This window comes from Vigna radiata, chromosome 1 (assembly GCF_000741045.1).
Source record: "Vigna radiata var. radiata cultivar VC1973A chromosome 1, Vradiata_ver6, whole genome shotgun sequence".
NCBI classification, from domain to species: Eukaryota; Viridiplantae; Streptophyta; class Magnoliopsida; order Fabales; family Fabaceae; genus Vigna; species Vigna radiata.
Window position 1 is genome coordinate 145 of NC_028351.1, and position 124,912 is coordinate 125,056.

Genomic DNA, 124,912 nt, shown 5'->3' on the forward strand with positions numbered 1-124,912 from the left:
GAAAATATCTATACAATCTTCTACTTCATATTTCAGAATATTGTTTTCTTATTTCCCTCTTTTGGAAAATTATGTCATTACAAATAAGTGTGAGGAGAATGTAATAGACATGAATGATAATAATAAAATTAATTCTCTTTTGAAGTTGGTATCATAACTCCCGTTTCCATTGCAATAGTAGCCATTGCCATTGCTGTCCTGCCACTATGGCTATCGCTGTAGCCATCGATGTCATTGATAGGGAAAAAAGGTGTGCCCAACTACAACGAACAGAATGGTGGAAATCGTTGTAGGAAACACGTCGCCACGCGTCGGCACCACGGTTTTGTCGATGCATGTAGCCCACGAGCCTAGTTCTAGCGAGACCCACTCGTCTCCACCATCGCAAAAAGGGTCGCCAAAGCCTCTTGAGTTCGTTCCACGAGTAAGTGACATCCCATTTGGACCAAATTTGAGTAGATCTGAGTTTTGAATTCTGCTCCTTTTTCCCGAAGTAGCCCACACGTCGTCGTCATCTCAAATAGGATCACTGGAGACACTTGATTGATTTCCAAGGGATGTCGGAGGTAAAAATTATTCCTTTGGGTCCTAATGGTCTTGCAAATGTGGTGGGTTCCTATCGGTTGGATGGTCGGTATTTCTTACAATGAAGCCAGGACATCTGAAGGATTCTCAAGGTACGTTCAAGACTAGATCACATAGATGGACGAGGGCTAGGACCAGACGTCACAAAGTTTCCAATTTGGGACAATGAAGATTCACTAATTATGACTTGGATGTGACATTCCATGATTCCTGAGATAAATCCTAAACCCTAAAATCCTAAATCCTAAAAAAGGATTTTGTTGCATGTTATGACATTGAGAGTAGGATACTTAATACGAAGCAGGTCTCCCTTTCCGTATTAGAGTATCACGAAATCCTGAATGGACTTTGGATTGACTAAATCAATGCCAAACAATAAAGATGTGTAAAACAGATGTTGTTGCACATGTTGAAGTTGTGGAAAGAGGAAGAATCTTTAAATTTCTCCATCACCTGAATCATGAATATGACCCAATCCAGGTACAAATCTTAAGAAGAGAAAAATTACCATTCCTATNAAANGTATTTTTTATGATAAGAGGGGAGAAAACTAAGATAGCTATTATGCTTGATGGGGAAACTCCAACANAGGCTCTACCATNANAATNGAAAAGGGAGTCCACAAGTGAACAAATGCTGAAGGAAAGTCGTTTGGAAAATGTAATTGTTGAGACTATTGTTCATATTGTAGAAGATCTGGACATACCAAGGTAACGTGCTTCAAATTCCATGAAGAAATAATGTTCTCAAGCGCATGGGAAACAACAAAGGGTCTACTCAAAGATGGGTAAATCATACTACATCAGAATAGCCACCAATCAATCGAGTACGTCATTACCACCAAATCTTGATATGAAGCTTATAAGGAGGAACTCGAGCACTTGAAAGCAATGGTTGAGTCAATGAGTAAGTCTTCTGGATCATGTGCTTTGTCCATGAAAGGTAAGATTTATCTCATGATTGTTGGTCTTGTGTCTTAAGGTATTTGGATTCTTGATTCAGGAAAAACTGATCATATGATACCTTTCCGTGTGTCTTTCAACTCATGGTAAAAGAAATAGAGAACAACTTATTATCGTTGTGAATGGCCATGATATACCTATACACGGCTCTGGGAATATAATTTTCGAATCATCTATTATATTAAAGGATGTTTTATATGTTCCACAATTAATCAATAGTCTTATCTCTGGACAAAACTAAAAGGATTTAAATTGTTTAGTAACATTTTTGTTAGCTTATTGTATTTTTCATGATCTTGCCACGAGAAAGACGATTTTAACTGCTAAGGAGCAAAGTGGGTTGTATCTTTTAGTATGATGACCAAAGCAAAAGAAAAATCATGAGTCAACAAGCTACATTTGAGATGTGGGCAAATTTCTAAATATTGCTACATCATAAAATGTTTCAGCATCCTTCATTCAATTTTATGAAGTCCTTATTTTCCCATTTGCTTACCAAGGAGTTTGTTGAGTTTTTTAGTTGTGATATTTGTCAGTTGTCAAATCACAATCGTGCTTCTTATCTTATTAGAATAAAAAAAGAGTACTTCTCCATTTCATTTATTCACTCTTATGTTTGGACTCTTGTCATAGAATTTATTTCTGAAGTGAAATGGTTTCGTTACCTTTATTAACGATTGTACTCGTGTCACGTAGACATACCTTACGAAAAATAAATTAGAGGTTTTTCAAACTTCTGTTAATTTTTTTTGTCTTGTCCAAAATCAATTTGGAAAAAATATCAAGAATTAAATCTAATAATGGTACTTATGGGATTGACTATGAGGAGACGTTTGTCGTAGTGGCAAAGGGGAATATGGTTCGAGTTGTTTATGCTTTGGCTGCTCATTTTAATTAAAACTTATGCCAGTTGGATGTGAAGAATTTCTTTCTTCATGGAAATCTAGAAGAGGAAGTGTACATGGAGATATCATGAGGTTTTGAAATAAAAAATGAAAGAAGCAAGTTATGCTTCTTAAAGAAAGCATTGTATGGTCTTAAGCAATTTCCTAGAGCATGGTTTGGAAGATTTACAAAAACAATGCTTTCCTTAGGATACAAACAAAGCCAAGGAGATCATACTTATTCATAAAGCACTCTGTTGCTTGTCTATATGAATGATATGATTATTGCAAGAGATAATGAAACAAAAAAATTAGTGTTAAAAGAAAATTTGGTAGCCCAATTTGAAATGAAAGATCTAGGTAAAGTCAAATATTTTATTGGAATAGAGTTTGCTTACTCCAAGAACGGAAAGTTGGGATGTAGAACTTCAACAATTCTAATAGAATAGAATCACAGAATTGGAAGTAAAGAAAGAAAGTGTTCTTGTAGAGAAGGCCTAATATCAATTGTTATCTCAACACCAAGAGGGGGTGAATTGGTGATTTATAAAACGCAGACATTTCAAATATTTTTCAAAAGTTAGAATGATTTTTAAAACTTTCTTGCGTTGTAAGTAAAATTTATAATGCAATGAAATGTAAAGAGAGAATGAAAGAGATACAAACAACATATTTATATTGGTTCAGCTTCAATGCCTACATGTAGTTTCCTTTCCAATCAACCTTAGATTGAAGGATCTTTCCAAAGGTTTTACAAAGCTCTCTCAAATGTAAACACCTTCCCCACTCATAATCAAATATAAGAAAGAAAACACATGCACACACAGAACCACATGTTCTTGCTGTAGAACCCCTTTGAGAAACACCTTTAAAAGTCCAAGGGCTCCTCACTCTTCTTCCTGTCATGCACAAACAGGAAAACAACACAATCAACGATTCCAAAATCCTTTTCTAATCAATGTAGATACACCTCAATAGTGCGGATAAGATCAGTTAGTCACGGTCTCTAAAATCTCCTAAAAGAATCCTTCAAGTTTTTTCAAGTTCTTCACTTCTTGATTCTTGGAGCATATAATAAGAAACCTGTAAAAACTCCCTTATATATAAGATATCAGATTTTTAAATGTACAAATGATTAAAAGTTGTTACAATTGCATGTAATGCGTCAATTTATAGAATTCATCATGCAGACGCAGAATAATCGATTATGTTAGTAATGTAATCGATTACATTAAAATCAGTATGTAACAGAGATTTAACTAACACCAGTCAAATTGAATGCACAATTAATGTTAGTCAAACATATTTAAAAATATGACAGTTAATACAGTTATGACTAGCATGAAATCAGTTTTCAAAAGATAACAAACTTAATTGATTACATAAAATGTTAATCGATTAAGCTTAGCACTTAAACAAATTTTGAAAACTTTTTTTTTCGAAACTCATCACAACACATTTGAAAATGATGTATGCAAAGACATGAGTTTTAATCAATTCAAAACTTGTTGTTTTGTCACAATTTAAACATAAGTTTTCTGAGGAACTTAATTGATTATAACAACATTGTAATCGATTAGGTCAGTGCTTGTGGTTTTCATCACACAGAAACATACAGGATGCTTACAAAGATAAAAAACATATGATGAATAGTATGGAGAATCAACCGTATGTCTACATACGTATTAATCACAATAAGCATGTACATATCCACATATGTATCAATCAATAATACATATTTATGTTGTGTCATGACAACATCCATGTGTTGTTATTATCAATGTGTTATCATCATAAAAAACAAACACATCAGGGATTGGGATCAACACTCATATAGCTCCCCCTAGCAACATCAGTGATTGGTAGGAAAATTGATTTATCTATCACATACAAGACCAAACAACGCTTATGCAGTTATTGTAGTGAGTCAATTTATGCATGATCCAAGAAAAAGACACATGCAAGCATTTGACAAAATTCTTCAATTCTTGAAGTCAAGTCGAGGAAAAGGGGCTATTATTAAAAAGGGAAGACACATTGACTATTAAAATATATACTGATGTGGACTATGTAGGTTCTATTACTGACAAAAAATCTATTTTTCGGTATTGTGTGTTTCTAGGAGATAGAGTATCTTGTTCTTATGCAGAAACTGAATTCCGAGCTCTTCTCAAGGAATATGTGAAGGACTAAGGATGAAAATCATTTTGGATGACCTTAAAGTCAAGGTGGACAACCCTATGCAACTATAATGTGACAATAAGTCTGCCATGAGCATTGCCCATAATCCAGTACAACATGACATGACCAAACCCATTGAGATTGATAGACATTTCATCAAAGATAATCTAGACAGAGACTGTGATTACAGCTCATGTTCCGACATAACTTTTGATAATAGATATTTTTACATAAGGGCTCCCCAGGATAGATTTCAAGATCTTGTAGGCAAGTTAGGAATGATTGATATTCATTTATCAACTTGAGGGAGAGTCAACTTTGAGGGAGAGTGTCGTAATCAGAGGAAAATCTTCTTAATTAGAGAAAATATGAGAAAATATCTATAGAATCTTTTAGTTTATTTTTCAGTATATTGCTTCCTTATTTTTCTTTTTTTGAAGATTAGATTGCTACAAATAGGTGTAAGGTGAATGTAATAGACATAAATGATAATAATAAAATTCATTCTCTTTTCAAGTGTAACCAAATCAGAGATAAAGCTCAGCATATGCAGAATAAATCTAGATTTTGATGAGGACAAGCAGTGTGTGTTTGTTCTTCCAATAACCTATCTGAAGGCTGTGTACATTTCCATTCTTTTAATTTAAATGGAAAGATGTTCAGCAATATCTGCCTTTTNCNATCAGTGTCCGGTAGGGTACATCAAGCCTTGAGATAATGGGCTTGTAATCCTTTCCTGCACTTACAAATCATTAATATTTCAGGGGTCTACGTTCAGGAGAAGACTTTCATGTTTATGTGCATGGATCATGATGGNACTGTAGTTTTGATGGAGTGAGTTTTTACAGCGTTCGTTCTAATTTGCTGTTAGTATATCATTCTAAGCTTTCGGGGGCTATAAATTCTTAGTAAGCTTAATTATTAATTTGTTTCTCTTTGTATNTGTNATCAGCCCTGACTCACTGGATCAAGTGGAAGTTTCAAAGGACTTGTTCAACAAGGACTGTTTGTATCTACGAGGTGGATAAAAGCTAACACTCCTCAACCCTTGATATCTGCTCTTTTTCGATCAATTAATATGGNACATTTTTAACTTGTCAATTGTGCTTAGTGCTCATATCATGCTCGAAAGGATGCTAAGATAACATGCTTTTTTCAGTAACTTACAAATGTGTCAATTATTTTTTTATTTTATCATTTNTATGGATTATTGGCAATTACATTTTTTTGTTTGGTTTTTCTAATCAAATTCATTGTTCAATTGCTTTGTAATGAATTTGNGTGATGATTGTCTCTCAAGTGTTTTCCCAAAACTTGTGCTACCAATTGTCAACTTCCTCATAATCAGTTGTTGATGTTAGTGTTCAGTGTGCGCTTTCTATAGCTTTGTAACAACTAAGTATCNCTGCATGGCATTTAANGTTTGTTCCAGTACTTCAATCATGCTAGATCACTATCATTAGTTTTATTCTTGTTTCACCCCTTGTTCACTGCTGTATTTATATGAAAGATATGAAAAATGTATAGATAATCACCTACCTGCAGCAAAAGTTCCCTAATTCATCATAAAGCTACCCAACTAACAGTAATTCTAGAATATGCACTACCGTTCCATNCGTTCTCNTTTAAGTCTACTCTTCTCAATCAGTTGTTGAATCACCTTTCTTTACTCCTCGCATACCTCCTGCCCTTTCTATTTTCCCCCCACTCTCTCCTCTACCCGACTCCTTTTCTCATACANTTTTTGTCTCAGGCCTTCATTTCCAGGTCCAAAACCTTAACCCTCTTGGCCTGTGTCAATGCCTTTCCCTTTTGTTCTTCTGCTGTACACTTCTGTTAAATGCCTATTAGTGGCTCTGCATTTACCGACAAGTTTATTCTNTACACTTATAGTCAATCTAGCTCTCTATTACTATTAATTATCACTTTGTTGNTCGGTTGGCAGATGAAATGAAAGTTAAAGTACAATTTTATGGTGACAAACCTTTATCCGCATCAGTACCAAAACGTGTAACATGCATTGTCAAGGAAGTNATTTCAGCCACTACAAGGTATGTGTCATTATTCATTGTTGTTCTTAAAGAGTTTTCTTTATAGTCTTCTTGTTTGCAATTTTCTCCAATTTTGTATACCAATTTTTTTTTCAGTTTGTCTTACTATCCATACTTCCTTCTTGATCACTTTTTCCNTCTCACTTGAATTTGTTGTTTAAATTTCTAGTCTTTGAGGTGTTATTTGTGTGCTCTAAAACACCACTAGCTAGATTTTTTTAGAATTTCGAACTATCTCCTAGTNACAATCTCTTGTTTGTGCCAGACACCCATAATACCCTAGTCTCTATCAGTTTAACCCATTTTAACTCTTAGATTTTATTGTTCTTCAATTCCCAATTGCAAATTTCTTTTGATGGAAATGAAATTGTGATAAGTGAAGGGAAATACCTAAAATAGGGAACAAGAGAAGGAAATTATTATGATGGTTGGAAAGTGGAAATTGTAATAAGGTGTCCTCTAAAGCTTATAGTTTTATAAAAACAAAGGAAAACACAATTTGTGATTATTGAGAATGGTAACTCCCTTGAAGCATCCACNGTCAGAAGTCCAAAGAAATATAAGAATATAATCTGTATCCTATCCCAAATCGAAAGCAAGTTTAAGGNCAAGAGGTTGCCTGTAAAGGTTAATTTGAAGTAAATTTTAGGTGCTTTGTAAAGTAAGAAGCTTCCCACTATTATAAAGCTTTAGTTGTGTAAGAACTTCCATTTGCTTTGGCTTGTGAAGTAATTTTTCCAAATAGTAGTCTTNCCCTTTGAGGGAGTTTTAAGCATCCAAAAGTTTGTCTTGGACTAGTCCCCAAATTGTTTGCTTTCTTGCTCCATCTGAATGACAATAAGTATAACTTTATACTTGCTGTCACGAGAGGGTGCTGATTATTGTTGTTTATTTGTTTTTTATTTTTTTTGTATCTGTATCAGTCAATATTTGCATACTACTCATATGAATTTATATACATATCAATGAGGAAAATCAACCTCTTGGATGGAAAATCTAGACTTCTCTGAAATTTAAATTCTTTGGCCTATAAATTTGAAAGTCATGTACTAATTTCTTCTTATTCTTCTTAATTTAAGGAGTAAAAAGGTGGTACTGGACAATGGCCTTGCAGTTGAAGTAAGTCAAATTATTCTTTATTTTTGTATGACTTATTTAATGGTGTAAATAATTGGTAAAATGTTAATCACCATTCGCTTCTACCTTTGAAAGTATAATTACTATCTAACGTAGTAGTTACAAGCAATATTTTAGNATTTTTTTATGGTCATTGCATGAACCTTATTCTAAGTCAAGGTTCTCACACCTATTGTCTCATTCGATGAAAGTTGTTGAAGGAAATATGTACCGAAGTTGTTAAATCAAATGACCAACTAACAAATGTGCTGCCCATGTCTTTGAAAGGGACCTTGGATTGAATTTATTTGTTTTAATCTTGGTACAATTAATTTATATGCTCTAGTTTGAAGACGGTTAGAATAAGTATTAAAATCTAGGTAGGAAGTAGTATGTTGGGAACCACTCCAACTCTACTTATGAGTTGTACCTAGTTCTGTACCTATGAGTTTAGTGCAGTCTTTTGATCTTTCATCTTTTTATTGTATTAGATTTATATCATTATGAATAGAAGATCAATTTTTTTGGGATAGGAATAAGAGGGAATGGATAGTTTACGAGAGAAGGAAGAAAAATACATAGTTATTGTCCTAATTGGTTTAACATGTAGGAAGGGCGGGAATTAAGGATTGTATAAATAGTGAGGGGTTTAGTAGAGAGGGGACTTTTGGACGGTTGATTTGTTAACACGCATAGTCCTGGGGAAAGGGGTTAAGCCCTTTTTGACTGTGGTGTACAGACGATTTCTTGTGAATAATACACATTCAGATTCTTTTTCCTTTCTTTGCTTGCCTGTTTCGTGAGGTGTAGTGAGTTCTTGATTAGGTTTCTTTATCGAAAATCTATCAATTGGTTCGACCTGCCGGATTCCCAATTGGAGGAGTGACGAGCACGTGTGATGGAGGGAAGAGTAGTGGCGTTAGAGGGACAATTGTGAGACAAAGGCTGACACAGTGTACCTGTGACACGAGATCGGAGCCTTACGACAGAACTATGAAGCCATGCGCCAGGATGTACAGGCGATCTTGAAGGTACTGGGGGATCTCAAACGCGACCCAAATGGCAATGACCAGGATGGTAGTCAATCATCGGTGAATGGCAATGATGGCGGGCACGGTGGGGAGAGAGGAAGAGGGAGCGAAGGAAATCAATAAGTATCGGCGAATTGGAGGAAACGGGTCGAATTACCTGCGTTCGAGGGTGGCGACCCATTGATTTAGATTAGTAGGGCCGAGAAGTTCTTTGAGGTGCAGAGGGTGGCAGAGGAGAAGTTGCAGTTGGTATTCATTAGTATGGAGGGGTACGCTGCGTACTCCGGTTCTGAGGGAGAAATCCAAAAACCTTTCTTGGGATGGTTTGAAAAGAGCGCTGGTGATCCGATTTGGAGAAGGAGGCAGAGGAACCGTTTACGAGAGGTTATCCGCCATTAAACAAATGGGCGTCGTGAGCGACTGCGTTAAGGATTTTGAGGTGCTTGTGGGACAAATGACGAAGGTACTGGAGGAGCAGCTCTTGGATATTTCATGGTGGGCCTTCAGGAGGAAGTGAGTGATAATGTGAGGCCCCATGATCCCCATGACCTTATGACTGCAATGCAGGTGGCGCGAGACGTCGAGAAATTGTGCACCCACTCAAAAATGGGCGAAGGACAGACGACCAAGAATTTGAGTTCTTGGGGAGGATCGATGAAGATAGTCTCCAGGAGCGAACCCAATCGCGAGTCTCAGGGCCGAGGTGGGACAGTGGAAAGCATGGGGTCAGTGAAGAGCGAGACGACCTAGGCCAATGACTCAGGCCAACGGAGGGATAAGGTCGAATGACGATGGAAGGGGAGAGGTGTTAGGAACTTGCCGTATTCGGAATTCATCAAGAGAAGGGAGGAAGAGAGATGTTTCCAGTGCGAAGGACCGTTCAGCCCTGGTCACTGTTGCCAGGGACAGGACTAAGGATATTGATATTAGCTTAAGAGGAAGAAGGGTAGGGGAGCGAAATGACCTCCGAAATGGATAACACCTAGATGGAGTTATCAGCGTGTTTAGCCGATGGACTGACATCTCCCAAAATGATGAAATTGAGAGGGCGAATAGGAGGATGGGAAGTGATGCTCCTCATCGACAGTGGCACCAGCCACAACTTCATACGATGGGGGTTAGTGGAGGAATTGGGCCTAACAATAACAGAAACCTTACCCTATAAGGTAAGTTTGGGGGATTGTTATCAGAAGAGGACTAGTGGCTGCTGTAAAGAGGTGAAAATAGAGCTGGGCGACACGGCAGTGGTCGAGAGATTCCACTTGTTTGAACTTGGGGGTGTGGACGTTATATTAGGAGTGGAGTGGCTGGAGAAGCTAGGTGAGGTGATTCTGGACTGGGGAAAATTGATCATGGTGTACCATCAAGAGGGGAAGAAGATACTGATAAGAGGAGATCCGACACTGGAGAGAAAAGTGGTGGAACCCAAAGCTTTGTTAAAAATGGGAGAATTCGAGGCTTGGATGTTGGTATGGGAGCTTGGAAATGTAGAATTGAAGGGGTACAACAGAGACTGTTGAGGGTTGACGGAGGAGCAACAAGGGGAGATGGAATCGTTGTTGGGTCGATACAAGGGGGTGTTTGCGGAAACAGTGGGTTACCTCCTGACAGGGGAACGGTGCATCGTATACCATTGAAGGAGGGCAGTGACCCTATCAATGTCAGGCCATACAGGTACCCCCACATCATAAAGGGGGAAATAGAGCAACAAGTTGCAGAGATGCTGAAATCTGGAGTGATACGCGACTCAGCCATAGTCCCTACTTAAGTCCGATCATCTTAGTGAAGAAGAAGGACAGGAGTTGGAGGTTTTGCGTTGATTATAGAGTATTGAACTGTGCTACGGTGTCGGACAAGTTCTCAATACCGGTGATCGAGGAACTTTTGGATGAGCTGCGAGGGGCCTGCTATTTTTCGAAGATCGATTTGAAGGCGGGTTATCACCAAATCCGCACGGGGAAGAACGATATAAAAAAAACGGCATTCAAGACTCACCTGGGCCACTATGAATTTATGGTGATGCCTTTTGGCCTCACAAACGCCTCAACCACGTTGCAGAGTACGATGAACAGTTTATTCCAGCCATATTTGAGAAGATTTGTTTTGGTATTCTTCGACGATATACTGGTTTACAGTCAGACGTGGGAAAAACATCTGGATCATGTGAAGCGAGTGCTGTCAGCTTTGGAGCAGAACAAATGGGTAGCCGATAGAAAAAAGTGTGAATTTGGGCAGACCTAGATTAATTACCTAGGACATACGATATCAAGGAAAGGGGTGGAGATGGACTCTGAGAAAGTGAAGGTTGTGTTGGAGTGGAGTACACCAAAAACCGTAAAAGGGGTGAAGGGTTTTTTGGGGTTGACTGGTTATTACTGGAATTCAAAAGGGACTATGGAAAAATTGCTAAACCTCTTGAGTTATTAAAGAAGGGAGAGTTTGTGTGGAATGAAAGGGCGGAGGCAGCTTTTGCAAGAATTGAAGAAAGCAATAACGACAGCCCCAATGCTCTCGTTACCCGATTTTCAGCAGCCTTTTCACATAGAGTGCGACGCCTCTGGGAATGGAGTAGGGGCAGTGTTGATGCAAGGTAGAAGATCGATTGCTTATTTCAGTAAAGCCTTGTCAGCAGGAATGTTGAGTAAATCCATGTATGAGAAAGAATTGATGGCTGCTGCAACCATTGCCTATTCCGAACGCTATATCGGAGGAGTTGAGCATGGATTTTATTGTAAGACTACCCAAGTCATAGGGTCATGATGCTATTCTTGTAGTGGTGGATCGCCTCAACAAATACGAGCATTTCCTACCCCTTAAGCACCCTTACTCTGCTAGGACGGGAGCGGAATTGTTCATGAAGGAGGTTGTCAGGCTGCATGGCATTCCGTAGTCTATCGTTAGTGATCGGGATCCCCTCTTCTTGAGTGGTTTTTGGAGGGAGTTGTTTAGGAGCCAGGGGACTCAATTAAAGATGAGTACGGCGTATCATGTGTTAAATCGTGTGTTAGACACACCTATATTTTGGATTTTCAAAATCCAAAAAGTGATCCCAATCCAAATCCAATTAAGTGGACGGGATTTAAAATAAAAAAATATGAATTTGGATTTGGGAAAAATCCATTTAAATAGACTTAAAGTACTATGTCTTTGGACAATTATAGATTGTATTTCAAAATTTGGATTGATGAAGGCACAAGGCCAAACCTGTAGCACCAGAAGACATTCAGGATGGGATGACTTTATGCACCGATGGTCCCTTAATCTATAGCATAGATCCTGAGTAATGAATTGCCAATCCTATAGTGGATTTGTTATTGAAGATTTTATTATGATTCCGTTAATTTTTCATATTCTGTTACTTTCCATTATATATTACAGTGTAATGAAGCTATGAAAAGATAAGAAAAAGCATTATTCAGAATCCTCTTCTCTTTGTTCTCCCTAGAGGCTACATTCCTAGTCTTTAATAAAAAATCAGGGATTAAAAGCATTTAAATGCCTAGAAAATCCCTAGAATCCTCTTCAATAAAAAATATTTTCAGGGATTAAAAGCAAAAATCTAGTATATTTGTGGGGATGAAAAATGCATTTAAATTTTTATCTATTTTACTTTGAACACCTAAATTCAACGTTTATTAGATTAAAAGATGAAATGTCATCAAATCGATATGTAGCTAACGAGTATGCTGAATTGTTCTAAAATTTCCTTCCTTTCAATTATCTTTCATGAAAATTGTAGAAGAATGGAATTAAATCATTATTCCTTGCTGGTAATACTAAATGTCTGTTTTGTCTGATCAATAACCTCCAGGTACCGCTTCACATTGTACCTGGTGATGCCATAGTTGTTAGTACGGAGCATGACTCCTACATAGAAAGGTTAGTTGGTTTAATCTGATTCAAAGAAAGAGATATTAAAATTAGTGATACATTTTTTCATTCAAGAGCCGTGTGATCAACTCTCTTGTATTAATGTCTTACATTTTTCGTCCCTTTCCTAAGACACGATTATCTTGTACTTCATCCTTCTGTATCTCACTTTATTATAGTAGGGTATAATGAATGACATTCTTTAGCTAGCTAGATTCATTTTTAACTGTTATTATACTTGGAACCATTATTATCATTTTTGTGTAAACTTGGATCAAATTGATTTGTATTATTAATAATAAATATTATCTCTTCATTTTCAGGGCCAAATCATAGTGTGACTTCAGCCAGGATTTGAATAGATATCGAAGACTTCTGAAGCAGAATGGCCCTTTTATTCACCCTTCAAAATTTTTTCACATTTATGGTTTATGGGTGAGTGGGTACAACAACTAATGCTATTATGCTTATGTTCTTTTTCAAAAACTTGGAGATATTCTTTTTCAACCTTTTATTCAAAATGGGTTCTGCTGTCATTGTCATTTCCAATAAAAGAAAAAATAAAATAAAATATATATATATATATATATATATATATATATATATATATATATATAATATAAAGAGACTTTTATATCCAATTATTACTTTTATTTTACCTTCCCTTCTCGTCCGACTCATATAGTACAAATATAAATAAATGTGTTAAAATTGTGTGTGTATAGATATATAAAATAATATTTTACTATGATACAATCTTAAAAATTCACCATTCATTTATACACGCAGTGCATAAAACAGAGTACTAATTATATTAAAATAAATCATTAAAAAAGGGAAGACATGCAAAAGTAATAGATTTACAAGCAATAAAAATAGTTATAAATTGATTTGTTTAAGAATAATATTTAAATTTTACAAGAGTAAATAATAACTTAAAATATGACTTTTTTTTTTCTTCCATAGAATTTGAAGGCGAGTCTTTTATTAAGTTATTTTGAAGAGTTTATAAAAATAATTTAAAAACATAAATATACACACTACTTATAACCTTAGATAAATTTAAATAATCTGCTATTAAATTATTCCAAGAGGACCTTAATTTATTCCAGCATACTTATAAAAACATAGCTCTTACCTTTTATTCTTACCTTGTATTATTCTTTATATCAAAGAAAACACTTTCAATCCTCTTTTACCTGTCCACAAATGTTGTGCTACTTGACTAATCTAGGGTTAAAGTTTAAGAAAAACTAGTTAAAAGCTGAAAAATTAACATTTGTAAAAATCCTATTAACATATAACTATTAAATTATAAGTTCTTAAAAAAAAATCTCTACTAAAATAATTGATAATATATAAAATGATAGGAACAAAATTTAATGTTGATATAATATTTCAATATAAATTTTATTTGGAGTGCATAATTGTTATCTTTATTAATTTTTAATAATTTTTAGTTATAAATCAATGCGTTAAATGACATTTGTTTTCCTTAAATTATTATATTTTTATATTTTATGTTCTACTATTCTTTTTATAATATATTTTAAAATATATCTAATTATTAAAAGAATAGGTGAAACAAAGGGCAAACTTTTCAATTATGAAAAAAGCTTGTTGAGTTGGCACTTTCAATTTTACAAATATACAAACACTTGCAGTTTATAACACTATGAAATCCAAATAAGAAAATAAATATTGGCAAAACTAGAGGGTTTTATATATTAATTTAACCTATAGATTTTAATTTTAAAATTTCAAAACACATTTGAACCCAAATTATATAAAAAATTAAGTATATTTTTAATTCTTAATTTTTTATGAAAATTTGAAATTCATTTCTATAAAATTTGCATATATTTTAATTATCAAATTTTGGAAATAAAGAAATATAATTATTTTCCTTTAATTATATTGAATTTTTTAACGTAATTAAATTAAAAAAAAAATTATATTAACTTATTTTTAAAATTTAAAAATTAAAATATATAATTTTTTTTTTTAAAAAAAGTTATTTTTAATTTTACATCAAAATACTAAAATTTCATTTAACCCTTATATAAATTACCGTCGCATCTTATTCGCTGTTAATTTCCATATTTCTTCTGACTTTTTATTACAGACACTTACTGCTGCAGTTGGTGGCTTCGGTAGGTAAGGATGTGGTGTTAGACCAAATACTTGTGTGGTAGTTGGTGGTATATTTGCATTATTTTTTTGAAATAGAGAAAAGACTTGACAATCTTTAGTTTAGAAATGTAGAATTATACCCTAATTATTTATTTATCAAAATTAGGTGAGGGAGAAAAATTGTATTATTAAAAATAAAGAAACTAAAAATATAAAATCTATAAAAATATAAAATGAAATGAAAAGAAAATAGAAACCTAATTACAGAAATAAAACCTAACTTCTATGCCTAACATGTTCTACTGATTTACAAAAACACAGACATAAGTTGTAATGAAAATCCTAATTGCTAACCAGTTTGAACAAACAATAAAGAATCCATAAAATTGAAATGTACACAGAACCAGGACTTGAGTTAAAATGAAGAAATTCAAATTCAAATTCAAATCAAGAAAGAAATCAAAATCTACAACGAGAATTTCTACAGTAAAAGCAATACCAAGATGCTCACGGACTGTCACCACCGTGAGCCTCGATCACCAAGTATCAGAATCTACAACGAGAATGAAACTAGACCAAAATAAAAACCCTAGGTAGCGCCTGCCACCCACTACCCGTGCAATGTTCATTACAAAACTCCCTTTATACAGGGAGAGAAAAAGAAAGAAAATGGGGGAAAGGGAATGAACCGAATAAACTTGGAATATTCTTGATTGATCTTCAACAAACTCTGGTTCACTCTGATCTTCAATCGTCGATCATGATTCTGTTCCGATCAGCTTCTGGACTAGCTTCCTGTTGGGCCTTGGATCATCTTCTTTCTTGGGCCGCTCGCATCGCTGCTTCTCGCTGACGAACCCTAGGTGCTGGGTCGAGAGAATTTGGGAGAAAATCCCAATTTGATTTTCTTTGCCTAAATGAAATGCGAACTAAAGGACCCCCTCTGGTTGCCATTCTTAACCTGAAACGCTGCGTTTTGTTAAGTTTTGGCCCATTCTAGCAGCCCAAGTCCAGCTTTGCCTCAACGAGTATGAAACTGCGTCTCATTAATCATCCAAAAAAAACTTCAGCTTATGATACCAAGCACACCGTTTCATTAATCTACTAAATCTCACAGCTTCAAAACGCGAGTTTCACTTAACCCAATTCCATATGCAGCGAAGACCCTTACCCGGTAGCCAGTTGCCACCAACCATAGTCCGCAGATCTACCTATATCACAGCAGGTCTACCTACCTTTCTATATGTGATATGTGTCGGTACCTCTCTATATAACCATATTTCCACTCCTCACATTACGCGCTTCCTCTAAATCTCCCTTCCTCACCTCATACCACAAGGTACGACTATTACGCGCTTTGTTTTCAACTCTTCCTTCCCTTTCCACTCTTCCTTCCCTTTCTTGATGCTATAATTATAAAATGTTCATAATTGGACTCAAGATTATTGCTTTCCATGCCTTTCTTTACAATTACACATCTGAATTTTACAACTACAATTAATGTGAAATGATATAATGACGAGAGATGGAGGTGTAAAATGTTGTTGTGTGAATAATCAATCTCTTATTGTTTTCCGACCTACTTACTGCTTTGTTTGGCCTGGTCTTAGCTATAAAAAAAGTAGAAAATGAAGATCATAGAGAAAATACGTGATGCCGCAGCTGATCCAAACACGGTGGTGTTCTCCTTTGAGTTCTTCCCACCCAAGACCGAGGATGGGGTGGACAATTTGTTTGAGAGGATGGATCGCATGGTGGCTCACAATCCCTCGTTTTGTGATATCACGTGGGGTGCTGGTGGAACCACAGCTGATCTAACATTGGAAATCGCCAACAGGATGCAGAACATTATCTGTGTGGAGACCATGATGCACCTTACCTGCACTAACATGCCTGTTGAGAAGATAGACCATGCTCTCCAGACCATCAAGTCCAATGGTCTCCAAAATGTACTTGCTCTTCGAGGTGACCCCCCACATGGCCAGGACAAATTTGTGCAGGTTGAAGGCGGCTTTGCCTGTGCACGCGATCTGGTACCAATTCCTTTTGCCTCCAATTTCCTCATATTTATATAATTCATTCTATTTTTGCCAATCTCAACTCGGATAGTTAGAGAACCATAGCACCCTCACTCAGGTTCTCTTTTACCAATTCTAGACTTTGATGGTTTATAGCTATTTTCGTAGAAACCTTTTTTTAAGAAAAAATTTCAATTTTGCACAGACCGAGTCCTCTNTTATAATTTNTCNGTCTCATTTGTTATTCTATATTTGATCTGCTGGACCAAGAAGTTCTTGGTTGGAGTTGAATTGGCTTGCTTCTTCTGAGCTAGATTTGGATTCAAGTATTGTGGATGGAAAAAATGTGTTTGGGGAGGGGAGACCCCACTAAAAGTGGGTCAGTCATGTTCCTTGATGTAAATTTGATATTGGCAAAGCACCTGGATACTCTGCACTGCCTGAAAATACAAAGAATGAAACTTTTTAAATCCATTGTTAATGAGTTCTGGAACATTATACTGCATTCTTAGTGATGATAAAACTNTGGGCTTAGTTTCATAAAATTTGATACTAGCTGGTGATCCTGCTAGTTCAGTTTGTCTGGTCTTGAGTGCTGATTTTCTGGATGNTAATGTTTTTTGTAGGTGAAACACATCAGAGCTAAATATGGTGACTACTTTGGCATTACTGTTGCCGGTTATCCAGGTTACACACTTCTCATTATTTTCATCTTCATTATCTCATTCTGTTAAGTGCTTTTATGCTCCTTTTTCTGCCATCATTTTCTCTTACAATCTATAGTCTTTCTCTTCAGAGGCACATCCGGATGTTATAGGAAGTGATGGATTAGCTACAGCAGAAGTTTATCAAAAAGATCTTGAATACCTGAAGAGCAAGGTCTAGTCATTGAATTAGAATCTACCCATTTTTGTTTTTTCAATTCTAGAACATAATTTAGGGAATTCTTTTAACTGTGACTTTCTTTCTTAAATAAGAAGGGCAAAAAGATTTTTTTTTTTTAAGAGAAATGCTGCATTCTTGGATAAACTTCGCTATTCTTCTTCTAAATGAAAATGAAAAGTAGCAAGTGAGGGGTAGACAGTGGTGGAGGATTCCTTTGCAAGGTATTTTTTGTTGATCTCTTTACCTCTTCTTTGGGCCCCCTATTCTGAGTTCATATTTTTTTTGTAGGTCGATGCGGGAGCAGATGTGATTGTCACCCAGTTATTTTATGATACGGATACATTCCTAAAATTTGTGAATGACTGTCGCCAAATCGGAATAACTTGTCCTATTGTACCTGGAATTATGCCCATTAATAATTACAAGGGCTTTCTCCGTATGACTGGGTTTTGTAAAACCAAGGTAAGATTTCTTTTTTGTTTTTGTTTTTTTTTTTTTTTTCATGTAGGCCAAGTATTAAGTATTGGAAATGTTTAAAAGTCTCAAGAACGTTGCTGGATGGGGTCTAAAGAAAGAATAAAAAGACACTTGAATGTTAAATATTGATCTCTCTTTATACACGTATACTTGAAGAAAATATCAGTTGTGATTTCATAACATTATTAAATAATAAACCTGAACATACACTGGGAGTAATGATTGATTCCATACTAGATTGTTGTGTTGGACGAGTGAACATATTTAACTAGTACTAGGGATGAATGTTAAGATAAAATGTTTTCACATAATATGTCTTTGTTACTTANTATTCGTGTACTTGTCACTTTTTACCAATTTGTTATATTACTTAAGTGCCATGGACTCTAATACATTGTTTTATTTTCAATGACATAATCTAGATACCAGCTGACATTATGTCTGCTTTAGAGCCTATCAAGGACAATGAAGAAGCTGTCAAGTCTTATGGAGTTCACTTGGGAACTGAAATGTGCAAAAAGATTTTATCTCATGGAATTAAGACATTGCATCTTTATACACTAAATATGGAGAAATCAGCATTAGCAATACTAATGGTTGGCTCCTATGGCATGAGATGTGTACATTTTTTATTTTTGGAAGACTTAACTTGATTGAAAGTTGATATTAATGTTTACTGTTTCTTTTTTTCCTGGCAGAACCTTGGCTTAATTGAAGAGTCCAAAATTTCAAGATCCTTACCATGGAGACGTCCCACAAATGTTTTCCGTGTTAAAGAAGATGTCCGTCCAATCTTTTGGTATGTTACCTTTGCTATTGTCATGTCGTGTTCCATAATATGAGTGAATCTGTATGAAGGATTTCTTACTTTCCTTGTACAACTCTTATAGGGCAAATCGTCCAAAAAGCTACATATCACGAACCATAGGATGGGATCAATACCCACATGGGCGTTGGGGTGATTCCTGTAACCCATCATATGGTGCATTAACTGATTATCAGGTGCTCGCGGTTGCTTACTGATTTTATTATATGTATGTTATTTAACACTTTTATTTTCTTTTCCAGAGGATAAAAAGGTCTCTACACTATCAGTAGATCAAAATTGATTGTTTTACAGTAGACTATTTATTTAAAATTAAATTTTATTATTTTTTTATGGAGAAACTAAAAGTGCAAAGCATCAATCCAAATGGGAAACATACTGCAGTGATGGATCTAATAAGAATTGTTCGAGGTTTTGAATTGTGGTCACAATTGTGTTGATATTCAAATGTGGAAATTTGTTGACAAATATAGTTGATGCGATCGCAATTATGATTCTGATGCTGATACGGTAACCTCCAAAACCACAATATTGTGGCTAAAATTATGGTTGTAGTGTAAATCGCAATTTGAAACCTTGGTTGTCATGTGAATTATATTAGTTGCCCTACGTTAGAAATCAAGGGTTTGGGTAGCATATATTGTTTTTTGTGATTATGATGCTGCATAAACTCTTTTCTTGAAAAAAAAACGAATAGAAAGGTCATATTGCAAAGCCTAATTACTTTTTCATGCAAAGCCTAAAACACATGGGAAAGGAAACAAGGCAGAAGCAGAAGTGTGAAAACTACATTGAAGCTTTTAGAAATTGGTACTTGTTATTTGATAGGGCTAGAATTCATCGTTTTTTTTCTTGTAGTTCATGCGACCACGTGCACGGGACAAGAAGCTTATTGAAGAATGGGTAGTTCCCTTGAAAAGCGTTGAAGATATATATGAGGTGGAGTTATTTTTTCACTTCGAACATTGCTAGAGTAATCTTGTTAACACTTAAACATCATCTAAATCTACACCCTTTGTTATATACCAGCGGTTTAGAATGTACTGCATGGGAAAGTTGAGAACCAACCCTTGGTCAGAATTGGATGGTCTTCAGCCAGAGACAAAGATCATCAATGAGCAGCTGGAGAGGATTAACGCAAAGGGCTTCCTCACAATCAATAGCCAGCCAGCTGTTAATGGGGAAAAGTCGGATTCTCCTACTGTAGGTGGGTGTAAAGGAAGTTTATTTTTATTTATGCATGATATTTTCTGGTCGTAGGTTTACAGTATTTTAGTTTGTACTAGCTATAGAAAGATGCCTAACTTTCTGATTCAAGTTAGATAGTTGAACATATCTAGAGGTTTTCATTTTGGAAGGAGTTAGAAGGTGTTAGGTACTCGTGGCAGGCTGGAAGCACAAACAACTACAGTTACTTGTGTCCGGACCATGGTTATGGTCAAATGTATGCCAACCTTTCCCCTTTCTGTCCTAACTTGTATATATTGTAAGGATGTGCAACATTTGTTAGAGATATGATTAGAATGCTCGCCACAAGATTTTGACAATCATCTACCTTTTAGCTAGTTTATGGGGTTAAGAGCCTAAAGTCTTGGTGTTAGGTTACCTGCACATGTCTAGTTCTGGGATATGGGAATATGCTAAGATGTCTAGCTAGCAATATTGCCAAAATATTCCCTACAAGAATCGCACAATCGTATTCCATTGAGCCAGGTTTTAGGGTTGAGTAAGGTTCATTTCCTTCCCCAATACTTTGATACCTTTTGCTATTTCTATCATTTATTTACTAGTTGTCAAAGAGGCTACTAACAGTTAGGTTGATTACCCTTTGAACATGGTCTTCCGGTAGGTATCTTTGGTTCAAATTTTCAACAAGAATAAGTAGGCATGTTAACTTTTAGCACTGGCTGTCTAATTTCTGTCCTGTCTTTATTCATAACCTGAATATTGAAGCCTGTGATTGGATTAAATAGGGAATTCTATTGAAGCAAATCTAAATTCAAAGCATGGAATCCAGCCTTTTTAATTTCTTATTTTTGTCTCTGCAGATCTGTTTTTTTTTTTTTTTTTTTTATATAATTTCCTAGTAATTTCTTTTTCATGCTTCTTGTTGGTTTGCTAAATCTGATGCTGTTGCTAATGGATAACTAGTATGGTGCCACAATTCGGAATGTGACTACACAAGGGGAAATGTAGTTATGTTATATTTCTAATTTCTTTTCCTTATTTTTTGTTTGTAAAAGTTACATTATGTCGAATCTGGCTTTTACTGATATGATTTTTGTTTGTTAAATTTACATTACAGATACAGTGGTCTAGTATTTTATTGATTACTTTAAATTGTTTATAGCCTAAAATCCTAAACTAACTTTTAGCCGATTAGGAAATAGTACTGAACTTACGGCCACATAACGGGAAGGGTTTTGTTTCAATTTTTGGATCAGGATTCTTGAGTGAGATGTGGCTATACCACTTTATATTGACTATACTTGTAAAATGAAAACGGAAGATTGAACAGAACATTGAAAACAAAATAGGGATACAGAACATATATTGAGATTTTCCGAGCAGAATATCCAGTGCATTTTATGACTGAGGGTATTGATATCTTGTCCGTATTTGTGTGTTTACGATAAATTATACACTAAATCCTTCGTTTTTGATATATGGCCTAGGCTGGGGTGGACCTGGTGGGTATGTTTATCAGAAGGCATATGTAGAGTTCTTCTGCTCCAAGGAAAAGCTGGATACACTTGTTGATAAATGCAAGGATCGAATCTCTTTAACTTANATGGCCGTGAATAAAGAAGGGAGCTGGAGTTCTAATGTGGGTCAAACTGATGTTAATGCTGTGACATGGGGTGTCTTCCCAGCTAAGGAGATAAAACAACCGACCATTGTGGATCCTGTCAGTTTTAATGTATGGAAGGATGAGGCATTTGAAATTTGGTCAAGAGGATGGGCCAGCTTGTACCCTGAGGGTGATGCATCCAGGAAATTTGTTGAAGAGGTTGGTTCATAAGGCTATGGTCCTGTAAAACCTGNGTATTTGATGGCATTGCCGTGTTTTTGTTTTCAGCTACAAGCTAGAGCTTTGATAATTCTTTNTGTGTCACAGGTGGGTGGAAGCTACTTCTTGGTCAGTTTGGTGGACAACGATTACATCAATGGTGATCTTTTTGCGGCCTTTGCAGATTTCTGACTGAAGCTTCTTATTTATTCGTTCTTTACTAATATCACTTGGTTGTCAAGTTCTTTTCCTTTTTCTTTTCTTCTTCTAAATATGATGATCCGTATATAACACATGGTTGAAGTGGCAAATTATTTTAGGGTATGTTTGTGTCCCATGCGTCTTTGTTTTGTCATTCTTCATAGTAGCAGGATGAGTTTGATGGTTGTATACGACCGAATTCCTGTTTTTTAAAATACTTAAATGAGTGAACTGTGAAAGTAAAAGATTAAAGTCTCGTGCCTTTTATATTTTGCTCCCTATTTCTTTGTTTCAGGCAACCTCGTCGTCCTATCTTGACACTTGAGAAAGATATCAGATGTATTCCAATTGCTAATTAGTTGATATCCTCGTTTTAGCATCTGCGTCCGCTGTCTATTAGGAAAATTTAGTAATCCGATGTGAAAATTTGGGAAAATAAATTAACAGAAAAAAAAATTACATAAAAGGCAAGGCTATTAAAGCTTCTATGTTTGATTTATTAGAAGGATTTTTTTTTATATTTAACTTAACATCAAGCACTTTATGGTGAAGAATAAAGAGTCTAAAACTATTATTCAGTTGTGTATGTGTGTATATATATATATTAAATATCATAAAAAATATTAAATTGAATAAAAATTAAACCACTTTCAACAAAACTAAAAAATGTCAATAAGTATTGAACTAACCATTTTTTATCTCTAGTTTTCATAATGCCAATTTCTTTCCCAGCCATATATTTTTTTTCCTTTTAATGCTTGTTTAGGGAAACCGTTAACCAAAAATACTATAACTACAAATCTACAATACAAAATTAAAAAATATCTCAAATTACAAAAACTAAAATGTATTATAAATTATACCGTCCAAAATGTTTTCAAATTACATAAATAAAAATTAATATTTTAAAATGTACAATTTAAAATACATTTCCATATCATAATCTACAAATACATTCAAAATTGTAAAAGTTTAGAATACATTTTCCAATTATATATGATCTAAAAATGCATTCTTAATTGATTAATCCAAAATATACTTTTAGGTTTCGAAATATATTCTAGATAGTCTGAAGTGTAATTTTGAATCCAAAAATATAAATTAGATCGTATAGTCGAGATCATGTTTCCGTACTTTACAATCCAAAAATCTAAAATATGATCACTTTAAAGTTTTCCAATACCTCACAAAGGTTCGTGAAGGAATAATAAGGGTCGGGAAAGATACAGCCTTTATTGATTAGCTCAAGTTTAAAATGATTTTCAAGATACAAACAATTTAGCACAAGTGTAACATCAATCAAATTAAAAGATGCAACTAATATTGATCAAACTCAATTTCTTTTAATTGCTTTTTGATAACACTGAATTCGTTCTCTACATTAACACAAGACATGAATGCTCAGTTTGCATACATGCAAAATTTGACGCATTGACAATTAAGTTTAAAATAAATGTGCTGACGTACTACTCATAACCAACAAAGCCTTAAAACCCGACAAAATTATGCACGTCTATCATAAAAGTGAATGTAAATCCTTACCACCAAAAGCTTAAACTTGCCAACATGGAAAACCCTTGTAAAACCCTTCAATTAAAATTCAAAACGGTAGCTAGAAGCCTCAGTTAATCTTTGGTTTTGGTCGCCTTGGTCTCAGTACCATATAAAGGCACCCTAGAACAATCAAGAAAGCTGGTATAGTTGTCATATCAAACACCATATGTATTTTTCTCTCTCTTGTGCAGTTAATTGGATGAAGAAGGGAAAGGGTCGCATTGACTTGACCAACAAACCTGCGTGAGAGATTGTCAGACAAAAACTAACAAAAGTTTCAGAAAAAAAAAAAAAAATTAATAGCGTATGAAGTCCAACTTAAAGAAAAGATAAAGTAGGTCTACATGAAATCACTAGCTACTAACCAATGAAGAGCAACAGAAAAGTAAAAATAGTTGAGCTTAACCAAATTTTCATCCTTAGATATATTTTGCAATTATATTGGAATGAGGGAAAAGAAGAGGATCGAAACGCAAATGTGAACAAATTCAAGTAATAACGATTAGGACGGTCAAAGCCCAACCCCTACAGGCCAAGTTTAAAAATTTGACTGCTCAGCCTAGCCTATATTTTAAAGCAGGCCACTAAATTGCTTATTGCAGAATAGTGCCCAACCTTTTGGATGCATCCTCCAACGTGTTTAGTAGCCTCAATGCATCAACATAACGCAATTCTCCAGTGACAGTTGATACCTGAAGAATACCACATTCATGGAACTTAAGAATATGATTGCAAATTGAATAGAAGCTACAAATAACTACCACTTACCCTTTTCCAAAGGCTAACAACATAACTATACTTGTTTGCAAGCTCAAGCTCTTGGGACTGGAAGATCCTGAACGTTTTTTCAGCTTTATATTGTTAAGAATTCACATTAACTCATTGTGTCTCAAGAAAAACAAAGGCCCTATAATACCCCTGAAAGCAAAGGGCAGGTTTGCTTTCACATGGTTTAATTTGATAATATATGCTTTAATATATTTTTTCTTACCCAAGGCAAATGCAATGGTACATCATGTTACTCACTATTGGGTTCCTCCTAGTCCCACGAGATGTCCAGTCCTCACTATAAGGGATGTATTGGAAATCTTGTATCAATTAAAGGTAAGACTAAATTATAGTATATAACTAGATGCAAACCTCATTTTACAAGCCGGTTATGTAAAATTGAGTTAGATCTAATTCCAATTTCTTAAGATATATTAAGCATTGACAAGTGCTCTCACAGTCCCATTCTATATTTCAGAGTGATCCCATTTGCAATTGTTACAAATTGTGATAATAGTGAGCTATCACACCATTTGCAATTGTTACAAATTGTGATAATATTAAGCAACGACAAATGTTACTTGTTAAGAAACCAATCAATGAAAAGATTCAGCTATCACACCAACGAATATGTTCTGCTGAACCACAATTATTTTGCATGCTTATTGACTTATAAATGGTTGGTCTCTACATCTAACTCTAAATTCAACCTGCATCAAAAGCGGTATCATACACTAACCTGTCCCCATCACAGTTCCACTGCCATGTTCCTAAAGAAATTACAGAAATAGATGATATGCGCATTTTAATAATGATCTAATTGATGCTTTTTGAAATAGTAATTTTTCTATCATTAAATGGTTGAAATTCAAGGATACTAGTACGTTCCATTAGCAGAAGATGAATGGCAGAATTAACCAGTTGTATTGATTCTTCGAGGGACGTGATGACATAGCTTCTAGCAATTGAATCAGACTGGAACTGTGAAATGTGCCAACCTTGTGATGTAATGGAGAAAGGGTTGCATCCTACTGACCATAACCAGTCCTGTCATACGCAGAGATAAATCTTACAATATGGTAGTTCAAATACACTTAAAAACGAAGTTACATCTTAGTATATGGACATTGACTGTTCTACAAACTTGGGACACAGTTCACACATGCTAATCTCTAAATGAGTATGTATATTGTAGAAAAAGGTATTAAGCATCTGCAACCAGGACAAATTGAAAAAGGTGGTCAAGCTTCCTGCAGGCTCTTTTGCTACATGCATCTCTTTTTGTATTTTGGGAGATTTGGGGAGTTGCAAGGTGAGTATGGTAAAAATTAACTGATTTGTTGCCATTTAAGGGATTAGGTAGGTATACCCAAAAGAGTAACATAGTCAGTCCCATACAATCAATGCACAAGAACTGAACCTCGACAAACGAAAGATATATGGATTTAGTATACGTAAAACACTAAATGCATCAAAGTAGACTGGATTCCAAATATTGGACATAAAATGTACCTCAATAGCGGTCTCATGGGCCTGACCATAGACAAGATGAAGGGGAAGCAAACCAGCAAGATGCTCAGCAGTGGCAGCAACTGCAGCTTTTATAGGCTGCCTTTATCGTCCCCATAGAGGATGAAATCATGAAAGAACCAATGAGTAGATTTTTGTACCTATACTAATATATAAAAGAGATTCTCCCTTTTGGGGTACACGTTTTTTTTTTCCATTTTATCCTTACAGTAACCATCTTTTATATTTAAATAATTATCTTACCAATTTTACCCTCTAAACAACCCTCCTTTTAAATTTAACTATTTTTTTCGATTTGACCATTTTTTAAATTTAACCAGTTTTAATCTAAAATAATTATCTATAAAAAAAATTACCTATATAATAAATTCAAAATATTTATAATAAAATTATAAAAATAATTATTTTTACTTTTATAGTTATAATAATAATAATTTTATTATTTTGTCATCATAAAAAGAAAATGAACACACATGCGTGTAATGGTAATATCACAATTGTTCAATATAACTTTTTATAAAAGTTCACCTCTTCCGCTACCCTTTCCCAATAAATCAATAAAATATAATTGCAAGAAAGATGAATAATCAATTTTAGAAAGTTGGAAGATAGGTTTCTCAATCTTACCTCAAGTCCAGTAGAAGTGAATGCCCATTACAATGTAGATGGCTTTCCCACGAGGAGGACTCAGACTGAACGACAATAATCATGTCAGAGAGAGCTTTTGCCTGAAAATATTTGTCTAGTAAAAGTGGTTCACTGTAGATGAACCAAAAGATTGGAACCTCAAGCACAGACCTGGAATGTGCATGCCTACCTGCACCATTCATAAATACTCATATTTGTCAATAACAAAAATATCAAGAATGAAAGAGAACTTTATTTTAAACTTATATTTAATGAAATAAACAAAATAAATCATGTCATAAAATTACATCCAACTAGAACATGCAACCCTAACATGCTAGACATAGAAAGTCCTTGTTAGTCCCTAATATTTTACACTTCTACATATCCTATGTTTTTCCATTTGACATCTAAGTTTTGATCATAACAAACAAGGCAATTTTGGTGTTTCTAATATATTTATCTAGTGTGCAACAAGCTTAGTCACGATCAAGAGCAATTTTGTTTCAAGATACAAGTCATGATTAAAGCGCAAAAGACAAGTGAATGAGGCCATGTTAGATGAACTCAACAAGAATGGAAGTTTAGACAGCCAGGTTAGAAAAAACTTCCATCTTGAAGTGTCAAAAGCATGCAAGATAGAGAAGCAAGAAGAAGATCAAGAGAGGTTGCTCAAGAGTATTCTTGGATTGATGTAATCTGCAGAGAACCAAGATTAGACGTCCTTGATGTAGCACCTATCAAAAGATGTCTCCTATGCCAGCATCAATTGTTAGATGACTCAAGTCAAATGGAATAAATGCAATCTGAAGAGTGCTTTGAACTAGACACATCTGCAAGATTTCATAACGTCTAAATCCCTACAGCTGACTCACAACATCTATCTCAAAGATGAAGATTCAGGTACTAACTATAAATGAGAAAAAGTCCTTTTTGGTATCGTTAGGGGCACAAAGTCAACTGTAAAGTAAAGTAGTATGTTTCAATCACGTCAAAGTACTACAAGCCAAAGTAAGTGACAAGAGAGTCATCACTCTAAGAAAAGATCTAACAAGCAACGACTCCAAAGGTACACATCCTTCAGTGGTCCTTTTGGACACCTATACAAGGTATGCACCACCATGCAAGAAAGTTGATGGATATAATAAGAAAAGTCTTCAAAGATATCACCAACATCACACACGCAAATGATATAGTGCTGAAAAAGCCTAAAGTGCAAGATCTAATTGTAATTACTTTACCACTTGTTACTATTGTAGGATAGGAGTAGTGAGTTGATTGCCATGTTATCCCTTAGTATATTTATATTGCATGATGAATGGAATACGTTTAATTTCTTTATGGTCCTTTTATTTATTTATTTTGCTTAATTTGGTCCCTCTATTAATACAATATTCAATCAAATCCATCAATTTTAAAAATGTAACAGTGTAACTCTTCCAAGGTTAAATCAAGTCCCTCAATTTTTAAAATAGCACCAGTGTGACCCTTTTGTTCGTTGAAAATGATGTGGTTGGTTTTATAAATTGTCACTATGCATTAGTTATAAATTATATTAAGCATAAACTAAAACAATCAATATTTGTTTGTCAATGATTTTATGGCTAATTGTATAGAAAGTGATCACATTGTTGTTACATTTATAAAAGTTGAGGGACTAGATTGGGACTTATATTAATAGTGAGACCAAATTGAATAAAATAAATAAGGACCTTCAGACACCCTTATCATGCTTGAGTTTGACAATATTCGTCTTGACAAAAGCTCATTCCCTCGCAGTTTAGAGTTTTTATGAATCATGCTTTAGAGTGTGGAAACTATCTTCTATGCATAGTTCTCACCCACCATTAGCTTGCGAGGAGTATTAGAATATACCTGGGTTTATTGAAACCCAGCATACACTTGACCTCACTATAACTTTTTTCTGTTCAGACATGTAAAGAATTAGTCAGTTTGGTACAGCTGGACAGATGTAATATATTCACATCCCTCTACACGCAATTTTTTCAGGTTTCAGAATCAATACAAAACTCAGTTATTATTTTCTCCTAAATCCTTAAACTCAACACTACAGTATGTGGAGCATATAATTGTGCCCCAAATACTACAATGCCCCAGTTTATTCAACAGTAATGCACAAACCCAATTCATTATGCATAGTCCACGGCAGACTTTGGGAAACTTAGTGAAGCAAACACTATGAGCTTCAAAGTCTGAGCTATAAAGAGTTGAAGATACACGAAAACTAATGTAATATTTAGGATTGATGCTACTATCATCCCAAATCAGGTATGCCACACTTCCTATTCAGCAGTTGAGACATAAAACCAAGCATCTTATAGAATGTACGCAAGGGTTGTCTTACACTCATCTCTAATTCTGACTTAATTATTTATTTAATTGAATAAACATTTCAAAATAAAATTCCACCAAATTTGCTTTGAATAAAAATGTGCAATGGATGAAAATAGATTGAGTAACATATAAACTAATCATCAGATGAAATAAATTTTCCTTTCACCCTTTTTTTACACTCAACTTCAAGATGTCTGCAACTTATTCTCATTTTTCAATGTACATACAAATGGCACTCTAAAACAGGACTTAAGGATATAGGAATGACCTTTAAGAGAACCATGTTTATTCAGCCTTTGCAATTGATATTGCAGAATAGAAGAATCAAGATATGTTCGAACTGTCTTTCGGTAGGTTCCATTGATAAGCAGTAAAGGTACAGCAGCTGCTCGTCGTGCAACTGCAAAGGCCATTGCTAAGGCAGGATCCTCCGACAGTGGCAACCTAAAGTGACAGTAATGTAAGTAGAAAATTAGGTAGACAATTTATAGGAATGTGATACATCAGACACGTAGCATTGTCTTAAGAAAGCATTTCACCAACCAAATGCCTAATTGAAGGTAGGGTAAAGAAAGGTTAGAATTAAAAATTCATGGCATACATGTGCTGACTGAACATTGCTTTCTGAGAAGGAACTGTCAATGAGGAAAGGCTCCCCTTTATAGCATTCATATCCACAGGAAGCTGTTTTATGTGCTTAACTTTCTGAAAAAAATAATACAAGGGCAATGTCAATATTCAGCTGTTGCAAGCCATTTCAAGTGATCAAACAGACATCTTACCTCCTGTGTAACGAAAAACAACTGAAAGGATATCTTCTCATAATAATGGAAGGCACCATCAGCAACCGAAGGTGACACAATATGTCTCATAGATCCCCACAGCATTGCACCTAGATGTGCAAGAAAAGAATCACGTGCAACCGTGTAATTTTGGAACTCCTACAAAGGGGTAAATCCTTGAATGATGAGGTCCAACCAGAAATTTAAATCACCAAAAATTTGTGGGCATACAGTTCATTATAGTAATTTACTAAATTAACAGAGATCAACTGGCTAACCTCATTCGTGTCACTGAATAGATTCCAGCTCTCCATCCGTTTCAAAGCTTCTATGGCCTTTTTCTTATGACTTTCATCATATTCTTTACCTTCAAATGACTGTAGCTCATTTCTCAAATCCCGCATCCTTTCATCAAGTTCTGAAATTATCTTATGTTACAAGCTGTATTAAAAAGCTACAATAAAACTTTGTAGCTTCTAAACCTACAGAAACTGAGCAATGAAATCTACAAGGTTTGATACTTAGAATGAAAAATAAAGCAAAGTAGAACTACATACAAATAAAAGCTTGATGAGAACATCTCACCACTACCAGAGAAGCACAGATACTTCAAATGATAACCATGCCCAAGAATTGATTAGCACAATATTTGTTATTAATTGGTGATTACAGAATATTTATTATTATTGGAACAAATTTACTGGTCAACAATTTATGAATGATTGTACAGCTACATTTATGTTATCTTGATAATTAGTTAGCCCAGCAGCTGCAAGGTAGCATTTATTGCACAATAGTCACTTTCAAGTCGAATGGAGAATTCTCCAGAGGAGAACACATGTGACAATAAGTCTGCTATAAGCATGGTCCATAATCCATTACAGCACGACAGAACCAAACACATTGAAATTGACAGACATTTCATCAAAGATAATCTTGACAGAGGCTTTGTGATTACAACTCATGTTCCTACAGAACATCAAATAGCAGATATTTTTACAAGGGTTTCCTCCCGGTAGATTTCAAGATCATGTAGGCAAGTTGGGAATGATTGATATTCATTTACCAACTAGAAGGGGAGTGTTGTGATTTGAGATAATATCTTTAGAATCTTCCTAATTAGAGAAAATAGATACATAATCTTTTATTTTATTTTCCTAGTATTCCTAGTTTTCCTATTTTCCTTTTTAGGAAAATTAGATTATTACAAATAGAGGGTATGAGAATGTATTTTTCATGATTGAGAATAATAAAATAAGTCTTATTTTCAACTATATATTTCCTCAATATTTCAATAATTAGGCCATTGGTCCTATTAATACATGAGCCAGCTTTTTATTTTAGGAAATATAGAGAGCTAATTCTAAGGAAATAAATCCCTGTAATTATGGGATTTTACAGCAAGATACACCTGTATTAAAGAATAAAATTACAGCAAGGATAAAATAATAAACCTTCTGAATTACATAATGAGATGCACAGTTTTGACAGTCCCTCTCAAACTGGTAAGTGTTCTCCAGTCCCAGCTTGGATATAACTCTTTCAAAGTTAATGCAGATCAGCCCTTTGGCGAGTATGTCTAAAAGTTGATTTTGAGTGGACACACACAGGATAATAATCAAACCATTGTCTAGTTTTTTCTTGATAAAATGTCTGTCAATCTCAATATATTTAGTTCTATCATGTTGCACCAGGTTGTAAGTTGTACTAATTGCAGATTATTATCACAATATAACCTCAGGTTCATCCCACTTTATCTTCAAGTCTTCCAATATAATCTTTGGCCATAGAAGTTCACATAATCATTGGGCCAATAGTTGAAATTCTGCTTCTGCACTTGATCATGCTATTACATTCTGATTTTTTACTGCTCCAAGCAACTAGATTTCCACCAAGGAAGGTGCAGTATCCAGTAGTTGATATCATATCCACCACAGACCCTGCACAACCTGCACCCATATATTCTTCAAGACTTACACTCTTAGTTTCGTTTAAACAATTCTAGGAACAGTTTGTAAATGAACCTCCTTTGGTTGGTGTATAAATTGACTTAAAAGTCTTTGATAAGTCAGCCAACAAGTCTATGATACGTTTCTTTGTCCACTGCAATATCCTACTCTGTCTTCCTAACTTTATGCTTGGATCAATTGGAGTACTAGTTGGGTTGCAGACTGTCTACCTTATTTCTTTAAGCAAGTCAACAACATACTTCTGTAGAGATATGAAGATTACTTTTTTTGGCATGAGGCACTGATTCTCAAAAGATATTTAAGTCTTCCTAATATCTTAATCTCAAATTTCATGGCAAGGCATTGACTCAACATTTGCTCCTCCCTTTGGGGTCCTTCGCATGTTCCCTCTACCAATGGTTCTCTGTATTATATCTGTTTTGTGAATGCTTTTTCACGTTTCACTTGGTTATACTCTTAAACACAAATCTGATGCCTTTACTGTTGTTCAGAATTTTAAAGATGTGGCTGAACTTCCATTCAATGCTAAAACTAAAAGCATTCAGACTCATTGGGGCCTGAGTTTCAGTTCTCTAGTTCTTTTCTTACTACTCATGGTATTCTTCATCGTGTTATTTGTCCACATACTCATCACCAAAATGGTGTTGTTAAATGTAAACACAGGCACATAACTGAATTGGGTTTAACTTCATTGCATCATGCTCAATTACCCTAAAATTTTGGGATTTTGACTTTCAAGCAGCAATTTATTTAATTACTCGTTTACCCAATGCAATAAAATTCAAGGTGTTTTATTTATATTGATGCAATAAAATTCAAGGTGTTTTATGTATATTGATTGCAATTCAAGGTGTGCAATTTTAACTAAAAACAAACACTTAACAGCTGACACAGTAGTCTTTCGTCTACTTGTTTCCCCAACAACCAGTACAGGCTCATGTCTATAGCAGCGAACCACAAGGAATTACAACTTCTGTGTGCCTTTGGTCAAGAGTACACTTTTCAGACCATCTTAACCTCCAAACTAACAACCAAATAGCAAGAGCTGCCTCTACATGATATCTGTTCATACAATTTTTTAAGTCTAGTTTAACCTGAAACTGCATTCCAGAATTTCTTGAACAGACTTCTCATCCTCGTAAGATCTGTTACCATGTATATATCTTTCTTCCTTCTTTTCTTCATCATTAATAGAGAACTCTCCAAACAATTCTTCACTCTTGACTTCTTGTAACACTTCTTTGATTTCTTTCATGTCCAGAAACCTTCTTTCATTACAGCCACACTAGCTTTTAGCTCTGCAACCATCTTCCTTTATTCACTGGCCACCTAGTTGATTATCCATTATATCCCTTCATTTCAAAACCAGCAAGTTGGACCAATCTTGTTCCGTGCCTCGTCGAAAAAGAAAGAACACAGCCAGAAACGAAGATTGAATATCTTGTGCAATATTATTTCAGCAACTGTTAGTACTGTACACCAACATCCACATACAAAACACTTCCTTTCCTAAGGGTATTCCCTGTACACAACCAAAGGCTCTTCATAAAAAGACCCCTAATTCCCCCCAAAAGGGTCCACTATCTGGCAATGTCGATCCCCTCAAATTACTAACATTATAACTACTTTTTATTTTTAAATTTCCTTTTATAACACACATTCCACTCTCCCTCATTATTTCCCTGTGAACCATTATATCAATGTAAGTGGGATAGTTTATAAATGGATAATGAATCTGGAAAAACATTCACATTGTCAAGATTGATATTTGAATTGAAACCATTATGCATAATCGCTTATATTTTAAAAACAAGCTCAAATTTGCATTTTTGTTCATATTTTAAGACTATCTTTAACATTTGTGTTTATATTGGTTTGAAGAATATTAACTACATATACTATTTCCTAACTTTGTTCTGCTCTATAACTTTCAATGTTTGTTGCAACCAAGCTTAATGACATTGTTCATATCTCGTGTTGTATTTGTTATTTCCCAACATGTCAAAAAAACAAGATTTTATGAGAAATTGAAGAAAAAGTTTTTTACCGAAATAAAAAAGGGAATTCAACAAACTTAAAGTTCAAATTAGAAATTTAAATGCCATGAGCTACAGAAGGAGATTTACCTTCACAAAGAGCAAGCTTAACTTTCCTTCCTTTGCAATGCTTAAAAGCAAAAAGCTCATATATATCAATCTCAGCTAAAAGAATATCAATGGCCTGGTGTTCCTTCTGCAACATTAAAAGTAACAACTGACTCACTTTTAGAGAAAATGAGTGTAGAAAGAAGGGACATTTACTATGTATGTCGGATGCCTACATTCCTCTCAACTCACCATCCTTATTGACATTCCAATGATATCAAAGTCGACTAACACTACATAAAACTCTTGTCAACTTGAGAGAAACCTTAGAATAGAAATGTTTATTTCTATCACAATTTGTTTCACATCCTCAATCATTTCGGTTGAACCACGCTTTTCTTTTTTTATTTGTTTTCAGTATTAACAATGTATAAGGTAGAGACTATCAAGAGTATATACAATTAACTACAACTCTCTATAACCTCATTTCTTCGAAGAACCGTATGCAATATGCAATATATTGTTAGATCAGACATAGTTTACATACATCACCAAATACAGCAAATTTCTCCTGAATAGTATCTTGCAATCGATCTTCTGCTTCTTCTTCCGAAATTTCTGCAACCAGCAAGAAAACAGATCAAAAATAGCAAGAAATATAACATGGCATTGAGAGTTAAGCCATGCACAATGAGAAGAACAAATAAAGTTTAACTTTACAAGTCAACATAATATGTCAGAGGTTTCCAGTAATTTTGTTTTTCTTCGAGACTAACAAGACCAAAATAAGTGAGAAACTAGAAGAATCTGGATCAGTGAAAAAAAAATACACTCAATACCATATTAGATGAAGTGAACAGAGGAGAGGGAGAGAGAGAGAGAGACAATGAATGATGAATCAAACTTATTTTATTAACATCACACAATAAATCATATGTACATAAGCTATTTATACAAGTCAGTTATCTGTTAAGGATAACAGATACTGACAATTATACATGAAATGAAAAAGATACAATAATAGGAAACCTAGAACTGTACAATACAAAGGTAACCCATACAAGCCAACTATAGTATAATGACACTTATATACTATAAATTCACTTCATCTCCAGTCAATGTGGGATCTCCACACCCTCCTCACACAATGCTATATACATCTCGAGCATTAGATTAGATATTAATAGGTGATCTAATAGCAATCATATAACGGGTGGCACAATAGGTCCAACAAAATACAAATCTCACTAGGATAGACTTTGTACGGTTTTGATACTATTTTAAGAGGTGAACTTTAAATTTAAATCAATCTTACAAAATTGACTTGTAAAGTAAGGTTTTCACTCACTTATATAGTGTAAGTTCACCTTATCTCTAGTTGATATGGGATCTCCAATAGGTTTAATGAAAAGATAATGGACTTGAGGAGAAAGTTTATTGCTATGCTTGATTGATTTGATTGAATTAATGAAGGTTGGTGGGTTATTTTTTGTGTAAAGTAAAAATTACCCTTAGTGTATCTTTTCAAAATATAATATTTCTTTCAGAAAAAATATTTGAGAAAATGAAAAAGAATTATTTCATAAAAAATAATTAAAATAAAAATAGAATTATTAATTGACAATAAATAATTTAAAAACCAAAGAATAAATAAACAAATAGGGGCAACACAGTCATTTACACTCACTCCAAATTTTCTCCTCGGGTCCACTCAAATCACCTATACCAAATACCCAAAATCCTCATAGATACACTTAGATATTTCTTCATGAATAGTAAACTTGCTATATCAAACACCAGTACAAAGAACATTTGAGCCAAGGAAACCCTAAGACATAAAAGTTTGTGCGATGAAATTCAAAGCAAAACACCATTATCATTTACAAAGTCGCTTACACTCACAAGATTTTTTGTTATTGAAGGCCCAAAGAAGAAGGATATTTACATATACCAAAGAGGATAACCTCTTGACGTGGCATTGCTTATTGCTTTAGAAATTCAGGAGTTGTTGTAACATATGTGTAGCCCTTGAATTAAAATAGCAATTTTGGGACCATTGAAGTAGTAAAAAGGTAGCGTAATGAGCTCAAGGACTAGTGGCAAACTGATTGGGAACACAAGTTGAACTAACTACTGTACAGTAAGGTTGGGACAAGCAAAGTTGGATCCTATTGAATGATTGTCCTAAGCATTTTCAGATTGACCATACTTAGCCTTGATGATAACACCATACTTCAGTATGACTATAATGTACAAACTTGACAATGAATGTTAGATTGACCATCGTGACCTTTCTGACCACTTAAGTGTCCCTGACAGCTATAGTTATCACCACCAAAGAAATTTTGACAATAAGAGTGATTATCAATACGAGTGAGTAGGACTTGAGGTATAGAATCAACACGATTATTCATTTGGCATTACTAGCAACCCTCTTGTCAAGGAGCATGCACTCAATTTTCTGATTGAGCTGGCAATTCTAAAGTTTAGGTTATTCGACAGGAATATGCACTACAGACGTATGCAGCTGTTCCAAATAATCAATACATTTTTTATATGAATGCAAATAAGCATCACATTCTTTATGAATGAAAATAAGCAAAGTTATGTTGAATAAAGTATGCCACCATTATAAAGCGCTTATTACACCACTCATAAATATCCAACACCATGCCTTAGATGTTCATACATTGGCATGGGAAGTGTGTTTGAGACCCCACATCGATTAAGACTAAGGCCAAATTATGATATACAATTGAGGTACAATCTTCACCTTAAAAATCGGTTTTATGATGTTAAATTAGATATAAATTCACTTTCTAAGTGTTACCAATAAAATAATTATTTCTTTCCTTACATAATTAAAGACCTTCTAACCGAAGTGGTTGGTCAGTTTCTGCATCAAAGAAGCATTATCCATGATTTAGTGATTTTTCAAGCTCTTAATATGATATTGAGAAAACTATTATACTGAACTTAAACTTAGTACTGAGAGTTCTTTATTTCTAGATGTTATGCTGAACTAACTACTAATAGACTACAACTATATAACTAACTATACAGCTGTCATTGACAGCTATGACAATTAACACTATATTCTAATACAAAAGTATGATTTAAAGCTGGATAAATTCCACACAATCAAACATATCATTACTACCTGAAGCTGAACCAATTGTTTTTTCCACACTTGGTAAACTTGCTTCTGTACGCACACCTTCTCCCCCAACAGCAGGTCCCCATGAAAAAGGACCTGCACTTAAATCAATAAATGCCCATCTGGTATAAAACAATGACAAACGGAAACAAAATGTAAGGGATGTATATGAGTGAAAATTAGCATTTTGTAAAGCAACAGAAATTGAACCTGTCTTTTCCAATCCATGTATCAGTGAGACATTCTGCTTGAAAATCACTGTAGTCTGCAGATTTTAATACTTTTTCTAATTGGAGCTTCAGGTCTTGATCCTTCCCTTTTAGTAACTAGAAATGCAGGGTAAAAAACTGAAAACTTAAGAAAAAGATGTAGCACAAAAATTTTGGTAATTATATCTGCTTTCCTATGTCGAGAGTGGAGACATATCTGATGAGTATACACCTGTAAAGCTTTGACCTCAATGATCTCAACTATGTCTTTCCCTTGATATAACCTCCGAAAATTATCCAGTGCATTTAGCCAAATATTATGCCATTCCATCTGCATTTTATTGTTTTACCAAAACAGCAAACATTTAACAATGCTTCCAACAAGAACTCCAGAAAAGAGACCAGACCCGAATAATAAATGAGCACTGAGCAGCACAACTACCATAGAAATGCCCTAGTTACACTGGCTTGAAGCAAAGAAATATATAAGTGGAGAGGACATGAGGATTATGATTTTGCGTTTTAAAAAACATATATACATGTTGAGAGGTTTTCTTTCTCCTTTATTACAATTTTTTTACTCTTTGAAATGATCCATTCTCCCTTTACCTAAGGAGTCAATGGTATTTTAGTTCTCCAAAAAATTCCAAATTTAGATTTTGTTCCCAACTTTCAAAACTTTGGTTTTAGTCCTTATATTTTATTTTTTATTTTCTGAAATACACAAAATTTGGACCCAGAATATAGGGAAAAACAGTTAGCTTTAAGGACTAAGTTCGCTTTAAACACTATTAACCCTTATGTAATTGATCTCCAATAACTAAATGCTCTGCCCATCACTTTCATTCTGTATTAGCTCCTATAAGTTAACTTTTGGCGTAACTGATAAAGAGGCCATGATAAATAGTATTCATGGAGGGGAAGAGGGTAGGAAAATCTTGGACATGGGAAAATGCATATTTGGAAGCCAGGTGAGACATCAGATGATCTTTTGGAAAGTCCAATTGGTAATGCAGAAGGAAATTCTGGTGCAAGAGGTAGGGGAAAGGAATATAAAATAGAAGGGGTTATTCGGAGGACAGGTAGCCAATTTTATATGCACAGGAGATCAATAAAATAGAACTGCATGATGAATAGTAGTTAGTTTTGTAAGTAAATGAAGTTCAAAAGAAGTAGAAAAAGTAACTAAAACTTGTACCAATAGAATTTGGTATAAGACTATCATAAGGTCATCCAATCATGTATAAGATTTGAATATCACATATGCAAAATAAAAATTAACGAGCATATATGCTTTCACCATACAAGGAAATGAAATACTTACAACATCAGCATCCTCGGTTCTTGTCCAAGAAAATTTCATCATTGGATGCTTTACATACAATGGTCGCTGAATCTTAGTAAGAGCTGTAGAGCAATATCAAGTAGCTAATGAGGGATTCCAAGTAAAAGCAAGAAGAAATGAAGAGGGACTGCACACATCAACTGCAGAAGTATATCACAAATAATAAAAATTTGATTAAGCATAGGAAAGACTTTGCGGTGTCAATTTTACTAGAATTTAGAGATTGCCAAAACCAGTCAGTTTCATCTTAGCTGATGTGTGTGTATACATATGTTTGTGTGTGTGTGTGTGTATAAAGATGACTACAACTATAGCCCAAAGTGGAAGAGGGTAAAACCTATGTTCCTTAACCTAAAGCTAAGTACACCCTAAAACAGCTCTTATAAAAGCTATACAATGAAATAATAACACCTGTTTAAACACTTCTCTAAAATTGAAGCATATAAATTTGTATGCACCAAGCTTGGAACATAGAATGTCTGTAAGCAAGTAGTCATCAGCTTTGATGAATCCTGTACTAAGTTCCTTAGACAAAATGACAATCGATGGCATACCAAGAAGATTTTCAGGAATGTTTTCTGCCTGAAGAAGCTTCATTTGCAAACTCTTATTCTGCACAACGTGGTGGTTGTTAGGGTTGGCATTGAAGGCCTTGATTTAGTATAGAAAAATATTTAACGATTACTTTTTGCAAATAACTAGTTCATAAACTCTGCAAAATAATGCCAAATATATTTCGATACAATTTACAAATGAAACAACCAAATCACAATAGCAGGGCACATTCTAAGGAGAAAAGACAGAATATTTCATATACCTCCTTTAGCAAGTTTATTTCGGGCTCAGATAAACCTCTCCTGAAATATTTTGCAAGAGACACAATATAAAAAAACATGTAGGTACAAAAGCATGGCGCCATAACATATAATTTTGATAGATACACATGAGCTAGACTTGAACTATGTAAGAAAATATAGAATTATTTTACTGATCTGAGTTAGGCTTTTAATCTTGCCAAGATACATAGTCTACCTTAAATCCATATTTAAGACACCTAGAATTGCCTTGGACATTAAAGGAAGTGTTGGAAAGTAGTCTTAATCCTACGTGAACTAGAGATATGTCTAACAATAGAGCCTTGGAAAGGCCACAACTTACAAGGAATTTTGTGATTGAGTTAAACTCTAATTTTAAATTCTTGGAATTCCCATTTGAGAGCATTCCCTTTAAACAGATCGAATTCATTTTGTCTCTCCAAAATGATTTCCATCCTTCACACAGTAAATAAAAACTACTTTGGTCTTTGAATATGTGCCTACAAACTCATTAGTTTAGACTGTGTATAATTACGAGATTCTCTACAAAAGAGGTGACATTGTTGGATTTGATATATAATAAATAATAAATGATAACATTCTATAAATACGCACCGATACCCATATTTAGATTTCCTCTCATCACGCTTGGGATTTAAAATAAAAATATTGTATGCATTATCAAGCTGAAGGTATTCAACTAGGCTAGATAAAAGGCCATCCAACATGTCCACGTCTACTTGCCAACTACCACCATTGTTGTCCCTGCAATAAAGAAATTGGAAGGATAAGAGAAAGCAAGAAATTCAAAAGATAAACAAAATGAAGCCACATTATGTTCCTAAAGTAACATTTATCATCACTTCTTTAGAGCGTCATAGCTACTTTGATGTTAAAATTAAAAGAGTATATTTAAAGTCATTTTGGTCCCTTAAAGTGTAGTATTAATTTAGTCCCTAAAAGTATAAAAAAACTTATTGAGTCTTTGAATGTGTATCAAGTGTGACAATCATGTCTGGTTAAATTTTGAGAGACTGTTGTCATTAACTTGTAACATTTAAGGACAAATTTGACACTAGGGATCAATTTGTATTTTACAGATTTAGGGGCCAAATCAAATTTTTTTTATCTTTTAAACAGTAAATAGCCACTGGTTTATATATCCAAGGATCAAGTTGTTCACTTACCATTCAATAATTCTATACATCATTAAGCTTGAAACTTACTTTCAAGTTAAAGCTTCTTAGGTAGAGTATTCTTGGATCTTGACATTTGAAATAAAGAAAAAAAATGGATTAGATGCCTTTTGCCCTTAAAACTAGCTTTGTAAAAGTTCTTTTTCAAAGTTTCCATTTAAGAAAGGCTGAACTTTTAAAAGTTGTTTTTCTTAAACCACTTAGATTTACTTTTCAAGAGAAAAGAAACTCAAATTAATTGGCTCCATCCCTACCTATGTATGGTGAGGGGAGAAACATAATTGTCATAATTATAAAAATAAGGAGCAAATCCTATCTAATCAGGAATATCTAAATTATATATGAATTAGTAGAAACATTTTTAATTTTTCACTTATCACATCTTTGCTATTAGAGGATATCAAATCACCACTATTTATTAGATGATTCCTTTATCTCAATATAAATAAAGCATATGTTCTCAATATAAATATCAACTCGATGTCTCTATCTTCCTCTACCTTAACATGGAATCTAGAGCCTTTCTAAAAATTGTGTTGGCCTAATAAACCCAAGGTCTTTAGAGGATTTCTTCTGTAAATTTTTAACCCAGGTATTTTAATTTCAGTTATTTTGTAATCTTCATTGATGAATTCTCTTGATGCAGTTGGGTTTATCTAAAGAAAGACACATTTGAACTTTTATCCATATTTATGTCTTTCTTCAATGAAATTAAGAACCAACTTGGGAAGACACTCAAAATTCTTAGAAGAGATAATGTTGAGAACTATTTTTCTGATACATTTTCTTCGTTCTTGTCTTCCCAAGACATTTAACATCAGTCAACATGTCCTCATGCTCTACAAAAAAAATGGTATAGTAGAGAGGAAGGGTATACATCTTATTGAAATTGCCTGTCTTCTAATGTTGAATACTTATGTTCATGTTCATCATTAGAGATATGCAATTCCCACTACTTGTTTCCTAATCAATAAGACGTCTTCTTCTCTTGAAAATAATGTTCCTCACTCTATAAATTTCCAAATGACCCGTTGTATCATGTTTCTCCATGTGTGATTGGGTATACTTGTTTTGTTCACAATGTCTCTCCGGACTTGACAAGCTTTTGCAAAGGCCATTTAAGTGTGTGTTTTTGGGCTATTATCACTTTAAAAAGGGTATAAAGTTATTTTCCGTCAACAAAAAGGTATTATGTTGATTGATATCACCTTCTTTGAGGACACATCTTGTCCTCAATGGAACATTCTTCATTTGTTCAACAAGTCCTTCCTATACAATCTTGTGATATTCATTGATTATTCCTACTTCCTCTCAAAATCCAACTCAAAGTGCAAATAACATTCTTTCACCACCTCTTCTCACATACCAGCATCACGCACAAATAATTCCTTCACCTTGCCTGAAGATCCTCATGACTCAGATCCTCCACCACCAAATTGAACTAGTGAGAAACACTGAAAGGGGGGGTTGAATAGTGTTTCTGGAAATCTTTTTCAGCACTTATATTTGACAACCTTTGATAAACATTGGGTGATCCTCATGAGTTGCTAATCCCCTAACTCGTAAGACGTTGTCTTGACACAAGCGTTTATAGCTTGATTGTTTAGCTATTCTACTGTAGCATCTAGGAGAAGTAGCTCTTAAGAAAGGTTGTGTCTGATGATGAGAGTGTCTGTGTGTTAACTATTTGCTTTGCAAGTATATGCTATAGTTGAGGATAGAAAGCTTGTAGAAATTTAATACTAGGCACACCCATTTTATAAATTAATAGGAACATGTATCAATATGAACATTAGGAAAAATTAAATTAAATTTACCTGCTGCCAACTGGATCCTCCTTCCGGCCAAACACATTTATGGCATGCTCAATTATGGAAGTAACCTTCTCTCCCATTTCAATAGCATGAACAGAAAAGCTGCACCATAATGTCGACTGTCAGACACAAGATTGTACAAAATTTTCTCACCAAAAGGAACTTCCAAGAATAAATAAGGAAAAGCATTATCAGATTAACTTTAGAGTGGCCATTCCAATCAAGAGGGCTCAAAGAAAAAGATATACAAGTATTATTATCAGGGATTAGAAAATAGTCCAGAACCAATATTCAAATTTGGTTCAATTAAGTTGATTCAAACAAATTTTTCATCCTTTTATCATGCACTTCTCTTCATTCTAAGAAGTATATCCTTTTATTTAAAAGTAAATATATAAAAATAAACTGCTAAATTAAGTGAAGATAAAAGAACAATCAAATTTATCAGATCAAAAGGTTTAGCTTTAAATGTATCATGTAAAAAAGACGATGACTGCGGCCATTGTAAGCCTTAGTAGTTCTCTTGTGAGAAAGAAACTAACATCAGCTTTGGCTTTCAAATTTGGTCTAGCAAATTTTCCACTCCATCCCTATGTTAACCTCAAGGGTTTTATGACGTAAATCCTCTAAAAGTGATGGCAAAGCAGTCTGCATTTGTGTTTCTCCACAAAATAACTACATTTTTCCAATAATTATTGTAATTATATTATGTATAATAGACTAAACAAAATAAATTAAAATATGGAAAAGTTACTCTAAGGGGGATTCTTTGTTTTTTCTTTTTTTGTCCTTTCCTAGAGTCCGATTACTATTCCTTCTTGTTTGTGTTGAAATAGAAATGTTCGTAGAATATCAATAAAATAATTGTTTTATTTTAATCCCTTTCTGAAAAATCCTATATCTTAGTTTCTATTTTTCCCAACTTAGAATCTTTCTGCAAGATAGTCGTTAATGCTATATAATATGTAGAAAACAAATATAAAAGAAGAATAAAATGGATTGATTTTTTTGAAACATCAAAGGTCATTTATATGAAAAAAAGAAAAAAAAAAATATATATATATATATATATATTAGAATTATCAGTCAAAACCCCTAGTGTATTGAAACTTAAAACTGGTATCCATTTCAGAAAAGTAGAGTGCATAATTAATCATAAAAGCAAGATGATGTCAAGCACTAGTCCGTACAGTCAAGGCCAGATGAAAAGAAAAAAATAAACAAGTTACTTGTAATTTATGTGACTGACAACAGGAAGGTGGTGCCATCGCATTTTATCGATGTTGCTTTTGTAAAATGGAGTAAGAACTTCTTCATGTCGAATCCGAGTGTGTTCAAAGATATGATCAATTTTGGTAAACCAACGCTCAATTTCTTCTGGAAGAAGCTTGAATTCTGAAAAAAAAAAGAAAAAAGAAACACTATAGAATCTGCAATCCAATAATATAAGACAACCAAAAAGAGTTAGTTTTCAAGTATGTACCATGGCTGCCCTTCCCTTCAAATCCTATAAATATAAAATTCACAGGAACTGGGAGGTGGATGGAATCAACTTCCTGAAGCTTTAGATAATTAGCAATGTTACCTGAAATACAGTAAAATTATTTTAAGACTAGGTGCTCAATTTTCAAAGTAAATTGCGGAAGGTTTAGCCAATCCTTGCTTAAAGTACAACTACTACCACTGTGGTCATCAAAATATAATAATATATGAAAACAAGATAAAAATGTAATTAAAGCAAGATAAGCTAGAACCATATAATAGGTTTGGTGCTAACGAGATAACAATAGTCCTATATATTGGAGGTGGAACAAATAATAATAGGATAGGAATTAGTCAATCAGACACGAGAGAAAGGGAGAACAAAGAACTCATAACCCGATAAAATACTGACATAAATGAGAGGAAAACCACCTCATGAACCTAACAAAAAGAAAACAGCAAACAAGAGATATAAGGAATACTGGAGAAAAATAAAATATGCAGCAGTGAGGTTTTTTCAGCTTTAGACTAACCAATAATAAAGGTGAAAATGGTCAAAGGTTTAGAATTAAAAAACCTGGGTATTTTAGGGTCACAAAATGAGTAATAGGTCATAAACTACGCTTTTGTTTTTGGACTAAATGATAATGATCTACTACGCCATTGGACATATTAAATTCCATACACATGAATAAGGAAGTATACCACAAACATTTTTTCACAAGTATAATATAGCCTCCAATGGAGAAGGAAAACTCCACCTATTTAATCTTTGAAATGAGTTTCTACACAAGAGGCAAATAAGACAACTAGAGCCCAGAAGCTAAGAATTTGACAATCCAAGTTAACTTTTATAGCAAAAATAGCATAAACTTATATTGGATAAATATTCATTAAATAGAAGAATATATGATTTACATTATCAAACAACATTAGTTCAAAGAAACAAAAGTAATTAACGAAGACCTTTAAAAAATGCATGAATACCTGCATTGGTATAATTAAATGAGCTTGATTTTCCATGGCTTGAAAACTTCAAATCATCAAAATCTGAATAGCCAACAAACTAACTAATGAGATTAAGAAAATCTCTGACAGGATAATGAAAAAAGAAGTTTAGACTCAATGAACAAGGTGTCACCATACCATTGTGTATAACATCCTCGCTCCAAAAGCGACTCCTTTCTTTGAGGTTAAACAGTGAGAATACAGATGATCTGCCACTTTTGCGAGTTTCAATAGGAGATCCAAGTGAACTGACTATTAAGAACTGATAAAAATCACAATAAGGGTTGACGTTATGAATGTCTTTATTTACAAAAATAACAAACTTATCAAAGGGATGTGAAGAGGCAACAAGCACTAGCTATTAAAAATAACATAAAACAAAAAAAATCAACAACAGAAGGGCCTAAAAAGTCAAAACATATCTAGCTAAATGTAGAGAACAGAACAGTTATGCTTTCTATCATATCTCAAGATTAATTCTATCATGGATCAAAATCTAGGTTGAACCTAAGATGAATCGCGGATTCATCTCCCACCCTGATTCGTGTTATACTATTGCGATCTGTCCCTAGGATAGTGGACAGGATTGATAACTTGTTCATAATATACCCAAGGTCAGAGAACTAAAGAATGTAGAAACCTCAGAAACAGAGCACTGTTACAGGGTTGGCCAGAAACATTTGCCACACGGGAAATGTTCATTGGAATACAGAACAAAAGGGAAACTACACAGAGAAGCACGCAGAAATCATTGGTCTGGGTTATTAATATACAACTTTCATAAGCTGTCCTGAAGGAGAAGGTAAACTTCTTTGCGCAACGAAAATCAAGCATCGTGGCTATCAATCCTGGATTATTAATCTACAATTTTGTTTCAGATTCATACATTTGAAATAGATATTGAGTACATAATAGAAGAAAAAAATGGGGAGGGTGGGTGAAGTTGTTACCGAGGAATCAAAGAATAAACAGAAAAAGAAGAAAAAAAGAATAAAACACAGTGAATAGAGGACGAAAGGACTAACCAAGATGGGTAAGGCCACTGCAGAAGAACGAATCATGGTAGGTGGTGCCACTGCAAAAGGAAGAACCGAGCTCTGTAGTTGGGGACAAACCAGACCAGGGCAACCACAGAGGGAGGTACGCAAAGTGTGTAGGGTTGAGTTTTGGGGGTCAAAATTTACATTTTAATATTTCAAAATCATCCCCTTTTAAGGTTTTTTGTATTATATTAAAATTTTATTTAAATGTAAATCTAGAAAGATTAAAAATAGTTTGTATAAAGATAATAAAGGATTAAAATACATGATTTTTAAGAATAAGAATTAAAAGATAATTTTCAAATATATTGAAAATAAATGATTAGTTTACAAGACAACTTAAGATTTTGCTTTTATGAATAAAAAGTAACATGTATTTTTTTAAACTCTTCCTCTTTGTCCAAACTTTAACAAATAGTAGACGTGACCAAACTTTTGTTAGTCATGATTATTAAAGTTTAATACATCCAAATAACTAAATTTTCAATTAAAATCCTTTTTTTTAATTAATCCTATTTGATTTTCTAAATTCACATAAATGTGGTATTAATCATGTTTGGCTATAATATAATTATGACAATAAAAGATAATATAACTAATTAACAAAATACACAACTCATACAATATTCACCAAAATGGAAAGTATCACATGAAAAATATCGAGGATCTACATTTAAATAATTATACTAAAATTGAAACCAAAGGTATTATTAACTTAAAAAAAAATTAATGAGATTAGAAGATAATCGGTAGTCAAATATACAAAGAGAAGAGTGTTATAAGAAATAATTATTTCCATGGAATGGTATTGAGTTATAGTTACACGTGGTTAAATTAAAATATAATTTTAATTAAATTTAACTTAATAAATATAAATTAATTTTATTTTTAATTAAATATAAAGAGTTATTTAAATAAAAATTATAAAGAAGCGAGAATAGAATTGTATGGAAAGAAAAGGAGTATGAGTGGGTAATAGGATTGGAACGTGGAGGGAGTGCGACACGGTGAAGCGTGATCGGCATTCCAAGCAAAATCACTCAATCCATCAAAGAGGTCATGAACCTCACACCACCTGTCTTTCAATATCTTTTGACGATTTTTTACAATAGTTTTATTAACATTAACATAACCAGAGTTATGAAAGTATTGAACTATGTTATTATACGCCTGGGTTGTCCAACTGTCATCAATCCTATTACCCAAACGACTCTCCTCAATCATAGAATGCAAAAGCCTTGCATCCATGTCTCGGCCCATTTGCAAAACTCTCTCATACCACCGGAGGACTCAGTCGTAGCTCCCTTACCCCTGTCCATATTAAACCTATTTGATAAAGAAAATGGTAAGAAGTGGAGTTCAATTATTGATAAAACCAAAAAGATGTCACGTTCAAATAACAGAGTCATAACAAAATATTAATTACAATAACTGTGAATTTTGATAATCTCACCACATTTAATTTGCTATGACATCCCTAATAGTACTACCAACCCTATAATCATCTTCTCGAACTTAAGAGGATGACACATTTTGTTCTTCCCTTTCATTCAACTCATTATCAACCTCGTTAAGCAATGAGTCATCCCTATCAACCTCACTAACCAAGTTGTTCTTAATCTCTCACAAAGATTAATAAATGCCTCTAGACTCATCCAAATAATGTCACGACATCGAGTAGTATGCACTAGGTACGACATTAACTACTGTCTGCGACGGTCTTTGTCAGGAAGAAAATTGCTAACACTACTTGGATCACTCGAGAACATATTCAATATATTCAAGACATGACAAACAATGCATAACATTGTTAGTGCAGCCAGCGAGGTGGTTATTTGTAAGTGTTGATGTAGCATTGCGACTATATTAAAATCTACACCAACCACATCATCATCTATATCTTCACGATCCAAGTATGACAAGTATAATTCTTCTTCCATCTATTTTTACTTAAAGAAATAATCATACTATAATTAAAATCATGTGTGCCGAATCAAGTGTGCCAAACTTAACATTATAAAGACACAACTTTAACAGAAGAACAACACATTAAGATACGCAACTAAATATCTAAGTCTTATCATAACATTAATCTTTTTGGCATTAGATTAATAGCACTAGGTCCACCTATTATTTTGGACAATGGTAGGTCTGTGCATGCTTTAATTTTATTTAGTAAATCAAACTAAAAGGTTATAATATTATATTCAAATATAATAAAAACAAAAATAAGTAAAAATATTTATTTTTCAAATTTTTCTTATTTTTTTAATCATTTCTAAAAGTATTACGCGTTAAAAAATAGTGCTATTATCTCTTTTAAGTGAAAGATAAACAATACAAGGGTAATGATATTTAGACAACATTTTTTTGACAACATTTGAACATCATCATATGTGTCATTGTCTGATTGGTCCAAAATTACTCCACAATCAATAATAATAATCATAAACACCACCATGGACCATTCACACAATGACACGTAAATGATGTTCAAATGTTGTCAAAAAAATGTTGCCTAAGTATCTTTATCCAACAATATAAAGAGTAGCATCCTTTTCTTTTTTTTATTTTCATAATTTTAAGTAGGAAAATGATACTTGAACAACAACTTTTAACAACATTTAGACACCGGACACGTGTTACAGCGAGATTGGTCCACATGGAAAACAAAATTAGAAAATTAGAATGACGTGGAAACACAATTGGGGCAAGGTTTGAATTGGAGGAGTTCATTTTTTCATTTCAAAATTAATTTGAAGCAAAGCTTAGAGAGAGAACTGGAACCCTTTGAGAGTGCCGCTTCCTCCCACCCACCAAACCTGCGAGAGAAAGAGTTCCCTCCCACCCACCATTATCGCCGGAGTGTCGCTGTTTACGTCTCTACCCATCCATCGTTCCCTTTTCGTGCCTCTTCTCTGGAGCGTCGCGGTCTGTTGTCCGCCGGAGTGCCACCGGAGTGTCGTCATGGACGTCTACCCACCCACCGATATTCCTCCATCCCAGCTACGGAGAAGCGTTGGTGTTGGTCGGACTATCGTCGTTGAAGGCAACATTGTAGGCACTAAACTTTAGGCGTTTTGGAAACAACGAACTTGGATACCGTCATCGAAGGTGCTTTGTGAAGGTTTCCTCCATTGTTTTGGGTAACTCATTTTTTTGTGTTTGGTTGATTTAGTTTATTTAAATTTGTTTGGGCATTTATAGGTTCTTGTGTTATTTGGGTGTTTTTGGTGGTACGGTCTAATGTGACATGAAGTTGTCTAGAACATATATTGGTTGATGTGGTTTTTGTGAGGAAAATATGTTTTTTTTTTGGTTTGTAAGACTGAACTAGATGATTGACCGAATAAATACCTTGTAAGTCTGAGTTTGGAAAGAATAAAAGGCTTGTATGCAAATCTGTACTATATGTTTTCTCTAAAATCTTTGGATGATGTTTTGAAATGGGTGGAATTTTGGTTCCTCATGATAAATGATAAGTTTGAGATTCAAATCTCTTTTAAATGCCATAAGACCGTGAGTAGATGATAATCATAGGATCCTACACCATTTGATATTGCATAACTTTAGAAATGTTTGGTCATATGGCCCATGGTATTATTGGTCTAGTTAATACAACTTGGCTTATGGTGTTTGACCATACTTTCGGTGGAAATTTTCTCAAGCTACTGTCCAACTCCTTATTTCAATAATGAGTAAAATAATAAGTAAAGGTCATAGCTGAAAATACTGAAAATGTAATTGAAACGTTGATCTTAAAATTTGTATTGCAGTTGACTTTGTTGTCTAAAAGTTACTAGTCTGGTGTCCAAAGAAAGATCTTTGAGTCTAGATTCCAACAAAACAAGAATCATCTCATTTGGAGTTCTATGGAAAGAGTAATGAGTAAAATAGTAAGTAAAGGGCATAGCTGAAAATACCAAAAAACGTAATTAAAACGTTGATCTTAAAATTTGTACTGCAGTTGTCTCTGTTGTCTAAAAGTTATGAGTCAAGTGTCCAAAGAAAGATCTTTGAGTCTGGAATCCAATAAAACAAGAATCAACTGGGTTAAGTGCCAATGAATGGGTCAACACGAGTTGGATGTCCATTAAGTTTGAAGAAAAAAAAACTTTGCCTGGAATAATAATTGGTTCCACATCACTTTTTAGTTGAAAAAATGATGTGAAATAAATTAGTCACTCCAAAATGAGTGTCATATTCATAGTTGACCTACCTGTGCAAAACCTTTGCATGAAGTATCCACTTAATTTGCCTTTGCTACCATTGTTGTTTCTGCACCATGAATTTTACTATATCTGGTGCCTTCGCCATGGAATTGTATATGAATGGCATAATAATTGATTCCACATCAATTTTAAGTTCAAAAAATGATGACAAATAAATTAGGCACTCCAAAATGAGTGTCATATTCATAGTTGACCTGTTTGTGCAAATCCTTTGCCTGAAGTACTCACTTATTTTGCCTTTGCTACCATTGTTTTTTCTGCACCATGAGTTTTACTAAATATGGTTCCTTGGCCATTAAATTGTATACGAATGCCATAATAGTTGGTTCCACATCATTTTTAAGTTAAGAAAAAAGATGACAAATATAATAGTCACTCCAAAATGAGTGTCATATTCATAGTTGACCTGCCTCTGCAAAACCTTTGCCTGAAGTACCCACTTATTTTGCCTTTGCTACCATTGTTGTTTCTGCACCATGAATTTTACTAGATATGGTTCCTTGGCCATGGAATTGTATATGAATGCATAATAATTGGTTCCACAACACTTTTAAGTTCAAAAACTGATGAGAAATAAATTAGGCACTCCAAATGAGTGTCATCTTCCTAGTTGACCTGCATGTGCAAAACCTTTGTTTGAAGTAACCACTTATTTTTCCTTTTCTACCATTGAATTTCGTTATACTTTTCCTTCCACAATTTAAGGATTAACTTCAATACTTTAAATGATTGTCATCAGTAATACATTAAAATATTGAAGGACTTACATAAGGATATTTTAACAACGATACTAAATAAAGAAAATTTCCATTGATATAGGGAGTTTGTCTTTAGACATTAGTCTTTCTTTGCACCTTAACTTGGAACAATGGATGAGTTACAATGTTTAGAAAGATAATGTTGGCATGAGGGAATGACAAGTTTCCTTAATACGTCCTCTATTTTGTTGTCTTCAATGGGGTTTGGTGGAATGATCGGTATCGACAAAGTGTTTATTCGGTTTGTTGGCGTTGCATACAAGCCTTCTAGAAAAGCATTGAGCTCAGTTTGTTTCAGATGAAGGACGTCCGATGGATCTAATTGGGAATGCTGAAACCAAAGGAAGGTAAGGTGGATAAAAATGATGTTCAACGTAAACAATGTCCCATAAGACCAAACAAAAGCACAATTGTATTTTGTGGTGAACAATTCAAATACATGGACATAAAATCTTAAATTTTGATTGACATCAATGATGGTTTTAAAAAGCACATTAAAAAGGTTAATGAAAACACACCTGCCAATTACTTGGGAGACCCTTGGCGAGTTCTGTCAAATCTGGCTGTTGTTGGTTCTACTTAATAGCATCTTACGGTTTGTTACCAGATTCTTTTGCTGCTTGTGCTCTCTTGCGTTTGACTTTCTCTCGCCTGAAAATAATAAATATAATTATTGTGCAAGTTGGACAAATGGTAATGTGAAATTAAAGGTTTCTGGAGTTCCATACCAATCACCACCAAGAGGCTGGAAATTAGCTTTATCTTTGGCCTCTCCATTTGCAATTTGTTTGGCATGCCACTCCTAAAATCAAAGGAAATTAGCATTACCTTTGGACTCAAAGATCTTTCTTTGGACACTAGACTCGTTACTTTTAGACAACACAGTCGACTACAATACAAATTTTAAGATCAACGTTTTAATTACGTTTTTTAGTATTTTCAGCTATAACCTTTACTCATTATTTTACTCATTATTCTCTTCAGAGATTTCCAAATGAGATGATTCTTATTTTGTTGGAATCTAAACTCAAAGATCTTTCTTTGGACACCAGACTCGTAATATTTAGATCACAGATTTAGTTGCAATAAAAATTTTAAGATCAACATTTTAATCACATTTTTCTGTATTTTCATTAATGACCTTTGTTGATTGACTTGCTTGTAACTCTCTCTACATAACTTCAAATGAATTAATTCTTTTTGGGTTGGATAGTAGACTCAAAGACCTCTTTAATGACTATAAATTCATAAATTTTGAAGCAGTTAGCTAATTATGGTTAATTTTTCAAATTTTTGTAAGTGTGCACAAAATTTCTAGACTCAAGGAAATTTTAAATTGAAATACGGAGTTGGACAGTAGCTTGAGAAAATTTCCACCGAAAGTATGGTCAAACATCATAAGCCAAGTTGTATTAACTAGACCAATAATACCATGGGCCATATGACCAAACATTTCTAAAGTTATGTGTTGACGGATTGGCAAGTGTACCAAATCGTACAAGTAATATAAATGGTAAGACCAAGTATCGTTTTCCCAAGAGACTCGTATGACTTCCTCGTTCGCGTGAATTAAAATAATAAGACTTGAGAAATTAAAATTAATAAATTGAGTTTGAGAGCAAAAATATTAACATGCAAAATAAAGGTTGATTCAATTGACAAGTGAAAACAATGGATGAATGGATGTTGTTGGGTATTAACAATTTCATCTATTCCACTCTCTCTTACATACTACCATTGATTATTAGATTGATTCAATTGTTATGCGACTTTCTTAGCCTCCCCTTAACCCGATCCCTCGGCGAAAAGGGCCTAATATTAACTACTGGCTTGCTATCCCTAGCCTCCCCTAGTAATTAATACCGCATTATAAACAGAAGTTAGCGCAATTGATTGTCCTACCCCTATCCCTAGGTGGTATTGCAAAATCAAGAGATTACTCACCAGTTCATGTCATTACTGCACGTCCCCATGTCAATAACGACAAACAACAATATACCAAATGAGTTAAACGGTAAAAGCCTTAAGCACAGATGATAACCCAACAATAATCAATCAAAGCCTATGGAGACCATATAAATAATCAATAGTTTAAATAAGAGAGAGTATTAAAAGATTACATTGAATTCCCCAACATCAATAATGTTTAGTTCACCATAAACATGGTGAAACTAGATGAAAAATGGAAGAAGAATGGAAGAGCAAACCCTAGAAAAGATGAAAAGGAGCCTAAGCATCCAAGAGATCCTCTCCAGAGAGTAAAATTAGGTCTGGTCGTCTTCCCCTGTCAAAAGAATGACTCGGAATTCGTAGTAGGGATATTTATAGGTAAGGAGTGCGTCAAAATCAGGCCCAAGTCTAGCGTGCTACCGCCTGGCGGTTTGCCACAACCTGCCGCCACCGCCCGGCGGTTTCCCATGCCACCGCCTGGCGGCAATCGCCAGCGCCCGACGGTTTCTCTCAGCGTGAAATGCTGCCTACTCCTCGTCCTGGACCGCCCGACGGTTTAAGTGTGCCGCTGGGCGGTACGTCGACTCTTCAAAACTTTATTTTTCTGCTCTTTTCTTGAGTCAACGAGCTGTATCCTCAACTCCATTCTTACTTTTCTCAAATTAGCTACAAAACAATGCAAAATAAGCATAAAACCGCTAAAAACAACTTTTGACTCTCTCCAGACTCATTTATTGAGTTTTGCTTGATTCTAAGCTCATTCCGAGTAATAAAGGGTGTAATTTGGTCCAAATTGACATATGAAAATCACTGTTTTTCAACCTTCATCATTATGCAATATCAAATGGTATAAGATCCTATGCTTATCATTTACTCACGATCTAATGGCATTTAGAAGAGATTTGAATCTCAAACTTATCATTTATTAATAAGGAACTAGAATTCTACCAATTTCAAAACATCATCCAAAGAGTTTAGAGAAAACATACAGCACAGGTTTGCATACAAGCCTTTTATTCTTTCCAAACTCATACTTACAAGGTATTTATGCGGTCAATCATCTAGTTCACTCTTACAAACCAAAAAAATTCATACTTTCCTCACAAAAACCACATCAACCAATATATGTGGTAGACAACTTCATGCCACATAAAACCATACCACCAAAAACACCCAAATAACACAACAATCCATAAATGCCCAAACAAATTTAAATAAACTAAATCAACCAAACACAAAAAAATGAGTTACCCAAAACAACGGAGGCAACTTTCACAAAGCACTTATGATGACGGTATCCAAGTACGTTGTTTCAAAATGCCTAAAGTTTGGTGCCTTCAACGACCACGGTCCGACCAACACCAACACTTCTTCATGGCTGGGAGGTAGGAATATCGGTGGGTGGGTAGACGTCCACAGTGGCACTCCGGCGGCACTCTGGGGGACAACAGACCGCGACGCTCCAGAGAAGAGGCAAGAAAATGGAACGGTGGGTGGGTAGAGACGTAAACAGCGGCACTCCGGTGGCAATAGAGGTGAGCTCCTGATTCATCTAATCCGGCTACCAGAAGACCAACCCCATACGGACGTTTCCATGACCGCTGTGTACAAACCTGTAACTCAAAATTGCATCACAAAAAACATTGATAAGAAAGATACCCTCTCAGTTCTGATAAATTCTGTAGACAATCCTCTTTTACCATGTAATTCTGCACATACAACCTCAAAATTGTCTCCAATACCCTCTTTATTGAACTTTCTAGGACTAAAAGACAGCTTAAACATGAAACTTCTTTATAAACACTTATATGACTATGAGAACGATAAATGAAATGCATTCACAGTTCTGAATTTTATCCAACATACAACACGCAATTCACTTATTTCATGACCTAAAATCGAAATTAAAGAGCGGAACACTAAACGAGTGGTTGGAATGAGGACGTGTGCCTTGTCGGCGAGCAGAACAACGAGCCTACCCACGGGGAGAGGCGACTCGTAGGTATGGTTATAGTTGATGCACTCGGATCGCATGTAGCGGGAGAGGACTCGGCCATCGGCGGTGAGGCCGGCGATGGCGACGCCGATGTGGTTGTCAACTTTGAAGATCTTCTTCTGGTGCGAGGAGAGTTCGGAGTTGGCCTTGTTGACACATGCCAGAACGACGTGCGTCTTGGATCGGAGACCGATCGCTGCCGAGCCCTGCTTCACCGCTTCCATCGCGTACTCCACCTGGAACAGCCGCCCCGCAGGGCTCCACGTCGTCACGTCCGTGTCGTACTGGTTTCGGAACATTCTCGATTCATCAACAAAACCAACTCTTTGCCCTTTTCTTCCTCCTCTTCTTCAGTCTCACCCTCGCTTCCCCTTCTCTGCCCTGTGCCTTCGGTATTGGACAAGTTAGGTCACGTTTCGCTGTTGGAATTTCTTTCTGCACCTCCCTTTTTTCTCCCATACCCTATATATAAAGTGGCGCCCTAATTTATGACGTAGGAATCACCATACCCAGTAGGAGTATACGGTTGCTTGATTTGTGAATGTGGTGATGGCTTCACTAGTTCGTATGGCTCGCAACCTTTTCTCCTCTTCCTTTTACTCCCATCTCTTGAAAGACCGTGCTGTCGCTCAACCAGCGACCAAGACCATACAGAATGCTGTTTCACAGCCATTGTCAGTTGTCAGGAACAATATCACACAACAAATTAAGAGCAAACTTAGAAGTGAAAAACAATTATTTTTCACATCTTCCGCGTCTTTGTTCAAAAGTTACAATTTCAGGAACCGGCGATTGCCAGTTACGAAAGCACGTGAGGCTTACGCGACGCAGAATACGGCGGTCGAACTTGCATTGAATTCTGTAGTAAAAGTTTTCACTGTTTCGTGCAGTCCCAACTACTTACTTCCTTGGCAGAACAAGTCCCAGCGCGAAACAATGGGCTCTGGTCAGTTTATTTTACTTACAGTCTTACGTACTGGATTGTCTGCATCAATAAGCTTCATCTATTAAGTTTGATATTCATTTATGTATATCATTGTAAGTTTGAAAAGTCTTGAATGATTGTTTACAATATCTTCAAATAATGTTTGTTCAAATGATTGAGAATAAAGATGCACATTTTTCTTCCGCAAATATTTGAGAATAAATTTGCATATTAACTCGGTTTCTTCTACAAGCAATAGCCTATTTGTAGTGCTTAAGGAAATAGTTACAAGGCATATTTGGTCAAGCTTCTCCATGGGCTAATTTTATAAAAGAAAAATATGATAAAAATTTGAAATTAGCTTCTCCATATGCTAAGATTAGCTTATGCATGAGCTAATTTGTAAAAGTTATCGCATGTAACTTGTTCGATTTTTTTAACTACTGTATGAGCTAATTTTAGTTTATCGAGAAGTTAATTTCGTATTTTCTTATTTGTTTTCCTAAAAGGGTTTGTGAAGAAGTTTGCCCAAACAGTCCCATAATTGTTTCAAGAAACTTCTATTTCATCAATGGAGACTTTGATTTGGAGCTTGAATCTCGAAAAAGGCAACATTAAATGTTTTTCCTGTTCTTCTGTAAAATAGAGCAGAAATGTGCTTTGTCTCAAGCTTTATGCACTTTAGTTGTGCTAGGTGAACGTTACCATTCCCATGACTGGTGCAAGCTATGAAAATGTGAAAATGCATAATGTACTTGCACTTCTTCTGTTATGCAAATTCGGTATCTTCATTTTTAAACTGTTGAAAACATGATTTGAGTAGTGTTCTCCAAGCATTTTTTTTTTCTCTGTAGTAGCTGCGTGCCCTTTGAGCAATTTTTCTTTCCAATAATTGTTATCCTCTCCAGCAGCTGCCGCACCCACCAAGCAATTTTGCTCTTTGACAGCTTATAACTCTTCCAAACCTTTTATTGCTCAACAGCAGCAGTTGCCCCCACCAATCACTTTTGCTCCACAGCAGGTGTTGCACCCTGCAACAGTTTTGCTCTCTGGTAAACACCGTGGTCTTAGGGCATTTATGATCTTCAACAACTTTGCATCCTCCGACCACTTTTGCTTTTCTTCCGCCTCTGTGTTCTCAAAGCAATTTTTCCCTTTGACTGCGCTGTACTCTCTGAACATTTTTTCTCTTTGGCATGCGCCACACCTTACGAATACTTTTTCTCTTATGAAACTGCTGTGTTGTCTGAACTGTTTTTGCTTTCTGGTAGCCACTGCACCAAATGAGTATTCTTGCTCTTCTATTTATTGCCATGCTCTTTGAACTTTTCTCATTCTCCTGCAGCCACTATGTCCTTCAACCTCCTGCAACCAGAGTTGCCCTTTTCCAACAATTACTTTGTTGCTTGAATCATGGCCCATCATTACCTTGTGTGACCAGCTCCTTGGCATGTCATCTTCGCATACTTGCATCAAATCAATGCATGAAGCTGTCATCACTAGCTTTCTCAGCACCAACAACTAATTGATTGGCATGTCACTTAGTCTCTCAAGGGCTCTCATGGTGATGCATTTGTAACAAACTTGACTCATGATACATATGCTCTAACATGAATTGGTTCTGTATGGATTTGATGTATATATGACTGGACTAAACTAAGATTGATTAAAATAAAAAAGAAATATATTGATAATATTCGACTAAATGGATAAACTGAGAAAAGTGAATATATTTGAGGACTAAAATGGTAGTTGTTTGTGAATTTGTTGAAGTATTTATGCTCTTCGCTTGGCTTGTTTACTTTTGTGCCTTTTCCTTTCTCTAAAAGATCTTTATGATGGTGATGCAGGGTTTGTAATTTTGGGTAGAAAGATTCTTACAAATGCTCATGTGGTAGCTGATCACACTTTTGTACTTGTAAGGAAGCACGGCTGTCCCACCAAATATAGAGCAGAAGTCAAAGCTGTTGGTCATGAATGTGACTTAGCTATATTGACTATTGAGAGTGAGGAGTTTTGGGATGGTATGAATCCCTTGGAGCTTGGAGATGTCCCATTTCTACAAGAAGCTGTTGCTGTTGTGGGATATCCTCAAGGTAGCAATAGTGTATGGATTAACTTGTGTTACATATTTTGTGTTCTATTCTTGTTTTTGAGGTAGATTTATATATTACTAAGAACGAAAGTAGAATCTACCACAAAAGAAAGAAAGGCTGTCATCATGAATAATAATAATAATAGAATATAATATTAAAAAACTGCAGGAAATGTCAAATTCAGCCTTATTTTGTTACATCCATTATTTCCTAATCTATGCCTTGATTTTATGATAGGCTATTTATTGCTTCCTGATTTCTTTTCCTGAATGTGGCAGATTTAGTTTCCTCTTTGGGACCAATTCTGTCTATAAATAAGTGGCTGCATCACTCAAAATGTTTGGAGAAATAAAATACTTCCTTCCCTTTTCTAATAGGATCTTTGCAAATTTTACATTGGCAGCCAAAGGGCGGCTGTTAGGCATGTAAATAATGAGGAATAGTGGAATACGTATTATAGAAGGAATGATAGGATATGGAAGGTTTATTGTAGAATGAAAAATAAAAGGAAGTGGTTAATAAAAGAACGGAAAAATAAGTGGATGGAGTGCTGTCAGTTGGGAGTTGGTCTATATAATTAGACCAATCAGTCCCTTAGAGGAGAGGATGATAATTTTGTAGTTTGAGCTTTAGCTCTTTGTGAAGGGAAACCCTTGGAGGAGAGAGTGCTCTCCTGTGTTGTGCTCTTTTCTGTCTATTCAATAAAGAATATCACTCTTCTTTCTGTTTTCAATTTTGGGTTCCTGTCAGTGGCCCATCTCCTTTTCTAGGGCTTAGGACCAACTATGAGACCATAGGAAAAGTTATATGGACAAATTGCACACTGGCAGGAAAACCATATCTTCGTTATTCTGGAAAAAAATTCTAAAATAAATTATGAGAAACTCCGTTTATGTCTGTAGCATGTGACACTGTCCCCAAGAACCTTAAATATGTTATTCCATCAGAAGGCAGTTTTGTTACAATGCAAGAAAGAACTAAGTATGCATGTAATTTAAAATACATTTAAGAAGAAAAAACTCTGGCCAACAAATCTACTATGTGCATTGCTATTGGTCCTATTAAGCGTCGGTTTTAGATTTCCAGAGGGATTTATGCCAGTTTGCCAAGATGAAACCCCTAGTGACTAGGGGAATGCTTAGAGTCCAAAAAATGATTCATAAGAAAATGTAACTAAGGACGAAGAAAATCAAGGTTCAGATTGCTCTATTTGGTTTGCTTCAAAGCACAGATGAATTGAAAATATAGTGAAAGAGTTAGCAAACCTAATTCACCTGCTTCTTCATCATTCGGGTTCCTAAGTTGTAATTCTTAAGAAATATTTGTAGAACTAAAATAGAAAGAAATGTTTAAATTGAAAATGATTCAAATTAAAGACCCAATAGACATTAGGTAAAGCCTCTAAGGGTGGAATATCCCTCACTGGAACACTTTCCAAAACTTGATGTATGAAAATTAATGGTCTAAAAGAAGGTTTTCCTTGAGAAGCAAACTTCCAACTAGGACTTAGTTGAGTTGCAATGATTGTAGTGTTACAGAGAACCTTGAGGATTATTTCCAGTCAATGTTTCCCTCTTTTTTTCTTGATTCTTTTTAAGGAACGGGGAGGTTCTTTGAGGCCCATTTCTACTTCTCTTTCTCTTTGAAAACACTTCTCTATCAAATAGAACAACAAAAAGCTTTTAGGAAAGTGACATTACAGTGAGGTTATGTTGGGCATACGTGGCATGGGAATCTGTGAACAGTGAGCACTTGTAGCAGAGGTGACCAAACATTTGAGTTAAATAATTAGTGTAGGTGTTTGCTTGCAGGTGGTGACAACATTTCAGTCACCAAAGGAGTTGTTTCAAGGGTTGAACCGACACAGTATGTTCATGGTGCATCACAGCTGATGGCAATACAGATTGATGCAGCCATAAATCCTGGGAACAGTGGTGGCCCTGCCATTATGGGCAATAAGGTTGCCGGAGTAGCATTTCAAAATCTTTCAGGTGCCGAGAACATAGGGTAAGTGGGACTTCTTAGCCTTTATTTTTCTTGAGTTCAAAGCTTAAGATTCATTAATGTCTCTTTTTTCCAGTAGTTTTTATTTCATGCATACCAGTATAATTCACGAATAAGTTTATTAATAAAAAGAAAAATGAAGGCTGTTCTCTGAAACAAACGATATACTGCATTCATAAAAAGGTTCATTTGGCTAACAGAATCACAAGAATTATTTCTTGCTCATGAAAGAACTTGTGTAAATATTCATGTTAATGATCACCCACGTACAAAATGAGTGGAAAAAGCATGCAAAAAGGCAGGGAAAATTCATGCCAATGATCATGACTAATGGTTGGGAAAAAATTATTCAAATGGGTTGGATAAATATTCAAACAGGCAGGAAAAATGGGTGGGAAAGAAAGTTACGCAAAAGGACTGAAAAATAATTGTTACACACACATGCACACACATATATGTAGGTAGATAGATAAATAGATAGGTAGGTAGATAAATGGATAGGTAGAGGAGAGAGAGAGTAGACGGTATTGTTAAAAAAGAAATGAATATATTGGTGGAAGAAAATTCACTGTGGAATGATATTTTGGGTTAAAACTGGTTCTTTTATCAAACTATTTTGGGTTTGCTAGATTACCTTTTTGTTTCCACCAGAATTTGTTATTCTATATAAATAGTATTCAATTGTAAAAAATTAGAGAAGGGGGAAAACTCCAGCTAAAGGTGGGGATACAAAATCAGGACACAACCGCAATTATAGTATTGATAGATTAAGCTCAGTTTTGCAACCTTGAGAGCAGCCTTCCACCGAAGGTCATGATTTGTTATTTTGTTATTTCCTACTTTGTAGCTAAATTGTTCTTTACGGTATTGTTAAGGGTGTCGAAAAATCAGGTATAGTTTTATGGTCTAGGATTCCGTGAGGGAAAGTAAACGCAGAGACCAAATAATCTAAGTCAAGAACAGTTAACATAATAAGTGGTTTTCTTGGAAAATTAGCTCATCATGAGACACAAAGCTGAATAAATGATGGGTCAAGTTGGGTAAGGAGTGGAGTGGTGGTTCTTTAAAAAGTATAGAGATAGGAAGAACTAATGGCTATGCTAAGAATTAGGTTAAACTAGGATAAAAACTAGAAATATCAAAATGAAGGGGAAGGAGGAGGAACATTTTCTGAAGCCATGGATCTCTGCTTTTGATACCATTTTGAATCAAAAACTGATTCCAACTTGAAATAGAGGTATGGAAAAAATGCTTAAGAGTGTTTTTCATCTCTCACCCTATTCATTTATAGGAGTTCCTGGCATCAAAGATACACAAAAAAGTAATGATAAATTCTACACATATTGGTCACATAGGTAATAAATACTATGCATAAGTTAACCTATTCTAGGAAGTTGACCCATCCAATTAAGTTATTCTGGCAGGGAGCAAGTTGTGTGATCCAGGGGGTGAAAATCCTGAAGATTGTGGGTTATTCATCATAAAAGACTGAATATCTGTATGAACGAGGGAAGGTGATATGTTCTCAATGGAAGGTTCCATTGGTTGGATGGTGTGAGAGGTTGAAAAGTTAGGATGTATATTGAAGCTATAGAATATGAGTGAACCACCTGGCAAAATTATTTGAAGTTAGTGGGTGTGGGTTGAAGAAGGTTGTCCCAATAGGGTAATGGTTGTATTGTTGTCCCAATAGGGTAATGGTTTTATACATATCTATAAAGCTCTTCTCTAAATTTAAAGCTCATATGTTGAAACTTGTAGCAAGACATCTTCCAAGTGCAAATAGAGCATCAAGGTCTGAGAATTTGTTTTAGTATAAGATATAAGTATCCCTAAAATTTAAAATCCAATTGGTTTAAAAGGGAGAATCAGGGAGGAGTTATCATGAGCAACCTTACATCTTGTAATAGAAGCAGGGAAAATGTGTTACGTGATGCCATTGACTGCACTGCATATCATCATCACGAAGTTACTAGATCATCTGTACAACCATGCAAACTATCATCAAGAAGTTATTAGATCATGTGCAGAACAATGCAAACTATCATCACGAAGTTACTAGATCATGGGTACAAAACCATGCAAACTATCATGAAGCATTACATATTCTGCTCTTCTTGATCAAACATAAATTTTGCACACTAGATTACTTCCTTTCATATTGGATGTTACAGTTACATTATACAGTTCCTGTAATAAAGCATTTTGTGTAGAAGAACATGGAAAATATATTGGATGTTGTGAAGAATTATATATTATATATTGTGCTTTTCTGATCAAACATAATTTTTGTACACTAGATTACTTCCTTTTGTATTGGATGTTGCAGTTACATTATTCCTGTTCCTGTAATAAAGCATTTTATATCTGGTGTAGAAGAAAATGGAAAATATATTGGATTTTGTTCTCTGGGTTTGTCATGCCAGACTACTGAAAATGTGCACCTCAGAAACCATTTTAGCATGAGACCTGATATGACTGGGGTGATTGTAAGCAAAATTAATCCACTTTCAGATGCATACAAGATTTTGAAGAAAGATGATATTATACTTTCATTTGATGGTGTTCTTTTAGCAAATGATGGGACAGGTGTGTTCTTTCTTTTCTGTTCCCTGGATTTTCATTATACATTTTTTTACTGTATAGATAATCATCAAGAAGTCTTAGCCAAATGTGGCTCAGATGTATGTGATATGGAAAGAATAAACATGGCAGCAACTATCTAAGTTATTCCATTTATTTGAGTTCCTCTTCTGCTTTAATATTGCATGTCTGCATTGCTAGCATCAACCTGATAGAACACAAGGCTTAGGTGCAATGGCAAGGTATGAGACTTGGGAGTCCTCCCACGCTGAAAATTGTCAGAGCATACTCTTTATATTTTGATATTGAGGTGTATCCAATAGGTTGCAACAACTGTCATAGTTAAAGTTGTAACTAACTCAACCTCTATGTATGCTGCAGTTCCTTTTCGAAACAGAGAACGGATAACATTTGATCACTTGGTGTCTATGAAGAAACCTAATGAAAAAGCAATAGTTAGAGTTCTGAGGGATGGCCAAGAGCATGAGCTTAGCATTATTCTCCAACCCGTATGTTATTGTGTATTTCTTATGTTTAGTAAGTGAATGATTGTTCTCAACTAGCTAAGAAACAGGATTGTGTTTATGGCCTGTTTCTGGTGTTTTGGTAATCGCTAATTTCAGAGAGTTGCATTATTTTTTTCAATGCATGCACATGGGGCAGTGTTGCTGCATTATTGATTTGTGAGTAGTGATGTTTTTTCTTTCTTCTATTTTATAGGATACTCTGTCTTATTTGAGGGTGTACTTTCCACTCTGGAGTGAGAACAAGCTGAAATGATTTCTGTACTTCTTGATTGTTAGAGGAGTTTAACTCTGGTTTCATGTAATCAAGAACCTATGAACAAACACTCGAAAACACACAAAGAACAATTCCTCTGAATTGTACAGCCTCTTTTTATTGCAAAGAATCAAAAAGAATGATGCTTACAAGGTAACCCGAGAGCTTAACCTCTCTCCAAAGAACTACAAGAGTTCCCGCAAAACAATAATACTCCAAAAACTTCCTCTCCCAAAGCACCCCAACCCCTTTTATACAGACTTCTTCCTAACTACTTCCTAACTACCAGTAGAGGCCTAACAGTTACAGTAGTTTTTTACTCAGTTTTCTTGTACAGTGTAATATAGGGTTCTTTAACTTTGACAGGTGTAAACTCTAACTAACTTTCAGTTAGTTAGACCTATGTATATAATCACAGTGTATAGAACAAATTCAGTTGAGTTTTCAATATTCATTCAGATAAAAGTTTCTATCAAGGTTTCCTTAATTATATCTGTTGATATGTAATGTTTCTTTATTATTATTATTTATGTATGAGAACCCAACTATTAGGTTAGGGTTTAAGCAAGTGCCTTGACCTTTTGTATTCTGCTCCTTTGTACTCTATAAATACAGTAGTAAATTGTAACAGTGTAATAAGAAAATGCACTGTTTTACTTAATTCAAGTTTTTCAAGTATCACTGGTTGAGTTTTTAAATTTTAGCTTAATTGAGTCGGTGTATAAGGATTCAGCTGCAAGGTATGGGTCTTGAAGTATGGGATTCTATTGTGACCTTTGTAAGGCTTTGGATTCTCCAAGTACAATAGTTAGCTTTTATGATGTGGTTATCCCACTATTATTATCAAAATGCTAAAGAGATGGCACTCTGTTTTATATAGAGTGACGACTACTCATTTATATTCACGATTTTTGCAACTTAAACTTATAGAATCTTGAATTTAATTTCCAGCTATAGTACTCACTGTAGTTTTACTGTTTTGTTGTATTCATAATTGATTAAGGTCCCTTCCACTTCTTCCATTAAAAGGGATTACAACCATTAATTTTGTTTTAACGTTTGATCATTTTTAACAAATGAAGGATGGAGAGTTTTATTTGAACTGAGATTGTTAACTGTACAATGCTGCAGTTAGTTGATGTTTGCCATTCCTGAGTTAATTGCTTTTCCTACTAGTTACATTTTTGTTTTACCTGTTGGTTTAAGAGTTTTGTTAAATATATTACCATCAACATTTCAGATCCAACCGCTGGTTCCAGTTCATCAGTTTGATAAACTTCCAAGTTATTACATTTTCGCTGGTCTGGTTTTTGTTCCACTCACTCAGCCATACCTTCATGAGTACGGGGAAGATTGGTATAATACTTCACCTCGTCGTTTGTGTGAGCGGGCACTAAGGGAATTGCCCAAGAAAGCAAATCAACAACTCGTTATCCTCTCTCAGGTAAACATCTTTTATACTCCGATGAAAATCTTATAAAGTTAATTTTTGCCATTTCTGTGTCTGTTATGCGTAATAACAGACTTGCAACTGGTGACAGCCAAGAGAGGGCATAGGTCCTCCATGCATTATGTCTTTCTTGACAGGCTTTTTGTGCTGTCTTCCTTTGCTTTTTTGATAGCACTTCTTTTACTGAGATTATAACGGTGTCTGTCTTTCTAAAGCTTATTGACATGATTAACACCACATTAATTTTACTTCTTCTGCTAGAGTAAAGAAGGATTGGCATATGAGGCTTCTTCTTAGGCAGCAACATAGTTGTTTGTGCCACTTAATGATATTTATAATGCACTCAAATGGACAGAAAAAACTTTTATTTCCTAATGATTTTACCATTTCAAATTAATTTTCAAAATTCAACTTGAATCGAAACATTTTGGGCAAAGGAGTGAAGACGTAGATGTAGAAAATAATTTGCCTGATCAACAATAAAATTCTTATAATTTGCCAAAGTTTTATGACTATTAAGTTACTATATGGTGCAGTTTCCTTGTGAATTGGTTTTAGCAAATGAATCAAGATGTTTGGTTCAAAGTTGTTCTACTAATAATATCTTGTTTGTTTTAGGTCTTGATGGATGATATCAATGCTGGATATGAGCGTCTTGCAGAATTACAGGTGTCAACTTGTCTATGGTTAAGTCGTTTACTCGTTTAGTAAATCATATAATGGTCAAACTCACATCATAGTTTCTACTCACTGTTAGAATACGGAGTTTGAGATTTAACTAAATCTCAAAAGCTAGCTTGTTCTCCAATTATGACACTATTGATGCAATGGCCACCCATAACGAATTTTTACTACAGTATGCTTTAGAACAGGACAACAGGACAAGCCTTTAGTCTATCCACAAGACCTTAATGACCAAATTTCACATAAAAATCGAGCACAACCTACAATAGACTTGCCTGGTGGGAGGGGAACAAGGTCTCAATTTCTTTAGATAAATTTGCCATTTCACTTCTAGAATAAGGACAATAATGAATTACAAATTGTTTACATATTTTGGTCATTGTTTCAAGTTAATACTGTTTCCTTAAAATGAATGATATATTAATTCCTGTTTGCTTTTATTTTTAAATTTTAATACCCAGGTTTTGAAGGTTAATGGAACAGAAATTGACAATCTAAAACACTTGCGCCAACTTGTTCAAAGCTGTAATGCAGAATTCTTACGAATTGATTTGGACGATGAACGAGTCATTGTCTTGAACTATGAAATGGCAAAACGTGCCACTTCGAGCATTTTGAAGCGTCACAGAATACCTTCGTCAGTATCCATTGATCTTGACACAGAATAATTACAATTCCGATGACGTGCTCATTTTTAAATTATTGTGACTTCTACCTGATATTTACTGGGTTGTGATTAGTAGTTAAAATTTATTGAAACATTTGTAATAGTTGGTTAAATAGAACGTCAAATATATTAAATTTTTATTGATAAGAGCGTTCCTAAAATTTCTATTAAAAAGGACAGAATGACAATACAAACGGCTATGAAACCCTTATGATGAACATGAATAGGAAAGTGAAGATTTCTTTCAGTTAAGGAAACGTCTCTTTCAATATATTAAAAAAGTCACACCAATTAACATTTGAGGAAAAAAAAAATCTTATATACATATATATTTTCCTTTAAATGTCATTAAAAACAAAGTTTCGAAAAAAAGTTTTAAAAGTGGTGATATCTAAAATGTGGCAATTAACCTAAAAATGTTATTTTAAGAAAAACATATTGGAATAAAGGATATATTTATTGCTCAATGACTTGATTAAAATATATAAACTGAAACATTGCGATCTCATAAAGACCTGTAAAATATAGTAATTTCAAAGTCAATTATTTAATTATAAAATGATTAATTGTTATTTTATTAAAGAAAATATTATATTTGGAGATATCTGAGTTTATTGACTCATGTGATAAATTAACAAATATTTATAATATACATGAATTTGTAATTAATTATATTTATAACAAACTTATTCAATTCAATTTATATGCACGAGTTTAAAGAAAAAAGTTAAATATTATAGTTATAATATTCTATGTTACTTACAATACTATGTTAGTTACAATACTGCAACATAGGATATTGTAACTAACAATATCTTTATAATATCTAGTCAAATACTGATTTTAAGTTTGTTTAATTTGATTATAATATTTGTAAATTTTGTTTAATTGAGTCATTTTTATTAATCACGTTAAAATACTTAACTGCAAACTTTATAGAGTGCACATTTTATGTTACGTGGCAATGGTGTATCTGACATGAAAAATAACTTTAATTTATTTGTACCCGGCAAAAACAACCCGACTCCGACATAGGCACCCTAGCAGAGGTATCCGGCAGAGTCCGACAGAGGCATTCCAGTAGATATAATATAATAGGATACAAAATATAAAGAACTACAAAGAATAAAATTTAACAAAATTTAAGACTAAAACAGTATTTAAGCTTAATATCCAACAAAGTTAAATGTATATATTGATCAAAATTTGTTAGAAGAGGAATTTAGATTCAAGAACCTAAGTGCTGGGACTAGAAAATATTTCGAACTCTGTGCTATAGTGTCAAAAGAAATTAAAATTCTAATGATGAAAGTTGCCAAAGCTAAATTGAAGAAAAGAGTATTGAATATAATAAATGGATTACCAAAAAAAATGAGTGGGGGAAGACAAATAGCACTCAAGACGGGATGTTTGCTTCTAATGGAAACGAAAGTTGGCGGTGGTGGAGGAGTTCAAGTAACTTTAAATCAAATGAACAAAAGAAGCTATAAAAAAAAAAAAAAAGTTGATTCTCAAGATGCATAATCTTAGGATATGCCACAGAGTATCTGCCTCTTATCTTTGATTGGTGGGTTTATATATAATGATGTGAATTATGCAAAAGAAAAAAAAAAAAAATGCTACTTCAATATGTAAAGAAAAGGTCAAATTTTCAAACTGTCTTTAAGTGTAGCTATGAACCTATTTCAAAAATGATCGATTAGAGGTAGAATAATAAGGTTCATAGGTCTTCCTTCATATTCTATGAATCTGATTTTGAAATGATGATCACAAGGTGAAATATAATTTTGAAATGATGATCCAAGGTGAAATCTAATATAGAAATGATTATCCAAGGTGAAATAGAATTTGTATACATGTATGAGAAAATTGGACAACGATATTGCAAAAAAAGAAACAATTAATATGCAATTTATTGAGTTTTATTATGCTAGAAGACTTTCTTCTATGAAGGTCATAGATTGTACAAAAGCTATATTTCCTACAAAATGGTGGGAAACGTGCGGGGATGAATGTCTTCTATGAAGTTTATTATTCTTGTTTTGAGCTTGACTTGTTCCTTTTCTGGGTGTGAACATAATTATGGCCAGTTTGAAATGGCAAATAAAATTTATGACATTGGTTGTAGTTTTTAATTTTCTCTATTTTGTTTAGGTAATCATAAAATTTCAATGTTTGTAGCATTATCTAATTCTAGGTTTATACAAAGAGAAGAAATCACTTAGATCAAAAGAAGATGAATGATTTGGTTTTTGAGACATATAACGTGAAATTGATGAACAAACAAGTTAGAACAATTGTTGCACTGTATTAAATTTGGTGACGAATGCATAATTGAAGGAGATAACGTTTAATGAAGAGGTTAAGGATGCGCAACATCTGATCTTAATAAATAGAGTTTTGGATGTCCGCGTTGATGATACACATTTATCAATGAGCTTGACGGTGATAGAAATTATGCTAAAAATGTTGAATGAACATGGAGATGATGTTAGTAGAGGACGGAATAAGGATGTTTTAATATAAGTAGATTCTATATAAATAAATTTTATAAAATTAAATTAAAGTCAAAATCCACTTCTTAATAATAAAAGAACCCTCCCAATGAATATTAAAAGACAGCTTTGTCAAAGGATACCATTGCATCTACCAAAAAGAGATACTTACAAATGAATATTAAAATACTAAGCTAAAAATTCAAATTATCAAATAACATTGATGGGTAAAATATAAGAGATGGCTTATATTATGGTGTAATGTGAATGTCTTACATCGTTACAAGATGGACGTGTTAAACTTGAAAATATTTAAACTCTCGGGTAACAAAAGTGACAGGATAACAGCAAAAGCTGAATTTATATCATTATTTTAGTCTACCTGCTTTAAACATTGAAAACTTCAGACAGCGATAGCATATCTGATATATCCTTTTAATCTAATGTAATGGCGATATGCAGACACAATATTATTTTAATTGCTTGAGTCCGATATTTTAATTGCTTGAAGATGCAGTTAAGAGGAGTTTGTTTCAATTGCTACAATACTGCTTAGTTCTTGAAGGATTATTACTAACAATTGGTATTATAGAGCTTTATTCTTGGGGAATCTGAGAGTAAAGCCTAAAAGTATGGAAGGAGATTCAAATTTATCAACAATAGCATCAACGGTCTTCACAGGTGAAAATTATCATATTTGGAACGTTAGAATGAAACCTAACTGGAGGCTTTAGATCTATGGAAAGCAGTAGAAGAATAGTATGAAGTTTCCACACTACCCAATAATCCAACATTGGTTCATATAAAAAATCAAAAAATCACAGGGGCAGAAAAACCAAAAAAGCTAAGGCAAAGGCGACCTTTGAGGTGCAGTATCACCAACAATTTTACTCTAATCATGACTTTAAAGTCAGCCAAAACCAGTTGGAAATATCTCAAAAAGGAGTATGACGGAGATGGTCAAAATAAAGGCATGCAGCTCCTGAATCTTATTGGAGATTTTGAATTGCAAAAGATGAAGGAATCAAAAACCATTAGAGAATACTTTGAACAGCTTTTATGCATAGCAAATAGAGTAAGATTGCTTAGTACTGAGTTTAATGACTCTCGCATTGTTGAAAAAATGTTACTATACCTGAAAGATTTGAGGCAACCATAACCATGTTGGAAAACACTAAGGACCTATCCAAGATCACCTTGGCACAATTGTTGAATTCTTTGGAAGCACAAGAACAATGAACGGTTACAAGAGAAGAAAGATTTGTTGAGGAAGCATTAATATCAAACATGAAGATGGTGGGAGATATAAAAAGAACATGAACAAGCAGCAAGCAAATGGAGAAAGTTCCTTCAAAAATGAAAACAAAGCTGGAAGTCCGAAGGGAATAAATCCTCCTTGCAAGCATTGTAGCAAGATGGGCCATCCACCATTCAAACGCTGGAGAAGGCTTGATGCTTGCTAAGTGTAATAAGTGCAATGAACTTCTTCAAGTTGTGATTTGCGGGAACAAAATCTAGCCGCAAGAAGATGCTAAAATTGCAAATGAAGAGGAAGATCAACTTTTTGTTGCAACTTGTTTTTCAAGCAATATCTGAAGTGAATCCTGACCAATTGATAGTGGGTGCACCAATTACATGACTCATGACAAGGAACTCTTCAGGGAACTTAGCCTTCAAAATTTTCAAAAGTTAAGATAGGTCATGATGATTATATTCCAGTAAAAGGAATATGAACCATTGTCATTGCATCACATGCAGGAAATAAAACAATTTTTTATGTATTGTGTGTATCTCACCTAGACTAAAACTTGTTGAGTGTTGGTCAATTATTAGAAAAAGGCTTTAAGGTAATTTTTGAAGACAATTGATGCCTAATCAAGGATGTTGCAGGTCAAGATTTGTTCAAGGTGAAAATAAGAGGCAAAAAATTTTCACTTAATCCAACTTTGGATGAGCAAGTAGTTTTCTCAGTAAAAGAAAATGTTGCTGAGTTGTGACACAAGAGACTTGGGCATTATCACTACCAAGGGCTTCTCGAAATGCAAAATATGAAATGGTAAAAAATTTAGCTGATTTTGAAGTGATTTCTACATATTGTCATGCTTGTCAATATGGAAAGCAAAGCAGGCTTCCATTCCCAAGTACCACTTGGAGAGCCTCAAAGAACCCTCTCCCTTAACTACATTATATTTTGTAGACGATCTAACCCGAATGTGTTGGATTTATTTTCTAAAATTCAAATCAGATGTTGGAAGCATTTTCTGGAAGTTTAAAGCAAGGGTGGGAAATGTAAGCAGTTGTGAAATTCAAACTTTATTGTTGTTTCAATTGTCAAAGTATTATTTTAGTTTTAAGAAGAAGTTAAAGGAGTTATATGGTTTACTCAAGCTGTTAAAGTTTATGTGGCTGACTCATAAGAAGTTGGCTAATGGGAAATTAAGTCTTTTCTGCTTTGTAAAGAATGTTTTGTAATATTGTAATTGTATGTTGTAAAAGAAAGTAGTTGCAGTTCTTCTCTTCTGAAGATTTGTTTCAATGGCTGCAATACTGCTTAGTTCTTGAAGGATTATTAACAACACCTCCCGTAAGTTACTCGGGAAGTTAGAAACCAAGAGCAATAAAAGATTATTGTAGCGGCTGAGAGAAGGCAGGAATTGAAAAAAAAAAAAAAGAATACGGAAAGAGAGTTGGGATGGATTATATAAATGATGTCCTATAACCAGGTTCACCGCAACGAAAATATCACTAATAGTAGAGTGAAAATTAAGAAGGATTAAAATTGCAAGATATAAAGAAGTTAACTAAAGGAGGAGGATCGATTACATTATACACAACAAGGGTGCAGTGCAGATAACATCACATCACATGGATGATTTGATTATTCACGGGTAGAAGTAATAGTAGTGTGATAATGAGGAAAGTGAGTGACATACAAATAAAGTGCGCGTAACGAGAAGCTAAATATAATCGAATTCATCTTCCTTGAGATGGGCAAAGAACTTGACAGGACCACGACCTTGGACGTCAGTGACAAATTGAACCTTGTAAGGAAGATTGGCAGAGATTCGCTTACCGTTCCAGAGGCCAACGTACTGCTTGATCTCACCTTCCATACCCGTAAGGTCAAGCTCCGGAACCTTGGGGACGTGGTAAACCTTCACACCCGCCTTCACCTTAACCCTCGCTCCAACCTTCGCCTCTGCTGACGTTGTCGACTCTTCCACCGCGTTTATGGCAACCTCACACCTCACACCCCGAACGACTTTGCTTTTCATTGCAACTGACAAAGGCATCTTCGTCGTCTTCCTCATGTGCATCATCGTCGTCGATGAGCAATTACAGTTGCAATAACAATTTGGAGACACGCTCACCATCGACGATGTCATAGCACCTGCTCTGAGCGCACTGCTGCTGTTCATCCTATCCTATCCTATCCTCTCTTCTCTCTTCTTTCTTCTCTCTTCTCTTCTGCACGTCCAAATCAAGGGTTTCCTTGTTCCCAATCCTTTTCTTAACCTCGACCCCAAATTTTGTATAATGGATAAATAATCTCAGTATTATGTAATTATCTGATAATAATAACAATAATAATCTAAGTCACACCCGCGAAGAGGACACGTGACCCATTCTGCAACACTCTTATAATATCCATATCCATGCATCTCATCCATTCTTCTCCTCTTCTTTTGAATTTTTTAATTAATTATTATGTTTATTCTTCCCTCTTATTTTCGGACATTTCTTTCTTAGTTTCATACTTATCATAGCCACGCACACCTCTTTTTCTTATTTCTTTTATGCTTTCGTAAATCATATTTTCTTTTTGAAGAAAACATTTAGTAGATTTTGGCCCTCTTACCTTCTCACCAATTTTCTTTAGACATCGTTCATATTTACATCAATTATATATGGAAGCAAATATGCATTCAAAAGCTGTAATTTTATTGGGTCGGAAAAAGACGTCTTCTCTACACTAATGTGAAAAATAAAGTAACACTTTCCTATGATAATGATGTCTTTCTCTTTCTCTTTTAGTTCCAATCCAATAATTCTCTATTTTATTTTAGCAGTCAAATATATTTTCTGTAGTAATTTTATGAAAAAAATTGCAGATTAATTTCTCTTTTATTTTTAGAAAGGTCAAAAGATTATATTTTGTCTTATCAATTAAACTGACATCAAGATACTATTCCCGCATTGGAACCTTCTCAACTTTGTTCAGTAATTATGGAACCTGTCAAAATACTCAGAATATTTCTACTCAATCCTGTTTTGCCAAGGCTTAAAATCCACTTCTGGAGCTGGTAAAACAAATTTTCTAACTTCACCCTATAGAGTCCTTTAAAAAATTGTATCGGCTAGATCTAGATAAAATTGTTTCTTTCACGTTTTTTTCTTAAATTACTGCCTTACCTGGCTCGTTCACCATTGGTTTTTGCTGAATAATTAATGGTCGATCACATTCATTTACGTGTTTGAATTTAGGAAAACTTTGAACGTAGACCCGACAATATCTCGAGATTACACCATGCGGTGAAAACAGTACATGGAGGAGACCAAACATGATAACCAGATTTTGAGAAGCAAGATCACGATCAAAAATTTTAGAATAATAAAATCAACTGACCATTCGAGAAAATGGTTATCATCAATATATTCAACCTTCTTGCTGCAGGAAGTGCATAAATGAGCGTTTTTTTTTATATAAAACCAAAAAAAAAGGCAGACAGGTAAGCAAGCAACAACAGATACATATAACCGGACCAAAAGATTTACAAAGCTCAGCTGTTACAGCGATAAGGAATTTGCAAGACAAATTGGGTATCTGGACTTATATATGAGAAGGTACATGAAACTTCTCAGAACCCATAAAAGAATTGAAAAGAACTCAGTTATCATAAACGAAAGCGACCAATAAGCCTGCACTGTTCTGGAAGCATAGAAGAAATTACTTGTCCATTGAGCGCAAAAAGCTCACCATCAATACCGCATCCATTGTGAGTGTGCTTCCCAGCCTTTATCCTCACGGACTTTACCTACAACAAATTAACAGGATGCACAAGTTTTAACAGATACAGATGCTCAAATTACCAGGATAAAATAACAGCCAGATATGCTGACAGGGACATTATTCTAAGATACCTATACGTACATAGTTCAAAACTAATCACAAGTGTAAATTATAATAATCTTCCGAGAAGGAAGACAAAAGACTGGAATATATACACACACAGAATTACATCATTAGGTGGTTTTACTAGTGTGTAGTCATCAGAATATATTAGTGTGAAAATGCAGTGATTTTAAAATGTGTTCACTGAGAAAACACGGAGTAAAACAAACTACAAATGCAAATACCTTGACATATTCAACATATGGCAGTGAAAGATGTCGACCCATTTGTAGAAGTAAGAAAAATCTCAACAGCCTCAATCTACCACTCCCATGAACCAAGAGCAAATCTAGTGTGCTATCATCGTGCTCAGCTTTGGGAGCAACCACCTGAGAGCTCTGAACTGTTCTACATGCATGGTTACAAACCAGAATGCCAAGAAATCGTCCCTTTGACACAACCCATTTGTCCCCAAAACGAGGCACAACCTCCTTCGTAGATCCCATTACCGTGTCATCTGATGGTCCTGGCAATTCAATTGGGTTTTCCACATCCCAATTAGGATCAGCATCCCATTTTGGTTCAGCGTCCCAGATAGGACCAGGATCAGACAGTGTTGATGATATATCCTCTCTATCATTCGTTGCAGTATTGCCCCATCGAGTGGTATCATGTGTTGTGGTCAATCCAGTCCATCCTTTATCATTCCTTGACTTAGATCTGGTTCTTGGCCAGTTTGGAGTTGTTGATAGAGGCAACTGAGGATGGATAACTTCTGGCTCTGCTGTTACATTGCCCCTTCCAGATGATAGTCGTTTAGACTTTGGATCTAAACCACGCACTAATTCAGAAGGTTCCGTGCTAGCATGGGTACTACTGCAGGTATCCAGGTCCCCACCAGATATACGACTTGGAGTCATTATTGAGTCAATACTTGAAAGACTAGATGCTCTGGGCATTCCATCCTTATTTGATCTGCTCATGATGTCAGTACACAGATCTGACATGTCAACTACTTCCTTTTCACCAGAAATCCTTCCTTCTCTCTCAGTTTTCAAAGCCGGAAGATATTCAACTTCATAGCTGTACCGTGGTAAGCACAGGAACTTGAAGAATCCAGCAACAAAATACCGTAGTGGACCAAAGCGCTTCTGATATTTTTCAGAAAGCTCCAACACTGAAATATGAAAAATACATAAGACACTTAAATTTAAATTTGAGCCTTAATATTTGTATCACCACATCGATCAATTGCATTCATATCTAAATTCTAAATAAAGGTTTTATTTTCCCCTAGCAACATCCCATTAATTGCCAAAAGTTACTTAAGAGAAAGGACTTTAACTAAAAAGTTTATTTATATAAAAGAACCATTCAAGAGCCTTCACTTAGAATGGTTGGTTCTTAACATGGTATTAAGTGGTCAAGAATTAAATCATTGGCAGAACCATTTTTCTAAAATTTGAATTTCAACACCTGGTGAGGTGTGCCTGTGCATCGTTTACGCTCCAAGGCAAAAAGGCTCTTGTATGGGGAAGCATGTTAGAGATAAAAGTTTATGACATGGTTGGTTGTTGACAATAAAATCAACATTAAGGCCAATTATGGCCAAAAATTCCCAATCCATGTCTTCAAAATACAGAGCTAAGAACTAAAATTCGGCTGCTCAAAAAATGTAGCAACAAAACAAACAAAGGAAAGAACAATGTAATAAAAGTGAATGATTTCCCTCATTTATCTGATCATTCCTGCCACAGTAATAACTAAAAGAATGTATACATTGTGTTAGATATCTTAGATTATTAAATATCTTACATTTATCTTTTATCTTCAATTACTTTTCAGTTACTTATCTTCTGTTATTTTGTTATTATTTGTTATTATTCTTTAGTTTGTATTTTGAACTTAGTCCATATTTTCTTCATTATAAACAAAGTACCCTATGTGTATTTTCTACATAAGGAAGATCATTCTCATGTATAGTTTTTCACTATATTCAATACACTGCATTGACTTACCATCACTAACAAAACCATAATATGAGACTGTTAATCCATAGTGAATTGTATTAGTCTGAATCCATTCAACAGCAAAGACATCAGTAGCAGTAAGACCCCCCTGAAACAAGAAACAGAATGTATTATGTAAGAATTTATTAAGTATTAAATAAGAGTAAGATTTCCAGAAGTCTACACAACTGCCGACATGGAAAACAGAAGTGACATATAGCCAATAAATGTCCAACTTACCAAAGAAAAGGGAAAAATTGGTCGGCATTTAGTTCGCTCTCTGCACCCTCATGTTTAAAATTCCTCTTATATAGGTTGTAGGAGGAGAGAATGTAACCCCCTCCTCACTCGCACATAGAGTCATTTCCATTTTATGGGGATAACATGTACTTATTTTTGCTTTCCTTTCTAACTATGACTAGACTATATGGTATAAACAAATGCTAAAATGGATAAATCAGAAACTGAATACTGGCAATGAATGAGTGAACAGATTTATCAATGCCTAATCAAATGAATATCAATACACAAAGAATATGGTCAACTTATATCAACAACATGGATATGAACCAATGTTATCGATGTCTGATCCTAACTATAAAAGTTATTAATTACATACCCATCACTTACTCGAAGAGAAAGAAATGAAAGAATGCTACCTTTACAATTGCCATTGCTGCAGAAATCGGATCTCTGACTCCAAGAACAGTCCATACCAGTGAATTATCAGAACCGGCAGGTATGATTCCAATAGGTATAGATATTCCTTCCTTTTGATTGTCTCTACTAAGGAGACCATTAAGAACCTACAAACCAACAACGTCATATAACTTACCCATCATTAATGATGTTTGTGTGTGTGAAAAGAACAGTACTCCTACAAAAAGCACAACCTTTAATATCCTTGTTCGAAAGATGATGGGGTATAAAATACACCATATTTTGTGCCAATATACAGCACCTTAATGATTTGAAACAATTTATATAAATTATGAGGGACAGATAAGATTCCTATGAAAGGAACCATTCTTTATTTATAGTGAAGGTATACACATTACACAATGATTGAATGTAGATACTCAATACAGATATCACAATAGGAGACCCTTCTTTTTTGTATATTCTAACAGATGTTCTCCATTGGATGATTCTAAGTATGCTGATTGGGACACAATCAAGGGTAGGAAAGCAGGTACAAATGAGGCTATGATTTTTTACCCCATTTTCTAAATAATAATATCTTCTTATCGAAGGAGGAAAGGAAAATTTTGGTGATTATCTCTCTGATCACTGATTTGAAAAAACAATGTGACTAACCTCAATCCTATCAAGTAGAGACAGCTTTATGAATTAAAAATGGGCACCAGGATTTTATGAAGACCAAATTTTTTCTTTATACATTTAAAGCAAAGCCTTCTAAATGGGGTCTTCATTGATGACCTCCTAAATGACCAAACCACCTTAGGTGAGTATTTTGTATCATCATATATTCAATAAACTCTTACTCTCCCAAAAAAAGTTGTTATTCTATTCATGATCCTGTTTTTTCTTGAGATATTCACTTTGGCAAGAAACTAAAATCTCTTCCACTCTTACTTGACTTAACTACTTACTCTCAATTAAATAAAGGAGACTGAAGAGTTTAGATTTTTCTGTGTAAACTTGTCACTCCTTTTTCTGATTTCAAACTTGTTTATTGAAAAATTTGCAAGGTTATATCATTTTAACAATCCCCAATGTGATGACTGACAGAATGTAATTTACTCCATCAAAAAACATTCTAGGATCAACATATAATACTTAAGCACTAGTAGTGCGTACCCTTCTCTGCGGAATTGTTGGGGAGAAAGAATAAAGGAAGAAACGAGATAAAAACCTATTATGAAGCTTGAGACAAACTTTTTACAATGGAACGGTAGATTATTCCACAGTGGTCTCCTTGCACAGCAAACCTCCTATCACTATTTGTATATACAAAAGAGGGTATGAAGGAAATAAATGCTAAAGAGGCCATGGGACGTACTATGATCACATCTGATCTAACTACCAGCAAGGTAGAATGGTGGAAGAGCACCCAAATTCTGGTCTGATCACATTGTGGATATGAGAGGAAAAAATGTGGGGGAATATAAATAATCAGTGGAGCATTTGGAGCAATATGCTTGAATTCATGGATTGTAATTGGTTTTCTTTCTATTCTACATTAGTTTTTATATTATACATGTATCAGACACCGCTGTTCTGGTGTCAGTTGAGAAGAAGATGTACACATCAGTCTCGGTGTTCCATGTATGAACTAATCCACTTCCTACCAAAACAACTAATAACTCCACTACCCCTCTTATTGTGATGAGAAAGAAGCCTTGAACCACTGGAATTTATACAAAAAGATATCCATTAATTTTTTCAATTAGTCCTAGATAGCTTATGATCCAGCACAGAAAACATGAAAGGCTTACCTCATTGATTATTCCATCACCACCAACACAGATAATTCCTGAAAAAAACGCCAGAGAAGTGGTATAAATGAAGAAACATTTAGAAAGTAACAAAACAATACTCACCACATGTATAGACTAAAGAACAAAGATTTTACCATCAGGGCAAGTGCTGATGTCCACACTTGATGCAAGATTTCTAGCATGACCCGCACATGTTGTTTTAACCACCTCCAATCTAAACCCAGCAAGCTGTCACAGTACATGCCGTAGATACATGTAAAAAAGTCACATAATGCATTCTTGTATCCTTCTTATTGCGTGTTATATATAAAATAGTACAAGTACTTAACTATAATGGTTGAAATGTTGAAATCAAAGACAGATTTGACATAATATTAATAAAAATAGTAGTAATAACATGAAAGAGCAATGTGTTGACAGACAATGAGAAACTAGACATAATATGGAAATTACTATAATTACCAATCTTGCACAATGTCCTGCTGTTTACACAGTAAACATCTCTATTTTCATGGCCAAATTTGAAACCATAAAATACAATATGCACAGTACCACAATGATGAAAATAACAATATATGCAGGACATGGAATCCAAGAAAGAATGTAGCATACCTTGAATATCGGTTCCACAATGCCATGAAAAACTTTACTTGAACGACCCCGACCTGATCGTGGGTTTAAAATTACAAGCATCTTAGGTGGAGTTTTACATCTAAAGAGCAATTCTGGAGGGGTGTCTGATTGAAATAATTCTGAGGATGCCTGCTTCTTTGAAGACGATAAAGGGTGAGGAAGACAATTCACGAAACACTGTTGATCTGCAAATCCACCAAGCCATTGTAGTGCTTCTTCTACGCTAGAAGCTACAAAGCGAAAGTCCTTGCGACTTCGTTGNGATTTTATGAAACAAGAAAGCCCACATGAAGCTTTTTTAAATGGGTACGAGTGCACTGTAAAATGTCTGAGACCAGCATTATAAGAAACCTGTTTAGAACACGGACTAAAACCAATTAGACTTTTTTTTTCCTAGCACCTACCACAGAAGTATTGAACCATCCATCTGACACAGAAGCAAATGCATTACCGATATAACATCATCAAGGTGCAGCACTTGGGAGCCCCAAGCCAAGGCCTTGCTTGTTAGTTTGGCATCTACAGCATCTTGGTTGGTAACGTCAGAAGTTTGTTGAGCATCAGCATTATTATTTGTAGAAATTTTTCTCTTATCCAAAACAAGTTTTCCAGAGAAAACGACGTATCCTAACAAATCAGACTTCTCGTCTCCTCCTCCACCTGCTCCAATGTCAATCCTATGCTCGAAATTCTTGCTGGTGTCCTGATCATCCGGACGAATGGTAGTGGGGACACTGGACTTCCTGGAAGCCTTCACTTTGGCACGTTTTTCGGGGAAGACGATAGGAGAGGAGTGCTCCCCCGTTGCTATCTGGGAACACAGTCCCAAGCGTCTCAGAGATTGCTGAGGTGAGGACAGCCTTAGTGCCGATGATATCTTATTATTAGTATTAGTGCTGTTATTAGTACTACCAGTAGAATTCCGGTGCATATCTCTCATACTACCATCAATCACAGAAACACGCAGGGAGGAGAACCGAACATGCGCAAACGCATGACGCAAGGGCTGAGCCACCTTCTGTACGGGCAAAATTCCCGATTCCTGTGACAGATTAGAGATTAGGGTTTTTATATGGCACTCTGCAGCTCAGATCGCGAATCAACGAGTGGATCTGTAAGCGATGAAATTGGTACGTGTGATCCGAAGCATCAGTGAAATTGTCTTTCGTAAGCTCTCTTTTTCTTAGTTGGATAGTCNGTTAGAGTTAGGTGATATGAACTGAATCTACAGAGAAGAGAAACAGGGGTGGGTGAAGGAGGCACGGAACAGGTAGAGAGAGGGAGATAGAGAGAGAGAGAGAGAGTAGCAAACCAGTGATTGAGTGATAGAGGCTGGATTCGAGGGCAGAAGCTTGAATTGAAGGGTTGAACTATGTGTGTGTCTCGAATGGACGCTTGCTCAGGCGCAACTTCAACCTCAACGCCACTTTCCTTTGCCGTCATCCGAGTGTGTTGTGAGTTGTGACAACATTTTTTTTAATACTAAACTATTCAGTATCAAACAAACACAACACCTGCCACTGTAACAGCTCAAACTCAATAGCACCGATGTGATCTTCTATTACTCCAACTCCATTTCATTACACCAAAGGGAATCAAATTATTCCATCCAATCACTTTAATCAATCTTCCATCCTCCATTTACTTTCCATCACTACTCACATTATGTTTATATCAATTACTATTCCAAAATTCCTTCTTTTTATTTCTAGACTATATATTATCACTTTCACTCAAAATTTAAACCTTGCATGCTTTACAATATATTAACCTTTTTTTCACTCGGAATTCAAAATAAGCACGATTTAAATCAACTTTTTTAGAATGAATTAATATCTTTATAAACTTAAATTGTCTTGTGTATATTGCTAATTAGTCTCTCAAATGAAGTTTATTTTCTAAATTTTTAATTTTAATTAATTTAGTAAGGAGATTTCATTCATTTTCATTAATCATGTCTTTCTTTGGTGAGAATTTTAAATATGTTTTTTACTTTTTTTTTTGTCATTTTTGCAAAATTGCTCTAATTAGAGTCATGTCGTTAAATTGGATCAACACCGTTAAATTGACGTTGATGTGACATGCTGATTATGCATTTTTAAATGATATAGCCTAGTTATTTTGTTAAATAGATTATTTTTACATGTATATTATCATTTTTAATTAAAGATATAGGCGAAAATTGAATTAAACCTAGACCCCTTTCTTTGAATTAAAGATTGCGGAAAAGAGAGTCAAACTTCGTTCTTTGAATCAGGGTTCATTGGGAGGAAATTTGGAATCAATTGCAAATGACCCATTCATGTTCGCGATTGGGGTTTTGCATCTCTCACAAGGTCACGATTCTGAGAAGGGGGATTTTGTCGTGGTCTCTAGTTCTTCCATGGCGTGATGAAGACAAAGGTGGCTCGCAAGTTAAGATTTCGCGATTTGGTTTGTTGATTTCTGGACTTCTTGATTTAGGTGCGAAGAAGATGACGAAGTGTGATTTCGCGATACTAGTTCTGTTTTTGGATTCCTGCTAGTTTCTTGCAGGTTTCATTGGCTTATGGAGGCGCGAATTCTCCGGTGAAGGCAAAGGTTTATGGAAATTGGGGCTGCGATGCCAGTCTGATGGAGAAGATGAGGATTTCTGCGATTTAGAGTTTTTTTGAATTGGGAATTTCTACTTTTTGGGTTTTAAGATTTTGGGTTTGCATGTCTTCATGGAGGCGCAATCTTGGTGTAGTGGTTGCGTGAATGTGGATTGGTCGTGGCGATGTGTGATTCTGTGGTGGCTAATAGTGGTGATTTTGGTAGCTCGTGGTAGTGCGAGGCTTGCAATGAAGACGAACTAGTGCTTCATGGTTTCTTTTCGCAATTTCTAATTCCAAGAAAGTCCTAAGTTTAATCGAATTCTTCCCTAATATCTTTAATTAAAAATTATTAATATACATGTCTGAATCACCAAAACGAAATAACTGGCCTACGTCAATTAAAAGTTGGACCACCAGCATGCCATGTCAACGTCACTCTAATAATGTTGGCCCAATTTAACGGCAGCGCTTTAATTAGAGTAGTTTTGCAAAAATGAGGACCCAATTGAGACGAAAAAAAGGTAATGAACCTATTTGAGATTCCTAACCAAAAAAGGGACTTGGTGAATGATTAAACTTTTCCTTTTTTTTCTACTGAGTCTTTATTAAGGAATTTCTCAGAATATATCTGAAGAGTTGTTTCTAGAGTGGAGGAAAATATTCAAGTCCAACTATTCGGCTTCCAATTCTTCACTTATAAATCCAAGTCTTGTTCGGTTTGGTGAGTCTCTTATACATCCAAACTGCTCGGATGACACCAGCAGAAAGTACTTCAATGTCAAAGTCAGATTAATTTAGGCATAAAGCACTGAATGTTGTAATTAATGTGTAACTAACTTCCTTACTAAAATCCACTATTTAAAGATTTTGGGATGGACTTTTGATTAAAATTGGTCTAATTATGCTCAAACATGACTAATCATGATTTAACCTTTAAGTGAAATGGTTTTGGAGTTTATCTTCTTTAGTTTGGTTTAGACTATCTGGTTGGGTGAGTGGTCGTCCGATTTGTTGTCTGGCTGTCTAGTCTATTTTCCAACTGTCTAGTCTGGTGATTAAACGTTCAATAAATTGGTTGATTGTCTGGGTGGGTGACTTATCATCAGGTTTGTTGGTTGACCATTAAAGTTGGTGACTATTTGTTTGGTCTATTGGTTAATTGTCATGGTTAGTGACTTGTCGTTCAATCCATTGGTTGACCATAGTGACTTGTTGTCCGGTCTATTGGTTGACCATCCAGGTATGTGATTTGTCGTCTAATTCGTTGATTGACCGTTCGAGGTTGATTTTTTGTCGTTCTGTCTATTCGTCGACGAGTTAAAAATGGTAGATGTCGTTGTAGAGCTCAACACTCGAGTGGCATTGCTAAGCCTCAAGGTGTCTTCAGGTGTTGGAGTGGTGGTTGACCAACTAAAAAGAGTTGTTTAAGGCTCAATTAGATTTGGAGCAAGCATTGCAGGCCAATGCCAAATTGAATTATAAGTTAAAGGACGTCATTCATACTCACTCCGACTGCCAACAAGCTCAAAAAGAGTTGGAAGCTTGATTTGCTAATTTTGAAGCGGTCGAGACACGTTGAAGTGAGTTAAACCTTTGGTTACAATGCCAAGTGGATGATTTGTGGCTTGATTATGAAAGGAGCAAGAATACAGTAAAAGGTCTTTTGGATGTGGTTTGCATGTGGTTTGGGTTTTTTGGAACTTGCCTTTTACCATGTTTAAGTTAAGTTGTTTAGTTTGAGTGTGGTAGGGGTTCCTTGCAACTCGTCCTTAACCAACTGTTTAAGTTTAACTATGTTGTAGGGGCTTTTTGAAAACCTTGACCTTTATAATTAGACTGTGTGGTAGGGATTCTTTGGAGGTGGGCTTCAACCATTTTTAATGTGAGTGGTTTGGTAGGGTTTCTTTTCATAATTATTCCTTAACCGATCGCTTGTGAGAAACAATAGTACTTTCCAAAACACTTGTTTAACTACTTAATCGACATGGGGTTAGGTAGAACTTTTCCTTAACCAATGGGCTAAAGGACGTGGTATGGACTCCTTTTGGTGAACACTTCCATAACTAACCTGGTGATCGGTTCAATTTAGCCATCAAACGCTGCCACTACTTATTCCACTTAGGAAAATCTTACAACCAAAATGACGAAGGTTTTATCAAAAGCCCAATTAACATCACAATTGTTGATCTTTAATTCCTCAACGGTACCGTTCAACATTGAGTTGAACGGTTCCAACTATGCCCTATGGTCCCATATGGCATAGATGTACATATCAGACAAAGACGAATTAAGATATATTGACAGGTCCTTCCCTCCGCAATCGAAAACTAATTTGACATTCAGTAAATGGCGAATTGAGAACACTATAGTGATATGATGGTTAATCAACTCAATGAATCCCTCGCTAGTGGGGAATTTCAACCGCTTCCCAACAACCAAAGAGGTTTGAGACGCCATTAGTACGACATACTTTGACAGATTTGAAACTTAGCAGGTTTATGACCTTCGACGTAAGGTAACCCAAATGCAACAAGAAGGAGGTTTGATTGAAAAATATTATAATGATCTACAAGGGTTGTGGTGTGAGACAAAATTTCGAAGTCCTAATCCCATTGAGTACCTAAGAGATATACAAAAATACAATTCTTTACTACAGGAGGAAATAGTTTATATCTTTCTCAACGGGTTGAATGACCGACTTGATAACATTCAGAGTGACATACTCCAATTGAAGTCATTTCCAATCATTGAGCAGGCTTATGCACATGTTCGAAGATAGGACACTTGTCATGCTATGATTACATTTGGAGTAGAGAATATAACAAGTGGTGTTGTTATGACTACTGAAGGCTCAAAAGTTTGCCAACAACCAACACTGGTCATTGGGAAACGCAACTCAATTTTGAAGTCGAAGGGCCCATTAGATGAAGGAAAGTGCACACACTGTGGAAATGCTAGACACACTTGTGATACTTGTTTCAAGTTACATGGGTATCCAAAGTGGTGGCATGAGTTACAAGTTGAGAAAAAAAAAAACACTTAACTCGAGGAAGGCACTGGTAAAATTGTGATAGTATTGCCGAGTTTCAGTTCTCGCTTGTTCCTATGACCAATTCCTCTGCCTCAATGAAACCAGGTAATTGCGGTCAAGATATCTTGTAGTCTTAATTCTCAAGATGCAAGTGCATAAATTATTTACTCTAGGGCAACAAACCATGTGACCTTTGATCCCACAGACTTCTCTCATTCAACCCTACCACGTAGGACTTGCATTGCAAATGCAAATGGAGTTACATACCCAGTCACAGGCATTGGAACTATGGCATTATCACCCTCACTCTTCTTATCTTACATTCTCATTGTTCCTACACTATCTAATAAATTAATGTTTTTAAGTCAAATAATTGAAGAACTCAATTGCGTGGTATTGATGTACTTTACTTTTTGCCTTCTTCAGGATGTTTTGAGCAAAAAGATTATTGAGTGTGGTACTAAGAGAGAAAGGCTATACTACCTAGATGATTTTAGCAAAGGAGAAGCACATCACGTACACCACCATTTCAATAGCAAAGAATGAGAAATATGGTTGTGGCATTTTTGTTTAGGACATTTATCATTCAGTTATCTGATACATTTATTTTTAAATTTTAAAAATATTGATTTTACATGTGATACCTGTATTTTTGCTAAAAGCCATAAAACCTCCCATCATGCGAATTTGAATACAGGTAGTGTTCCTTTTGTTCTAATACTTTTTGATGTGTAGGGACTTCTCCTAGGACTACCATATTTGGTCACCATTGGTTTGTAATATCTGGCAATGATTACATACAAACAACATGGCTTTACATAATGAAGACTAAAGATGAAGTGTTTCAAATATTTCAAAATTTTCATGTCATGATTCATAATCAGTTTTCAGCCAAGATTTAAATTCTTCGGTTAGGTGAGACAATAGAGGGGAGTTTGTTAACCATCACTTGAAAACATACTTCAAGTAACATGGTATTCTTCATGAGACCTCATGCTACAAAACTCCACAACATAATAGTGTTGTCGAACAAAAAAATTGTCATATCTTGGAGACAATATGTGTTTTTCTTCTTGACACCCATGTTCCAACTCACCATTAGGACGATACTTTAATTGTAGTGGTATATCTCCTTAACCACATGCCCTTCAAGGTCTTGCATTTTAAAACACTTATATAAGTACTATTTTCTCATGTTACAATTACCTTATGTTTTTTTACAAACGTGTCAAAAAGTGTAAACAACTCAAATATTAGCATGAAACACAATTGACACATAAAAAAATATTTCAATATAGGATTGAAATGACTATAACTATTCGTTTTTAAAATTTGAAAACCAAAATATATCAAAATTTTAGACAAAGATTAAAAACATATTTAACTTTTATAATAAAACTATATTGTAAAAAAATATAAAATTATGAAATTTTTTTAACAAATAATTATTACATAATAATTTTTATCATTTTATTTACTTTATTACAAAAGTTTATCTATGAATCTTATTCAATATAAGGAAAATATTATATAGTTTAATTAATTACAAACAAAATTGAAATCTTATTTTATAATTAATATGTTAATGACACATTTTTCATTCATTGGGATGTTTATTCTATTTGTAAATATTGTTTTATTTTTTCTTGTTATTAAACTCACAAAAATAAAACATAAAATTTTAAAATTCAACTTTAAATTTTACTCAGTTTTTTCTATATATTCCATTTTATTTTTTTATTTATTTCGACAATGAATAATAATAATATCAATGTATTACACTTATATAACTTTCTCCAGTTTTTCATTAAATTGTTACACAAATCATTATAATAATAATTAGAAAATATTTTTTTAATAAATTTTTTGACATCATTTTAATTTTAATAAGTAGTGATTTGTAATTTTTGTTTCAAATATATTTTTAAAAATAAATTTAAACAAATCAATAATAAATTAAGGAGAGCATTGTCAAAAACTTGTTAGGAAAAACGAAAATTGAAATTATACTCAACATTTACTATTCTTTATTAATATATATATTTTTTATTTTTCATTGTTTGAATCCAAATTAAAATTTAATTTCACATCTGTAACCGTTACTTTTAATTTTAATTGTTTTTTTTTCCTTTTTACATTTTTCCTCCCTTTCACTTTTCACCATTTAAAAAAAATGAAAAATCTTAAACGAAACTCGATTTTTCAGACTTCGAATTACCATCTGTTATGAACACAGTGTGTGACATTAGAGATCCAATTCTACTATTTTTTAAAACCAAATCCTTAACATAATTTAATTCGGCATAAGTCTATTTTGGTATTTTTTTAAAAAAGCTTTAGTCAGGGAAAAAATACTAAAAAAAAGTGTCAACTGCCTAAAGTAAAATTTGAAAATAAGTTATGAAAAAATTAAAAGGTACATGTGGAATGAACAGTGGTTGTGATGTGAGTGAAAGATGACGAATGATTAGCGAAGGTAGCAAAAGATGAGAAAGGTGAAGGGAGTCCATTTGAGTTGAGTTTTGTTGTGTGGTCTTTTCAATTTTGATTTGCGGAGGGAGGATAAAACGTGGAACGTAGCTTTCATATTTTTATTTACATATTTTCCTTTTTTTTTTCTATCTATTCTTACAAATATATTTTGAACCTTCCCACTCTCAGGTTAATTTGAACATAAGCATTACGATTACCGACTACCGAGGGACAAGGTCACACAGAGATCGTGAAAGCGCCGAACAGTTTCAGCTTTTGGCTCCCACACTCGCTCGCTCACTCGCTCGTAGATCCAAGGAAGTGGTGAAGCCCTCGCTCCATGCGACGGCGGCGTTAGCATTATTACTCTTAATTCGTAAACCTTTCAGGCTTATCGTATCAGTCACACACTTTCTGGTTGTGGAAAAGTTTGAGAAGAGCAGGCACAAGTGAATGTATCTCTCTATGTGGGTTACTTGTTTGAATCATGCTGTGTGAACTCTGAAGCAATCTCTTCTGCTACTGCAACTGCAACTGCAACCAACCGCCCTTTACCTAACAAGAACAAGAATAAAAAGGAAGGTTAGGTTAGGTTCGGTTGGTATTTGTTTCATTTCAGTTTCACTCTCTCCATTTTGATCTGCCGTGACCGACATTTATTTTGTGGGGGCTGGGAGCAGCTTGGGTAGCGGAGATCTGGGTATCTTTGCGAACCAAATTAGATCTCGGGACTCGAATGTCTCTAATCGAGAGCTGCTGTTCCTGTCGCTACTGCAATTGCTAGGGTTTTTTATTCATACCGATGACTACCAAACGCGCCTACAAGCTTCGTATCCTTCTTGGCATTTCTGCATTTTGCTTGATCTCTGTTGTGCTCTTGCCCTTCATTTTCTTTTTCATCTTCAGATCTCTCTGCTATCTGTTGCCCACTTTGCTTTGTTATTCTTCTGTTGTATGTGTGGGTTATGGTTGGTACTTGCTGGTTGGCTTGGCCTTGACGAGTTATGTCCAGAGGAATTTGTAGCACATGCTTCTTCCGTCAACTGCCTCAAGATTGGACGTAAATCATCCAGGGTTCTTGTCACTGGAGGTGAAGACCACAAGGTCAATCTTTGGGCTATTGGCAAACCTAATGCCATACTGGTTCGTTCTCCTCCTTTCTCCTCATCTTTTTTTAGTTGCGCCTTAATTATTAGCATTGTTTTCCTTGTGCGGGCTTCTTGTTCCCTCTCACATTTGAAAATCATTTTTTAATTATTTGGAGCTGTTCCAAACTAGTTTGCACAGTAAATTTGCTGATGAAAATGGTGTTGCATGAAAACTTCTTGTCAGGGTACCATCGGATTAATTTACTAAGTTATACCTAATGTCACACCATGACATCATCGTTTCCATTTCTTTTATTTGGGTTTGTTCTTACATATTGTGAATACGCTCGTTGTATTCGGGCTTTGGTTTAGTTGGTCGGGATTAAATTTCAACAGACCAATAATTTCTAAGGCTAGAGATTCTCCCCTTCTGGTATTTTTGTTTTGACATCTTTATGGTATATATTTGAGATTGGGTGAAAGGGATTCCTCTCTCAAATGTTCAAAGTGAGTGGATTCCATTTTTTTTTTCTGGTTTCAGTTGAAAACCACCCAATATGTGTTGCGCTGCTTATCCCATTCTGACAAATTCAACCCATTAGACCTTCAAGATGGTACTCAGTTTTTAGCTATTGGGATGTCCTCTTGGCCGTTGGGGACAACTGATCAGTTTCTTATCTAGATACATTCTTTTTCTTGTTTTTACATCAATAATGCTGCCATCATTTTTTTATTTACTTTTGTGTGTCTCATTCATATTTTACAGAAATATGTTCCTGTAGACAAAAGAATATTTGTTTCTCTATTTTAAGTAAGAGCTGTTTCCCGTACTGCAGAGTTTGTCAGGACATTCAAGTGGAATAGACTCCGTAAGCTTTGATTCCTCTGAAGTCTTGGTAGCTGCTGGTGCTGCAAGTGGCACTATCAAACTTTGGGACTTAGAAGAGGCAAAGAGTACGCAGTTTCTTGCCATTCACTTTAAATGGTTTTAATTCACCCATGAAATGATATTTGATTAGTCTCAGAATTTATTCAGTACTTTTGCTACAAGTTTTTTGCCCATACCGATAAATTTAGTCTTTGACTTGCTTTGTTTCTTTTGGTAGTTGTTCGTACTCTTACTGGTCATAGGTCCAATTGTACATCAGTGGACTTCCATCCTTTTGGAGAGTTCTTTGCATCTGGTTCTTTAGACACCAATCTTAAGATATGGGACATCAGAAAGAAGGGTTGTATCCATACATACAAAGGTCACACTCGAGGGGTAAATGCAATCAGGTTTACCCCAGATGGACGGTGGGTTGTTTCAGGTGGAGAGGACAATACTGTAAAGGTTATAATTGCTTTCCCTTTTCATGATATTATCAGAGTCAGATTCAATAACTAGACTTGCCTTGCATGGTTTGTCAACTATACAAGGAAAAAGTAGTCAATCATATTGAACCATATATACCTATGTATTGCATGGTTTGCCTCAAATAAAAATAATTAAGATTTTTAGTTCAAGCTTGGTACATATTGAACCATGGAATGAAAACTGCTGGGTTATGTACATGATAATGAATACCCTCAATGAAAAACAGCAAGTTCAGGTGTCTACTGCTGTAACCTTGTTTCATGAAATGCTTATAATCAGAGGGTTAAAGAACTGAAAGAGGATATAAGTTCTGATTTTATTGATATTCTGATATCTGAGTACAGAGAACATATTTTAATAGTACAGAGATAGGGGTAGTTAAGAAACTACCCATAACAGAAAATACAGCTGGCATAACAACTGGCTTAGCTGGAAGAATATTCTATACTAATTTGGGTATATTTGGACAAACTTTACTAAAAGGACTTCTAAGAGATAAAAAGGAGAAAAAAGAAGATCAGTGTCTTCATAAGTGAAATTAGCTTTTGGACAAGTTAAAAGATAAAAAGTTGGAATAGCAATATGGGAGAGCTTGTACAAATTAACTTGTGCATAAGTTAATTCTAACTTGTAGAGAAGCTCATTTCATTTTCTTTCCTAGAAGTCCTTTTAGAGAAGTTTGTCCAAACCTGTACCTCAATACTGAATATGCATGTTTTTCTCTTTACTGTTACACAAAGCAGTAGCTAAGAAAAGTCTTATACTCTATTACTGGGCGAGTGAGAGAGAGCAGATATAGAAGTGAGTATAATAAACATGATAATTTGAGGTTATACACATAATATGGTAGTACAGGTGAAAATAATAGACATGATAACCTGAAGGTATACACATGGTGATGGTAGTAAAGATAAAACAAGAAATTAAGCTGTCCGTTGCAGGATTCGCAAAATTATTGGTGTACTAGGAGGCCAGCTAGGGCTGTATTGTGGACTGCTACTTCTTCACAGACTGTGAATGGGAATCTAGTCTTGTTGTGTTAGGTACTATGTAGATTTCTTGAGGTGTTTGCTCTTTATTGGTGTGTAGAATGGTCTTATTGAAGCTTGTATTACACTTCCTATCACAATCCAAGCAATACAAAATTTATTTTTAAACATGCAAAGTGCCCCTTAACTTTGCATGGCTTTTTATAGAAGGTTATGCAAAAATAAAGGGGCTAAAATTTTGTGGTTGTGTTCTGTTTATGCAATCATTTTGTGCATTTGTTTGGAGGGAAATGCTTGCATTGCTTTGATGATGTCCTTTGCCGTAAACTAGCTCTAGTGGCATGTAGAGAGAATGGACAGCTTGCTGCATTATTGAGTCTACTTTTACGGATTACCCTTTTTTTAATATTTTTGTCCAATGTGTGTTTGTTATACAGAAGAAATGTTCCCTTTACGGCTGAGTTGGAAGCAAATTATCTAATCTTCAATTAGTATAGACTATAGTACGACTCTTGAAAAAGTTGGTAAAATATTATACTCATTATCATGGACTTATTGCATAGTACGCAGTATATTTATCTTAATATTTTTATGAATTGTTATTAATGTAATTTTGGCATGCTGTACTTCATTTGCAAATAAGAATCTATTGTTTTTTTAAACAATTATGTAAATTATAATGTATATTTTGGCAGTTATGGGATCTGACTGCAGGGAAGCTCTTGCATGACTTTAAATGTCACGAAGGCCAGATCCAGTGTATAGATTTTCATCCCAATGAGTTTCTACTAGCAACAGGTTAGTCTTACTTTGATGAAATCATGAAAATAAGTACCTTTCTACCTTAGCAAGAGAGGGCGTGTTTGGTTTGTTATTTATAGTGAATCCTATACTTGCTACTTTATACACACAATTTCGTCCTAATATTTTCCTTTTCAACCGATAGACGGTGAACAGGATAGAATGTATTTCCCCAGGACTATGTTGTCTTTATACCCGTATTTATACCATCATATATGTTTGAACTATATGCATTGATGGAAAGGGAGAGAAGAGAATATACGCTATTGGTATTTTATTGACATGAGATTTGATAACAAAACACTACCCTTGCACAATGCCTACAAATACTAAGCTTTTAGATCAAGTGTTAACAGGGTACAACTTGTACAAGTCTAGTTTGATACCGCTTCTAATTTATAAACAACAAGCCTAATAACAATTCAACACTCCCTCTAAAGCTGAGGCTTGCAATGTTGTTTTCCTATTAACCATAAACATTTATATATTATGAAGTGACTTGTATTTAAGTTTTTGGAACAACACAAGTTACTCAACTTGCAAAGCTCACAGTGTGACAGGTCAACTATTTCTCCCTCCAAAACCAAGCTCCTTAGCATTAATCCCAATAGGATATACTACATCCCTCCCCCTTTCTCTCCCTTTGGATATTTCGAGATAACCCTTTCTGTCTCTTCACCCATCCTCCTACTGCTCCTTGTTTCTCCTTACCTGCTGGCTGTCTTCTTCCGCCCATCTCATTGAAGATTGGATCCCTCTCCCTACAATTCCAGTTTTTATTATTGAGTGTACTGTGAAAGACTCCTCTGTATTATCAGTTGATAAGTATTATTGGTTTCGAGATTAGAGAAAGAAAAGATAGAACTTTATTGATGTGATCTCCCTTAGGTCTGGTTCAATGATGAATCCAAGTTATGAAAGAGAAAACATGTGTTAGATTTCATCTTACAACCAATTGATACACTTAACACAATACAACTTTTTGAACACGTCAATACTATTTAATTTGGGATACCTTGACTTTAAACAGTAGGAAATTTTCTTAAAAATAAATAAACAAATAATAATTGTGGACGACCTTATATTATGTTATTTATGGTTACTGCAACACATACAGGGCTGGATTATTGTGTTTTCTTTCTGGAAGTCCCTTTTTTTTTTTGTTAATTTCAATGAGTTCGAGTTTAATTTTATTTCATTTATCTCTTCCCATGTTTAGGTTCGGCAGATAGAACAGTTAAATTCTGGGACCTTGAAACCTTTGAGCTTATTGGTTCAGCTGGTCCTGAGGTACATTTTATCATAGGAAATTGACCATTTTCTTCGAGATGATTCGTTTGGATCAATCTGTCAAGTTATTTTTGGTTTATTTGGACTACTTTTTCTTATATGTTAGACATCTGGAGTGCGTTCTCTTACTTTTAGTCCTGATGGGAGGACCTTGCTTTGTGGTTTACACGAGAGTTTAAAGGTATGCTCTGTTTTTTTGTTTATTTATATTAGGTAAATCATTTATGAAGGTAATAATGTTCTGCTTGGTTCTGTGTAGGTCTTCTCGTGGGAACCTATAAGATGCCATGATATGGTGGATGTGGGTTGGTCTAAATTGTCAGATCTTAATGTTCATGAAGGAAAACTTCTTGGCTGCTCATACAACCAAAGCTGTGTTGGAGTCTGGGTAGTGGACATCTCGGTAAAGGCACTTTATCTTCAAGATAAAATTTTGCTTCTTATAGGAATTGTTCCCTTGTATTTGATACCATTTAATACTAATGTGCCTCTTTTACATTTCTGATCTCTTGTCCAGCGTATAGAACCATATGCACTTAATAGTGTGAACCATCTAAATGGTCATTCAGAAACTAAATCCTCTGGAGGAAATATGACTGTTCTAAATGAGATCAGTGCTAAGGCTAGGCTATCTGTTTCACAAAATCCAGATCAATTACTAAAGGAAACGAGATCTCTTGGGAGGTTGTCAGTTTCTTCTCAAGATTCAGACCCCTTAAAGGAGGGAAAATGTTTGCCATGTATACATCCTTACTCATTTCTCAATTTCTTATTTTGTTTTTTGAATTTGTTTTAGTCAATTTTTTTTTGTGTAATCTTTATTATATCTGGATCCTGTTATCAATTAATCATTATCACTCACTATGTGATTATGGATTGCATGAAGCCTCAGGAAGTGCACCAAGTACTCCTCAAAGGATTAATTTGAACTCCGGTCCCAAAACAGTACCTGGTGGTTCAACCACAGTGGTTAATACAACAGCTCAGAAAAGGAGTTCTTTGAAATCTCACACAACATCCAATGTTCCAATTGTCAATAAATCAGATATTATACCTGTAATTGTCCCCAGAGCAAGTGCAAGGTCATCAGAGCCTGCAGCTGATTCTAGAAAAGAAGTTGGAGTTGCTGGAAGAACAATGCCATTCCCCTTACAGTCGAAGGCAGCAGATATGCGTAAATTTTCAAATAATAGAGATGATGTGGATAAGCCCCTCCCTTCTCCTCTGACTGAATCTGCAGCATCTAAGAGCAGTGAATTAACTGGTTTTGCAGATAAAAATAATTTCCCCGCTTCTGTAAGCTCTACGCAAGGTATTTCTACATGTTTTAAAGACTAATTATGCTAGGTGTCTTGAGACTGGCAAATATGAATAAATTCATTGAGCTCTGAGCTAGTAATCAGCACAAAGTTTTACATATCTTATATTCACACAACTTGTTTTCCTTTGATATTTATGCAATACGTTTTCTATTCATAATCTATTTGACTGTAATTTGTACTGTTAATGTTATTGCTCTTGTCTAAGTTTTGGTCAAATGGTTGTGAACCATAGTATTGGAACCTCATTATCAGCACACCATATAATCTAATACATGTTACTAGGAGTTTGCTTACTCTCTTTTACTCCTTCCATATCTAAATCTTAGTATTTCAACCGAGTTATGGATAAATTTTTATCAATTAGTGTAGCTGTGAGCATGTGCTTTATTGACATGTAACAAACTTTTGATGTGTCTCATGAAGGCCATTTTTAAGTACTTAGTAACTCAAGCTTTTAAGTGATTTTTTTTGACAAATATTTCTTGTTTCTCTTGATATTATCTTATCTCAATACATGTCATGATCCTAAGCCTCAGAGCCCTGATGTTGCTCACAATAATAAAGTAATACAAGTGTGAGATGGAAATTAGTTTTGGAGAAGATAAACATAGATTGATATATATGCCTCACCAGTGAACAAAAGAAACTTTGTGTATTGGTCAGATCTGGGCTATGGCTGTGAGGCAAAAGCACACATTGACCTATAATTACTATGACAAAGCATTCTTGTCTTATGATTTGGGATACCATGAATGTGGATGCCATAATGCTTTCCCATTCTTTCTTCATCTGAAAGTAATATGCTCTTAATAATTGTGCGACTTAGGTCTCAAAACATAGTGTTAACTTGCTGGAAGCTTTAACTTTGTAATTGATCTGCATATTAGGAATGATTTGGGGTGTATCATTGCATCTCAATTTGTCATGTGATGGTAAGGACCTTTGCTTAAGTTTTCTTTTGTCGTCTGGTTGTAGCTGTTTGATCTCTGCTTGATTTTTCATGGACATTGAATACAATTACAATGGTATAATGAGACTAAACGTAGACAATGTACTAAGGCAAAATGGTGTGAAGGTTCACTGCCTCATGTTATGGTTTTTACAATGATTGATGGGCATTTGTTTGTGAAAATCTGGGTGTGTTTACCCTGTTGGATGGTGTATTAATGCTGTTTAGAATTTCGTCCTGCCCCAGACGAAGCTCGAAGCTTGAAAGTGAACAGGGATGTATGTTCTGTGGAAGTGCAAAAAGGAGGTATCTTTCTTTTTGTGAACTGTTGGTTGTCATTTCATTTATATAAATGGTTTCTTAATTTTATGCTCTATAATATGTAGGGAGAATGCGGTCACTCCTCAATTTAGAAAAGAGGGAACGACCTCTTAATTATGAAGGACCTAGACAAGGGATTTCTCACGGACGGATATCATCAGTTCATGCGCTTCCTTTCAGTGGGGTATTATACCAATTCTATTTTTTGCTATAATAATTTATAGCCTTTTTATTTCTATTTTATGTTACTTATGATGATTAATGCATCATAGCTTTGGTTACTGACATACTTAAAGAACACTTAAAATAATACTGGTATAATCAATCCATTTCTTTGTTTTGTAAGAATGCGCTGAAATTTCTTTTATCTGGGAGAGGGCAATCAAGTTAGTATCAGAGAATAAGTGGGCCACTATGTACATACTCATTTTGTATCTGCACCCTTTCTATTATAAGGGAAAGTGTGACCTGTGATCATTTTCATTTGACAATTTTGGCAACACGTGGAAGCTTTTGTAGAAACATTTGGCTGTAGTTCAAAGTTTAACAGTCAATTTAATTTAGAGAAAGCTGCATAATTGGCTAATTGCATCCACATAAGGTATATATTAAGGAACTACATTCTGTTTGACACACTCCTTCTAACATTCTTTTTTATTGACTAAAATTTATTGAACACCACAATATCACAAGTGGGTCTCTTTAAATAAGAAGTTGGGCTCTTTAATACGAAATTGGGAGCCCATAACATGTTGTGTAATCTAATAAATTCGACCAATAGTGAAGAGTCTGTTCAAAAACGTTTGTGGCTAGCATTTCTCTAAAATTTTAAACCCATAGTTTAATAATCTTAGTCTCAGATGCTGTGGTCTCAACTGCATGCTGCTTTGCCTGGCTTTAAGAAAGTAGCATATCCACTAGATGTCATGTTACCTGATACATACCTTGCGACATTCCTCATCTCAAACTTGATGTGGGCACATCAGCCACTTATGATCCGACTGATTATGGGTCCCATTGACCTTGTTTTCTATTCTTGGCTTTTATGATGCTAGTTGTGCTATTGAAATTCTTTTTTTATGAGAATCACAGAGAATGTGCTGTTTACCTTGCTTATCCCTCAATGACCTTCCAGTCACGGTAAATGAGTGCAGTTTATATATGATTAAGAACACTGAATGAGTGTAGCTGGATTTTGCCTTTGTTTTATTTTCTTTATCTTCCATTTTTTCTATTTTGTTTGATAACAGAAGATTTGTACTCCTTATATGCACTTCTGTTTCTCTTAAAGAATTTTCTTAGTGCAAAAGGATATCTATTGAAAAATAATTTACTCGTCCTTTTGCACACATTTCTATCAGCAAAATTTTCGCAACATCTTAACTAGTGAAGACATTCGTGTTGAACTTGATAGTCCATGGATTTTGAACCAACTTAGGGGGAGTTTCTTGTATAGTTTTTTCTGCAACAATCTTTCCTAGAAATCATATTTTTTGGGAATGTTATAAATATGTCTGGAATGTCTAAACATATTACTGGAATTGAAATATATAATTTTACTAGGAAACATAGTTAAAACGCTATTTTTGGGAATGTTAGATTCTTGAGAATGGTTCTTAAAATTGTCATGCCAAACATGAGAATTTAACATGGATAACCTAAAATTCTTGAAAAACTTGAAAGAATTTTCCTACTGAATGCTTCCTTAATGGATGATTTAATTGTATTGAGGAGACCGTTGTTTGCTTTGTCTTTTGTGTCCTTTTCTCTGTTTTCTTTTTACTTGGTGGATGTAATTTCCTTATTCCTCAAAGTTAAACAGAGAGCACATTCTACTGAGAAGGCTACAGTTTCTGCTACTGATGAAGATTCCATTGCTGATGTGATGGAACAACATGATGAATTTCTCAGTTCAATGATGGCTCGTTCAGCTAAGTTACAGGTATTGATGGTTTAATTATGATTTTATGAATATTTTTCAGGGTTCTTTGAATTTATTTGGATTTGTCTTACTGCTATATGTTATATGATAATGAGCCAGAGTCTTTGAGTGTTGAGTGTCAACTAGTCAGGGAACTTGATGTGCTTCAGCATTCTTTTTCTTCTCTTAGATTAGAGAAAAAAAAAAAGGATCAAGAGGAGAGAATTTCATATGATCATTATATGTCATAGGGATTTAGGTAGGGAAGGAGAAAAAGAGAAAACAAACTCCTTATTATGGAATATAATATTCATATTTGGTGTTTATTGATGTGTCGCAAAAGACAACTGTAATCCTTATTTATACTAATATTACTCTGGTAAGCCTAATTTAAGGAAGTGGATCATGATATATTATGAAATATTGAAGTATGAAAACACTCCTAAGAGATTGATCATTGCAGATATTTTGAGATTTTCTAGATAATTGATATCTCACTATACTATCCTATAGAGTTTGGAGTCTACCATAAACATAACCTGGAGGTCACAAGAAGAAACATATGAATTGGCAATGCTTGATCATAATTTTATATATTAAAAGAAGAAACCCGCTTAGAAAGCTATTAACCAGAGCTAAGACCATTTTATCCCATGAAAAGAGGAAAGAGCAAATATTTATCTCAAAAATTGGGTTTTGTATTCAATAAACATTTAGGATTTCTATAGACTTGAATAGAATTTTGGTAACTGACCCATACCTACATGCAATTATACATTTGCTGAACTTCGAAATCATTATATTGCAGATGGTCTTCAGATGTTGGGAAAGGAATGATGTTAACGAGGTCATTGGCATAATGACAAAGATGGATGATCATGCTGTGAGCAGAGTTTTTTTTTGTCATTATTGCATACTATCATTAAATTTTGTCCTTACCGTGGTGTTGTTAATATGTATGCATAATTCTTATATAAATGGTTTTTATTCCAGGTGATTGCGGATGTTGTTAGCATTATAATGGAAAAAATTGATATCATTACCCTTGATATATGCACTGGTCTTCTACCACTTCTAACTGACCTTCTACAAAGTGAAATGGAAAGGTGAGTTCTCTTCTGATACAATTGTGGGTTTACTGAACTTTCAAAGTTTTAGAAGACTTGAAAGATCCTTCTCACTCTCATTCTATATATATATAAGAAAATTGTAATGCAAAATACATGATAAATAAAGTAATCTTAAATACAATATAATCATGATAAATAAGATAACTCTAGAACAATATAATCATGATAAATAGGATAACCCTAGACATAATATAATCATGATAAATAGAGTAACCCTAGACACAATATAATGATAATAAATAGGATAAATATTCTAACAAAGTTTTAACCTTTATGAGGGGGATTGGGGAGCTACAAGCTCCTGTCAGATGGTGCTTCAAAGTTGAGCTGGTTTCAAGTGAGCTACAAACTCTTTGGCTCTTTATTGCATGTTTTATGACTAACCATCAATAATATGAGATAATTTATCTAATAGGTTCTACAAGTAATTATTTATAATGTGTCTTAGGCATTAGGGTTAGATCAGCTGTCAAGGTCTACTTGACCATATACCCTTAATTTTTTCCAGTTACAAAATCTTCATCAATGTTGTGATTGTATCCGTAGAGAATATAGAAGATGAGTAATTTTGATGTTTTTACATTTTTAAATTATAATTTGATAGATTTCGTTGTGCTGACAAATTTGATATTCACATATATGTAGACATCAGGGAATATCCTTGGAAATGCTATTGAAACTGGTCAGAATATTTGGCTCGGTAATTTATTCAACTGTATCAGGTCCACTACCCGTTGGTGTCGATATTGAGGCAGAGAAAAGGTTTTGTTGATTCCTCAGAGGTTTTTATATATATAATATGTACAAACACATATATACTCATTCTTTTTATGCTGCTTGTTAATGAGGGTCAGGCTAGAACGTTGCAACCTCTGCTTCCCAGAACTTGAAAAAGTCAAACGTTTTTTACCATCTCTTTCAAGGTATAGTTCGACTTTATTTTTTGACTTGTATGGAAAAAAATGTCCATTTATTTAGCAATGCTAGTTTGGCTTGAACTCCAAAGGCAACATATAAACATTAATATTTGAAAACTCAAAGCAAACTGATGTTTAGCGAGCCAATTTATTAATGTGGTGATTTAGAATATCTTGTGCTAATTACATTGCTTGTTGTCTCTTTCCCTGTAGAAGAGGAGGATCAATTGCAAAATCTGCACACGAGTTGAATCTGGCTTTACAGGATGTTTCATGATCCTGTCCTGGCTCAATGATTTCTGTTGCTCATGTTTTGCCGGTGCTTTTGGGGGTTTTGTGCATTTTAAAGATTTAAACCTCTGAACAAGCCATCGAATAGTTTGATGCGTTGTCCTCGGGCGTCGAAAGAAGCCTTTTCATGTATGTACATTTATTGCCGGTAAAAGTTCATGGAAATTGATTAGTGGAGGCACTGATAACTGCTAATTCTGCGACATATACTCGAAAAGCTTGAGACATGTCACCTTCTACTGATGGTTGCACAGCTGACTTTAACCAGTCGTCATCTGCTTCATCCGAAGATCTAAGTAGTCCATTCCACAACTAACCCAATATGTGGCGCAAGATACTTACTACCTGTCTAATTTCATTTCGAAATTTCATGATTTTTGTTATGGTTCTTTAAGTGCCGTTATGCATAGTGTATTTGTTGCATATTCTTGTATGATTTTCTTTCAATGATTTTGCTTGAACATGACAATGGTGTATCATAACCATTCAAAATGATAAGGAATATTTATGAATTATATGATTCCCATATTTTAGGCTATTTAAAAACGGACTCAGTCTAAACTTGTACAAACTAATCATTGAAGACAGTTAGAGTTTGATTCCACAATAGAAAATGTGTTAAGAATTTGTATTGCTTGGAATTTTTAATGTTGAGTAAAGTTGGGAGTTCTTTTATCGAAAAAGACATCGGATAGAATAGACAGATACCAGAGGAAGTGGATACTACGCAATGAAATTCTTACTCGGGAAAAAAGTTTTGAAGCCAAAAGAGAAATGTTCGTTCAAATAAAATTATTTATTGGTTGATCACTGAAAAATGTTCTTTTCAAGTATAACTTAATTTTAAATCTAGGAGCAAATTTTTGTCTCCCAGTTAAGTTGCGTAATCATACTTTTTGAAGAGTAGTATATACCTGAGAAAGTTTAACTAAAAATAGGAGGATGCATGACATTCCTCTGTCAAATTACGTCAAACTGTCTCTTGCAGTGTACCATACCATCATTCTTTCGCGCATACTATGTCAAATACAACCAGACCATGCTTCCGCTTCTTAGTAATGAAATTACAGATACTCTAAAGAGCAATGCCATTTTCCACTTGGGCAATACCTCCTCTAACAGGCACAGCCTGAGTAGCTTAAACTCACCCTAAAGTGCGAGTGAATGACATGAATACCAAATAAAAATAATGACCGTAAAGTTAAACTCACCCAAAAAATTTACCTTTCCGTATGCACATATGTTACAACCCATTTTGAACCAAACTGAGTGTAGTCAACTGCAAGGAGTTCCAGTTTAAATTTTGAAGTATTTGTAACCATATTCAGGGCTTGTCATCCCCTCTTCCCAATCACCCATGCGGCGACCACCAAAAACAATTTGTTGGATTCCAAGATATCTGACATTCAGAAAAAGGTTACTCACAGTAGCTTTTATAAAACAACTAACAAGACAAACACATTTGTAATACAAGTATCCTCAATTTAGTCACAAAAAGTTTAGTATTCAAACTTACTCCGAGCTCAAGCCAGTTAGGCAGTTGAGAAGTACATCAATTGCAAAATAATCAGATGTTCCCAAGTCCACCCTGTAAGATATATGTATAAAGCTTAAATATGTTTTGTGCCAACAGAAATCTTGATTCATTTGACGACAGATATTTTATTTTACGATAATGGTTTTGTTTGACTATTTTTTTACAAGTTTTTTTGTTTGAGTTGATCATTACACATTAACTTCAAAATTTCACTTCTTTATATTTTTTTGGGATTTTTTAATGTGCTCTCCGTGCATTTAAATAATTCTGTTTACGACTTTAAGTTTTTAGATACTATAATAAGCTGCATGTGATTAAAGAGACTTTGCTAACATTTCAATTTATACTTAGATGAGTTCCTTGTAAAACAAGGTTTTTTTATTTCATTTTTAAAGAGCTGAGTTCTAGCGTTAATACCAAACACGACCCCAGTTGTCCTGGAACTCAATATCACTGATATCATGGAAAGATGATGGCATAACTTTGAAACCCTTATCTGCATCATATAGTGGATCAAACTCCATTGATGAATTTGTCATCTGTCATCAATTCAAGATAATTCAGTTCTTGTTAGAATGTAAAGGTTCAAGTAGGAAGCTAGATATAGAAGACAGTGCCATGACTCAGCTCATGCAGGCATATCATTGCCATAGCCTCTTGCACTAAGCTAAAATTGACGAGTTCCAAACAACAAAATCATATAAATTGTCCTTGTTTGTGTATAAATTAAAAGTGCTTCTTCCATTAGGGATATAAGAAAGTTGATATAAAAATAATTTACTAAAAAATTAGTAATATACTTTCTAATACTCTTTGAAACCTATTCTTTACTATTAGATGATTTTTTTGTTGAAACTATGAGACTTACTCCACCAATAGTCACGAGTGCCATTGGTGATTTCTTAGTTTCCTATATATTTCAACCAATAAACGAGTGTGTAAGGAACTGATCACTAATAATCTTCAGTATTTATTCCTAGCTGTTTTGTATACAGACAAAGAAAATTATCCCTAATAATTTATTGTATACGAAGAGATCTTATTGGCAATAGAGATTCAAGCACTAATATTCAAGCCAAATACTGCTAATGTGCGAGCATGCATTGTCAGATGCTCAACTACCATAATGTGCCAGAGCTTACATTTCATGCTGCAAACAATTCTCCTCCTCTTGTTAGCTAACTTCTTTACCCACACTCGTTTAAAAGAATTGAGAACCTTTGCTTAGTTTATACTACATACCACAAGCAATGTAACAATCTAACATTAGAATGTGTTGCTTCCAAGCAACAACCTAGCATTTACTTTCTCACCCATTCATTCACGTCAAAATGATAGTTGAAGGGTGATTCAAGTAGTGAATCAACAATGATAACATGTTGAATTTAAAAGGGTACTCTTGGAGCAAATCTCGCTACCCTATAAGCCTTTCAGTGTTTTAGGATTTTGGGTTATAGGGTTTCAGAGTTTCGGGGTTTCAGGGTTTTACGTTTAAGGTTTAGGATTTCAGGGATTCATGATTTCAAGGTTTCACGGTTTCAAAGTTTCAAGGTTTCGGGGTTACAAGAATTCAGAGTTTTGGAATTTAAGGTTTAGAATTTAGGCATTTTGGAATTTCAGTGTTTCGGGGTTTAGGGTTTAGAGTTTCGGAGTTTCAGTGTTTCGGGGTTTTAGAGTTTCTAGGTTTTGGGATTTCAGGGTTTTAGGATTTCAGGAATTCGAGGTTTCAGCGTTTTATGTTTATAATTTAGGGTTTCGGGGATTCAGGGTTTTAGGGTTTTAAGGTTTCTGAGTTTCGGAGTTTAGGGTTTAGGGATTTCAAAGTTTCAGTGTTTTGGGGTTTTAGGTTTTCAGAATTTTTAGATTTTGGGGATTTGGGGTTTTAGGATTTCAGTGATTTAAGGTTTCAGGGGTTTAAGGTTTCAAGGTTTTATGTTTAGGGTTTCAAGGATTCATGGTTTCAAGGTTTTGGAGTTTCGGGTTTTAGGGGTTTTAGTCAGGGTTTCGTGGATTCGTGATCTAGGATTTAGGGTTTTCAAGGTTCCACTATTTCGGGGTTTCAGGGATAAAGGCTTTTGGTATTTCAGGGTCTCGACATTTCTTAGTTTCAGGGTTTCAAGGTTTTAGAGTTTCAAGGTTTTGGGGTTTTAGTATAAGGTTTCAGTGTTCCGAGGTTTCAAGATTTCAGGGTCTCGGGATTTTAGGATTCCAAGGTTTTAGGGTTTCGAGGTTTCAGACTTTCAAGGTTTCGGGGTTTAAAGATTTCTGGGTTTTAGAATTTCTGGTTCATGGTTTCTAGGTTTTCGAATTTTAGTGTCAAGGTTTCAGGGTTTCTCGATTTTACCTTTATGGTTTTGGGTTTTGGGTTGAAAGTTTTCAGTGTTTTAAATTTTTGGGGTTTCGTGATTTTAGGAATTTATGGATTCAATGATTCGGGGTTTAGGGGGGTTTCAGGATTTCGTGGTTTTAAGCTTACAGGTTTTCAAGGTTACATGGTTATAGGGTTTCAAGGTTTCGAGGTTTCAGAATTTTAAGATTTCAAAGTTTCAAGGTTTGGGAGTTTCAAAGTTTTGGCGTTTTGGATTTCAGGGTGTCAAGGTTTCAGGATTTCAAGGTGTCTTGAATTTACCTTTATGGTTTTGGCCCTTTGGTTTAAGGGTTTATGGGTTTAAAGTTTTAGGATTTCATGATTTCAAGGTTTCATGGTTTCAGGGATTCAGGGTTCCAAGATTTCGCAGTTTTGGGGTTTCAGGTTTTCAAGGTTTTAGGTTTAGGATTTTTCGGGTTATTTGGATTTCCGAGCTTTTTGGGTTTCAAGATTTTGGGGTTTAGGATTTCAGGTTTAGGGTTTCAGGTTTCGAGGTTTTAGCATTTTAAGGCTTCGAGGTTTCGGAGTTTCATTGTTTCAGGGTTTTGGGGTTTCATAGTTTCAGTGTTTAAGGGTTTTGCATTCAGGGTTTCAATGTTTCGGGGTTTCATGGTTTCAGGTTTCAGAATTTCAAGGTTTCAGGATTTAAGAGGTTTAGGATTGTTGGAAGTCCCACATCGACTAGAGATGTGGCCATTTAAGTGTATATAAGTGGGTGCAAACCTCACCCTACAAGCCGGTTTTGTGGGGTTGAGTTAGGCTTAAAGTCCACTTCTAACATGGTATCAGAGCCATGATTGAAGCCCATCCTAGCGATTTCTATTGTCGTTGGGCATGTTGTTCCACCCGTTATCGGGCCGCTATCGGACCACCCATTAAAAAGTCTAATCCCATGCTCAAGATGTATATACCTCGGCGTGAGGGGGATGAGGGGGGTGTGTTGGAAGTCCCACATCGACTAGAGATGTGGCCATTTAAGTGTATATAAGTGGGTGCAAACCTCACCCTACAAGCCGGTTTTGTGGGGTTGAGTTAGGCTTAAAGTCCACTTCTAACAAGGATTTTATGTTTAGAGTGCAAGGTTTCAAAGATTCAAGATTTTGAACTTTTGAGGTTTTGGAGTGTCAAGTTTTCAGGTTTGTATGGTTTCAGGATTTCAAGGTTTCGGGATTTCATGATTTAAGGGTTTCGAGGTTTTAGAGTTTCAGGGGTTACACTTAAGATTTAGGATTTAGGATTAGGATTTGGGGTTTCAGGATTTCAGAGTTTTAAGGTTAAGGGATTTCAAGGTTTCAAGGTTCTAAGGCTTTGGGTTTTCAAGGTTTTAGAGTTTCGTATTTTCAGTGTTTCGGGGTATCAAGGTTTTGGAGTTTTGGGATTTTTTGGTTACATGGTTTCAGCGTTTCACGACTAGGGATTTAGGTATTCATGGTTTCAAGGTTTCGAAGTTTCAAGATTTCGAGATATCAGGGTTTCAAGGTTTCAATGTTCGAGATTTTAAGGTTTTGAGATTTCATAGTTTCAAATTTTAAAGTTTTAGGATTTTCAGGCATTAGAGTTTCAAGGATTCAAAATTTTTGAGATTTCAGGATTTCGAGATTTTCAGGTTTCGAGATTTATGGGCTTTAGGATTTCGGTGTTTCATGGTTTTACGTTTAAGGTCTACGGTTTAAGGTTTTGGGTTTTGGAAATTAAGGGTTTGAGTAGTTTAGGATTTCAGTGTTTAAGGGTTTCAAAGTTTGTGTTTCAGGGTTTTAGGGTTCTCTTGGTATCAAGATTTTAGGGTAGGGCTTTCAGAGTGTATTTCAAGGTTTCAAAGTTTTAGGATTCACAAGTTTCCATGTTTCGTGGTTTCAAGGTTTCAAGTTTAACGTTTATAATTTAGAGTTTAAGATTTAAGGTTTTGAAAATTCAGGATTGCAGGATTTCAGTGTTTCAAGATTTAGGGTTTAGAATTTTAGAGTCTTAGAGTTTCATGGTTTCGAGGTTTCGGGATTTCGAAGTATAAAGTTTATGGTTTAACAATTTCAAGACTTTACATTTAGAGTTTTGGGAATTTCGGGTTTTTTTATTTTATTTCGGGGCTTTAGGTTCGGAGTTTCATGATATCAAGGTTCAGGGTTTTACGTTTAGAGTTTCATGGATTTAGAGTTTCAGGGTTTTAATGTTTCAAGGTTTCAAGATTTTACGTTTATGATTTAGGATTTTGGAGATTCAGGGTTTTAGGATTTCGAGATTTTGAAGTTTTGAGGTGTTAAGGTTTTGGGTTTAAAGATTTTAGGGTTTCATGGTTTTACGCTAGTAGTTTCAGAGATTCAGAGTTTCAAGGTTTCTGAGTTTCTGGATTTCGTTTTTCATGATTTTATGGTTTCAGGATTCCAGAGTTTAAGAGATTTATGGTTTCTGGGTTTCAAAATTTGAAGATTTCAGGATTTTATGATTAAGGTTTTAGTTTTTGGGGATTATGAATTTCAAAGTTGAGGTTTCAAAATTTACAGGTTTCAAAATTTCAGGGTGTTACGTTTAAGATTTAGAGATTAGGAGTCTCGAAGTTTATGGTTTAGTGTTTTGGGGTTTCAAGGTTTTAGGAACTCTAGATTTTAGAATTTTAGGATTTCAGGATTTAGGGTTTCAATGTTCCAGGGTTTCACAATTTTAGGGTTTTAATTTCAGGCTCTGGTTTCAAGGTTTTTGAGCTTCGGGCTTTGAGAGTTTTAAGATTTTTGGTTTTTAGGATTACAAGGCTTCAGGGTTTTACATTTAGGGTTTAGGTTTTTAAGCTTTCAGGGTTTTAAGGATTCGAAAATTTAGGGTTTTGATATTTTAGGGTTTCGAAATTTCTGAGTTTCAGGATTTCAAGGTTTAAGGGTTTTACGTTTAGGATTTCGGGGTTTCAAGAATTGTGGGGTGTAGGGTTTCAAGATTTTAAGATTTTAGGATTTTACGATTTCAGGGTTTTACATTTAAGGTTTAGGATTTAGGGATTCAGGGATTAGGCTTTCAAGAATTAAGGGGTTCAGTGGTTCGGGGTTTTGGTATTTCAGAGTTTTGAGGTTTCAAGATTTCAGGGCTTTACGTTTATAATTTATGATTTTTAGAGTTTATGGTTTCAAGATTTTAGGATTTTGAGGGTTTTTGGGTTTTATTGTTTCAGCGTTTTAGGATTTCAAGATTTCAAGGTTCAAGTATTCCAAGATTTAGGGAGGATTTAGGAGTGTAGGTTTTAGGGTGTCAGTGTTTCTAGGTTTCATGGTTTCAAGGTTTCAGGTTTTAATGGTTTTAGGGCTTCAAGGTTTCAGGGCTTTGGAGTTAAGGTGTTTCAGGGTTTTCAAGTTTTCAGGGTTGCAAGGTTTCAGAGTTTTCGGGTTTCCGAGTTTCAGGGCAACAACCATAATATGGCAGAGCTTACATTTCATGCCACAATTTTAGTTGCAATCAGCCATTAAGTAGTAAGATCATTATTAGTTTAAATGGATCATTATTAACTTAAGTAGAACGTAATTGCAATTAATAAATCCTTTATAATTTTGATGGCTAAAGTTTCTATATAAACTGAACCATTTTTATCAATGAAACAAGTTAAGTTTTATTTAGAAAATTAGAGTTTATCTCTTTTATTTTATTTTAGTGAGAGTGATTTTTCTATGTTCTTGAGTGATTTAAGAACCTCTTAACTGGATCAAAGGACTTTCTCATCCTTTGTGTTTTGCTTCCGTTGGAAAGAGTGATTCTTTTCTTTCATTTTTCATATTTACCTCTTTTTCCTTCTTCACCCGAAATTCAGAAACTCCCTTCTGTCCAGAATTATCTTGTGATCATATCTCTCGATCTATTTGCCCAATTTATGTGATTCCGAAAGCTAAATTGAAGTTCAAAACGCAAACTTTCCCCTCGTTTTGGAATCATCTCAATTGGAGTTTTATAGCTTGAGATATCGATGTTTCTTAATTACTATCCAACCTGGAATTTCAGCAACTTTCTAATCCACCTTCTCTCTAATTTTCCATATTTCCTCTAAGGTTCTAACCCTAAAGATCTTAAATCAACCCATGTGCAAATGTGGTTTACATCAATAGGCAATTGAAAAATAAAACCAAATCAAATAGGGAAGAAGACTTAAATGCACAAAATACAATGATCTACTCAGGAACAAGCTAATCCAAAGCAAAGAAAAAAACTAAATCAAGAATAGAACACGCTAGAACAGAAATACCATGTAGAGAAGACAAACAAAAGTGAGTTCTATATTTTTTAGAACATGGCACAGTGGATATAGATCATGGTGGATGGAACCACGCTCCAATACTAAGTAAAATATAATGGTATGTGCAATCATAAGACCGATGTAATTCTTCTATTTACATTGATTTTTGAAGCTCTAACATAAAGAATAATAGGGATTTCAAATGGACAATACTGGACAAACATAAAGATTACGATTCAATTAATAAAAACATTACTCCGAGAGATATTTTAGTATTTGTATGTATTTCATCGAGCTCCAAGCACGCATTTGTAAATAAATACACTGAAATCATCGGGATTGGGAATCACAGTTCCATCTTCTCCTGCGCATTATTCTTTGTGTTTTGTTTTCTATCTTGCGATAAATATAAAAGATGGTGCCAACACTAAATTATTATGAGACAGCAACAGAAAGCTGAAGAAGTGAACATGGCTCACCTGCAAATTTGATGAATTGTAGGCACCAAGGCGACCCATGACATACCATGATTGAATAACCTGCATTTTACATGAAGAATACATAAATTTTTTATGAATAAATATAACTACATATTAAAAGCTAAAAGTCTAAAAGTCTAAACTAAACACTTACATTACCGATTAGATTAACATCCCGATCTGATGGTGGTCCATACAATTCAAACCAGATATATGAATCAGTTGGATTGAAGCTGAAAGAGGGAATGCAGAGCTAATTGAAAATAGGTTTTGATAAACACACAGAAATTATGGAAATGCAAGTATGGTTTAAGAGTGAAGAGGGGAGGAGAAGAGAAAGGGAAAAAGATGATGTTTGTTTACTTTCTGAAGGTGACTTTGAAAGCAAGGACGGATCCTGTTTTTGACTTTTGAAAGTCTCGACCCTTCCTTCGAACCCTATCTTCCACCCGTTTCCTCATGAGTTCAGGGTTGCCAATACTATCTCCAAGAACGCCACGGAGTTCTTCATCGTCTTTGCAGGCATTTTCGAGGACTCTGAAGGCAAAGCAGAGCATCAATTAATAAATAGAAGAAGCATCGCTGATGGAGGAATGAAGAGAAAGACGGTTACTTTGCCCAAGCAGGGTAGTTGTGGAGCCGCTCGTATTCACGCTTCTGTTTCTCTTCACGAACTTTAAGCAGTCTGCGACCTCTTGCGGAAGTTCCCGACCCTTTTATGTCCTCTCGGTCACTGCCAGTGTGAGGGTTCCCATCGGAGAGACCAGAGACAGAGACAGTGACAGAGACGGGACGAGGAGGAGAACAAAGACGAAGACGAAAACTCGGACTCGTGTTGGTCCTAGCAGCTGAGGAAGAGTAGCAACATCCCAATCCCATGGATTTGGCCTCCAACCACTGCCACCGGCAACAACATCCATACGCCATCTCTCTCCCTCTGCTTCTCAAATGCTTATCGTCTCTTTTTGTAGCGGACCAGACAAAAACAATATTTTTTTTACCAGACAAGTAATAATATCAATAATAATAATAATACTGAACTATACGAATAATAATATTAATAATCATAATAATAATAATACAACAACTAATAATAATAAAACTAAAAAAATAATATTTGGATATAAATTTCTTTGCTTTAAATTATAAAATTAGCCTAATAATTGATTATTGATATATGATAAAATAATATTGTTATATGATTAAAATTTATAATTAAACTTCTCAACTATATATTATATTAAAATGAATTGTGTAATTACGGATAGTTGTGAAAGTTAAATGTTTTGACATGTTGACTTAATTTGATTCCGTATAAAATAAATTCAACAAAGCATATGTAGATATAATTTAAAACAAAATAATATTGAAAAGGTATTGACGAAATGAAAAAAAAATGAAGTTAAATTTAAAATATTCTAAATGAAATTAAGATGTATATATGAGTAAAATGAAACATATTTCTAATAAAAAAATATATATAGAGTAGCATGAATTTGATGTTAAATTTTTTAAACAAAGTTATTAATATAGACAGTAGCACTATGATAACTTATTTTTTTGTTTGAAATTATGCATTTGGGTATAAATTTGTTTGTATTAAATTATAAAATTGACATAATATTTGCTTAGTGATGTGGTTTCAAAATAAAACTACGGAAAAACTTTTATTTTGAACGGGTGTCAAAATAATAAATTGGGTTGATGATATAATTTACCTACTGATAAACAAGTCTGCGACTATTGAATTGTTTATGTATCAAAGTAAACATTATATGACAACTTTTTATGTGTAAAACAAGAAAAAAAAAAAAAAAAACATTATGGATGGCTTTGGGTATAAGAAAACTCAACTCACCCTTCTTCCTTCAGTTAAGAAACTTCACCCGTAAATCATAACATTTAGGTGAGGCTTATCTGTATTTACAAAAACAAACATAAATCGATGAAGTTCACCGTTTTTCATACAAGACCTACTGATTCGATTTTTGTGGCAATTTTATAATGGCATTGCCTTGTTCATTCCTAAAATGTACAGCTTCGTTATCAGAACCATTTTATCATCCCTACTTCAAATAAACACTTGCCATTCCAAGCCAACAGTTTTTTTGAGGATAATGAAACGACGAATCTATCACAGCAAAACCAATCGTAGTTAAAAAGCAAGAATACTGATTTATTTCCATGATATCTCTTTCAGAGTACTCCGCAGTATTAACAGCGAATAACAAAACTCACTTCATCTAAAGCTCGTAACTAAATCTTCCATTTTATGATATAATGGATAAACAGCACAAAAGTTTCACAAACAAAAGCCAAAACATAGCCCTGCATCAGTTTGTGCCACGCAGGCTAATAACACATTCAGCTCATCAGCATATATTGAGTTACTTATTTCACTATGCAGATCTTTATAACAGAGGCAGCTCCGATACGATGCAGCGCAACAACAGCATCACCAGGCTTACAAAGCCCCCTTTCTGTTGCAGACTTAAGAGCAGCTTCCAGAATCACCTCTGTGGATTCTGCATCAGTAGCTTTAGCAGATCCCTCGCCCAATATAGGAATCAAGCCCCTGTATATTAAGCTGTGCCTTGCTGGCGTCTCATCACTGCAGGTCCAATCAAATGAGTCTGTGGTCAAAACTGGAACCACCACAGACAATATCGGAACCGCTGGCCTATACTTAGCAACTAATTTGGCTGTAGACCCACCACGTGTCAGCACAACAATGAGTTTTGCTTTGGCCTTGTTAGCTGTGCGGACAGCAGATGACGCAAGGCTTTCCAGTGGACTCATAGGCAAGGGGGTAGACTTTATCATTTCTTTGAAGATAGCACCATAGTCAAGGGATGATTCTGCTTCAATACAAATACGAGACATGATTTTTACAGCAAGTTCAGGGTAAGCCCCGGCAGCACTTTCACCACTAAGCATGACACAATCAGTTCCATCAAGAACTGCATTAGCTACATCAGTTGCTTCAGCTCGGGTTGGCCTGGGGGACTTGATCATTGATTCAAGCATTTGGGTGGCAGTGACCACAGGCTTCCCAACAAGATTACACTTGTATATCATCATTTTCTGTGCCAGAAAAATCTTTTCAACCGGGATCTCCATTCCAAGATCACCACGGGCCACCATGAATGCATCAGTCTCCCGCAGGATTTCATCAAAATTCAGGACTCCCTCCTGATTCTCAACCTTGGAATATCATAAATCAATAAAATATAAATCAGGTTTTGTGAATTGAAAGAGACGAACTAGCAAAAAAAAAAAAAAAAACTACATAACACTACATATATAAAATCCAAACAAGCATGCTCCTTGTGTTAAAAGAGAATACTATGGAATAAATTGAACTTCATGCTTAGAAGACATTATATATATATATATTTGTGTGTGCGTGTAAAAATAGTCTGCCACACAAGAACATAAAATTCTCTTCCTTTATCACTGCTATGCATACTACTGGTTGGTATGGAGGCAAAAAGCATGGTTTCACCCTCTTATCATTCCTAGTTATGAAATACTTGACCAATATAAATTACACTTTTACAATACACAACAAACACTATTCCTGTCGTAGATGTGCAAATCGTGAATGATGAGGAAAAAACGCAGCTATTTCCACATCAACTGAGAAACCACAAAGGAAAAATAGATCACAACTAATAAAAAAAACATCTAGTTTATTTTGAAAGATGCACAAGATTTTTTATTACGGAAATTGCATAAGAATGCAATAAAAAATACCTTTGACATTAACTGAATATTCTTTGCATGTGGACCCAGAACCTTTCGGACATTAACAAGATCTGAGCCTTTCCGAACAAACGAAAGAGCAATCATGTCAATCTTGTTGGGTACACCCCATTGAAGAATATCTTCCTTATCCTTCTCAGTAAGTGTGGGAAGATCCACCACAACACCAGGAAGATTAACATTTTTTCTCTCACCCAAGGTGGCAGTGTTTTCACAACGACATCTAACAGTACCAGCATCAGGATCACAGGACAGGACATTGAGAGTGATTGTCCCATCAGAGCATAGTATGGTATTTCCAGGCTTCAAGTGGACAGGCAGTTTCTTGTAACTCATCGATATCATCTCCGTGTCCCCCTTAATATCATAATCAGTAGTTATGGTGATTTCTTGTCCTTCTTTAAGTTGAATAGGTTTTCCATCTTTCAGAAAACCAGTCCGAATCTCAGGTCCCTGCAGTAATACAGCATATAGCAGATGTACACGGAATGTTAATGATTTATTGAATAAGAAATCCATCATCATAAGAGAAACAGAACTTTACAATGACAAGAACAGGATATTCTCCTCAACAAGAAATTTACAGGGGAAAAACACAAAGCTGTATAACTACTGCATTAAAATGTAAAACTAGAGCATAAACTGGTCATGAGAAGTGCGACAAATTTAAGCATTTAATAGCAACAAGATACAATACACTTGTTAGAAAAATCATTCAAGAAGGCCAAAGGCACTTTGAAATTGTGTCCACAAGCTAATAGCTATATATGACACTATAAATGGAAACAACAAACTTAACACTTACCACCATTCCATCACCAAAATCATTGATCACTTAAAAGAAATTAGAGCAGGCAATGAATCTAGACATGGGAGAATCATGTCTGCATGAATAGTGAGAAGTGTTAAACTTTATGCATAACTAATTTTATAAGTTAAGTAGTGTCTGGGTGAGCATTAGCAAACTAGGCTTTGAACGATTTCAATTTTGAACATTTTGGATGAATCTGAATTGGAAGTGAAGTAATCTGAGCTTGAAAACTCTTTAACTAAAAGGCATATTTGTAGAGAAAAATAGTACACATTACACAATTCCCAACATAGAGCATAAGATATAATATTTCTCCTTGAATCTCACATGCCGGAAAACATTCATATCAACCACAATTTTATAGCAATTTAAAGCTAAAAAATTGATTTGAAACACCAAAAATATCAATTTAATTGTTTAGAATCGCATTTCTTTCTAGAAATGCCCCCACCAAATTTCCATAAAAGCTATAAAAAGGTTGAGCTTAGAAGTGTCCCCAAATGCATAATAAATGCACTTGTTCAATAGTGAATGAAGAAAGGAAGTATGATCGGCAACGAAAAAAAGGAAATGAAGAATTCAAAGAGGGCACACAGTAGTATAACAGAAGATTAAACCGATGGAAAGTAACGGCGAAATGACCTTAGTGTCGAGCATGACAGCACAGAGTATTCCAGTGTTGTGCATAGCAATTTTGAGATTGTTGAGGGTTTCCTGATGATATTCGTGGGAGCCATGAGAGAAGTTGAAACGAGCAACGTTCATCCCTGCCCTCAGAAGCTTCTCGGTCATCTCTACGGATCGGGAAGCAGGACCCAACGTACACACTATTTTGGTCTTTGGAACACGCCCGTCATTGGGCAGCTCCTTCAAGATCCCTTCGATGTCTATGTTCGCCATTCTAGCTCACTCCTTCACTGCTACTCCTTTCTCTGCACATGCAGATCAATGGATATGTCACATGAAACTGAAATAAACAAAACCAACAATCAGACACGACAACGGAAGCACAAACAAACCTTAGATTGGGACAACACCAGCCTCGGTCTGAGTCGGAAGGTTAGGTTGGAGAGAGTCTCAATCTCACGCTCGGTAGTATCTATTTATTTATTTATTTATTTTTGCACAATAGAAACCTATGTTTTTTTGTCTTCCAAACAGCACCCAACACGCCTTACGCGATTTTTATGTTTGTTGAATTTAAAAGTCGCCACGAGTCCACCACTTTCCCCAACTCCCACAGAATCACAGAAACAGAAGCACTTTTGCGCCTTTCCACAACTGAATTCTACGTTTTTATTTCTCAAAATTACGTTTGTATTTATCAATAGTTATGATGTAGCTACAGCGGTATAGATACCGCGGTTATTTATTAAAGTGTTTGTATCTTTTTTTTTAATCACAATTTTATGCAAAGAATATATATATATATATATATATATATATTTATATTTATATTTTTATATGTTAATATATGCATTAGTAAGACATAGTGTTAGCGCTGGGCGTGGTTTTAGCTTTCAGATCCTGAGCCCAACGACACTGTGGGCTGGGCCCACTGATTTGGACTCTGAAGATTAGACCGCGACGTCTTCTTCGGTGTGCGCCCCACGGTTTTGCGGGTTAGTCTCAAGATGGTATTTTAGAATAATCACTTTCTTTTGCTTTGGTCGAAATCAACAATCACTTTTTTCCTACTTACCAGTACATACCGCACTTAGTTGCTTTCTACTTCCTTTTTCAACCATCACTTCGGAAAAAACAAGCTCTACTTTATATATTGTAAATGTCGATAGATGATGGTAAATTATAAATGCTTAGTAAAATATTATCATACATATTAAAATGATTTTCAAGTCAATTATAAAACTTAGAGATGAACAAAAAATCTACTCTATGGATGCGTGTGAATAAAATTCGTTGGGAGTAGTTGATATTCATATATATTAAATATATTAAATATCTATAAATAACGGGTAACGTATAATTTGATATCAATTTATTAACGAGTCGAGTCCGAATATTGTATTAACCGTACTCGTGGGTATCCGTTATCCATTAAGAAAATAAAATTATACATTTATCCTTCATTAGGTTTAAGTTGTTGGAGGTTTTATTTTTTTTTTTTCTGTTTTGTCGTTGTGTTTATTCACTTTCATTTTCTACTAGATATGAGACTCTGAGGGTTTAAGTTGTTGTTGATAGATGAGTCTCCTCAAATAATAGACATTGTCCGTTGGCCAAAAATGGTATTGTTCTCTTTCAAGTATCTCTTTTCCCTTTCCCTACTTTCTTTCTTCATTCTTAGTTTTTTTTTTTTTTTCAAATTTGTTATCTTTGAGCTCACCAGTGAAGATGAGGCCACTACCATTCTTGTCGCCTGCCCCATCGTGATGATCTATCCATGGAAAATGAAAACTTTCGTCGTGAAAAGCCCACCAACCATAAGATCTTCGACAAGGATGTGGCAACGCACTGCTCGCATTCACGTTCGAGCACTTGGCAGTGGTGACTCAAGGCTTAGGCGTGTCTGCGATAAAGGTATATTTGTAAACCTTTTCATCCCTTAAACACTTCCTTCTTTTTTTATTTTAAACTCTAAACACCAAACACAACCAAACGAGAATTTCATAAGTCAAATCCAACAATAATTTTAGATTTCTGCAAGTTGCAAAGAATCAAGAGATAGTACAATGGTATATTGAGCATTATTTCTCTATTTGGAAGTTTAGGTGGTGGAAGAACTCTTAAGATATTATTGGTAGGAAATGGACAATGGTCATAGTTGTAGTGATTTTCCAAATGGGTTCACTGATAATGACTTTTGCTTCTTCATTTTCAATACTAATGGATGGAAGATTTTTTGTTGGCACTGGGATAGGATTTGGAGTGTTGGACCTTCCTTCAAAAGCCGAAAGCCTTTTGGATTGTCCATGTTCCATACTTCCTTCAAAATGCGTTATGGAAAGCTAAAATATTTTTTTAAAAAAATAAAATAACTTTTTCAAAATATTTGTGAGTATCCAACGGTTATTTGAAAAAATCCGTGAATTTTTTTATGCGGGTATCCAACAGATAGCGAAGCGGATAATGGGTATGATTTTTTTATGCGGGTTGGTGATTGAAGGACTGAAAGATTTCATTCTAAACTATTATTTCAATTTGTTTGTATATCAAAAATAATTTTTTATGTAATTAAAGAAATTGATAATAGACAATGACAATGGTTATTTATTTGATTGAAACTAAAGCAAAATCACAAATGTAACATCTCATTCACATAGTATAAATACTATAGAGGGGTTATCACGTATTTAATAAGATAGAACACTTAACAAGATAAGGAAATATAAACCTTCATTAGAGTCACCTAATATAACTATAAATTATACTTCATATGCAAACTTTTTAAACAAAACTATATGCAAAACCTTGAATCTGAAAAAAAGCCAAACATCAGCTACATCTCTCTTCAACGCCAACTCTACAAAGACATTGTCTCCTTCTGCTCACACCCACCAGATGATCATAGCCAAGACTATCACGTAGAAGAACATACTGACAAGACACACAAATAGAAGGGTAAAGTAGTGATATAAAACAAATATCTTAACATTTCATACGTGAATCACATTTCATATAAAGCAATCCAAAACATCTTAAACATGCCAAGCCTTAAAAAATAAGGAACATGAAAATCAACCACCATAGAAAATATTCATTAAAGAAGTAAAAAATTTGTTTAATCTATGTTTCAAAGAATCCTTGTTTTTCTTTAAATGTTGACCTAAAAATGAAATTATATGAAATCTTTTTTCTAGAAATAATATGTTCAAAAGTATTAAAATTTTTGAACTAGTAAAATATTATCAACAAAAGTAATCAATAATCAGATTTAATTGAAAAATGAGGTTCAAAATATTGAATTGGTAATCCATTACAATCAAGTTGTAATTAATTATGATAATCAATTATCATAATAACATGTAATCAGTTACAAAAAAGTTTTTAATAGTTGAAATTTGAATTTTTGAATTAGTATGATCAACAATACAAATTTTATTGACTGGTAATAATGTGCACTACAAGAAAGTTACGTATTTGCAAAGGAAAAATTCATAGTTAATCCCTTGCAAAACGTTTTGGTGAAAGATTAGTGAGGAAACAACGAGGACACGTAGCTAAATATAGGTAGTTAAGTAGCAAGAAAACTACGTCGTCACTAATGCTTGTAATTTTCTTAACAAATCTCTTTCTAAAGCCACATCAGTAATTTAAGAAAAAAAAGTTAATCTCTAACTAAACCCTAATTAAACCGTAGGAAACTGGTTGTAGCAAATCCATCACTAATGTGTAGCAAATCCATCGTTGATTTGTAACAAGGTCGTTGTAACAAATCTCTCGCTGATTTGTAATAATCTAGTTCTAGCAAACCCCTTGTCGATATTTAGAAAACTTGTTGCAGCAAACCCCTCATTGATTCGTAACAAACCGATTCTAACAAATCTCTCACTAATCCATAGCAAAATATTCGTAGCTAACCCTTGGCTCATCCATACCAAAATTTAAGATCTATTCTCTAGCTAACCAAACCTTATTAAAATTATAGTGATCATCCTTATATTATGTTCTTCCCATGTTTCTTGACCTACAATGGTGATTATATCTTTAATGCGAAAAATATTTTTGTCTTCAAAAATTTCATACATGTTTACATTTGTGTATATATTTATTATTATAAAAGAATTTTTATTTCTAATTGTACTTGTATTTGTGCCAAAAACAGATCAACATTAATGGAGAAAATTGAGAATTTTGTTGATTTATATGTAACTAAAAGTTAACACAAACATATTAGGAAAAAAAATGCAATATCACATTCACTTAAAGTTTTATGCATTGGAAATTAAAATTTATGCATATGTATATCATAATTAAACTCTATTATATTCATCTAACATCTTGATCATGATTAAATCTCTACTTAAACTAATGTTTTTATATTTTTTCTTTAGCATAATCCAATAACATTATTTCAATAAAATAATATTTATTATTAAAAAAATTTATTATTAATTTGGTTTGTATATTTTAGTGATTAATTTTGTTTTTATTTTTATTTTATTCAATTCAGTTTATATTTTTTAAGAGAATTCAATTAAGTCTTTATTTTTTAAAAAGTGATTTAATGTGGTCTCTTATGTTAAATTAATATTGAAAGTGTCACATGTCGAACACATAAAAATTAGGGATATATTTTATTATGTGTCAGAATCACTACAAAAATCAGGAATTTTTCTCGGGGTTATTTTCAATATTACCGACGGTTTTAGTTTCCGAAAAGTACTTTTCTCACAAATGTGGAAACTGTTGGGAAAACGTGCAACGCCAAGTAAGTACCGGCGGTTTTTTGTAAAATCGCTGGAAACAGCGGAGGTTTTCTGAAAATCACCGGAAATAACGGGGATTTTCTGAAAACCGCAGGTACTTCCAGGGGTTTTGTCAAAATTGCCGATACTTCCAGAGGTTTTGTCAAAACCGCTGGTAATTCCAAGGGTTACTCAAAAACCACTGGTACTGCTTGGCGTTCTCTCAAAACCGTCGGTACTGCCTTATTCACATGGGGTTCTCTCTGCAAATTTTCATTTCACTGTGTATAAGGCTAGATTACAAGTTTTCGTCCTTAAGGTATGACTTTCGTATTTCCTTCATCAATTGCAAATATCATGATTTTTACTCTGCACATTTTTATTATCTTGATAAAGAGACATCAATAATCTACTTCAACAAGACTTCAAGATGGATAATAGGCTCGAGAACACTCGTATAGAGGTTGTACAATTGAACCAAGGGCGATGTATGCAGCATATCCGAGAAAGAAAATACGAAGATGCCTTTATAGAATGGGGAAGATGCAAACATTCTTTGATTATTTTAAAAGATTTGCTTCGCGATTCTCTACATAGTCCACCACCTCCCACACCTGCACCACCTACACAAAATATTTGATGTCAAGCAAATGTAGAGAGTACAAGTTCTTGTTGCCTGGTATTGGTTATTTTGTGATAGTTCCTAATTCTTTAAAAGCAAATGCTTAAACCCTTTTTACTCTCTCACATCAAAGTTCACATCTTTACTTTACTTTTGACTTTTCACAAACTTGTTGATCATTAGGTGGGTAAAATATTCGTTAAGACATAGTGGTACATGCAAAGTTATGAATTTAAAATTCTAAAATAAATGAGAAATGGAGCTAATTACATTATAATTGAGATGAAGGAATAAAGTACAAAACAATTCGATTAAAGATCTTCTTTTATATGAATGACACTTTACATTAGTTTATTCACATAATGTGTTTTATGTAATTATATAATTATATAACTGTAAAATATGTGATTTAATCAAGATTCCTGTTGGCAAAAAACATATTTAAGCTTTATACATATATCTTACATGGTGGACTTGGAGACATCTGATTATTTTGCAATTGATGTGCTTCTCAGCTGCCTAACTGGCTTGAGCTCGGAGTAAGTTTGAATACTAAACTTTTTGTGACTAAATTGAGGATACATGTATTACAAATGTGTGTCTTGTTAGTTGTTTTACAAAAGCTACTTGTGCAAAAATTTAGCATTCATGTAAAACATTGTTATTTTTTTTTATTTCAAAGATCACAAAATAACTTCTCTACAAATCCATTTCTTTTTATATATAATATATTTCCTAATATTGACATTCATACTTTACCCATTCCAACATATTTTAAATCAATCTATCTTTATAATAAATAAAATAATTATATACGTACATATACGCACATATATATGCATAAAAATATGTATATATACACGTACATATATATATATATATATATATATATATATATATATATGTGTGTGTGTGTGTGTGTGTGACATTTAGTTGACCTAAATTAAATTGACGTGGTAGGGAGAGTTTGGATTACGTGTATATTGAAAGTTTAGGTTTTTAATTGGGGGAAATAAATCCCCATCTGGTTCTCTTTCTGTCGTGGGTTTGCAAACCCCAATCCCCAATTACCTTTTCTCTTCTACAGCGGTCAAGCTGCGGTGGAGATGCAGGTTGCTCCTTTGTCTTCCATGGAAATCCTGGCGTTGCTTCATTCTTCCTGGCCTTGTGATGTAGTTAGGGTTTTCTGCAGGTTGTTGTTGTCTCTAATTTGGTTTGTCGAGCTCGTTCATAGATTTCGTTCCCATGAAGGACTGACGGAACTATATCGCGATAGCATAACTCACATAAACTCCTTGGAAGAGATGGTTAATACCTCAATTTTTCTAAATTTGAAACAAACACCATCCCTAAATGACGAAATCAATCAACAAGAAAAAAACACACCCAGAAACCCACGCCTTTTCTCAATTTCCCCGAATCCCCAAAATACAACCAAAAAGCAAAAAAAAAAAACTCTATGTTTGGTTGAGAAGGAATGAAAAACCCAATCGCAATCGGCGTTTTCCTTTCACTTGTGTGACATATTCTCTGCGTTGTCGTCTGATTAACTTAGGGTGCATTCCTTTCCTTTAATTTATTCTTTGGTGTAGAGTTTCTGTGAATAGATCTTATTCTTATTCCACCGAGGCGATTTTCCTTTCCATTTCGTAGTTTTATGATTCCAACTCACAGGAGAAGAGAAAACCCTAATCCCTTCCTTAAGCTCTAGCTTACTGTAGTAATATCAACTACTCCAAGCATTTGTCGGAGTTTTTCAAATTGTTCAAGCTTCACTACCTTAGTCATTATATCTGCCACCTGTTCCTGAGTATTGCAATACTTCAATTGAACAACATGATCATTTACGAGATCTCTAAGAAAGTGAAATTTTACTGCAATGTGCTTACTGCGTCCATGAAAGACAGGATTTTTGGAAAGCTGAATAGTAGAGTTGTTATCGCATAGAATTGTGATTGGTTCCTTTCTTTCGATCCCAATATGTTCTAGAATTCTGTGAAGCCAAATACATTGACAAGCACATGCATCTGCAGCTATATATTCTGCCTCTGTAGTTGATAAGCTAACTATTGACTGCTTTTTCGAAGCCCATGATATAGCCCCCGATCCTATAATGAATACTGCTCCAGAGGTGCTTCGTCTATCATCCAAATCCCTAGCATAGTTGCTGTCACTATAGGCTGTGATTTCAGTTTTTCTTCCCTTTTGGTATAAAATACCGTACTCAACGGTACCTTTTACATACCTCAGAATACGCTTTGTGGCAGCCAAATGTGATGCCTTTGGAGTAGCCATGTACCTGCTAATTAGACTTACTCCGAACATTAGATATGGTCGAGTGGCAGTTAGGTACATGAGACTGCCAACAACTTGTTTAAATTTGGTGGCATCAACTAATGTTCCTTCATCATCTTTGGATAGTACAGTGTCTGGCACAATTGGATTGCAAACAGGATTGCATTCAGACATGTTGAACCGAGCTAACATCTCACGGGCATAACGTCTTTAGCAAATGAAAATTCCTATATCACTTTGTATAACTTCAATTCCTAGGAAGTAGCTCATTCTTCCCAAATCTGTCATGTCAAATTCTAATTGCATCGAACGCTTGAAGTCCTCACACATTTGACGACTATTGCCAGTAAAAATTATGTCATCAACATATAAGCTAACAATTAGAATATTACCATCAAAACTTTTAATGAACAAGGTGTGTTCACTGGAGCATCGATCAAAGTGTTCTTTTGCAAAATATGCTTCAATCCTGCTATACCAAGCTCGTGGAGCTTGTTTAAGCCCATATAGAGCTTTCTTTAGACGATACACTTGATTTTCTCTACCCCTTTTGATAAACCCTTCAGGTTGCTGGACAAACACCTCTTCTTGAAGTTCACCATGTAAAAATGCACTCTTTACATCAAGTTGGAAGACTTCCCATGTTTCTTGGGCTGCCAAGGCTAATAAGACTCTCACTGTATCAAGTCGAGCGACTGGGGCAAAAACTTCAGTGTAATTGATTCCGAATCTTTGAGCGTAACCTTTAGCAACCAATCGGGCCTTGTATTTCTCTATCAGACCTCTTTCATTGAGTTTGGTCTTAAATATCCACTTCACACCGATAGGTGTAGCTTCTTTTGGAAGATCTACGAGTTCCCAAGTGTTATTTCTTTCTATTGCTTCAATCTCAGCGTTCATTGCATCTCTCCATTTTGGATTTTTATGAGCTTCTTCAAATGAGAGAGGATCTTCAAACTCGCACATCATCATGGCTAGTAAACTCTCTTCTTCTGCTATCGAGAGGTTTGTTTCATAATCGGTCATCCATGCAGGTGGTCGCCTCTGTCTTGTTGCCCTCCCTTGAGTCGGAGGATGATGAGATTCTGAGTCTAAATCAGAATTAATTAGTGGGTCTGAACTGGTGTCATGATTGACTGGTTCGTGTGGGAAAGAGTCTAGTGGTGTCTCTTCTAGGATCGTGGTTTCACTTTCTCGAGTATCATCCTTTGCATTGCCATGCCAATTCCAGCTTTTGTCCTCCTCAAACACTACATCCCTGCTTATGATGACTTTATTGTTGGCAGGATTGTATAGTTTATAAGCTTTTGATTCTTCACTTATCCCCAAGAGTATACACGACTGACTTTTATCATCTAATTTGTTGCGCTTCTGATCTGGAATATGAACGTGACCTATGCAACCAAATATCCAAAAGTAGCCAACATGTGGTTTGACTCCACTCCAAAATGCTTTCGGTGTTTGGTGATCTATTCCGATGATGGACTTTGGTTTTGGACGTGAACGCACCACCAGACAACATCAGGCCAGTATGACTTTGGAACACATTTCTCATGTAAGACTGCTCAAACCGCATTCAAGATAGTGCGATTCTTTCTTTCTGCAACTCCGTTTTGTTGTGGAGTGTAAGCTGTGGTCTTTTGTCTTGAAATCCCTTGATGATTGCAGTAATTTTCAAATTCCTCAGAGGTAAATTCACCACCTCTGTCAGTTCTTAGACAAATAATGGAAGCGTTGGCTTCTTTTTCCACACGGACTTTGAAGCTTTTGAATGCACTAAATGTTTCAGATTTTGCATGTAGAAAGTAAACCCATGTTTTACGAGAGTAATCATCAATGAAACTTAGAATATACTTCTTGTTGCTGTGAGACGAGGGTGAAATGGGACCACACACATCAGCATGAATTAGTTGGAGTTTCTTCGACGCTCTCCAAGGACTTTGTCTTGGAATGGTGTCCCTATGTTGTTTTCCAGTGAGACACGAGGTGCATGTTTCTTTGGACGACTTTAGAGGTGGGAGGCCGATTACCAAATGCTTGTTGGCAAGTGTGCAAAGTCCCTGAAAGTTTAGATGCGCAAACCTTTTATGCCAAAGTTGTAATTCTCGTTCAGAAGATTCATCTACATGAAGACACTATGATTCACGAGGATTCATTGAGGATGTTAGATAAAACATCCTATTACCTTTCATGCTAGAAAGAAGAAGTAATCTGCGATTGTATGAAAAATCTTATAGGTGTCATTTTGAATTAATACAGCCAAAACTTTCTCTTGGAGTTGCCCTAAACTTAGAAGATTGGTTCTAAGTTCTGGAACATAATATACATCTGTGATGATATATGAGCAACCATTAATACAAACTTGAATGTCTCCTTTTGCTTCTACTGCCATAGTGTTGTCATTACCAAGCTTGACGGTCTTGCATAGTCCCTATTCGTGTATCTTGGTAAACCACTATTTATTTCCAGTCATATGGTTACTGCAACAAGAATCAAGAAACCAGTCTTCTTGCTGCACATGATTTGGTTATTCATATGCTACCAATAATATTTCATCTTCTACCTCTGATGATTCCTCATACATTGCATAATATGCTTGTTTTTCAAGCCATGGGCACTCATATTGGAAATGTCCCAGTCTGTGACACCGAAAACACTCCACAAGTGCTTTATTCAATGATTGTCTTCCGCGACCTCTTCCACGACCACGTCCACCACCTCCTCGGTTGTATCCGCCACCTCCTTGGCTGTATCTGCCACCACCTCGGCTGTATCCGCCACCACCTCCTCGGTTGTATCCTGTTTCTGATCTACTATCATGAGAAATTTTCAGCACTTGTTCATCGGGTTGTGAGTCCTGCATTCTCTGCTCATGAACCAGTAAGCTTCCATGGAGTTCATCAAGACTTAGTTTACTCAAGTCATTAGATTCTTCTATTGAACACACAACATAATTGAATTTTGGGGTAAGTGATCTGAGTATTTTGCTAACCACAGTACTTGAGTCCATCACCTCTCCATTCGACTTCATCTTGTTTACAGTACTGAGAGTATGTCCCAAATCTTCTTGGACGTACTCTTGTCCAGAATGGTGTCTAATATCTCCCTGTCAATGGCCTGAAACAGGTAAGTTTTTACCTTCAAGTCTGTCAACGTTGCGTCAACTTCAGCCTTTGCTTGAGCTTCAGTGAGGTGGGTACTGAATAGCGGTATCCCATCTTGAATAATCTGCCACATCTCCTTGCTGCGTAAGAAATTTTCCATGGTCATAGGCCAAAATTCATAGTGACCATAAAATTTGGGAATGTTAGGTTGAACAAATTTCTCCATATCGGACATCTTCTTTCTTCTGTTTATGCACTCACTGTTTCCCTTTTTCTGTATGTGCACTCCCCACACTCTTTTTACTCCTTTCACTCACGGTTTCTCTTTCTTCTATATGTGCACTCACTGTTTTCTAGACATCACACTCTTCTCACTTGCGTTACAGTTGTTCGCACTTTATCTCACTCTTCTCACTTGGGTTACAACGGTTAACTCTTTATCATAGTTGTTCACTCCGTATCAGGCCCCGTATAGAGCTTTGATACCACTTGTTAACTTCACAAAGCACAACCTGTGCACACTCTGTTTGTGAAAGGATAACTCTCTGATATTATTCAATTGAAAGAGCAAGACTTTTTATAAGCCTTTACATTCACAAGATAAAAAAACTGAATCTATGGAAATGGCTAAAAAATAGTCACGTACACCTAAATAATAGGCAACAGACTTAGACTACTTCAACCCTTAAAAATAAGGCTTTATTTAAAAAACAAATAATAATCCAACAAATCGGACATGGGGAGGAAGAAGTTGACAACGACGGACGAGGAGAACACGTCGCAGCAAGGCAGTGGCGGGAAATCTAAGAAGAAGGCTGTCGTCTTCGACGATGAGTATTCCATTGGAACAAAGCTCTCTGAGGAGCCAACGCTAGAAGAGAAACCTGCTGCGGCAGGAAAGAAGAATAATAAGAAAGGCATTGCTAAAAGTAAGAGTAATGATAATGGTGTCGATGATGACGTTGATGATGATGAAGATGTGCCTGAAGTTGTGTTTACGGGGAAGAAGATTGGAAAAAGAATTTAAGTTTTGACACGTTGGATATTTATTTTGCCACATTAGTTAACATTTAATGTCGTTTCTTCTAACTTAACGGAAG

General features: G+C 34.8%; 10 protein-coding genes across 15 annotated transcripts; 4 read left to right on the forward strand and 6 right to left on the reverse strand.

Moving 5' to 3' along the window:
• The first annotated feature begins 5,296 nt into the window (after positions 1–5,296).
• LOC106780119 (elongation factor P-like) lies at positions 5,297–13,140 on the forward strand. The gene is made up of 6 exons (XM_022780991.1): positions 5,297–5,446; positions 5,565–5,632; positions 6,558–6,663; positions 7,743–7,782; positions 12,622–12,689; positions 13,004–13,140. Exons 1-6 carry the CDS (start codon positions 5,403–5,405, stop codon positions 13,014–13,016), a joined length of 339 nt encoding a protein of 112 aa, XP_022636712.1. The 5' UTR covers positions 5,297–5,402; the 3' UTR covers positions 13,017–13,140.
• A 2,374-nt stretch (positions 13,141–15,514) lies between these two features.
• Positions 15,515–22,497, forward strand: LOC106770397 (methylenetetrahydrofolate reductase 2-like). The gene is made up of 12 exons (XM_014656210.2): positions 15,515–16,152; positions 16,424–16,846; positions 17,458–17,518; positions 17,628–17,710; positions 18,005–18,178; positions 18,616–18,789; positions 18,892–18,992; positions 19,084–19,195; positions 19,878–19,958; positions 20,049–20,226; positions 21,695–22,029; positions 22,138–22,497. The coding sequence occupies exons 2-12, from the start codon at positions 16,442–16,444 to the stop codon at positions 22,219–22,221; spliced, it is 1,788 nt and encodes a 595-aa protein (XP_014511696.1). The 5' UTR covers positions 15,515–16,152; positions 16,424–16,441; the 3' UTR covers positions 22,222–22,497.
• Positions 22,498–23,520: 1,023 nt separating this feature from the next.
• On the reverse strand, positions 23,521–46,107 carry LOC106771470. Its single transcript, XM_014657462.2, has 25 exons — positions 45,952–46,107; positions 45,065–45,188; positions 44,906–44,968; positions 43,920–44,021; positions 43,666–43,831; positions 42,440–42,538; positions 40,042–40,191; positions 39,429–39,468; positions 39,166–39,223; positions 38,591–38,673; positions 37,499–37,597; positions 37,268–37,383; positions 37,061–37,179; positions 34,448–34,518; positions 33,943–34,048; positions 30,125–30,264; positions 29,847–30,005; positions 29,666–29,769; positions 29,333–29,508; positions 26,710–26,899; positions 26,065–26,164; positions 25,431–25,599; positions 24,553–24,635; positions 24,400–24,476; positions 23,521–24,023 (listed from the first exon to the last, which is right to left on the reverse strand). The coding sequence occupies exons 1-25, from the start codon at positions 45,985–45,987 to the stop codon at positions 23,852–23,854; spliced, it is 2,802 nt and encodes a 933-aa protein (XP_014512948.1). The 5' UTR covers positions 45,988–46,107; the 3' UTR covers positions 23,521–23,851.
• Positions 46,108–53,509: 7,402 nt separating this feature from the next.
• LOC106769264 (proteasome subunit alpha type-1-B-like) lies at positions 53,510–55,233 on the reverse strand. Of its 3 annotated transcripts, XR_001376316.2 has the most exons (3): positions 54,857–55,233; positions 54,158–54,519; positions 53,510–53,572 (listed from the first exon to the last, which is right to left on the reverse strand). XR_001376316.2 is itself a non-coding variant. In XM_014654805.2 (2 exons), the coding sequence occupies exons 1-2, from the start codon at positions 55,199–55,201 to the stop codon at positions 54,244–54,246; spliced, it is 621 nt and encodes a 206-aa protein (XP_014510291.1). In that variant the 5' UTR covers positions 55,202–55,233; the 3' UTR covers positions 53,904–54,243. The 3 variants fall into 3 exon arrangements, 2 of the variants coding, with proteins under 2 accessions (XP_014510291.1, XP_014510305.1); XM_014654805.2 differs by lacking the exon at positions 53,510–53,572 and having other exon boundaries at positions 53,904–54,519; XM_014654819.2 differs by lacking the exon at positions 53,510–53,572 and having other exon boundaries at positions 54,381–54,519; positions 54,886–55,233.
• A 193-nt stretch (positions 55,234–55,426) lies between these two features.
• On the forward strand, positions 55,427–66,319 carry LOC106769254 (protease Do-like 10, mitochondrial). Its single transcript, XM_014654794.2, has 8 exons — positions 55,427–55,848; positions 57,678–57,923; positions 59,735–59,930; positions 62,257–62,516; positions 62,892–63,019; positions 64,531–64,734; positions 65,359–65,409; positions 65,886–66,319. The coding sequence occupies exons 1-8, from the start codon at positions 55,452–55,454 to the stop codon at positions 66,090–66,092; spliced, it is 1,689 nt and encodes a 562-aa protein (XP_014510280.1). The 5' UTR covers positions 55,427–55,451; the 3' UTR covers positions 66,093–66,319.
• Positions 66,320–71,343: 5,024 nt separating this feature from the next.
• LOC106769278 (ferredoxin-thioredoxin reductase, variable chain) lies at positions 71,344–72,140 on the reverse strand. The gene has a single exon (XM_014654831.2). It carries the CDS (start codon positions 72,003–72,005, stop codon positions 71,544–71,546), a length of 462 nt encoding a protein of 153 aa, XP_014510317.1. The 5' UTR covers positions 72,006–72,140; the 3' UTR covers positions 71,344–71,543.
• A 1,125-nt stretch (positions 72,141–73,265) lies between these two features.
• LOC106769246 (sphingoid long-chain bases kinase 1) lies at positions 73,266–80,452 on the reverse strand. The gene is made up of 9 exons (XM_014654782.2): positions 80,116–80,452; positions 79,255–80,028; positions 78,783–79,154; positions 78,305–78,398; positions 78,168–78,205; positions 76,368–76,514; positions 75,718–75,817; positions 73,945–74,876; positions 73,266–73,622 (listed from the first exon to the last, which is right to left on the reverse strand). Exons 2-9 carry the CDS (start codon positions 79,741–79,743, stop codon positions 73,482–73,484), a joined length of 2,313 nt encoding a protein of 770 aa, XP_014510268.1. The 5' UTR covers positions 79,744–80,028; positions 80,116–80,452; the 3' UTR covers positions 73,266–73,481.
• Positions 80,453–87,345: 6,893 nt separating this feature from the next.
• LOC106770695 (katanin p80 WD40 repeat-containing subunit B1 homolog) lies at positions 87,346–99,773 on the forward strand. 3 transcript variants are annotated; one of them, XM_022781020.1, is made up of 19 exons: positions 87,346–87,469; positions 87,563–87,712; positions 87,895–88,025; positions 88,807–88,924; positions 89,077–89,303; positions 91,012–91,114; positions 92,337–92,407; positions 92,514–92,588; positions 92,667–92,810; positions 92,925–93,147; positions 93,294–93,719; positions 94,925–94,984; positions 95,065–95,183; positions 96,822–96,941; positions 97,729–97,803; positions 97,914–98,026; positions 98,696–98,812; positions 98,905–98,973; positions 99,181–99,773. In XM_022781020.1, exons 2-19 carry the CDS (start codon positions 87,685–87,687, stop codon positions 99,242–99,244), a joined length of 2,283 nt encoding a protein of 760 aa, XP_022636741.1. In that variant the 5' UTR covers positions 87,346–87,469; positions 87,563–87,684; the 3' UTR covers positions 99,245–99,773. The 3 variants fall into 3 exon arrangements, with proteins under 3 accessions (XP_022636741.1, XP_022636736.1, XP_022636731.1); XM_022781015.1 differs by having other exon boundaries at positions 87,346–87,464; XM_022781010.1 differs by having other exon boundaries at positions 87,346–87,712.
• A 408-nt stretch (positions 99,774–100,181) lies between these two features.
• On the reverse strand, positions 100,182–108,817 carry LOC106774780. Of its 2 annotated transcripts, XR_001376779.2 has the most exons (8): positions 108,460–108,817; positions 108,210–108,383; positions 108,001–108,079; positions 107,847–107,906; positions 101,213–101,334; positions 100,775–100,846; positions 100,483–100,657; positions 100,182–100,407 (listed from the first exon to the last, which is right to left on the reverse strand). XR_001376779.2 is itself a non-coding variant. In XM_014661820.2 (7 exons), the coding sequence occupies exons 1-7, from the start codon at positions 108,771–108,773 to the stop codon at positions 100,555–100,557; spliced, it is 924 nt and encodes a 307-aa protein (XP_014517306.1). In that variant the 5' UTR covers positions 108,774–108,817; the 3' UTR covers positions 100,182–100,554. The 2 variants fall into 2 exon arrangements, 1 of the variants encoding a protein (XP_014517306.1); XM_014661820.2 differs by having other exon boundaries at positions 100,182–100,657.
• A 1,181-nt stretch (positions 108,818–109,998) lies between these two features.
• On the reverse strand, positions 109,999–113,691 carry LOC106772826 (pyruvate kinase, cytosolic isozyme). The gene is made up of 4 exons (XM_014659435.2): positions 113,442–113,691; positions 113,065–113,354; positions 111,603–112,064; positions 109,999–111,050 (listed from the first exon to the last, which is right to left on the reverse strand). Exons 2-4 carry the CDS (start codon positions 113,320–113,322, stop codon positions 110,238–110,240), a joined length of 1,533 nt encoding a protein of 510 aa, XP_014514921.1. The 5' UTR covers positions 113,323–113,354; positions 113,442–113,691; the 3' UTR covers positions 109,999–110,237.
• Between the last annotated feature and the right edge of the window lie 11,221 nt (positions 113,692–124,912).

Coding starts and splice junctions, on each gene's coding strand:
- LOC106771470 (XM_014657462.2), bottom strand. CDS start 45,987: ATGATTCGTTCTTCTGCAGTGGCCTTACCCATCTTG. Junction 34,519..37,060: donor AACAATTGGTTCAGCTTCAG/GTAGTAATGATA, acceptor TGCTGGTTGCAG/AAATTTCGGAAGAAGAAGCA. Junction 26,165..26,709: donor TCACTTCTACTGGACTTGAG/GTAAGATTGAGA, acceptor GGGACGATAAAG/GCAGCCTATAAAAGCTGCAG.
- LOC106772826 (XM_014659435.2), bottom strand. CDS start 113,322: ATGGCGAACATAGACATCGAAGGGATCTTGAAGGAGCTGCCCAATGAC. Junction 112,065..113,064: donor CTGTCATGCTCGACACTAAG/GTCATTTCGCCG, acceptor GTATTACTGCAG/GGACCTGAGATTCGGACTGG. Junction 111,051..111,602: donor ATATTCAGTTAATGTCAAAG/GTATTTTTTATT, acceptor TGATATTCCAAG/GTTGAGAATCAGGAGGGAGT.
- LOC106770695 (XM_022781010.1), top strand. CDS start 87,685: ATGACTACCAAACGCGCCTACAAGCTTC. Junction 93,720..94,924: donor TTCTGTAAGCTCTACGCAAG/GTATTTCTACAT, acceptor GTCCTGCCCCAG/ACGAAGCTCGAAGCTTGAAA. Junction 95,184..96,821: donor ATGCGCTTCCTTTCAGTGGG/GTATTATACCAA, acceptor AAAGTTAAACAG/AGAGCACATTCTACTGAGAA.
- LOC106769264 (XM_014654805.2), bottom strand. CDS start 55,201: ATGTTCCGAAACCAGTACGACACGGACGTGACGACGTGGAGCCCTGCG. Junction 54,520..54,856: donor TTGTTCTGCTCGCCGACAAG/GCACACGTCCTC, acceptor TTTGAGTTACAG/GTTTGTACACAGCGGTCATG.
- LOC106769254 (XM_014654794.2), top strand. CDS start 55,452: ATGGCTTCACTAGTTCGTATGGCTCGCAACCTTTTCTCCTCTTCCTTT. Junction 55,849..57,677: donor GCGCGAAACAATGGGCTCTG/GTCAGTTTATTT, acceptor ATGGTGATGCAG/GGTTTGTAATTTTGGGTAGA. Junction 57,924..59,734: donor TGTTGTGGGATATCCTCAAG/GTAGCAATAGTG, acceptor GTTTGCTTGCAG/GTGGTGACAACATTTCAGTC.
- LOC106769278 (XM_014654831.2), bottom strand. CDS start 72,005: ATGAACAGCAGCAGTGCGCTCAGAGCAGGTGCTATGACATCGTCGATG.
- LOC106774780 (XM_014661820.2), bottom strand. CDS start 108,773: ATGGCGTATGGATGTTGTTGCCGGTGGCAGTGGTTGGAGGCCAAATCC. Junction 108,080..108,209: donor TTCAAAGTCACCTTCAGAAA/GTAAACAAACAT, acceptor TCCCTCTTTCAG/CTTCAATCCAACTGATTCAT. Junction 101,335..107,846: donor ACAATTCATCAAATTTGCAG/GTGAGCCATGTT, acceptor AATTGATGACAG/ATGACAAATTCATCAATGGA.